The sequence below is a fragment of the Amia ocellicauda genome, chromosome 11, assembly GCF_036373705.1.
Source record: "Amia ocellicauda isolate fAmiCal2 chromosome 11, fAmiCal2.hap1, whole genome shotgun sequence".
Classification (NCBI taxonomy): domain Eukaryota; kingdom Metazoa; phylum Chordata; class Actinopteri; order Amiiformes; family Amiidae; genus Amia; species Amia ocellicauda.
In genome coordinates this window covers 26,221,870-26,343,765 of record NC_089860.1, presented here as the reverse complement: position 1 = coordinate 26,343,765, position 121,896 = coordinate 26,221,870, and the positions used below count along the sequence as shown (strand labels likewise).

The 121,896-nt window shown below is 44.0% G+C and overlaps 2 protein-coding genes across 2 annotated transcripts; both read left to right on the top strand.

Annotated features, from left to right (window-relative positions):
• The first annotated feature begins 1,972 nt into the window (after positions 1 to 1,972).
• kcnq4 (potassium voltage-gated channel subfamily Q member 4) lies at positions 1,973 to 61,939 on the top strand. The gene is made up of 15 exons (XM_066717215.1): positions 1,973 to 3,264; positions 29,181 to 29,271; positions 30,559 to 30,685; positions 31,199 to 31,374; positions 31,712 to 31,837; positions 32,284 to 32,394; positions 33,963 to 34,058; positions 34,758 to 34,846; positions 38,977 to 39,102; positions 46,536 to 46,759; positions 46,986 to 47,088; positions 55,097 to 55,228; positions 55,523 to 55,661; positions 56,278 to 56,477; positions 57,215 to 61,939. The coding sequence occupies exons 1-14, from the start codon at positions 2,963 to 2,965 to the stop codon at positions 56,473 to 56,475; spliced, it is 2,040 nt and encodes a 679-aa protein (XP_066573312.1). The 5' UTR covers positions 1,973 to 2,962; the 3' UTR covers positions 56,476 to 56,477; positions 57,215 to 61,939.
• Positions 61,940 to 78,823: 16,884 nt separating this feature from the next.
• tinagl1 (tubulointerstitial nephritis antigen-like 1) lies at positions 78,824 to 101,087 on the top strand. The gene is made up of 12 exons (XM_066717214.1): positions 78,824 to 79,081; positions 81,969 to 82,329; positions 83,872 to 83,938; positions 86,771 to 86,863; positions 87,217 to 87,331; positions 88,492 to 88,615; positions 88,889 to 89,039; positions 89,668 to 89,857; positions 90,387 to 90,432; positions 91,251 to 91,374; positions 94,021 to 94,066; positions 94,532 to 101,087. The coding sequence occupies exons 2-12, from the start codon at positions 82,020 to 82,022 to the stop codon at positions 94,688 to 94,690; spliced, it is 1,425 nt and encodes a 474-aa protein (XP_066573311.1). The 5' UTR covers positions 78,824 to 79,081; positions 81,969 to 82,019; the 3' UTR covers positions 94,691 to 101,087.
• Positions 101,088 to 121,896: the final 20,809 nt, after the last annotated feature.

Genomic DNA, 121,896 nt, shown 5'->3' with positions numbered 1-121,896 from the left:
CACAGTCTTCAGCATTTTATTTTGGTGGCGTTTTATCCTTCTCCCCTCGAGGACGTTGCCCAATATCGATGTGTGGTCCGGCCCTTAATGGCCACCGTGTTGCTTTCTCAGTAAAGGGGTAGTCTGGGGAGACTAGGGGGGCAATTAGTTTTTAACAAATGCAGACGAACCTACAAAACCGCATACAGTAAATAATGTTCCCAGTAACAGTGTCACCCAGCAAGGGCTTACTCCCACAGAGAAATAACGCACACTTTAGGTTATCTCATAAAAAGCTAGTTTAACTTAGGAAAGCGATCAAGGTAATGACAATAATTATAATATTATGAATAACTAAGTAAGAATGGTTTAATTAAAATATTCATCTCTCAGTAGGTGGGACAGAGGGTTATTGGATGAATACATATAGTTTTTTATTATAAATATATAAATATTCAGTTGCCGAAAGGAAGACACTGAAATATAGTTAATAGATGAATAGGAAAAGGCTTCATTTTCATCATTTTTTCGTGCCTGTTGTAAAACTCAGGTATTCATCAGTGTGACACAAACACACTAACAGACCAGGGCAGAAAAAGTTACAGGAAAGATTTTTTTAAAATATATATATTGTTTTTATATTATAGCCACACACTTACACCTTGACACTTTATTATTGTTATTATAACAGTTGTAAAATGCACAAAACAGTTACTCAATCTTTGACTGGGACTGGCATTTCAGCACAATGACTCACACACTGCCTGGCACTCTGACTGTGGGTTCCTCCTACAAAAGTTTGGGTTTAAAATTCCTGGCTAGTGTCGCTTTTGAATCCCAGACTGAAAAATACATCTGTGTGCTGTGCTCTGGTGTAATTCTGTAAGTGTGGGAAACACTTGAGGGGTGGCAGACAAGTAATAATTGGGGCACCATGACTTCCTTAGAGACTGTTCTCAATTAATGCGGCACTGTCATGGTAGAACTTTGGTTGGAGTGGTGATAACAGAATCCTTCCTATAGTGGCATGTGGTGTATGGTGAGGGTAAGAGCCCCTAATGCCAAAACCAGCCTGGTGCCTGATCCCAGACCTTGAACCCTCGTGCCTGACCTGTTGTATGGGTCTTGGAGGGAGTGTGTGAGGCATCTGGGTTTTATTCCTGTGGTATTCGTAATTCCGTAGGGGAAAGCAGCCATGACCAAGCAGTGTGACTGATTAGTTTAATTCCCATGGAGACCTTCTGATTGCATGTATAAAAATCTGAGGATAGTGCCACACTTTCCAAGAATGGGCAACAATTCTTACTGAATTCAAGTTTGAATCTCACAGGAATAGCATATGAGTGACTCCTGCACTTCCACTGAGTTGTGATGCTGATCACAGGTATAAATCCTATTCTCAAACCTAGTCTGTATCCATAGCCCCAATCCCAACCATTTTCATACGTGTGATTAACATCAGAACGCAAACGCATAAGGTCTTATGACGTATTACTATGGGATTCACACTTCAAGAACACAAGAATCGGTGGCCATTATTAGCACCTTCGTCAGCTCTTCTTAAAGCTCAGTGGGAGACCCGGGCAGAAGTGCATGCGAGAGACAGGGAGACGACTGATTGTGTCTATTCCCTGACGTGAAAGAGCCGCTGTAAACTATCGTGTTGTTAAATCCAGCGACAGCAAAAACGAAGCGGGATAAGCAACACCGGTGACCTTCAACACATGCATACATACATACCCGACACCTTGCTTGCATCGGTAGACTAAGGTACCAGCAACAACCAGTGAACTTTACAATAGCATCCCCAACACACACGCATACGCGTCTCCCTCCCTGCGCAGCGCAGAAGCATCGCCGCACAGCCGGCAACAAAAATAAGTGGGGGAAGAAATAGAGCCGGGGAGGGGAGGGGAGGAGTGAAGGAGTGAAGGAGTGAAAGTGCACTGCCGGTGTTCTCCTGTAGTTTTAGGGAAATCTCTCTCTCTCTCTCTCTCCCTCCGTTTGTTTGGACTTTTGCCGTCAGCTTGTCGAAACGGGAGGTCTCGCCGTACACCCCGCGTCCCCCTCCCTCTCTCAGGACAGTGCACTGCGGGACTTTAAACGCGGCGGCTCGGACACGCACAGCCCGCCCGACAGCGCCGGAGGAGGAGAGGAGCTCCGGCACGCACCGCCGCGCCGCACGGATCTGTGTCTCCTGATAAACCAATGACTGAAGATATATATTTTTCAGGAAAGTGCATGTATTACATGAAGCTTATTACGGGATTTGGGAATTTGTAACCGAAAACCAAAACAAAAATCCAGTGCATTTGTTCCCCCCCTCTTGGCATTATGTTTGAAACTTGAATGCATTCTGAAAAGTGCGAATACAGTACTTATCGTGTTTGTTTGTGTTGAATTCAATATTAAATCCGAATATTATCAGACAGGCTATATTGCCTCTGTCTTTCACTTAAAAATATTAGTTTTCCTCCAAACTTTGGAAAATATTAGTATATTGTTTACAAACTAGTGGAATGCAATAAAATAATTGGTAATTGCTTTATTAGTAGTAGCATTGGAGGGGGGGTGTTTGCACGCATTTGAAGTTGGCACAAATGTTAAACGTTACTTTCATATTGACAAGACTGGAGTCACAATGTCAACATACCGACACGCATAAGTCTGTAGCAGCGAGAGAGAAATGGACCGTATTTTTTCACAAGAAGCCCGTTAATGATTACTTTGAAGCCCGTTTTTAATGATGCTAGCTAACACGGGCATTATAGTAATGCTATCATTAGTTCCTCGACGGAACAAACACACACTGTCGAAGTGGGAGCGAAACTAAACCCACTATATACACTGAAAAAATACACAATGACTTGGGTTAAAAAAAACACAAACACTTCAACGTGCATTCATTGAGACAGAAAGACTGCAATACGGGACGTTTTTCTGGTATTAGTATTTAAAAAAAAACCAACCTTTCATATCACCGATGGTAGGAAGACCATCCAACAACGGCGGCATCAGGATGCTCTCTGTGCCGCCTCCCAGCGATGACAGGCGGGTGGAGTTCGTTGCCCTCACCGCCGTCCAGACCGAGCAAAGCGAGCCGTCCACCCCGGAGCGAGGACATCCCGGCCACCGGACCGGGCTGCTGGGAACCCCGCTGCCAGCACCGCCCGGCCCCCGGCCCAAAGTTTCTGCAACCAGTAAGCGCTACAGAAAACTACAGAACTGTCTCTACAACGTCCTGGAGCGACCGAGAGGCTGGGCGTTCATATACCACGCTTTCATGTGAGTCTGTGTTCTTCTTCTTATGATTATTATTATGAATAGTAGCAGTAGTATCCGTTTGCAGTGTTTCTATGCATTATACTTCTGTTGCAAGCGACGCACATGATGGCCTGTCCCCTGTGCCCTGTCCCCTGTCCCCTGTCCCCTGTCCCCTGTCCCCTGTCGCCTGTGCCCTGTCCCCTGCCCCCAGTGCCCTGTCCCCTGTCCCCTGTCCCCTGTGCCCTGTCCCCTGCCCCCAGTGCCCTGTCCCCTGTCCCCTGTGCCCTGTCCCCTGTCCCCTGTCCCCTGTCGCCTGTGCCCTGTCCCCTGCCCCCAGTGCCCTGTCCCCTGTCCCCTGTGCCCTGTCCCCTGTCCCCTGTCCCCTGTCGCCTGTGCCCTGTCCCCTGTCCCCTGTCCCCTGTCCCCTGTCCCCAGGGGAACACCTCCTGCAAGCGCTGCTCGTGAGTGACGTCGCCAGGCTCGGCTGCTCGGGCTCTTTAGGTGAAGCTTGCCTGTCTGTATTACTCGTGCAACTGCCACGGCTTTAAGAAACGAGAGAGAAAGAAGGAAAGAGAGAAACATCCACAGCACGAGGGCTGCTGCTGCGTGTGTGAAATCCGCGCACAATTCGCTCTCCTAGCGCTTGTACGTGATGATTTTACTGGGAAATGTGGTTTCAGTGCTCAGAGTTGTTCCTCACATGTATTATTATTATTATTATTATTATTATTATTATTATTATTATTATTATTATTATTGGCAATGATGAGCATGTAAATGTCTTATGCACTTCCACTGAGACCTAATGCTGACCATATGTAGGTATTCAGGTTATTCCTGTAGCATTCATACATCACCATTTCATTAGGGCTCATTACTGTAAAATGTAATGTAATAATAATAACTAGTAAATAATAATAGTATTAACAACAATAGACTAATAATAATAGTACAATGCTGAATGTGAAACTCCGTGTGTTGGGGATGGGGGTTGAGTGGGTTTTGTGTGGGTTAATCTGTAATAAACCCACGACACATAAATCAGAGCTCATAATTTGTCACATGACCCTTAGTTTGAAGGCGTCTCGGCTTCGTTGGTAAAAAAAAGCGAATGTTTGCTTTCTGATGCTTTCCAAAATCCTTCAAGATAACTCCAAACATCCCTCAGAAATAAGTTACCAAAATCTATCTATCTATCTATCTATCTATCTATCTATCTACCATCTGTCTCTTACTGTCTACCTGTCCATCTAGCTCTCTATCTATCCCACTAGCTTTCTATCATTCTGTCTCTCAATCCATCTGTTCTGTACACGTATCACCATATCACTGTCTGTATGATCGAGGGGCAAAGGGCGCTGCAGGGATGTCGGATGGTATGCGTAATGCCCTGTAACACCACGCGTAAAAACAAACACATAAGCAACCACTGACCTCCCCTAACCCGTGCCCCTCGGGGTGCCCCTCGGGGTGCCAGCGCGCCCGGCCAACATCCGCTGCGGTGTGCGTGTGTGTGAGACGGGTCAAGGAGGACTATAGCGACTGGACACGCACTGCCATTAGCAGCCAGGTCGAGGCGTTAAATATAGTTATGTTGTTGCCATTGGCTTTTGAACAATAATAATAATAATAATGAATGACAATGTATAGCCTAATCATTTTCTAACTATCTCTTTATCTCCCTTTTCTATTCTTGAAATACAGCTGTAGTAATTGTTGTTACTAAAAGTAGCTAGGCAGTTTAGGGAGAACCTAATCCATCTTGTAATGTGGAACGCAGAAGCCGTTTTTTGCTACATAATTGCGGTAATTAATTGTGGAGTAAGTGCTTGTTTAATCTTAACAGAACAGCCCATATTCTTGTGCCTGTCTGTCTGCCTGTCTCGTTGGGGAGGCTGTGAAAGGTCCAGCAGCTTTGAAGGGGCGCACGGTGGTGTTGTGCAGCTCAGCGTTCACACGGGATACAGTCACAGGTGAAATAAATACACCCGCAGAAATGCGAATTAAGAACATTAAGCGTGCGGCTCCTGATTTGTCCTGGAATAACTCCTTCAAAGCTTGGATCGCGCTTTACTGCGCTGACGAGTTATTTGGCAGTGGGGCAGACGTCGCCTTGTTGTGTTGTGGTAATAGTTTAAATGCAATCCTTTTTTTATTTTTAATTAGAAGAAAATCTTAGCTTTAGGAGGGAGGCTAAGTGTGGTTTTGGAGGGGGGGGGGGGTGTATTTCTAAGTGGTTTATAGTAACCATTTATTAAGGTTCCTGTAAATAAAGTAAAGAAACTAGAGGGTTCCCAGTACTTTTAAACCAGGAGTCTTTAGCATGTCATCCCAGCTAATGTGAAAATGCCCTAACTGAACCAGTTACTGCAGCCTCACATGTTTTTCCAGCTCTGCCATGCTCTGGCTTTGTGAATCTCCCTAGTACGCTTGCAAAGGCTGAGGCAGATTAATGCACTTGGGAGGGTGGGGGACAGAAATGAGATGAAGAGACTACTCTATCCATGCCTGGGCTGTAACAGGGCAGGGAATAACACAGACCCTGGCCAGCTGGACATCTTGACTGAAACAGTTAACACAAGCGGTCTCCTGCAGCCCATATCAAAGGACACATCAAAGTGGAATTGCAAATAATGAGAATAAAGGTTTAAAAAAAAAAAAAATCTTAACAAAAAAAGAATGGCGCTGATACTTTGTATGTATGTGTGTGTATATTTACAGCTCTGGAAAAAAGAAAGAGTCCACAGCAAAATTATCAGTTTCTCTGATTTACTATTTTAGGTATGTGTTTGGGTAAAATTAACATTTTTGTTTTATTCTATAAACTACTGACCACATTTCTCCCAAATTCCAAATAAAAATATGAATGGAATGGAATGGCTGCCATATATTGATGATTAAACAAAACATTGCAGTGGTCATTTAATTTTTAACTAAAAATTAAATGACCACTGCAACTTTTTATTTAATCATTAATGTATATATATATATATATATATATATATATATATATATATATATATATATATATATGCAATCCACTGTAATAGAAAAAGTCCTAAACACATTTTTTCTCAGTGCCACAACTTTCCTCACAATGAAACTGTCATGGCACAGAGCAAGGAACCTGCTCTCATTTTAAGACGCCGTTACTGTTTTCTCGTGGCTGTTCTGCCTGGCTCATGCTGTCAGCCTGTGCTGCTCTGAAGCACAAGACTAATTTTGCTGTGCTGTGTTGCAGTGCCGAGCTGGGCTCCAGGAGTGTCGCACACTGGTATTGCTGGCAGAGAATGTGCTAAGTTTTGGGGTCTGACCCGGTGGGACCTCAGCTTTGGCTATACAGGGACGAGAGTTTTCCAGGCAGGTTAATTCGCCTAAACATGTTTGTAATATGGGTGATGTTTATAAACTTTGCATGTGTGGTAATTAAAGGACATAGAAACACACACTCTCACACACACACAGGGGCTGAAAGACAACAGACACCACTAGCACTTCACTTTAGGGATACACAGGATCTCAAGTCTCGTACTGAACAACACATAATTCATCTCAAATGCGTAGCACTGGTTGGCACAGCCTTTGCTTTTAATATGTTGCTGAGCTTCTCAGAAGCTAATGCACGATGAGTGATATTTATTCTTTATTTTTTATGGGCCTTTTCATTTTTGCTGAAGATCAAGGGCTTAGTATTTTTTAATGTATGTAATGGTAAAATATTGCACACGGAGGCATGTTTGCGGGCTGACATGCCTGCTGTGCCCTCACTTACATCACTTACAGAGGAAGAAAGAACTAGAGGTTGAGAGAAACTTCTTCCTTGTATTAAAAAATAAACATATTAATCGCCTAGTTCAGTTTGTACAGCAGGACTCTTGCGTTCTGAAACCTGAGCTAGTGACAGAATTCCCACAAACAACAGAGACGCACACAGTCTCCCAGGACTCTTCACACAATGGATGGAAATTTCAGGAAACTGTTAAATCCTTTTTTTAGGACATTTTTGATTGTTGTTGTTGTTGTTGTTTGTTTGTGGTGGTGGTGTTATTGTATCTATTAAAAAACTCAAACCAAACCAAAGAGCTGCAACCAAGCAAAGGTTGTCCTAATAGCAGCAGGTGGTGCTGTGAATGACACACACCTAGATAAGGTAACAATCCAGATGGGGTATTTTTTTTTTTTAAAGGATGGGGTGGGGGGTATGGGCAGGATGGGAATGTGTGCCCTTCCTTCCTGAGTTTGCTGGAGACAGTTGCAGTTATTCGACTGCAGTCAGCGCAGGGGAATTGAGGGTTTATGGCAACTTGTGTCCTACTTCTGCCCTTCCTCCCTCTCTCCGTCCATGACTGTAGGCATTCTTCCACAGCAGCGTTCTCCAGGCACATAGCATGTAGGCCTGGGGGGCAGGAGGCTGCTGCAACCCTGAGAAGGGACTGTTTAGGGTTGTGAACCACTGAAACTCTACTCATTACATTCATTGGATGAAATTTAAGTTGTACTGTCCCACACACATATCTTGCCCCCTCTCTGTGCTATTGAGCGGGTATTATTGATAAAAAGTGTCATTAAAAACAAAACAAAAAACAATAATGAGACAGATCAGTCGTGCAAACTCTTATGACTGTCCAGGTTTTGTACAAGGGGTTTAAGTGTGTCCTCCTACAGCTCTCACACACAGTCACGCACACACTCACACAGACACACACACACACACACACTGAGAATTAGTTGTACACTGCATTGTGCATTAAGGCTGGAATGGCAGCGCTGGAGCCGGAGCCAGAGCCAGAGACAGGAGAGAGGGGGAGTCATCTCTGGAATTGTCCGCAGCCTTTTGAACTCTTCCCAGCTGTCCCGCTGTAAGCAGGCTCCAAAGGCAACCTAGTGGGGCCCTGTAAATAAGCTCGGCTTGTTGCTGTCATGCAGACAGAGGCACTAATCCCACAACAAGAATGCGTTGTGTTTCCATAGGGGTGCGTGAATGCATGTGTGTGTGTTTGGGCGCTTGCATTCTTGTGTATGTGGCTTTTGTGTTTCTGTGGCGCATGTTTCTTTATACATGCTGGACTTTGTTTTAGTTTGTTTTGGGTAGGAGACTGCCAGGTGTGTGTAGAATGGTACAGTAGTATATGCAAGGAGAGGAGTCTGACGTTGAGGCGAAGCCACGCAGGGCTGTGTCTGGGTATTGTTATAGGGATGCCTATAACCTTGTGTCTTGTGACCGATAGTCTGCTTCTGATTCTGGGATGCTGAGCTCATAAAGGGCTGATGAATGCATGCTGTTATATGCATTTAAAAAGAGAGAGGGAGAGAGTGAAAGCAGGCTGCACTGTTTTATTAGGAGCTTGTAGTTGTTTTACTCTGCTTGGGGCTGCAGTAGTTTCGGGGGGCGCCGCTGCTGAAAGCGTGGTGTAACTGACCCTGAAGGGCCTCGCCACTGCCCTCCGACTTGCATAAATACGCTTCCTGGGTCTGCTGCTGCACAAGCCCGTGGAATATTTCAGCGTGTTTCATGTCACTCACACAGTTGTAAAACAATATATATATATATATATATATATATATTAAGAATCCAAATGACGACACCGTCTAGCTAGCTATGCTTAAACGGGATAATTTTTTTCTAAAAAAAACAGACAGCTTCTTTGAAGATCTTGAGCTCTGCTCTGTGGTTGTTGCTCTACGGGAAATGCACTGTGTCCTGTGAAACTGGATTGTGTTTAATGTTCCCCTGGGAGACAGGCAGTAAAAAGTTAGGGAGTTGGGGTTGTAAAAAATAAGAGTGAAGGGAAAAAAGAAAAAAGAAAAAAAGAAAACCTAAACAAGCTGCTTGTTGTTTGCTGGGATACTGTGGGAATGTTAAGGTCAAAGGTGAATTTTTTAAATTCAGTTTCAGATCTCAGACGGCCTGCCCAAAGGAGCTGAAACTGGATAAAGGGGCTCCATGTAGCTACCAATAACAAGTCAGAGGGGTGGCTGTGATGGTGTTACGACTGTCTGGACAATACAGTTGTAGTGCAGTTTGGTACAGTAGAGTGCGAAACAGTGCAATAATACAACTGAAAGACTGCATGCTGTATATATATTCATATTTATACTCCCATGGAGCAGCAATGTAATCCAGTCCAACAAGCAGTTGTGTGGCCTGGGAAAGGAAGGGTGCTTTGAGAGGAGGAGACCAGGGCTATAGTGGAGGGCATGTGCAATCGCGTACTAAGCACTTATTCCCACTTGTGTACCCACTTCACTCGCTCAACCCGATAGCCAAACAACGCACTTGTCCTGACATTGGTCTGGAATGATATCTGTTGTTATAACTGTATCAATTTCAGAACAATGTGCCCTCAGTGAATTTCAGCGCTGTCAATAGAGGGAGTAGATGACCCCTAAATACTATTAGAACACCCAAATTCTAAAATCACACACTGACCTCCCCCCACACTGTCCTGTGGACACAATGACCTAACCATGTAATGACCAGTCCAAATAAAGGACATAAAAAAGGGTCATATTTGTCCATTGAAGCAACATCACTTTTGATACACATAGTACACACACACTTACTATTTTACCACTATCCCAGTGGAGCAGACAGTGTGCAGAGAGAGACAGGGGAGAATGTGAGACAGGCAGAGAGGGAGAGACAGACAGAGACAGAGTGGGGGGAGATGGGACTAGCTTTATGAGGTGTGGGATGACAGAAAACAAACCATGCACCATGGAAAGGAATAAAAAAACACACTGAAGAACTACAATTAACCCTGAATCAGTATTAACAAACTAAAAGATCCAGCAATTAAAACAAAAAATAAAAAGGATTTCAAAATTGTGGAATATTCAGTTTTTTCTTTTCATTCAGTTTTTTATTTTTACATTTGTACTATGTGCTGCAGTTAGAGCTATAGGTACAGTTAAAGTGCTGCTCTGTAAAATTCAAAGTAATTATTGTGATTGTGCATTTGCACAGAACTGCTTACTAACAACAACAAGTCGAACAAAACATCAGTAATTGTGTGTGTTTGTGTGTGTCAGTGAGAATGTTAGTAATTTGGCATTGTGATGCTTTTGTAGGGGATTGTGTGATTGTGAAAGAAATTTGAGAGTGATTTTTGTGCACAGGTGAGTGTGTTTCTGGGCCAATTCATTTGGATGTTTGCGTATGTGTGATTGTGTTTTGATAGTGTATGTGAAGATTGTTGGTTGGTGTGTAACTGAGTGTGAGTGCAAGTGTAACTGTGTGCAATAGTGTGTGTCAGTACATGAGTGGTTGTGTGTGTCTATGCGATTTGTACACACTGTGTGCCATATGCATAATTCACTTGTGCCGCATTGAGAAAAACACTCCGAAGCGCTGGGACACGTGCAGACCTCCCGAAAAAGAAAAGAGAAAAACATCACCTGTTTTAAGTGGAATTGCACATGACAGAAATTACTTTAGTGTGTGTGCTACAACATTGCCAATCTTAATAATTTACCCAGGGTGTTTTTAGAGAAATAATTATGCGATGGTGTGAGGGCAGAGCTCTAGTTCCTAAATGAGACAGCGCAGATCCCTGTCTGTGGAGACCCATTAACCCTGTGGTGTCAGAGAGAGGGACTGAAGGAGGAGAGTTGTGATGGAGGGATGAGGACACAGAGGTTGAGGAAAGAGGGAAGAAGAGAAGTAGCAGCCCCCTCTCCCCATCTCAAAATCCCCTCTCCCTCACTCCTAAAGATTCAACTTGAATTTTTACACTTTTTTTTTTCTCCACTCCTGCTAAACATCTGGAAAGATAGCACTGATGAAATGGGTGTAGTGTAAAGAGCAGTGTTTGATAAACTAAATGATACTCCCAATGGCTTGCTTCTGAAGGGGTCTGAAGGCTTTCTTCTATAGGTGTTCATGCATCCTCTTGTTCAGGGGCTGACAGGGTAGCTGGACTTCTTCCCTACAGGAGTTTGTCTGCTCAGCGCAGGACACCGTGTGTAATAAATTAAGGAGCTCAATAAATGAAGTCCTAGTGGAAAATACTGTGCAGTATGCCAGGAAAGTGAAACGGTGTGTGATTTCAAGTGTGTTTGTGTGTGTGCCATTGTTATGATACATTTTCAAGGATTTTGAGTGTGCGAGTGTCTCAGTGTGAGAGTCTGTGAGTGTGTTTGTGCATGCAAGTGATCTGATTTTTTTGTGTAAGGATTTTGCTACAGTTACAGTTGGGGTATTTTCATTCACAGTCTATTTCGATACAGAATGAGGTATCTGCATGGCTCTGAGCTTTAGTGAGAGTGTTTGTGTGTGTGTGTGAGTTTGTGTGTGAGTGTGTGTGAGTGTGCACCCGTGTACAGCTCCTGGCTCCATTGCACCCAGCAGGTCAGCAGGCAGCCAGCCAGTGTGGATGCACTGGAGCTACATAAGTTATCGTGCTGCAGTCTCGCGTGGAAAATTAAAATGTTTTATGGAGCGGATTTACAAAAATGCCATTAATTTTTGTAGTTTTTTCCCCTCATTACTCTCTATGAGTTTCTGGTTATAGGGAAAATTAATAGAGTTTTGGTAGGGCTGTGCTGTGAAGTGTGCTTGTAAAAATAAATGCATAAATCTTCAAGAGTGTTACAGCTAAGATTCTTCATTATCTTTTTTTGACTTCTCTTGCTGTTTTCCCTTTACACCTTAAGTATCATTGCACTATTATGACTCGGTACTGTACTGTACTGTATCGTATTCTGGTTGTGGTGAGCTCAAGTGAACCGAGATTGATATGAACTGGTGTCCTGTCTTGTGGAGCCATCCCAGTCAGTGAGTCTGTAGATCCAAACACACACAAAGATGAGAGGAGGCAACAGTCTTTAACCCCCTTTCTCAACCCGGTGTACAATGCTGTCTGGACCACAACACTTTCACTTTCGATTGTTGGAGTTTGTTTATTTATTTAAATAGTTAATTCGTGATTTATGAATCATTCACGTTGCAGCACACACACCTTCCTCCCTCCCCTCACCCAGCCAGCACGCTGCAGAGAAAAGTCCCACTGCGCTGACAATTAACGCCGAGAGACGGACTGTTCGTGGAAGGACTCTGCTGTCCAGTGTTTCCTTCTCTTTCATCTCCTCTCTTTTAACCGCCTCCTCCCTTTTGGTCTCTTTTTAAATTATTCCTTATCTCCTCTCGTCTTCTCTCCTCTTCCCTAAAAACCACAACAATATAGACAATATCAGCCACATCAATTACAGCAGATCCTGCCCTCTCCCCTGTGAGCAGCCTGCTGCAACAGCCATGTGACCAGTCCACCTGGTGTAGCTACAACCTACCTCCCCCACCCCCATTGTAAGACAGTGGTTGGGGCAGCCTGGAGTCCTGGTTAGCCTGACGTCAATGCTGGGCTCCTGACAGATTCTGCAGCAAGAGTCTAATCCTGGCAGCAGGCGGGGGGCTACGGAAACATTTATTCTGGTTAGTAGGTTGTTACTTTGTAACAGTCAGGTGTCGACTGTAGGGGGGCTGAGTTTCACAGTGGACGGGGAGAGAAGGGGAATAGAGAGGAAGTTGAGGAAGAGAGGGGGACGGAGAGAGAGATAGTGAGGAAGAGAGAAAGTGAGGAATGGGGATCAGGGAAAGGGGAGAGAGAGAGAGAGAGAGAGAGCTTTAGTTAGTTTCATTTTATTTTATTGTTTCAAGTTCAAGTACACGTAGAAAATATTGCATTGGCTCCATCGATGCCACACAGAGAATCGGAACAGGCTCAGCGGTCACCAGGAGTCAATCATAAATCCTTATGAATCATATCCAAAACAAAATAAGGCTAATTGAGCAGATAATTTAAGTAGTTCAGCACTTGGAGAGAGAAGTCCAGGTGCCACAAGAAAACGACACTGTCCACCAGAGCTATGCTGTCAGAGCAGCAGCCCACAGACGACTCCTGTGGACATGTTCACACTCTGCTAGCCAACTGAGTAGCACTGTAGTAAAGGAGGAGAAGCTAAGGCCGATTTAAGCCATTTATTAACCTCTGTTTTGTTTTGCTGTTATTGTTTTTGTTTTGATCCTTTCTTTCCTTCCTCCTCCTCTCATCACTTCTTCAATGTGCTCAGGCCCGGTGGCAAAAGGGGACAATGCCCCCTCAGTTGGAATGTTGTACCCCCTTACTTTTTGTTTTGCTCCTGTTATTAATTAGTTAATTGTCTATGGAGAAATGTGTTACGGTAATTTGCATTCTTGTTAAAACAAACTGATGTGCGTTGGTAAGCCCTCTCATGCATTTCTTCCAAAAGATTTGTTACGCGCACATTCCGCCCCCCCACTGCTCACCTTCTTGTGCCCCCTTCATTTCTGATGCCCCCCTGCCGAGGTCCTCCTGCCCCCGGGACTGAACGTGCCCTTTTAGAGCACCATGGCTTTGTGTTGTCTAAGCGCAATATTTCTGTCTCTGTCCCTGTCCCTGTCCCATCCCTTCCCTAGATGTAATTTTTGCTCAGCATAGTAAGCTTCAGTAAAAATCATCATGAATCTCTCCTGTCCGTGTGTGGTGCAGGGAGGAGGATATGAGGACAAGTGGTATCAGGGACCCCCCACTCCTCCCGTACTCCAGTACTCAGGGGGTCCCGAGGCTGAGGAAGGTTTTCTCTATGAAGCAGCCCCTACATGAAAGTCTGAGCTTTAAGTATTGTTAGGTCCATTTTAATTTATAATAGCCGGCTGTATAAACAACATGAAAATCCTCACCATAGCGACACGGCTCAAACAAATTCATAATATAAGAGCATTATTTATAATTATTTATAACTCACAGTCTGCTACTTAGCACGGCTTTTCTGCTGGCTTTTCTGTGAGTGTGTGAGTGTGTAAGCATCTGTCTGTTTTTGAGATCTTGAGTGTGAGTCTCTGAGTCTCTGTGATTGTGTGTGCGTGCACATGTGAGTGTAAGACAGTGTATGAGTGTGCAAGGCTATCTTAGTATGTAGTAATGAGTGTTTGTTTGGTGTAGGTGTGTGTATGTGTGTCAGTTTGCAAGTCTGTGTGTGTAGCAGCCCAGTAGTAAGTGTGTTCAGCAGGGGCTTGACTGGGGTGAGGGAGTATGTTGAAGCAGCACATGTGAGCAACTGAGAAGCACAACAGTCCTCTGTAACAATACCTATCCTGACAGGAGAGACAGCCTGTTTCTCTCTGTCTCTTGCTGCCTCCATCCCTCTCTCCCCTCCTCCCCTTTCTCTCTCTCTCTCTCTCCTTCTATGCCAAATCACTGACTCTGCAAAACCAGCCAACTGGCTCCATTGTGGGAAACGAAATGCGAAAAGAAAAAATTAATAAAGGTCACACTGAGCATTCAATGCATAGAAAAAGGACTGCCTTAGTTATTTTAGGATTATCTATCCATCTCATTGTGACTGAGTCATGTGCTGCTCTATTGTTTTTCTTCTTGTATATATATAAATATGTGTGTGTGTGTTTACATATATGTGTGTCTATCGATGTATGAATGTATATTTATCTGTTGATGTGTCTGTATTTTAGATTTCAGTGATTTTTATTTATTTTTAAGATGTTTTTAAATCATATTCTTGATACAAACCGGGTCTTATGTAAAAATGTCCATCTGTCTCTCTTAGACACAAATAAAAATATGCTATCCTGTCAGCTTACTTTTGCTGTGTTTGTTTTATGGTCCAACTGTAAAAATACGAGAACAAGACACAAGTGTTGCAGACGGGCGTTTGCCGGAAAATTTTAATCTTTCCGAGACGTCATGCTTCTGCCAGGCTGTTCGTCTACTTTTACTACATGGTTATATATAATACAGTGCGTAGTCATAGGTCTGTTCAAGGAGGAGGCCACTGTGTAATTTTCACAGCGCCAGGCTGTGACCTGGTCTCTGCACCGCAACTGTTACAGTGGGATCTGCACTGGCCACCGGTGTGCACAGCACCCCCGTATGGTTTCTGTGGTGGGGTTACTGGTGGAGACTGGCTGGGAACAGAGAAAATAATCCCTGCTTGTGCTGCAGATTTCTGCCCAGTGAATAACATCTGTCTGAGTGACACAGACACTGAGCAGCCATGTGTTGGTATGTGTGTGTGCGTGTGTGTGTGTCTGTGTGTGTCTGTGTGTGCCTGTGTGTGCCTGTCTGTCTGTCTTTGTGTACCTGCCTGTCTATCTGTGTCTGTGTGTGGATGTCTGTGTATGTGGAGTTGTGTTGGGCTTGAGTTAAGAATAACACAACAATCGTAAATATAACTAGATGTAGCGTTTGGCCATGTTGGTGAGAGTGTGTGCGCATGCATCTGCCATTATGAAATGTATCACAGTTAATCTGCACAACCACTTGCCAGTTTAAACATGCGTGCACGTTACCTTGGTTGTGTAAGAAATTTAGCAGTTTTAATACCTGCATGAAAGTGATTATGCTGTCCTTTACTGTGGTGTGAAAGTCTCTGTGTGCTTGACTGTGTAGTGTTTACGACAGTGTTAAAATTTGCATCTGTGTGTGTGAAGCACACTATACTGTTTATGAAGAGTTGAAAGTATGTGTGTTCATGTCTGTGTGTGTGTATGTGAGAGAGAGAGAGACAGAGTGAGTCTGTTTGTGTGTATGTGTTTGTGTGTGTCTGTGAGGGGACATGTATTACAGAGAAAGTGGCGATACACACTGGGAAAATTTCCCCAAAAAGGCAGTAATGACAAAACAACATTGTGGTATCATAAACTGACTTTGTAACTGGCTTTGTGACTTTGTAAAGCAGTTGCTAGTGTTTCTATGTGTGTGTTTGTGTGTGTGAGAGAGAGAGTCTGTATGTCTATGTGTGTGTGCCTGTGTGTGTGAATCTAACTAAAACTGCTGACCATTGGCAAGTGCAAACCTAGTGCTGTGTAAAGTTGCCAGGCAAATAATTAACAAGTCTTAATGTTGCTGTTAGTGTATCCAAGGTGTCTTACACTCCACTCAGTATTAAACAGTGTTAAACTGGTTTGTTATTCCAGTCCTGGTTGTTGTTGCCCACTTACCGGTCTACACCTGAGTAAGAACTGAAATAAGGTTGAAAGGTTGAACAAAGTCAAGGCCAAGGTTGAAATAAGACAAGCATTCAATTTGCATTCAGGAAGGACTTAAAAGGATTTAAAAAATGATTTTTAATACACATGGAGATACACTGAGTCAGTGCATCAGGCGGAGTGTCAGTGTATCAGTCAGTCAGTCAGTCAGTCAGATAGTTCACCCATCAGTCAAGAAGGAACACAGTTAAACAAAATCACTATGGGTTTCAAGGAGTTTCATTTCCACACAAAACTATAAAAATCTGCCACAGCAATGAAATTCTACCAGAGATGTCAATTGAGGTCAAAACGCCTGGTGCCTGCTGCGACTGGGTATCATGAGACAGAAAACAAATCACACACGAAAACGTGGCCAAAGCCATCCAAAGAAAATAGACCCCCAAAAAACAGAGATGCAAGATAGGAAATGAAGGAAAAGCACCCTACACTTAGAATCATCACCAAGGTCAAATTGAAATGCATTATTACTATTGTTTACTTATTTTGCTAGTCTTATATTGGGTCAACAGCAGACAAGGACCTCCCAGTGTGTTTTGATAAGTTGTTAACTTTGTTCAAAAGCTTCTGGATATTTTCAGTGAGCCAACGAACCCCCAGGCAGACCCAAGGGACTGTGTTTGTAATGTGTTAAATTCAGACAGATGTTTTGATCAGCTATGTTTGGTTGTTTTAGTTTCAGTGTTTAATAAGTCATCATACTTGATTGCTTAATTATTCTATTTATCGTAAAAGAGGGCATTCATAACAAACATTTTTTTTGTTGTATTTTATTTTACTTTATTTATACTTTTCCACCTGACCTTCTGCTGATGTGGTGGGCACCTTGGAAGGCTGTTGGATGCTTGCTGTGTTCTTGGTTGTGTTTGTTTGACTTTGTGTGTGTCTGTTTCTCTGTTTGTGTGTGTGGCTGTCTCTGTGTGTGTCTGTCTGTGTGTGTTGCTACATGCAAGAGAGGGAAACAGAGAGGGAAGTTTGGCAGTTTTAATAACTGCATGAAAGTGACCGTGTTGTCCTTTACTATGGTGTGAAAGTCCCTGTGTGTTTGACTGTGTCTGCAGTGTTTATGACTGTGTTAAAAGTTGTGTGTATGTGTGTGAAGCGCACTGTCCTGTTTTTGGAGAGTTGAAAGTAAGTGTGTGCGTGTCTATGCATGTGTCTACGTGTCTGTCTGTGTGTAATTTATCTCAATTAATCTTCACAATTTTTTGCCAGATTGTCCCCTGGTTTTAACGTGTGCACGTTACCTTGGTTGTGTAGGGCTTTCAGTAATGGGTTCACTGCGCCACAGCTCTTCCTGCTATGTCAACATTTCACTTGGCTTTCCTACACTAAGCTGTGGTTCTGGCAGGACACACTACACCACAAGGCCTGGGTAAGGATGGAGGGTGGGAGGGCGGTACTGGGAAAGCTTAATGGGATACCAGATACATCAACTCTCGTCTGCTTACACCTACCCCGCCCCCCCATTAGAGCCAGCATAAATATTGCACAAGAAGAAGAAGAAGAAGAAGAAGAAGAAGAAGAAGAAGAAAGTTTACAAACGAGAGGAGGCCATTCAACCCTTCGTGCACATTTGGTGTCCATTAATAACTGAGTGATCCAAGGATCCTATGCAGTCTATTTTTAAATGTTTCAGCTTCAACCACATTGCTGGGGAGTTTGTTCCAGATTGTGACAACTCTCTGTGTGAAGAAAAGCCACATGACACCCTCACCCTACATTATATATCCCGGGGTTCAATATTAACTAACCACCGCACACTTTGTAATGTCTGAATAATCCTGTTTATTATTACATCCGGTTCTTCATTAAACATACACATGGACTGTCCTACAAACACTGGCCATTACACAACAATTTTACCAGTCCATATGGTTCCTACCTAGAACTGTATTCCACCTCAGACTGCCCTGAGGTTTTACACACATGCCGCCTCATGGTTCTTTCCTCCCCTTCGGCCTGGGCCTACCCGTCTCGCTGTGCATGCCAGACCTTTAGGAAACATGCAGTAGAGAATGGGCATAGTGTTTCCATCTTTAATGGAGAAATGCAGGCTCTGCTTTAGATTTTGAGAGACACTCGACAAGTTGTACAGACAGACAGACAGACATTAGTGTCAGGGCAACACAGATTTCCACTGTGGGGTTTTAAGACCTGTGTGCAACGTCTCTGCTCACATTTCCCCCCCCGACACAGTTATCTGCTAACGCAAAATCTCCTAATGGAATTATCAGCTGTTACTAAATGGGGATGTCGCAGGGGTGTGGGGGAGTCCTGCCACATGGCCTCTCTCTGCTCTCCGTCACACTCAGTCCAGAACACTGGGGAGAGCACTGGAGGTAGGTAGGCAGTTCCACTGCTTTGATCTCAGACAACCATTCCATCACTGCTTTGATGTCATTCTGGAATTTGGAATATGCTAACTATATGTTAATCATGATAGTGGTGATAATACTAGTGGTTCTACTACTACTACTACTACTATTGCTAATGACAATTGTAATAACAATAATAATAACCCAGCAAGTTTATTCTCGTTTTTAGAACTATAACCACAAAGAAATGTAATTATGCTTAAAATTCACTTTGCACACTCCTCCACCTACCCTCACTCTCACACACATGCCCTGTACTCTCACACTTCCTTGTCTTTTTCTTTCTGTCTCTCTCTGTGCCTCCTGTTCTGTTTTCACCCCCCCTCTCCTTTATCTTTCATTCTCCATCCCACTTTCTTCCTTCATGCTTTCCTCTTTACCCCTCTTTCTCCCTCAACCCTCTCTCTCTCCCTTCCCTCTCTCGGCCCTGCTGACAAAGTTGGAAGACGGCCAGCGATCAGCGATATTACTGCTATGGCCTTGGTGCTCTAACAGGAGATACGCGGAGAGAAGGAGCAGCTGTAGGAATGGGGAGGGTGTAAATAATTGAGAAGTCTGGTGTATTATCTCCCTCTTCTGGCCTTGTGCTTGCTCCTCCACTTTTGTGTCTAATTGGTCATGATGAAACAACATAAAGAAGAGTGGAGTGGAGTGGAGTGGGTGAGAGTCCACACAAGTGGGTCATTGTGCCTTGGCATTGCGTCAGGATGTGCAGAGAGAGGTGGTGTATGTTGGGGGGGGCAGAGGCTGGCGCACACAGGCCACTCTTTCATGTGATTTCCCGATCCTGTTTCTTGTTACCCCACGCTGAAAGCTGCCAGGGAAATAAACATATCTTACTCAGGAATCGGCAGAGTCTGCGTCGTCCCAGCTGCCAGGAACAGCTCTCCAGCCTGTGCTGTGTCTGCGGAGCTCACCTGGAGTTGCCAGCCAAATCGCATGCTCTACTTTCCTCTTGTTATTTTGTACAGTTTGAGCCAAAGAAATAAAGCTAGGCTGTGATTGTGTGTTCCAGGTTTCAAGAAGTTTAAAGATTTTTTTGTAAAGCAATTATATATATATATAATTATTACTTCATAAGAGAGGGCTTTAGAGTTATTTGAATGTAACATCTTCAAGAATTCAAAGTCAGTGCATGTGCTGTCAGTGTAACCAGGGAGGAATTAATTTCACATGCCACAGGCTTTGCCACACAAGGGTCAATTCGAAATTGTTGTTACAAGGAGTCACCACGAACAAAACCTTAACTGGATTGAAGACAGACAGTCAGGCAGGCATACTGACTTTTCTCTCTCTGCCATCCCTTTGCCAAGCAGCACCCTCAGTGGAGCTATGCCAAGAAGTGTTGTGCTTAAATCTTACGAGAGCGTAAGTGAGTCGCTTCCTGGAGATTCGCTGCGTCCTGGTTGGCGTGAGGGATGTCTCTGGGAGTCATTAGGAAGGCGAAGAGCTGGTTTGGGTAGAGGCTTTGGGCTGGGTCTGTGTGCAAGTGTGGTTGCATTTATGTTTTTTTGTGAGTGTGTGTGCCAATGTGGTTACATTTATGTTTTTTGGGAGGATGTGTGTGTTTGTGAGTGTGTGAGCCTGTGTGGTTGCATTTATGTTTTTTGTGGGGGTGTGTGTGCATTATGTGTATTTGTACGAGTGTGTGTGCATTTATGTGTGTGAGTGTGTGTGTGTTTATGAGCACAAACTCCCTGCTCTAGCTTCCCAGTATTTGAGCATCAGGACAGTCTTCCTCTTGTTGGGGGGAACAGGATCTTCTCAGCTCCAGAAAGGTCATACAGGACAGGAGCTAAATCAGCATTCGGCAGGCTTTGAAGAGACACACAAGATGATAAATCAGTGTAGCTTCGCAAACATTATTTCTTTAATTGTGTGAATCACCAATTTACATTGTTACCAGTGACGGATGTGAACACTTTGGGCTACAGCTGTTTATATTACCTTGACAGCATCCCACAGCAGCTGTTTGTTTCCAGATGTCATTGTCGTCGGCCTCTTCTTTCCCTTTCCACTTGCCCCTATTCAGATCTGAAATAAAGATCAGCAGTGCTTTAAATCGGCTGAAGTGTTTTTGTTGTTGTACAACAAACATTAGCTGTTAAACGAAACAATCATTATCAGTGCAGAAATCTTGTATAAATTGAGTGTATGAGTGTGAGTTAGTTTGAATGTGTGTGTGTATGTGTTTTTGTGTGTCGCCAGCAAGCAAGGAGTTGCGCTAATTACTTTTGCTAAAGTCTGCTAAAGTGTGAATGAATGTCAGCCCTTTTGTCCCAGTCAGGGGTTCATATTAAAACCTCTTATCCTGACTTGAGAGGCTAAATCTGCAGCGTGATGCTTGTTCTTTTAATTTGATTAAAATTTAAGGTTAGAACGCCCATAGGAGATTGAAAATTATTATGATTTTGATTGTTTTTATGGTTCTTCAGGAACCAGTCCACTGAATAACATAATACGATAACCGAAACCTGTAAATAAAAAAAAACATGATGCTCTGATACTGTTTGAACTGGTATCCTGCGACCCAGAGAGCACACACCTCCCAGCCCAGTGTATCGTTGTGGAGTCTAGTAGGCTTGGTGTGCCTCCCAGTCCAGACTGGCTCTGTGAGGGAGACGTAGTCGGTGTGCTGGAGAGCGGCTGCAGAGTCAGCCCTCGTGACTCAGATGTTCTTATGCTCTTGAAATTCACTCTCAAGCCCCCAGTGCGGAACTTAACCATTCATGCTTTGTGTGTGCAAAAGCCGATTTGCAGCCGATGGAGTTCAGAGCCCCGAGGTGAGGCACTGTAATGCTGCACTGTGTCTCCAGCAAGAGGCATGTGGACACATACTTTAAATCAGGCAATTAGAGATGCTTAAAAATCCATTTAAATTGACAAATTGAACCCCAAGACCTGCTCCTGTTGTACTGTACTGTAGCTCTCCAGGAGCAGGGCTGGAGAACCCTTATCCTGGATTAAACATTGCAGTTTCAAATAACGAATAGCTGTAGTACTACAGCTAATAATGGCTCCAAAATAAAGTAAATATCATCATCACCATCAGCCTATATCCATCCACTGCTGGATGAAGGCCTCCACAAGATGTTTCCTCTTGCTTTGATCTACAGCTGCTCTCTTCCATGTCACTCAATCCTGCTAAGTTTATGATTTCATCTTCCCATCTTTTATGTGCTCATCTCATCAAGTCCCATTGCCATTTGAACATTTTCACTCTTTCAATGATGTCACATATTTTTGTTTGTTCAGAGATGCATTAATTAATCTTTCTATTTCTTCTTGTTATTCCAAACCAAGATCTTTCCATGCTCCTTTGTGTCGTCCACAGTTTCTGTATCATTTTTGTATTTAGTGACCAGGTTTCACAGCCATATGTGAGCACTGATAGTATGCATTGATCAAATACTTTTCTCTTCGGGCAAATGGGCAGATTTCCTTTCAACGGCGTGGTGTTTCTTCTCAAATGCACTCTATTCTGTCTTTACTCTTTTGATTTCTTCCATCTGCACTGATTTGTTGATATAACTTCTGACTTCTTTGTGTATCCGTTGATCTACTTACATTTTCTTAGATTTAACAAAGCTGTTAAACTTGACTTTGGTTTTACTCAGGTTCATTTTGAGTCCAGTTTTCTTGCTTGCATCTAAGAGTTTTGAAAACCATAAGGAAATATATTACTGAAGACGTAAGAAAGTTTAACAACAATCTAATTAAAGAAACCTTTGAAAATAATGGGAACATCAAAAAAGCAAAACAATGCCTTTGAAAAGGAAAGAATCAAATAATGACCCAGAAAAACGAAAACGGCACAACAATCAAAAACAGAGATGTGATTATCAGTAGAGTGGAAGAATTCTACAGAAACCTATAGAGTACTGATGGCAGCAGTAAAGGAGAAGAAGAAGAAGAAGATGAAGAAGAAGAAGTCTCAATGAACACCAGATGCGATTCCAGAAGAAGTAGACCATGCCACAAAGAAAATGAATAATGAAAAAGCACCTGGAGATGATGGAATTGCAGTGGAGATCCTCAAAGAAGCTGGAGACGAAATGAAGAGGATTCTGGCAAACCTTGTCACAAAGTGTCTCAGAATAAATAAATACCAGATAAATGGAACAAGCATCATGCTTCACAAGAAAGGAGACGAAGGAGACTCCACATCTTATCCAAAGTATTGACAAAGATATTAACATCACCTTCAAGACACACTGGACCCTGCCCAACCAATATATATATATATATATATATATATATATATTCTAAAACTTTCACTCAGGACCAGACAGGCATGCTGATGCACGGCTGTATGTTTTACAAAGTAGCACCAGCAGCGACAACAGCCGAAAAGGTTTCCTGGCCTGGAGGAACTTCCTTAATGACTCATCCTTGAGTACCATTGTGCCGAGTTGTTGACATTAACAGCTGTGCTTTTAAAGCCCATTATCAGCGCTTGGCGGTAAGTCAGAGGTCTTTATTTGATACAGGCAAGCAAGCGAGCAAACAAACAGGAGATGTTTGTGCATTGGCATAACCCTAAACAAGAAGTGTGGAAACCTGTTATAGTAAGACACTATGAAGAGGTAGGGCTGACGTTTACCTAGGCTTCAGTCAGAGGTAGGATCAAAATTATTGTCAGATGAGTGAATGATCCCGAATCCCTGTCTCAATACCGGTCCCAGAGAGTACCCCCCCGTGTCTTTGGTGGCTTCTCCACCAGCTGAGCTGCACCCTGCTGAACTGAACAGCTACTTTCAATTGTGTGTGAGAAAGAGAGAAAGTACAAAAGGAAGCAAGAGAGAGTGAGAGAGCACGCTCCAGTTTGGAACCAAAATCTCAAGAGACTTGTGGCCTACTCCAGGGTCTGTGTTTGAGCCCAGGGCTGTGAGCGGGCTGGGCGCAGGGTTGCGGGGGCTGCTACTGCAGCAGGGTGTCAGGTTCTGCTGATGAGGGAGGCCAGCGGCTCCAGTCACAGCTGCTCCCCAGCCCATCGATTCCCTGACCTTCACTAGCATTATCTTCAACATTAATATTACATTATTATTATTATTATTATTATTATTATTATTATTATTATTATTATTGTGTGTTTTTGAAAAATAGATAGATTGAAATTGAGATTGGCATTCTTTCTTATTTTTGTGTGTATTACAAGATCTTTAAACATTTAGTGTGAGTGTGTGTGTGTGTGTGTGTGTGTATGTGTGTGAGTATGCGGCCGTGGGTGAGTGGGTTTGTGTGTGTCGGTGTGGAAGCACAGAGGAGGGGGATATCAAGTCTGTGTGATTCTGTGGGTCTGTCCTTAGCTGCAAGAGAGCACACTTGTACCCTATATCTGCGTGTGCATGATTGCCTGCCCACAACGGTGTGGTCAAGTGCATGTGCGTGTGCATGTCCATGTCAATTGTGTGTTTCTGTCTGTATGCGGTGATACCCCCTGCAGACAGGTTTCTGCTGTGCTGGTCAGTTGATACCACTTTTGCTGTCACAGTCTAACTTCAGATTTGCAAAATCAGTGGAAACTATTTATATAGCACTCGATACATTGTCCCAGATTCAGGTAACTGGATTTTTTTTTCTTCTTCTCAGTGAGCCATGTTTTCATTTTTGATGATTTCATTAAAAAAAAAACTAACAAAGAATGCCATTTCTCTGTGAGTGGCCATGAGTGGCCCGTGCTGGAACACGGAGACAGGGACAGAGGGATAGGTTTGATGTGTTTCTGAGTGTGTTGTGCTCTCCATAAGAACGTCAGTGTGTCTCTACACACAAAGTACGGCAAGCATGTTCAGCTTCTGGTGCTGCTTGATACAGAAGACCCTGCAGGGGTTCAGGGAACACGGTGAACACTGTTACGAGCTGAAAGAAAGGAAGAAATTAAAAGATGGAAGGAGAAAAAGGTGAATACCTAACTCATTTGTCTCTGTCTTGTCATCTAAAGAAAGAACAAAAGGATTAAATTAAAAAAGAAAGGAGAAAAATAATACAAAAAAGGGTATGAGGTGAGAAGGTATTTGTCCTCCAATCACCAAGTTGTGAATTTATTTCAGGCCACCTAAACTCACCTGCAGCAGGGCTGATCCCTCTCCAATAGCTACAGCATGAGTCAGCCCTGGTCTAGGAGAGCTATATAATAATAGAATAATAGTACTATTGGTATTAATAATAAAATAAACTCCTTTTATCATTTGTGAGGATGGCTTTATGTTTTAAAGCACTGTGGGAAGACGTCAGCACAGACGTGACTCCACACCTTAATTTGTCTGAATTTTATTTTTCAATCACATGACCATGCCAGAACAAGAACCTGACTCTCCACACCTCCAGGGGCGTCCGGTTTCACAGCGAGGAAAAAAACACACACAACCTCCCCTCAGTGGAAATTTACCAGGGGACACATACCCTTTTATTCCCTGTGAGCAGTGCCAGCTCTGCCACTTCACACACCACACCTATGACTGGCCAAAGTGCCCACCTGGAGCTTCCAGGAGTTTTTTTTTATGTTATTGTTTTAACAATAAAATAGTTTGCTGCACAAAGCAGACACCAGTCCACATTACATTGCGTGTTAATAGGAGCGTAACAGCTTACTTCATCAACAGACCATGGAGTCTATTTATATCTGCTACTGTACCTCTCCTCTCCTCTGCCTGCGCACACAGTAATTTCTTCTTTCCTATATTATGTTACACCTACTCACACCCCTCCCTCCCTTCCCTTCCGTCCTCCCTCTCTCTCCCTCTCTCCGTGGTTCTCCCATTCTCCTGGTCATCAGCATGTTTTCTTTCTGTAAACTAAAAGCTGAGACGTCAGAATTATTTTACCTCCCTCTCCCTTTTCTTCCCTTCTTGAATTCTTTTGTCCCCCTTCCTTGTTGTACCTGCAGTGTAAGCACAGCCCAGGTCATTACAGGTGAGGTACATCAATCACAGCTGCAGAGGAGGTGGGGAAGGGGGGCAGAGCATGGGATGGGAGGAGACACGTGCATTGGGGAAAAAAAAAAAAACAGACCCCAAGGGGTGTGAAAAAGGGAAAGGGAGGGAGGGAGAGAGACAGAGAGACATAGAGCAGAAGGAAGCAAGCGATGCATTCAGCTAACTGTCCAAACTGCCCCCCCTTACCTGCTGTGCACCTGTGCTGCTCTCCGCTCCCATCACTCTCCCTCCTTATTAAGGGAGCGCTTCTCTGCTGTGACCCCCAAGGGTCAACAGAGCAGCGAGTGGCGCGGATAACGAGCCACCCCCTTAACGAGGACAGGACAGATGAGTCGGCTGCGGTGTGGCGCCCCTGCCTGTCCGAAGCCAGCAAGGGTTCGAGTGAAGCACAAAGCTGGGCTTTTGGGGGGTTACTGTACGTTCACTTTGCAGCTGTATTTGTGTCATACTAGAAAGGTCTATATTTTGCTGTGTTTGCCCAGCTCCTCACATCGGACCTCACTCCTGGCACTCACACAGGCTCGGTACAGCTCGGCCACGGTCACCTGTTCCACCTACGTGACTAATTAAAAGCGCGCTGTGGGGGCGATGGACCCTGTCTGGGCAGAGGCAGAGGCAGCTCCTCATTTGGGGCAGAGGAATTGATGCTGTGACAAGGTAGTGAGTTCAGTTTGGTTGTTGCTTGAGAGATGGTCTCAGGGCAACACAGCTTCACAGTAATACATACCACAGATTTTACTTTTTGTGGTGTTGAGAGGTGTGTTGCAGTGTAGTGCACTGTATTGTATTGAAGTGTATTGTATGGCTGTGTAGTGTAGTGAATTAATTTCCATGTATTGAGGTGCTTTGTGCAAACACCCTGACCTAAATGTCCAGTGTCACTAACTTGAGGGCAGTAGCTGGCATGTGTAACACAGTTGACCCCTGTGCTGCATGAGCTGCTGCAGCTGTACAGAGCCTACGCTCACCTGGGTGCCCGGCTGAGTGCCTACCAATGCCAGCTTTCCTGTTTAACCGGTGACGTGATGTACCCCATCTCCTGTGGAAAATATGATCCCTGTCAGCTGACCCCTCACAGCTGGGCACTCGGCTCTGCTAGCTCCCATGTGGCACTGAGCTCAGAGTTACAGACTGCCAGGAGAGAGAGAAGACTGATACACTGACTGACTGATCGATTCATTTATATCTCACCTAAGTCTTAGCATTCTTATGTCTTATATTGACTTATATCTTACACAGAAACCGAGTTCAGCTGAAAGATCTCTCTCCTCCCCCTCCAGCTGAACAGTTGCAGTTGTATAACCTTAAACACAGTAGTGGAGTCAGTGTGCTAAGTTAAGGGCTGTGTTTAATGCTGAAGTAATTGGACACTTCAAGATTTTGAACACGGCTGGCCCTTGAACCTCCACATAGGGCAGTGCAGCCAATCAGCATCACCCTACCAAAACCAGTCTAAAATGGAGATAGAGAGCATTTGCTTAGTGGAAAATAAATGATACAAATAATTATAATAAAGATGGTGATAATAATGATAGTGTTTAATGCAGCAGTGCCCTTTAGTGGCTGTGGGCTGCTGTTCAGAGCTATGTGTGAGAGCAGCTTGAAGTCCACAAATCCTCACACTGGTGTCTTCCTGAACCCGCCTGCTCAGAGAAATACAGAAAAGTCTGAGTCGATGGCTTTTTAAAAATGTTGTATTATATTTATATTATATCACTCTGTGTGTGTGTGTGTGTGTGTGTTGTGCAGTATATATACTGCTCAAAACAATTAAGGGAACATTCCATGTTCAGAAATCAATGTTAAGTGTTCCCTTAATTTTTTTGAGCAGTATATATATGTGTGTGTGTGTCTTCGCCCAGTTGTCAGTATCCCTCTGGAGAATACAGTGCGAGTTTGTATTGAGTTGTTCTTCTCATTCTACAGTAGCCAACAAATGTGTTCAATTTTATTTCTTAAACCGAAATCCAGAGGAGGAAGGCTATGACCTCTGGTGATAATGTTGCTGATTAAGTTATTTATTTTCATTTGACTTTTTGACGAAACAGAGAAGGGGAAGGGGAGGGAGGAGAGAGGTGGGGAGGGGGAGAGAGATGAGGACAGGAGAGAAAAGAAAGGTATGGAGTGGTGGAGGAGGGGAGAGGGAGAGAGGGACTTGAGGAGGAGAGGGGCGAGGTGGAGGAGGGGACTGAGGGAGAGGGGAGAGGGGGAGGAGAGACAGAGGGGAAAGTGGACTGTGTAAAATGCTTATCACTTGAAACATGAATCCCCAACGAAAAAAAACTCCAAGCACTATTGTCGTATATGTGTTTTTTTACACCCCCCCTTTCTATTTCTGTCTTCCTTTCTTTTTCTTTTTTTTCATGTATTTGAAATCCTATGTGGAATAATAATAATAGTCACAATTTCCTGCCTCGAGCTATTCCAGTAAACCATACAGATGTCATGGATGCGGATCAGTGCTGTGTTTTGGGTGTGAGGTTACCCTGGTGGTGTATTATTCTGGAGTCACCTGACTATTCATTCTGATCAACAGCAGCGACAAGAAAAGATTAGACTGGGAAAAAAGAGGGGTGGGGGGAGTGTACTGGTGTACTCTCTGGTTTTCTTCTTCTCCTTGTTGTTTGTTCTTCTTCTTCCTTTTATTATTCCTGCAATTCCTGCGACCAGCTATTACTACTACTACTACTCTTGCTACGTTGCAAATAATAATTACAGTGTACCTGTGTATTTACAGTACATAGCCTCTCTCCCCTTCCCACTGTAAACTGCTGTGATTCTTACTGTGAAGTGCTGAGACTGCGTGTTTTTATTCCTGGAGCCACTTAATGCCGTGAAATATTGATGGCAGTGCCGAGGCAGGGGAGGGCTTGGCGTGACAGACAGCGAAGGCCCGTCAAACACAAAACAAGAAAAAAAAACTCCCAGCAAAGCACAGGCCACCCTCTGCCCCCACCCCTCTCTGCCTCCTGCTTCCATTGCCCTGGGACTTCCTCTGCAACTGGCTGTTAGCAGGGCCAGCTGCTCAGGGCCTGTCTGTGAGCAGCATTCTTTCCCGTCGTCTGGGTTAAACATGCTCCATGCACACATGTTAGAGGGGACAGGCTCCCATAATAGGGCAGCCAAGTCCTCTGCAGGTTTTACCAGCGAGCTGCAGGCTGCCTGTGTGAACTCCAGTAAAGTGAAACGAGAATAAAGCACATAGCTGTGTATTTAACCGGACTTGGAAGCAGACTTGGGGTCAAATGCATCTGCAGTGTCTTTCAAGTACTGTTAAGACTGTGTGTGTCCCTATTCTCACCTGTTCTTGAATAGAATACAGTGCATATTTTGAGTCAGACTATGCAGCTGTCTTTTTGCTGGTGTGGCATTTCAAATTATGTTCTTTCTTTTGATTGTTTTTTCTTTTTCTTTGCATTCCTCTCACAATAACATTAACACGTTTTAGAATCAGCCTCCATTTAGATTTTTTGTATTTTCCGTACCTCCCCTCTCTCTCTCTCCATCTCACCCTTTATGTACAGTGTGATTCCTTGTGTGCAGTGTGGAGTGTGCAGACCTCTGTTTACATATCTGTGTGTTTACCTTCCCCCCCAGTTTCCTGCTGGTGTTCAGCTGTCTGGTGCTGTCTGTCTTCTCCACCATCCCCGAACATCAGACATTTGCTAACGAGGGGCTCTTCATCCTGGTAAGGTCACAGCTTTGACCAGGCTGCCAATCCCAGGCTGGGCGGGCCAGCTGTCCTGTCCCTCTGGTGCAATAGTCAGAAAGCTTCTCAATTTAAGTCAATATTTAAAAAGTTTAAAGTTCAGTTAAATTCACACTCAACTATGAGATATGATATAAAGAGACACAGCAGCTCAGGGTAATGTGAATAGCCCAATAATGCTGACAATGTCATGAATGCATTTTAGTATCAACATTGGGATTCGCCACTGGCCTCCAATATTGCTGCCCAGCATTGACTGTTAAATGTGTTCATATTATCAGAGCTGTGCTCCACTGTTTTGATCCTTGTGTGGTGGTTGTAAGATTTCTGTAAGCGAAGCCAAACTACAACCCAGTCACACTGCACCACATTATTATAGTGCTACAGGAACGTCCCCACTACTTCAGCATAGTCAGGATCACTGTCAGAGACTGCTGACACCCTTGGACACAGAGGTTTATCAGAAAATCATAGAAAATAAATAAAGATATAATGCTTGTTTATTTGACAAGCAAGGGACAGAGAAACGCTGGCGTTCTTATAAACAGGTCAGTAAATCAATGTTTCACTGTCACTCAGACCTGGATTCCATCACCACTTTGCCAGATGCAAATTTTCAAACCTGACAATTGATAGTGGCTTCCTGCCCACTGCAAACCAGCCAGCGTATCCTGGTAGTTTCTCATTTGCCATTGCCATTTTGAGTCGAAGCTTTAAATACATGAAATAAAATGCCATAAACTAAGGCAAGGCCCTGGACTGACTCTGTAGCCCTAAGCATGTGTGGGGTAACAGTAATATCCATCTAGAAGAAAGTTCGGCTGTGTGGCTTCACCACGAAAAGCCTGTTTTTGTTATCTGTGCTTTCCTGCTCTTTCATCCCTCACCTTGGCACAATTACCAGTGCAATTAGTCTCTCTCTGCCTCTGTCTTATGCTGCCTCTCTCCTTGAGCTTGTGATGTTTGGGTTGTGGTGCACTCTTTCACTCTTATAGTCTCTCTCTCTCTCTCTGTCTGCTCATGTTTGTGATGATTGTAATGTTTGGGTGTACCAGTGTACTGTTAGTCTCTCTCTCACTTTATATATATATATATATATATATATATATATATATATATAATGAATTATATATATCTCTCTGCTCAGGAGTTTGTAATAATAGTGTTTTGTCAAGAGCACATTCTCATGTTCCTGCTCTCCTCCTCTCTTCATATCTATCCTTGTCTCTCCTGCTTTCTCCTCCCCTGTCCTCTCCCTCTGTGCAGGAGTTTGTGATGATCGTGGTGTTCGGGTTGGAGTACATCGTGAGGGTATGGGCGGCAGGGTGCTGCTGCCGGTACCGGGGCTGGCAGGGACGCCTGCGATTCGCCAGAAAGCCTTTCTGCATCATAGGTCAGCCCTTGCCTCCTCCCCCTCTCCATTGCAAGGGCTGCAGGTCACACAGGTCTCCCAGGGGTCACAGAAACACAGCCTCCGCTTCATCCTCCCCCTTCTCTGTCCAGTGTCACCCCCCCTGTCTCTTTCTCTTATTGTCTGTGGAGTGTGACTCCCTCAGTCCCTATCTCTTACTTGCCCCCACAACTCTGTGTAGGTAACCCACATTTCTTTGGGAGTAACACTGTGCTGTTCTGTGTCTTGAGGAATACAACACTGTACTGTACTGTACCGGACTGTACAGTGTATGTATGTGTGTGTGTGTGTGTTATTAGTATGCACTCTCTATAGTGTGTATTGTATCAGTTCTCTGTAGTGTGTGTGTGTGTGCATCAGCAGCACTGCGCTGTCTTGTGTTTTAGAAATGTATCGTTGTCTGTGGTCTGACATAAATGGTTACTACTATACAAAACCATTCTCTGCCCCAGACATGTCCAGTAACCCTGTCCTGTGTTCATGTGTGTGTCTCAGACTTCATTGTGTTTGTGGCATCGCTGGCGGTGATCGCAGCCGGTACGCAGGGGAACATCTTCGCCACGTCCGCGCTGCGCAGCATGCGTTTCCTGCAGATCCTGCGCATGGTGCGGATGGACCGGAGAGGGGGAACCTGGAAACTGCTGGGCTCTGTGGTCTATGCACACAGCAAGGTAAAACACTGCACAGCAGTACCCACTGATACTGCCCAGGCTGACTTCCGCATCCCTTTTGATGGAACTTTGTAAATACAAATGTCACTGTTGTACACGTTTGCTGAGTGAATACAGCTCCTCTTTATTTCCGCTCCAAGATAGTTACATTAATAACTAATAACAATTTCCTATCGTATTGTACAGCTGTGTTTAGATATCATCTCCTTAGAGGGCACCCCACTCAAATAGGCAACTTTTTATTTTATTAATAAGTGTGGCACTGGAAGTCATCCTGGGAGGTTCTTCACACTGGGAACCACTGCATCTTACTGTGATGCTTTCTGTCCAACCACAGGAGCTCATCACAGCCTGGTACATCGGCTTCCTGGTCCTCATCTTCGCTTCCTTCTTGGTCTACCTGGCTGAGAAGGACGTGAACAATGAGTTCTCCACCTATGCTGACTCCCTCTGGTGGGGGACGGTGAGTACTACACCCCTGGGGGACACACCCTCTATGTTAACCTTAAAAAATAAATCTTTTTTTTTTTTTACCTCCCCATACATTTACTTTTCTTGCACAATGTTTTCCACAGTTTCTGCTGTTGTTTGTGACTGTGTCTCCATGTGCTGTCTGTGCTTTATTGCCCCACCATCATTCAATGACGTAAATAAATAATAATAATAATAATAATAATAATAATAATAATAATAATAATAATGTAGCCTTGTAGCCCCATGGGAGGTCTCTCTTTTAGTGGTTCTTCCACAGACACTGAGATAGAATATAACATAGTAATTTTGCCATCAACAAATTTTTTACACCTAAGTTATATTTTACAATACCGGTCCATTTGACTATGTGTGATAAACACATAATGCTCCCTCTCTCTTCGTCCCTCCTCCCTCTCTGTCTCTCTCTCTCTGTAGATCACTCTCACCACGATTGGCTATGGTGACATGACCCCGCGGACATGGCTGGGCCGACTGCTGGCGGCGGGCTTTGCTCTGCTGGGGGTGTCGTTTTTCGCCCTGCCTGCTGTGAGTGTGCTGTCCACACTGTCCCCTATGTATACACAGTCCACTCTGTGTATGTTGTGCCCTCTGGCCACTCTGTCCATACTGTCTTCTCTGTCCAGTTCTGTCCATGCTGCCACACTCCACTGTCCAGTCTGTCCACACAGTCCAACTGTCCTTCTTCTTATTATTTTCTTCCATTGTATTGTCTTTTTCTGTTAGTTTGTTATTTTGTTTGTTCCTTCTTAATAATGGTTCTTTCTTTCTCTCAACTGCCTCTCTCTGAGCAGGAGTTAAGCTAGTTGTGTGTGTGTTGTTACACTGTAATCCTGCTAAGAAATGTTGATCTTCTTGAGAATTCATAATCTTCTGTTCTCTACATGCACAAACCTTTTAAGTGCTTTGTATTGAGTCCTTTATATAAGGTTCTTTACTTTCATGCAATTTAGTTTTGAGTCTTATTGATCTCTTGATTTGTAATTGTTTTTGTGTAACTCTTAAAGGTATATCTTTGCAGTTTCTGTTTCTGCAGCCTCCCTATTGAAGCGTGTTTCCCAGGGGAAGCTCAGTGTGAAAAAGCATCTCTGTGAAATAGGGAGTGATTGATCTGAGTGTGCTGCCAATACAGAGGCTCACTAGGAATAAAAAGAAATGCCACACTTACAGAAATGTTTAGAAGACTCCATCGATCCTCAGTGCACTGGTATTTTGTATAGATGCACATTGACTCAAATTACTAAAAGGGTCTTTTCAGTTGAAAAGTACAGTAGAATAGCAATGTTACAATAGGGGGCTGTAGTAACAGTACAGGAGAATAATCCAGTTACAATAGGGGGTTATAGTGAGAGTACAGCAGAACAGTGCTTTTGTTCTAGAGGGCTTTTGTATAAGGACATAGTGAAAGAGCAGTCAGCTTACAGAGGGGTTAAAAAAACTATATATCTTCTGCAACTTGCTAACTGTGCATGCTTGACTCTGAGCACCCCCAGCACCCAGCTGATCAGCCACATTAGATAATTCTCCCTCAGCATCAATGACCTAACAACCTGTGGTGACTTGGTGTTCAGAGCCTTGTAAATTAGAGTTGGGGCTGGTGGAGGGGCGAAAAAAACAGCATGGGGCCAGGTGGGGGGGGCCTCAGGGAGAGTGACAGAGCTGGTTTGCCGAGGACTGTCTGGCTCTCTTGTCTTGTCCTCTCGGGTTTATGGTTTGCGGCAGATATCAGGGCCCTGTTGAAGCCCTCATACCCCTGGATCACCCATAGGAGGGATCTTAAATGCTCCCATGTGAGTTCAATCTTAAGTCCCAGCTATGTGGAACAGGGTCAGTTTTAAGGCTGGGGGATAGTTTTGGTAGAGATGGCTGGCAGGTCAAGGCAGAGGTGCAGTTGCATGCAGTTTAGGGGCAGTCTGGGAAGTCTGTGAGTAGGTTTGGGTGCTGTCTTGGAGTAAGTTTGGAATATTCTAGGAGTAGCCTAAATGAGTTGTCTCTGTCAATAGTCCATGGCAGTCTGAGACAGTATGGATCAATGGGGGCTGACTGTGTGTCTGCTGCTCTCTCCCTCTCCCTCTCCCTCTCCCTCTCTCTCTCAGGGGATTCTGGGCTCTGGCTTTGCTCTGAAGGTGCAGGAGCAGCACCGGCAGAAACACTTTGAGAAGAGACGCACGCCCGCTGCCAACCTCATTCAGGTAAACCCCCCCCCCAACCCCACAACGGCCACGCACACCCGCTGCACTGTACAACTGTCTGATACAGAACAGCAGCTGGACTTAAAAAATGAAGAGAAAGCTGCTGTTTTATATCAGACAGCTGCACAGTGCAGTCAGTGTTTATTATATTTATTACAATCCAGAGCTGAAACGTAATGATTTCCACAATAACTCAAGAGCAGACTGGCACTGCCACCCCCAGCAGTCCGGATCAATGGGAGCATCAGACGGCACAGGAGATGGTCAACGCTTCTCCGGTTTAATATGGTTGGGGTTAACTAAGATGGGATGTGTTTTAGATCGATGGTTGTTTCAAAAATGTTTGGCTAGGCTTAGGGTGTCGTACAGTCAACTTAACTTTCACTTCTAATTGGTTTAGACCTGTGTTTTTTCTGGGTTAACTGCGATGGGAAGAGTTGCAGATTGCTTCAGAAAATATTCTTGCCTATTGGGACTGATGATAATTACCTCGACCTTTGAAATTTGACACTGACTGTTGTGTCGACTACAAAAACATGGTCCCTACTACAGGATGGCCATTGTGCAATCCTATGTTTTTTATTGAATTTGTTCTCAGCCAAAGGAAGCTGCACGCACTTCTCTTGGGTTCTTGTGCAGGGCTGGCGGGCTGCAGTGTGCTGAGTGTGTGTTGTGAGCGCTGTGTGTTGTGTCCTGCAGGCGGCATGGCGTCTGTACTCCACCGATGCCAACCACTCCTACCTCACTGCCACCTGGTACTTTTACGACAGCATGCTGCCCGCCTTCAGGTGTGTACCTTCGGCCGCCCCCCCTGGAACCCCCAGCTCCAGGGCCACACGCACCGCACTCTCTCTCAGTGCAGCTCCTGTGCCGCACTTCCTGCTCAAGCTGGATCCAGCCATCTCTGGCCATTTTATTTCATGTCTTTTTGTTGTCTTTTTATTCAGTGTACATGGTTTATCTATTGATACAGATTTGTTTTAATATTTGTGTGCTTAACTTAGGATGGGGGGGGTTGGGCTGGGGTTGGGCTGGGGATGGGTTGGGTTGGGGGGGGGGGCATGGACAACCCAGTCTGGTGTGTAAAATACATCAGGATGGGAGCTCAGCTGGAGGGACTGGGACTGAGACATCCCTACCACACACTGTCCCCCAGATCAAATCAAATCATTGCTATTATATATATATATATATATATATATATATATATACACTCACCTAAAGGATTATTAGGAACACCTGTTCAATTTCTCATTAATGCAATTATCTAACCAACCAATCACATGGCAGTTGCTTCAATGCATTTAGGGGTGTGGTCCTGGTCAAGACAATCTCCTGAACTCCAAACTGAATGTCTGAATGGGAAAGAAAGGTGATTTAAGCAATTTTGAGCGTGGCATGGTTGTTGGTGCCAGACGGGCCGGTCTGAGTATTTCACAATCTGCTCAGTTACTGGGATTTTCACGCACAACCATTTCTAGGGTTTACAAAGAATGGTGTGAAAAGGGAAAAACATCCAGTATGCGGCAGTCCTGTGGGCCAAAATGCCTTGTTGATGCTAGAGGTCAGAGGAGAATGGGCCGACTGATTCAAGCTGATAGAAGAGCAACTTTGACTGAAATAACCACTCGTTACAACCGAGGTATGCAGCAAAGCATTTGTGAAGCCACAACACGTACAACCTTGAGGCGGATGGGCTACAACAGCAGAAGACCCCACCGGGCACCACTCATCTCCACTACAAATAGGAAAAAGAGGCTACAATTTGCACAAGCTCACCAAAATTGGACAGTTGAAGACTGGAAAAATGTTGCCTGGTCTGATGAGTCTCGATTTCTGTTGAGACATTCAGATGGTAGAGTCAGAATTTGGCGTAAACAGGATGAGAACATGGATCCATCATGCCTTGTTACCACTGTGCAGGCTGGTGGTGGTGGTGTAATGGTGTGGGGGATGTTTTCTTGGCACACTTTAGGCCCCTTAGTGCCAATTGGGCATCGTTTAAATGCCACGGCCTACCTGAGCATTGTTTCTGACCATGTCCATCCCTTTATGACCACCATGTACCCATCCTCTGATGGCTACTTCCAGCAGGATAATGCACCATGTCACAAAGGTCGCATCATTTCAAATTGGTTTCTTGAACATGACAATGAGTTCACTGTACTAAACTGGCCCCCACAGTCACCAGATCTCAACCCAATAGAGCATCTTTGGGATGTGGTGGAACGGGAGCTTCGTGCCCTGGATGTGCATCCCACAAATCTCCATCAACTGCAAGATGCTATACTATCAATATGGGCCAACAATTCTAAAGAATGCTTTCCGCACCTTGTTGAATCAATGCCACGTAGAATTAAGGCAGTTCTGAAGGCGAAAGGGGGTCAAACACAGTATTAGTATGGTGTTCCTAATAATCCTTTAGGTGAGTGTATATATACACACACACACACACACACATAAATATAGTTAAAAGTATGTTTACTTTTTTTTTCATTAACAATCACAACATTAATAACAAAATCAAACAGAATAATAAAACATGGCCTACAATCAGCACATTTCCTCTCCTCTCAGGCTGTGCTCTTGTGCGGAGTGTTACGGTGTGTCTCTCAGGCGGTGGCAGGCAACTACATATTGAGCAGTCAGTGGGGCTGTGTGTCCCTCCTTTAGGAGGACTGATGTTTTTTCTGCATTTTCCATTTTCGCAAAAAATCGGATGGGCATTTCTTATTTTATTAAATAATATTTCCCTGGTATATTTGGGAATATGTATTGCTGTGCATCTCTGTGTGCACCTCTCCTGCCTCACAGTGACAGCGCCGGTCCTCTCTGGGCAGCCAGCTCTGCCTGTGTCGGCCTGTTTCTATGGCCAGGCTGTGGTCACTGAGCCTGTACTGGGTCAGGATCTGTCACTGCTTCATATTTCTGACAGTGAAGGGAGACTCTTGCCAGGGTGGACTCTCTGTTTAGGGCCCAAGAGCAATCCAGTTTATTGGGGGATTTTGTTTCTATGTCCCAGTGTTCCAGAGAGTTTTTGGTTATCATTTGGTTGATTCTGTTTGCAGGCTGGTAAGCAGTGCTGAGCTGAAGCTGGTCACTGTTCGCAGTATTAGTGGGGTCAGTGCCGTGAGCTTCAGGGCCAGCTGACTCGGGGGACTCTTTTCAGGGCTGAGCTCCTGGGTAGGGAGGGCCTTATACAACACTTCGGAGAAACCTCATCATATAGACCTTCATGCCAAATGGAATCAAATGCTTTTTTAAAGTCAATGAAATAGGCAAATATGTTGCCTTTACTGTTTTGGTGGACGTGTTTGTCTATTATGGTGTGTAGAATGTAAATATGGTCAGTAGTGCGTTGTTTTGGTAGGAAGCCAATCTGACTCTTACTTGGGACACTGTGCTTGGTAAGGAAGGCCAGTACCTGGGCATTGAGGATACTGAAGAACACCTTCCCCGGTTATTGGGGTTGAATTTGTCTCCACTCTTGCAAATTGGTTCCAGATGCCAGGGAAGTAGCCAGTACTGAGTATCATATTGAGCAATTTAAACATTGCCTCTTGTAATTTAGGGCTGCTGTATTTGAACATCTCAGAACAGATGCTGTGAGTGCTGCAGGCTTTTCTGGGTTTAAGTGTCTGGAGCTTCCTAGTTATTTCCAGTATCAATTGTGGTTTGGCTATCTTTAATTGATTGTTCAAGTGATTTAAGTTTTTCTCTAGTTTCAATCTGTTCATCTCTTTGCTACATATCTTTGTAAAGGTTTCCAAAACAATTTTTACACATTGCTCCAATTTGTATTGCCAATTCTTGCTCTTTTGTTGAGTTTGAATTTTTCCACATTTCCCAGAACTCTCTCCCTCACTCACTTGCTGCCTCACGCCTCGTCACCTCTCCCCATTGGCCAGTTTACTCTCAGAAAATATATACATTTTTTAAAGAGATCCTGACACACACCACACCATTTAGACTGCCGGGCTTTCTACAATGTTCGCAACTCACTCACGTGATCAAATATCTTCACATTTTTATTTATTTTTATTTTATATTTTTTATACATACCAAATGCTTTGCTAAGCACCACAGCTGTCCGTGACTGAGTGGCCTCTCGACAGGTCTTATAGCGGGTCACAGCCTGCCTTGTCTGCCCCTAAGCATAACTAAAAGCTTTTCACACCATATTTAATTTATTTGTATTTATTTTGTTATACCACATAATATATAATGAGAGCCAGGCTCAGAGTTCTTCTCACCAACACAGTCGCATGTTCACAGTCCTGTCTGCTGTGTGTCAGCGCCCTCTGTTGGATGCAGCCCACACCACATGCATCAGAATATTCAGCTGATTCTAGAACTATGGTTCAGATGGCATCACAGACACAACATTTCATTATTATTATTAATATTATTATTTATGCATTTTTTGTGCTATATTATCTTTATTTGTTCTTTTTTTTTGGTTAGTTTGGTTTTTATCAATTGAATGCTTAATTATTTTGATGCTTGATTAAAAAGACAGGGTTTCTAAAATCTATGGTGGATCCAATCGTGAAGTGAACCATCAGAATTCACTTCCCCACTGATTGTATAGTGACATGCAAACATACACAGCAGTACTGACTGAGAGCTTTTCACCTTGCAGTGTCAGTAGCAGAATACAGAATTACAATTGCCTATACAAAATAAAAATTAAAGTTAATGCAAACGTAAAATAAATTGTAGAAATGCAGAATCAGTCTGTATGATGAAACCCTTTCTTTTTATTTATTTACGTATTTGTGTTTAATTTGAGTTTTGGTTCCTCTTCAGTTGCTTTATTCCATTGTGTTTTTTTGTTGTCGTTCTTCTTCCTCCTGTTTTTGTTTGTTGTCTTCACTGTGTGTTGTGTCTGTGTGTGCACTGGCCCATCGTGGGGCAGAGAGCTGACACTGCTCTTCAGTCACCTGCAAAGACAGCGCAGCGCCAAGAGAGTCCTGCACAACTTACACCAAAGCCTGCTGTCTGGGCGCCAACACTACAGCACCCCCTACCTGTCGGGGGACAGGTATGCAGTCATGCCGCTCACACACACACACACACACACACACATGTTGTTGCCGTTATCATTATGAGGACTCTCCATAGACATAATGACTTTTATACTGTACAAATTATAGATTCTATCCCCTAACCCTAACCCTAACCCTAAACCTAACCCCCATAAAAAACTTTCTGCATTTTTACATTTTCAAAAAAACATAATTTAGTATGTTTTTTAAGCGTTTTGAATTATGGGGACATTGGCAATGTCCTCATAAACCACCGTTTTAGCATAATAACCTTGTAATTACCAGTTTGTAACCTAAAACAAAGTCCTCGTAAACCACATAAACCAACCCCCACACACACAACAGATGTGTGCTAGGGAAGGGTGACTACCGCAGGGGAGGCCTGTGCAGAGTGGAGCTCCCTGTGCTGCTCTGGGGGAGTGCTGTGGGTTCACGATCACTCCTCTCTCTGAACAGAGCTCAGCCCCACAAAAAATTTGCTCCCATTGGCCTGCTGCCTGGGCACATTTATATTCAGACATACTCACAGTGGAATATAAACACACACACTGGTATATACACATATACATTCTGGTATACACACACTGGTATATGCACACACACTGGTCACATACTCTGGTATATACACACACTCACACACTGGACTATAAACACACACACTGGAATACACAAACACTAGTATATACAAACAATGGAATATACACTCACAGTTGTATATATACTCACACACAGGCATACACACGCACATTGGTATATACACACACTCGTATACACACACACACACTGGTATACACACCCATACACATTGGTATATACGCTGTAACACAGTGTGGACGTGGGAATGTGTCTGGAGATTGGGGATGATGCCTCGGATGCACCCCTAGGTGTCACCAGGCGGTGGGTATTTCCTCTCGACAGTGGCGTCTCTGTATCTATACAGCAGGTACCGTCTCAGGGCATAGTGCAGTCTCGCGGTTGGTGTCTGGTACAGGTTCTATCTCCAGTTCAGGGGTTCTCCAACACAGTTTAAAGTTCAAAGCTGGATGGTCAGTAATCCGAAAACAACAGTCTCTTCCTCTCCTGCTCACTCTCACAGCTCTGAAGCTCTCCTAGACCTCCTTGTGTTTACTTTGCAATTGGGCAGCAGGTGCCCTGCCTTGTTTTAGGGTGGTCTCTTTCATTTTCCACAAGTGTGCGTCTTCTGCCTGAGCTGCTGGGTGCTGGGGGAGAGTCCGGTTCAGCCAGGACTTGCTATGGCATGGTAGGTCCAGGAGGGGCAGCTATTCTTTCCTTAAGTACCAGCCCTTACAACACCCCGTGCTGTCACAATGCACACACATTGGTATATATACACACAAACACTTACAAAGGTTCAGAGGTGTCTCACAAAACCGGACCATTCTCTCTCTCTCACAAACACACACAGCATCCATTGCCGGCACTGTCTCTGAGCTGAGCTCTCTCTAGGATGTCTAGGATGGTGGATGGTGTCATGGTGGGCAGCTGGCTGTCCCAGTGGGGTGACAAGGGTGTGTGGGTTGTGTCACTGTGAACTAATGATGATTGTTCTCATTTGCTGATTGTGTTTGTTTTATCTTTGGTTCTGGGCTCAGGTCTCTCCCTCATACCCTCACTGCTCTCCAATTCTACACCCCCTCTCTCTCTCCTTCCACTCTCTTCTACTCTGTCCACTCACTTTCTCCATTGTCTCTCACTCTTTTCCTCTCTTTCGTTCATCTTCCCTTCTTTCTCATTCTTTCTATTCATCTCCTTTGAATCTCTCCCCACTCCCTCTCCATCTCTCCTCTACTCTCTGCCCTCTCTCTCTCACTGTCTGCATTTCCCACCCCCACCCCCTCTCCACACTGTCTCACTCTCACTCTGTTGCTCTTTCCATGTCAGTGTCTTTTGTGTGGACATAAGAATTTCTCAAGACCTTTTGATAAGGTACATGCAGTGTATTTATCTGTGTGTGTTTTTGTGTTTCTGTCTGTCTCTGTGTGTGTCTGTGTGTGATTGCATTCGTGGTTTTGATTCTAACACCATTCCATCCATTGTCAACAATCCTCACCTGTGTTCTTTTCTCTCCCTCCCTCCCTCCCACCTTCCCTCTGTCTCTCCCTCTGTCTCTCTGTCCCCCCCTGTCCCTGTCATCCCCCATTCACTAACAGGAAGGAGGAGGCACCGTGCAGGTTTGTAGCATGTGTGGTCCATGCTGGGTGCGATTCCACGGCTCTAGTGATTCATGCGCTGTTGTTTTTTTCGCTGGTTCGCAGGATTCTATTTAAAGAGTATCCCATCCTCCTCTCCTTGCCTTCTTGGGATCTGTTGTGTGTGTGTGTGTGTGTGTGTGTGTGTGTGCATGTGTGCTTATGTTTTTTTTGTGTGCACTGTCTAATTTCTTTGAATTTGAAAGGTGCACAACCCTGACACTGCCTCATTGAGAAACCATTGCTTTGGCACAGTTCAGTGTAGTTTAGCGCACAGTATTGTAGTGTAGTGCAGCGTAGTCCAGTCCAGTATATTGCACCACAGTTCAGTATAGTTCAGCACAGTATATTGTGGTGAAGTGTGTTGCAGTGGGCTTGCCGCTTGTTTGTGGCTGTGTGGATCAGACGGTGGCTGGTGTGCCCAAACACAACGGTTCAAGCCTGAGGCCGGACTACACATCTTCTCAGAGAGAGAGAGAGCAAGGAATGGCCGTGTGGCCTGGTCTGAAAGAGTGCGGAGTGCGCTGTGAGGGACGGCGGCACCAGCCACACTCAACTGCTGCCCTCTGTCTGCACACACTGCCGCGCTGTCTCACTCTCTCACACTCCTACTATCCCCGTCTCCCCTCCAGACTTCTGTCACTCTATAAGTCTATCACTCTCCCATTCTCCTACACTTGCTCTCTTCCTCTCCTCTCTCTCTTTCTCTCACACAAACACGTTCACATTCTCTCCTTCCTCCTCTTCTCCTTTCATCTCTCCTGCTATCTTCTAATTAAAAATGTATTTTTTCCTTCCCTCTCTCTCTGTATTTGTCACTCACCTGATCTATTAACCCCCTTCACCTTTGCACTTTTGTTCTCTCCTTTCGCTTCTCTCTCTTTCCTTCTACATGAACAGATTACACATAAAACAGTTTTTGCTCCTTCTCTCTCTCTCTTTTGCCACTTCCTCACTGTACATCTACCCCTTAAACCTCCCATCCTCTTGCCCCCCCCTCTTTCTTCCTACTGCTCTTGACTATCCCTTATAAGAGTTTACCACAATAAATCTCCACTGTGATATTAGTTGTTTTCTCCTATGGTTGTACCATGCTTGTGTGTTACTTGGCCCCTGTACACTGATGGCGTGTATCGCTGCTTACAATGCTGTACACCCCGCCATGCTCTGATGTCACTTTGCTTTCCTCCACATCACTGTGGTCTCACTGGGGCTTTTCTACAGCAAAGCTCTAAAAAGCTGACCTCACTCCTCCCTCTCCCTCACCTCCCTCTACCTTTCTCTCTCTCTCTCTCCAACCCCCATCCTTCCTCCTCACTGCCACCCCTCACCTCTCTCCTCAGTCAGCTCTTTAGTAATAAGCGGAGTTTCTTCCGGATCCATGCTGGACGCAAGCAGAGGTATCCACGGCAATGGAGTGTGCACTGAGCATGGCAGCCACTCCCACCCTCCTTTCCTCTCTTCCTGCTCTGCCTGCTCCTCACTCCTGAATTATTGCTATAACCATATTATCTGCACTACAATATTTTGGGCCTTGGTTGTGCTGCAGTTGTGTAGCATGATGTCACTCACTACCTCTGTCTTTGACATGCTAAAGGGGATGTGTTTGTGTTAGGTGGGGGTCCCTCTATTCCACTATAGGTCTCGTTGTTGATGTTGATGTATTAAACAATTAAATCAACCAATTAAACAATTAAATAATTACAAATTAAAAACAGGTGGGCTACGCCAATGGTCTGCGGTGTGATAGTCTGTAACGAGTACACCTGCATCTCTCCAAAATCCCTTGTCCACGAAGCCATGCTTGAATTTGTCACAACTGCCTAAGAAAGGTCAGCGCCCAAAATATTGCCCGGGAACCGCAGTAATATTGAAGCAGTCCTGCATGAAGGCCGCCTCGCCTGCCGCCTCACTTGTTTATTTTGTGAGGGACTGGAATCGGCCCTCAGTGTGAGCAGGCCCCCCCCGGTCTGTCCCAGATAGCATCTGCAGGGAGCGATTGTTAGGACAGCAGCCTGCCCCAAATTCAGTGTGCTGTTTATATGTATTTATTTATGTATTACTTTATTTTGCTATTTTGTTCTAAACTCATGAAGACACAAATAACCCCCTGAAGCTATGTTTATGTTTATATCAGTAATGAATTTGCTACAGTATAGTTTATTGTAAAGCTGCCTGTGTGTGTGTGTGATTTTACATATATATATATATATATAATGTATATATGTATATATCTGCACACACACGTAAACACTTCAGAATTCCACCTGTACGGTTCATAGTGTGGAATTCGGGAGCAGTCCAGTTCCCTGCCTGGATCCTCTCGGTGGGATCTCACAGAGCGGGTCCTGCATGGGTGTGTGCATGCGTGAGCGCCTTCATGAGGGGAACAGGAGTGAGTCTGGGATTGCGTTGTTGGGCATTGTGTTGACTAGTGCCATCTCATCACTGGGACTGTTGGAAGGACTGCGACTCTCATGGATCTGTGGTCCCATGGGAATTCATTCCCCTTTCGTCATAGTTACCCAGTAGCTCTGCATGGAGGTCCAGTGTATCTGTAGGGCAGCATGCATGCATTGGAATCTGTAGATAAAGGTCCATGTCACCTTTCTCAAGACCCGGATGAATGCCAAGGACCCTAAGGACCCTAAGAATAAATAAGGTTACTGAAGGTATTTTCTTTTGCAAAAGAACCAAGCCATGTATTATGATAATTACTATTATTATTATGTCCAGTGATCTTCAATACACACAGAATGAGAAATATAATTAATTAGTTTGTCTCGCACACCTTATCCGATCCCCTGCCATGCGTGATCTTGGTTAAACCTTGTGTGTTAAGGGGTGGGTTTTGAATGGTTTATTATGCATGTCTGTCTCCAGGAACAAGATATCATGCAGCTTCCTCCCATAAGACATCAGTGGAGTTCTCAGTAGTGGATTTCTGTCTCTCTCAGAGCAGAGCACAGGGCAGAGCGCATGGCAGAGTATAGGGCAGGTCCCCAGAGCACAGGGAGTTACTTGTCCAAGAAATGCACATTTGAATTCTGCCATACAATCAGCTGCCTTCAAAGAATTAAGAACTTCTGTTGGTGTTTTCATTTTCTTTCTTTCTTTCTTTCTTTCTTTCTTTCTTTCTTTCTTTCTTTCTTTTTCTTTCTGTTTCTATTTAGTTTTATTTAGTGGGATGGAGACAATCGGTCCTGTTGGGTTAGGCTGGATGGCAAGTCTCATTACTCTGACGAATAATGCTAGGTTGCAGAATCTTCGAAGGCATCTGATGACTCATTGACCATGCGCAGGGTTTAGTGGGAAAGAGGCCATAAGAGGTTTTAGAGTTATATTCACTATGCACAGTGCAAACAGACCTAGGGTAGATGGGATGGGTGGCAGTAGGGAGGCTGGAACAGAGTTTGACAGGAGGTAGCTGAGGGCTTGAGGTGTAGTGGTGAGGGTCAGGGGCTGTGTCAACTGTGTTGTATTCCCACTGACTCACTTCTCAAGGGTCTATGGTATTCATTGTTTCTAGAATTAATTTTAGATATTAATTATTTGATGCATACATACACACATACATATGTATGTGTGTGCACATGTGGTAAATCATCTTCACTCATATTTTTATTTAAACTAAACTAAACTAAAAGCTAATTGTATTTGTTCTTTATTCATCTATCACTCTATTTCCCATCCTCCTTTTCTTTTTACCACCCCCCATCCTTCACACCATCCTTCACACCTCCATATACACACACATTCTCTCTTTGTCTGCCGTTCTGTCTCTCTCACTATCTGCCTGTTACAATGATAAAGCAGAATCCTATCCATCTATCCATCACTCTCTCACTCTATCACATGCACTCCATCTCATTTTCTCACCCTCTTCCTGTCTTGGATACATTTCAGGACAATGGAGTTGGTCGATGTAATGTTTAGGATGTTTAAGAGCTCTTCATAAGAGGGGACTTTCAGGGTCTGAGGGGTTGAGATAACAAGCTGTCACTGTGACTCTCACCTTCCTGCTTCTGTCACTGAAACCCGAGTCCAACCCAGCCACGCTGCTGTGCTAATGGTAGAACCGCCATAACGATCAGACTACTACTAGACTACTAGGAGTTACTAGCCATCACCACCATGGTCTAAAAATACACAGAAGAGTGAACGCAACACAGCCACAAAGATCCATAGGCAAATCCCCAGCTGACAGAAGAGAAGATGTTTATTGATCCAACAGATGGTGGGGTTGGGGCAGAGAAAAGACAAAGCTCATTAAAAGTCAATTAAGGAATCAAAATGTTATCATCACTTGAGGCCTAGGTTAGATTAAAAATGTGTCCCAGCTGCAAAGTGCAACTTCCAACCCTGACGCTTGATAACAGTTTTTTTACCTTAGGGCTTTGCGATTTACGACTGACACTGATGTCGGTTGAACTTTTGACCTAATCCTGGTCCTGCTTGCCTAACGAAAATGGACAGTTTTGTTTAAGGAGTTTTGCAGTTTGGTTGAATGCCTATTAGTGTGACATTGCATTGCATGTTGGACCTCAGGATTTTGGTTGTAGTTTTCTTTCTCAATAGAGGGGAAGGGAAAGAAATACTCGACATTCTGAAAATTCACAATTTGCATAGTCCAGCAACCATATCTTAAAAAATAGTAAACATTTCTGTCTTTGGCTGTTTTTCCTCTTCTTACTCACAATTGCTTCATTGTTTAATTGGCAAATTAAATTGGCTAATTGCTTAAAATTGATACTTTATATTTCTGCTGGCTTGTTAAGCATTTAAGAGGCACTTCATTTAAGCATTTGATTAAGAAGCTTAGAGCTCAGCTGGAAGTCAAAGGCCAGAAGCCAGACAGAAGGGGGGTGCCAGAGCAGGCCTGGCAACAACTGCGCTAGATTACTGAGGAAAGACAGCTCCCAAGGGGTTAATTTAATTGAATTAATTGAACACACTTATTTTGAAAGAAAACACAAAAAAACATCAAGAATATGGGACCAAGATCAAATTATCTATTGCTCTAAGCAATCGACTCTGAAATTCAAATTCAAATGCAAAATGTTTAAAACATGCTGTATTGGCAGGAAAAGTAACCTTTTTGATGCCGCATTTAAAACACATTCGCTCACAGATACCCTCTCTGTGTCTTAATTCTAACCTCCCTCCTTTATTTGTGTGTGTCCTTTTTTAACTGACCTGGCATTCCTCCGTCACCGCAGTGGGAAGATGGGTTTCCGGGACCGGATCCGGATGAATAATTCACGCAGCCAGGGTCTACGCAGCAAAGCGTCGCCCGCAACGCCAGTGGGGGTGCGGCGCTCACCCAGCTCTGAGAACGTCCCCGAGGCCGCCAGCCCTGGGAAGGTGCAGAAGAGCTGGAGCTTCAATGACCGGACACGCTTCCGCACCTCGCTGCGGCTCAAACCGCGGCCCACGCCTGACGGTGAGAGAGGAAGTCAGTTGGCTCCCACCCTCTTCCCCTGTTCCTGGTCCTATTGGCTGCATTTCCCTGTGAGCCTTCTGAGTGTCTCTCTTCACTGGGGAGATCCCTCCCCCCTACCCTGCCCCTTACCCCCAGCCTTTAGAGTGGATTCCGTCGATAAATATGAATTGCCCTGCTAAACAAGTAAGGTTTGCTGTCCATCTAAACCCTACCTCTCTCCGTGTAGCCGAGGGGATGGGGGAGGACAGTAATGAGGACAAGTCCTACCACTGTGATGTCACCATGGAGGAGGTCATTCCCGCGGTAAAGACCCTGATCAGGGCAGTTAGGTGAGTGATCCGGTCCAGTCCTGACCTCTAACCCCTTAGCCCTAGACTCTTCACTCTTGCTCTTTATTTATTTATTTGTTTGTTTTTTCTGTAAAGAATTTGTCAGAGGTAGAATGTGTACGTCTTGATAAATGCACGACACAGCCTATTTTTACACAACAGCTCAGCACAGCACAAGAAGAGGTGTTAGACTTCAGTGTGGAACAGCGCTGGCTGACAGTCAAGGGAATGGAGCTGATCAGATAACTCAATGGGCCTCCTCTCATTAAGAGCCCTGCAGCCTCCTGTCTCCACTCCCACAGATCAATGTTGGTCCAGTCTGTGCCAGCCTGGCTCACTGGCTCGCTGGGTCGTGGAGGAGGTGGGGAGGGAAACAGGGAGAAATGGAGAGGGTGTTGAGCCAGAGGAAATCCTGCAGTGGTGATGGGAGTGTGCGCCTGTGTGCTGACCCCACAGTGGGGCGGAAAACACAGAGCAAAGCAGCACAGAGCAGAGCAGCTCAGAGTCTGAGGCCTAACTTGAGCATGACTGCGGAAACACCAGAGGGATGGTGGCCTTTTTTCTTTTTCTTTCTTGTTCTTGATCTGTCTCTTTCTTTCTATCCTTCTTTAGTTTTCCTTCATTGTAAACATATAGGACAGTTGCATCACCAGCAGAAAGCATTTTGCTTACTGTTCTGCTTTTCTTTCCTGTTGAACATTTATTCCTCTTGCATTATTCAGCCCCATACAGTTAGGTCCATACATATTTGGACAAGGACAATTTTCATCATCTTGGCTCTGTACGCCACCACAATAGATTTGAAAGGAAACAATCAATATGTTCTTTAAGTGTAGACATTCATCTTTAATTTGAGTGTAATTATATCCAAATTGGGTGAACACATTTTTATATGTGTTCCCCCCAATTTTAGGAGCTCAAAAGTATTTGAACAAACTAACATAATCATGAATTAAACTGTGAGGTTTGATACTTGGTAGCAAATTCCTTGCAGTCAATGCACTGAGCTCTACTGAATGTACTGAAGTTGTCTTTAGTTCCTGCTTGTTCTTGGTGCATTTTGCCTTCAGTTTTGCCTTACAAATCAAAACAAACCAATCAGAGAGATAGGCAAAAATATTAGGTGTGGCCAAATCAACTATTTTGAACATTATTAAAAAGAAAGATCGCACTGGTGAGCTCAGGAACACCGAAAGGCCTGGAAGACCATGGAAAACAACTGTGGTGGATGACAGAAGAAATTGTTCCCTGGTGAAGAAAACCCCCTTCACAACAGTTGACCAGATCAAGAACACCCTCCAGGAGGTAGGCGTATCTGTGTCAAAGTCAACAATCAAGAGAAGACTTCACCAGAGTAAATACAGAGGGTTTACCACAAGATGTAAACAGGAAACAGGAAGACCAGATTAGAGTTGCCAAAAAACATCTGAAGAACTCTGTACAGTTCTGGAACAACATCCTATGGACTGATGAGACAAAGATCAACTTGTACCAGAATGATGGGAAGAGAAGAGTATGCAGAAGGGAAGGAACTGCTCATAATCCGAAGCATACCACCTCATCTGTGAAGCATTTTATGGCATGAGCAGGTATGGCTGCCAAGGGAACTGGTTCCCTTGTATTTATTGATGATATGATTGCTGACAAAAGCAGCAGGGTGAATTCTGAAGTGTTAGGGCTATATTATCTGCTCAGATTCGGCCAAATGCTTCAAAATTAATTGGACAGCACTTCACAGTTCAGATGGACAATGACCCGAAGCATACTGCGAAAGCAACCCCAGACTTTTTTAAGGCAAAGAAGTGTAATATTCTGCAATGGCCAAGTCAATCACCTGACCTGAATCCAACTGAGCATGCATTTCACTTGCTGAAAGCAAAACTGAAGACAAAACGCCCCAAGAACAAGCAGGAACTAAAGACAGCTGCAGTGCAGGCCTGGCAGAGCAGCACCAGGGAAGAAACCCAGCATCTGGTGATGTCTATGGGTTCCAGACTTCAGGCAGTCATTGACTGCAAAGGATTTGCAACCAAGTATTGAAACTCACAATTTAATTAATGATTATGTTAGTTTGTCCAAATACTTTTGAGCCCCTAAAATTGGGGGGACCACATATAAAAATGGGTGTAATTCCTACACTGTTCACCCAATTTGGATGTAACTACCCTCACATTAAAGATGAAAGTTTACACTTAAAGCACATATTGATTGTTTCCTTTCGCATCTAGTGTGGTGGTGTACAGATCCAAAATAATGAAAATTGTGTACTTGTCCAAATAATTATGGACCTAACTGTATGCATGGTTTGAGATATAAATATAGATATATATATAAAAATTTTGCACTGACGGCAGCAGAAAAACACCAGAAACATCTGTACAGGAACCAGCTGTCCCAGAGGAGATGCAGCCCACTGCTGGATGTGCATCAAATCCAGAGGGAAAGCAAATACTGACATCATACATTTATATGTGTTTCTGTGTGTGTGTGTGTGTGTGTGTGTGTGTGTATTTATTTATATAGGAATATATACAGTGTTTAATATATGTACATGTATGTTTATATGCCAGCAGGAGCAGCACAGAGTGGGCTGCAGCCCAGATACGATGAAGTGCTCTAAGGTGCCCTATATTACTGGTGCTCTGAGGTGTATGTATAGTAATACAGGACCAGAGATTAATTACACTATATGTAATGTATGTCAGGGAGCCTCTGCATGGTAGTGTGTCACGTAGTGTGTGTGTTTGTTTGTTACTGTGTATGTGTGCTTTATTTGTATATGTAAGTGTGTGTGCGTATGGTTAGGCCTTTGGACATACGTGTTGAAAAGGGAATAGAATAGTGCCTCCCCCCCCACACACACACAACGTGTGCACTGTCATTCACATGTTAGAAACATCACTATAACCTTATGAAAGCTCAAATCCGTCCAATGCATTACTGTGGAGCAGTATTGCCTAGTGAGGGAGCAGTGTGGCTGACAGAGGCCGGCGTACACAATGTCCCAGGTTGACTACCTGTTGCATTTTTATTAAAGGGAAACATGAGATCACATTTTTGTCTGGAGCATCCCTTTCAAGAAGACCCAACCTGAACACATCAGCAGAATATTATGCAAAACTGCTCATACAAGGTGTGAGCTGGGAACTGTTGTTTCCTTGACCAGTCACTGGTTTCACGGTTTCCGGTCGGCCTCGGGCTGAGCGTGCTGGGGCGGACAGGCATGCAGGGGGTGGCCGTGCCCTGGCAAAGCAGGCCTGCGTCACTGGGAGCAGGAGGAGTCGTTTGCAGACCAGCAGCGCAATTAAGATGGATGTACTGAAAGGACGCGAGGAGGTAAAATTAGCAACCGCTAAACTGCTGAGCCCTCGGTTCCAGATCCGCCGTCTACTTCATCAATGTCGCCATGGAGAGTGCAGAGTGTGCTGTTCGTAACACCTACAGCACCAAGCCCGGGCTGCCAAAATAATAATAGGAAGAAGAAGAAGAAATATATTTATATTACAGTTTTTCACAACCTTAATTTGTCGTTTGCTATTTTTTCGCCATGGTCTAAATATGTTGTGTTGGGCTACAGAGTGTAATGTTTTTTTGTTTTGTTTTGTTTTATTCACACCCATTTGCAAACAAACTGGGTGATCCATTTTGTCTAACCAATACTTTTCAGTGAACTGCACTTATCGATGATCTGTATTTCATTGAGGAAAGTGTAAAGATTCCCAGTAGCCAAACTAGGGGGGCTGTATAAATTTTGAGCTGTCAATCAGTGCAGTGTGTAATGTCCAAAGCTGACACACACATACACTGTCTTAAAAGATAGACAGATAGACAGACATAGGCATAAGATAACAAAGACATTGCAGAGGTACAGTCTTGACCCTGAGCAGCGCCAGCGTGGTGCGTGCCTGTGTGTCTGTGCATATGTGCACTTCGTTTAGTGTGCCAGTCAGCAATTTGCAGGATCCTGCAGATGACATAAATAAATGGGATTTCGATATCTTCCTGTTTTTTTATTACCCAGGCGTTATTTATGCAGGTACCTGCAAAATATAAATATACAGAGATAAACAGAGTCATCAAGAAACACAAAGTCTTGTTTCCACTTCAGAGAGTCTCAACATCTGTGGGTTTCCTTCTATTCATGAGGTCTATGGAAGCTGAGGAATCACATCCTGTAGCACATCTGCAGACATGAATATCCCTCGAGAAGCATTACCTCGCAGACCTGTGTTCTATAGAAGCAGTGTTAGGCATTTCAATGCAGCCAAACAGCCAAAATGGAAGAAGTGTCTCCTGTTTTCCATCTTGAATGCCTTGAAGCCCAATTTCCATTTGTGTCCCATGTGTTCGATGCCTTCATGATTTTGAAGACTTGAATCAAGTCCCCACATAGTCTCCTCTGTTCCAGGGTGAAAAGGTTCAGGTCCTCAGTCTCTCAGTAGGACATTCCCTTCAGACCTGGAATAAGTCTGGTTGCTCTCCTCTGAACTGCCTCTAGAGCAGCGATATCTTTCTTGAAGTGCGGAGCCCAGAACTGTCCACAGTATCCAGATGAGCTCTAACTAGTGCATTGTACAGTCTGAACATCACTGCCCTTGTTCTCAATTCTACACTTTTGACAATATACCCTAACACTCTGTTTGCCTTTTTTATTGCTTCCCCACATTGTTTGGATGGAGAAACTGAGGAGTCCACATAGACTCCTAGGTCTTTCTCATGCATTACTTCATCTATTTCTATACATCCCATAGTGTAATTATAGTGGACATTTTTGTTACCTGCATGTAATGATCAGGACTCAGGGATAGTTAGCAAACTTGTCAAATTTATAGATGATACTAAAATGGGTGGCTCAGCACATACAATCTCTGCAGCACAGGTTATTGAAAGGGACTTAGATAATAGTCAGTTGTGGGCCGACACCTGGCAGATGAAATTCAATGTGGACAAGTGCAAGGTATTAATGAAAACCATATTCTTGGAGATAGGCAACATGGGTTTAGACGAGGCAGATCATGTCTTACTAATCTATCAGCAGCTGTAGATCATGTGAAAGCATATGATATGATATACTTAGATTTTCAAAAAGCTTTTGATAAGGTTCCACACCAAAGACTGATCCTCAAATTGGAAGCTGTAGGCATTCAGGGTAATGTAAGTAGATGGATTATGAACTGGTTGATGTCTAGCAAACAGAGGGTGTCGATTAGAGGAGTTGCTTCTAACTGGATTGAGGTTGTTAGTGGAGTTCCACAGGGATCAGTACTAGGCCCTGTGCTTTTTCTAATCTATATTAAGATGCTCCTCTATTTTCTGAGACTTTGGGGGCACACTGGTCACAGCAGCCACACAGCACTGACCTCACTGATGAGGCAGCCTGAAACCAGCAAAAAGACACACACGAATGCACACACACACAGACACACACACGCACATGTATCTACACACAGACACACATGCATGCACAGATACCATATGCAGACACAGACATACATATGCAGGTACACACACACTCACAGTTGTGTGAGACTGTCCCTGTGGTGACACTCATCCCTCTTCAGTGTGGAGCATTTTTAATCTCAAGCAACACTAATTAGAAACTGAATCTTAGTTTAATGGAGCTGGCAACTGGGCTTGTAGTGTTGTGTGTAGTGTATAGTGTGCAGTGTAGTGTAGCTGAGTGAAGTGCACAGCAATATCATGTAATGCAGTATAGTATCGTGGGTTTGCTGCCTGTGGCCGATGTTCAAGTCAGCCTGACCATATGTCCCCTCACCCATTCACACTGTTTCCAATAATCGACTTTAGAACCCGCTTGACTGCAGAATGGGTGAGTGATGAAGCCGGGCTGCCCTCTGTGTCTCTGGCTCTTAAGCCATGATTTCCAATAGCTTGTCTCCCATAATTAATTCACTCTCGTTGAGGTGTTCAGAGCAAACGAGGCCCAGGCATGTCAATATTAGTGCTTACTTCATAATAATTCAATATTGGTATTGGTTTTCTCGTCTGAATCTGGTGTATAATTGTATCAGAATCACCATCAGTTAAAGTGCACCACTTCTCAAAGTCTATATAATGCACAGGCTGTGGTTAATGCTGCTGGCAGGGTCTGGCACCCAGTTGGATTCTCAGCGCACCAATTCAAATGAATGAAGTGCAAATCTGCAAACAGATACAACCAAAAAACACTATTGTCTATTAATTTAAAGCATGATTAGTGTTGTCAATGTATCAGACTGTGCTAATGTTAAGTGGTTACTCACCATGGTTTTATTGTCCAGTTATTCAACATGCCTTAATAAGTCAATTGACAAGATAACAAAAACAGCAACAACTTCTCCTTATATCGTTTTTTTCAAACTTGTGTTGGTTTAATGTTGGTTGTTTTTTTATTCATTGTTCCACTGGCTTTGCCTTGGGAGGTGATTTTATTAATGAAAGGCATGATATAAAGTCTATTATTATACCAAGTTTGTACCATAAAATGCCATCTTTTGATTCCTCATCTAATGAATATACTCCCAAAAATAATGCAAAAAATGAAAACAGATTGAAAAAAAATATCTCCACTCTCCTGTTTCTAAGGAGCCTGTGCTACAGAAGCTATGCTGACGGGTGAGCTCTTTGTGTATTATGATTATGATTACAGTTATTATTTATTTTGCTTTTTTACACAGCCTGTGCATAATGAAACACTTATCCCTGCACCTCCAGCCTGTCCCACTTAGATAGGGTTTCATCATAACCTCCCCCCCCACCCACCACGCGCACCCAGGCACAGTGCTGACAGATAGTTATGAAGTTATGAATCTACGAGTCCGGTGGCGCTTTAAGTGCCGGGCTGTCGTGGTTTCTGCCTCGCCAGCAGTGCCGTCCCCGGTAATTGGGGAGTGATAACAAGGATTAGCTTTCATTTAGCGGGTCGCCCAGTCCCACCCCCACCCCCACCCCATTAGCTCCTCTCCTCTCTTGTGGCTCTGATGGGGCATTTCCTTGTGGAACAGATATGAGTGAGTGTGTGTGTCTTTGATATTATTGATACATGTGGGGTGCACTGTTGCTTCCTTTAAATAGTCCGATATCAGCAAAAGTGTACACACACACACAAATAAACATATCCACACAACATAGTCTACAGTCTATACCAGTGACAGTTTCCAGAGTCAGTAACTCCAATATATAGCATGGATTTTATTTAAAAAACAAAATCCCAGGGCACTTGTATAGGTCAGTGTGTGAATCCGTGTGCATCTAAGCATGTCTGCTAGTAGAGGTTATTTTACCCCCACCTACATCTTGTTTTTATTTGGCATTGGAGGGTCCACTGAGATGCCCAAGCACGGTCAGACAGCCAAGCAAGGCCAATCAGGCCAGAAGTGGGGTTCATAGTCATAGGAGAGGGCTGATGATTTTCTTTCTGGAGCTAATGTTACCTTTGACACTACTGATTCAGGAAAGCCTGAGTAAGCCTGACTAAACGTGTGAGATGCCTTCACAGCAGTTCAGGAGAGGAATAGGGACTGCAGCCTCGGCAACGTGTCAATCTGCAGTGCTGAGTGTGGCGACGTGGAGAAGTAGCTCTTATCAGGATCTTTGTGCATTTCTTTATTATTGACAGGACTTGTGTTTTCTTTAATTTTGTTTTTATTTTGGGGTTTGTTTTCTGGGGGTTGGATGACTGCACCGCTGGCATCTCTGTCAGCGTCTTGTCTGTCTGCGAGGGCCGAGGTCAGCACATTACCTGCCCAGAATGTAGCGAGCTGCAGCTCTTTAATTACAAGAGTCTTAATGCAGCCCTAGACCAACATTATCGCAATGTTGTAAACAACCCTTTTTGGAAAGATTTTATATATATTGTGTGAAAAGCGGGAGTAGTATGTGGTAATAATGTGTGTAAGGAGTAATTCATTGGCTGTGTGATATCATAATTAACCATCTATTACTAATTTATTCAGCATCAGTAAGCAGCTCCACTGTGTATATTTCTCTCTCGCTCTCTCTGGTGCAGGATCCTGAAGTTCCTGGTAGCCAAGAGGAAGTTTAAGGAGACACTGCGGCCGTACGATGTGAAGGATGTTATTGAGCAGTACTCTGCCGGCCACCTGGACATGCTGGGGAGGATCAAGAGCCTGCAGACACGGTAATGTATGCCACAGACACGGCAAAAACATGCCACGGACACAGTAGCACATCCACAGATACGGTAATGCATGCATGCAAGCTACAGGCCTTGTTACCAAATTACCAAATTGCTTTAATCATGTCCACAATTGGACTTATTAATGGGTTTTTGTTCCTGGAAAAGCTCCAGTTCACACACAGGGAGTCAATATAAAAAGAATTCTACACGTATTTCTGTCACCAATGCACCCATCAATCTATCTATCTGAGGGCGCTTGATATTGACACCACTGCACTGTGTGTGGCTGTGCAGGGTGGACCAGATCGTGGGCCGTGGTGCCATCCAGCCCGACAAGAGGATCCGGAGCGAGAAGGGTGAGAAGACCCCCCCCGAGCTGGACCCCCTGGACGAGCTCAGCATGATGGGCCGCGTGATGAAGGTGGAGAAGCAGGTGAGATGCCAGGAGGAACTGGGGGTGCGTCAAGAGTTCTTGACCTTAGCTTTCCTTCTCTTTCTTGCTCCTTTCTCCCTACTGTGTTTTCCCCTCTGCTTACTCTGTTCTCCTGTTTGTCTGATGCTGTTTTTCAAAGCGACTTTCTTTCCAAAGCACACCTGCATTATAAACCTCCAAGGAACAACAGAAAGAGGAGTATATATAGTAAAGATCGGTTTAATAGGAAATGTAGAACATGGCTCATGGCAGTGCAGCTCACAGTGAAGGTGTGCAGTTCCAGACACACAACAGCACCCGTAGCTGTCTGGAGCCCCCTGGCTGCAACTGGAGGGCGAGCTGAGGAGCCTGCAATTCAGTCTGAAAATTAATGCTGGAGATCAAGCCGAACTACTAGTGAAATACTATTTATATCTGTGACAGCAAATTCTCTCTGACATCTCCTCCTGAAGGACACTATAGCCAATACAACTTGATTGAATTATTGATTATTCTCCTGTTATTTTAAAAGAAAATGGCGGGGGGAGAGGAAGGGATGGGTGGACTGAGGGGTTCACAGGCATGAGTTTATGTGCGATTGATGGATCGACTGATTGATGTTCTGACTCTGCTGCAGGTGCAGTCCATTGAGAACAAGCTGGACCTACTGCTGAACTTCTACACGCAGTGTCTGAAGAAGGGCTCTCCCTTCACGCTGTCCCTCCTGGAGCCGGATCTGACCTCGGACTACCACAGCGCCACCGACCCCCACGACCTCTTCCCTTCAGCCACCACCCTCGACATCTCCCGCTCCGAGAGCACCACGCTGGACTGAGGGTAGCTACCCCACCACCCCCCTCCGCCTTCTCTCCAGCCCCTCGCTCCCTCCTCGGCCTTCTCTCCAACTCCTTTAGCTCTTCTCGCTATGCTCTCTCTTCTGCCCTCTCCCTTGCTCCTTATCTCCCTTCTCCCCTCTCTCTCTCTTCTTTTCCTCCTTTTCTTCTTGACTGGACCTGCCTCTCTCTCTTTCTCTGTCTGTAACTCACTCTGTCTCACCTCCCCCCTTATTCTGTCCTCACCTTCCTCCCTTCCCTCTCTTTATGTCCTCTCGCCGTCGGGGCAGCAGAGGGGCACAGTGCTGGTGTGGCTGCAGTGTTATGGACACAGCTACCCCACAGCAGTGTGGCCTGCCCTGGGCTGTGGTCCTGCAGGCTGTGTGACAGTCCCATCAGGGTCAGAGGCCTCCTGACTGGCTGGGTTCAGAGGGTTACCGTGGCGTGCCAGGTCGCGGCGTCACACACCATTCTGCTGGACACGACTGCAGACACAGCACTGGTTCCTGTCTCCCTGTCTCCCTCTATTGATTTTTCCCTCTTGCGGACTGCTCCCAAGGACAGACACCGTGCGAATCAAATGTAGCAGACTTTGTAAAAGATTTTGTATATTTTTGTCAAATCAAGACAATGTTGTTTTTTTAGTTGTTGTTTTTGGTTTTCTTACTAATTCTTAATGGACTTTTACCAGATGTTTGGACATTATTTTTCCTTTTTTTTTTTTTTTTTTGGCATTTTCAGGACCTCTCTCTGCCAAGGGTGCCGTTCTTTAATGGACCTCTTTGGACCTTTTTGGATGCGTAGTCTATGACCAAGCTGCCTCTTCTCACAGAGCTTCCTATGAATGTACTTTTCATGTTGTTTTGTTTTTTGTTTATTTGTTGAAAAAAAATGTAAATGAAAATATGCAGAAAGGAAACGACAACTGCTCCGCTTATAGGAATGGGGCGGACAGAAGGACAAACAGAGATGAATAGACTTCTTGCTTTCAGACAGAATGACAGACAAAGCACTCTCCTCTTCCTCTGACTTCCTGAGTTCTCACGAGTCAGACACCATAGGAATGGACATTCCACTCCCCTACCAGTAACACGCAACTCCTACCTGAACTTTACACGGTTAACCTGCTGCACACCATCAGTCTTCCCCAGGGTAACAAAGACAAGTGGCTCCTCTGAAACCCTGGAAAGGTGGACATGTGGACATGTTTGATCTGTGTGCTGCTGAAAAAGTTGTATGTTCATTCCTTTTTATTTCCTTTTTATTTAATCATTTTTTATTTTGATTATCACGGGTCAAACTTATTTCGGTCTCCCGAGTCTCTGTATTACAAAAACTAAGCACACTATTCAGGTGTCCTTCTGAATGTGATCTTAAGCCCTCTTTGCAAAAAACAAAAAACGTGCAGTATTATAATGGCGTGTGTTGTTTCGGTTGCTTATTGTGGTGAGGCACTGGGGCTCACTCTGGTAATCCCTCTGGCCTGCAACCAAGGATTTGCTTCTGTCTAGCTGTGTTTTGCTTTGCACCAGTTGCTCAGCTTCCCAATCTTACTCTGCTGGTAGTGGGAATTATAGGTTGTGCATTTTTGCATCGCAGGCAGAAATGGCCGTGCTGTAAAGCCATGCAATTTTTTTTGGTTTTCTTTCTTTTTTAGTCTTTCTATATTATTTGTACCGTGAGTTGTCTGCATTTAAAATAAAAAGCAAGATGCCATTTTCTAACAACCTGGGCTGTTGAAGAGGCTGCAGAGGGCACCAGCTGGGCAGCAGTGGTTTAGTATGACTGACCTCACACTGGTCAGCTGCTGTCCACCCTGCTACCTCTGACACCTGAAGAAACTGCCTGTACAACTCAAGCCAGTTACACTGCCTGGCACTCGCCGATGCCTACCACAGAAACAGAAACACATATATAAACCATACAAATGCATGTCAGTTTTGCACTCCTGCCCAGCTCTTCCTGCCCACGCACTGCCCATTTTCCCTGCTGCAGCACGTCTTTGCCATTGAACCACTCTGGCTGTGACCTCACTGCGCTTTACTCCACAGGGCTGCGGCAATGGCACGATCTGCCCCCGGCGGACAAACACTCCTGCAAGGACGTCTGTCACTCCAGCCACTCCCTGACCTGTCCCCTCTGAGCCCACTGCCCAGGGTCGCCCCACAGAGAGGCGGGTGGGACAACGAAGCCTTTACAATCCATCTCCCTTTCATTCTTTATTATTGCTTTCTTGGTATTTTTAGCGCGTGCTAACAATAGTTATTTTGACATTTAATTTAGTCATTTTATATGACACAAGGAAAGTAATACTACATCTAATACTATGATTGCTACTATTATTGCTACTACTACTACTACTACTACTACTACTACTACTACAACTAATAATAATAATATTAATACTATTAATATGTAACACTTTATATTAAGGTGTTGTATACGAAAGAGTAAAATTAGAAGGAACAAAAGTATTCCATTGAATTCCTATCGATTCTTTTCCAATTACATTCATACAGCACCACGCACACTTTCCACCTCCCACCTCCACCTCCACACATACAGCTCTGGAAAAAATTAACTTAACATTGATTTCTGAACTTGGAGTGGTCTCTTAATTTTTTCCAGAGCTGTATATGCATGCAAAAACACACTCATGTATCCATACACACACGTGCACACATACACACACACACACACGCACACTCTCAGAAACTGAAGCTGAAGTAACAGTGAACTGCGCCATCAGCACCATTGACTCTTTCACTTTGCACAAGATGGAAAATGGGTTTTTCCACTGTTGTTAATGCAGCAGTTTGTGGACATCAGCATTCGATATGGGCAGTGTCTGCTTTCAGGCTGGACTCATGCACAGTCAGCCTGGCTGCTGTACCACTGTCACGCGTCACGTGTACTGTCGCTGAGCTGCACTGGGCAGTGCTTTACGGCTCCACTGCTTTCACTGCGTTTGCACCTGGGAAACTGGCTTCCAGTCTACTCCACAAACTCCAGTTAGACCAGCCAGGCAACAGCATGCGCTACATCACACCACGCACTGCTACTCTGTGGATGCACAATCTCCATGCTTTAACTCTGCCCTCCTTCTTTTATTAAACGCTTGAAAAGCAAAGGAATGCAGTTTCTCAACCAAGCAATTTTGTGTTCTGAATTGTAGGGGCCACACACACACCAACAGAAACGCACCACTCTCCGGCTCACAATTCTAAACAAACACAGCAAAACCAGAAGAAAGTTTCACCTCCTTTTGTGTATTTATTTATTTTGTTTGTGTGTCTGCTTTTCTTCACCCCTGGCGCATGGATTCACTCTGCAGAGCTGCAGCGCACTCATGAATGTAAGCAGAGCAGATTCTGACTGAAGAAAATCGGGCCTGTGCAGTCAATCCTGGTTAACCCAGTAGCAGATATTGTATACTTGTAAGACAATATGCACTTGTCATAAGTTAAGATATGTGTTCAACTCTGTTCTTTTTGTTTGTTTGTGTGTTTCCTGGATGTGACGATTTTTGATCGTTTGTGGTTGCAATTGTGTTTGAATGACACTAGAGGGTGCTATTTCACCTTTTTCCAGTCCCACAGCTGGTGGGATTTTTTTACAGCCTTTTGCTCCAGAGACACAATTGATCCCCCCCAACACCCCACCACTTTTCTGAAAGCAACTGTAAACCTCTGATGCTGCAAATATGCACATGAACACAATTAAAAAACAACATATATTGGTGTTGGCAGGAAGGATGTGACATTCTGATTTAGTTCTGCAGTTACCTTGTCTGTTTGGAGTTGCAGAACAGGGATACATTGTGCACTGGAGTGGAGGAGCTGTGGAGGCCCCCCCACCGCCATGTGTGTAGCGCAAGCCCGTTCATCCGGCTCCACTGTGGCCGTGCTCTTCATCAGTGCAGTGTGTGTCTCGTGAGGGGCAGCCACTGGGCCTCCTGGGTTCCCACTGCTGACTTCTAGGTGTTTGAGTTTACTGATATAAGGCTGATGTATGTATATACCTTATATTCACTCATCAACTTTCATTCTGTAATGCACAAATTAAGTAATGCAAAAAAAAAAGGTGCTTAACCCCCACTGCATCCAGGCAACTACAACTAGTCACCACACACCTGCTCACTCCTTTTTGTGGTATCAGGAGTCAGTCATGGCAGTTGAAACCAGAGGGTTTCTTTTTGTGTTTGATAAATAAATGACCCACAGTGACCTCCAGTGACACCAAATGCACAACAGACTCCATCCACTGATTTTACTGGGAGCTAATGGGCCCTTGTGTGCCGAAGAAGCACAAAACCATATATATACACATTTCACTCAACCAACAGGCAAGAAACAATGTACCTGATGCCAGCAGTGTTGGCTTAAAATGGTGCTTGTACCGGAGTAGCCCCTGTGCCTGCAGGTTAATTGGAAACTTCTTTGAACTATAATTGCTTAATTTGATATTTTTTCATTAATGGCCATCTGTGAAACAACTGGAGATATAGTTCAGGTAGAGGACTGAATTAAGTAACTCACAAGGGAACAGAGCAAAAGCTCTGGACTCAGTGGCTGCTGCGTGTGTCCACAGGGGCCTGCAGATCACTCTGTGTAACCCTGGATCGGCAAAAACTAAACACCGCTATGGAGTGGGAGTCTGGACTCCATATGTGGGCCATCAAATTTAACATCAGCTCATTTCTTAATATTTCAATTTATTTTACTTATTGGATTCATTGATAACGTTTGTTGGGAACGGGTGGGGGCAGAATCACTTTGTGCACATCTCTGCTCTGAGCATTACTCTCTTTTTCTCTCTCTAACACACACACACACACTACGACTTGCATGCATTGTAAAAAAACAACCCCCCCAAAAAACACACCAATTAGCATAGAAACCAGGGACATACGATTCCAGGACACTCTACATCTCTGAAAATCACCTGCTTACACTCCTTTGACATATATGTGCATGTTATCAATCATTACAGCATGCTGTGCATCTCGCCTGCCTCGAACACTTCGCGAATGCTGTGCATGCTTATTTTTTTGCATGCTTCCTATCACTCCTTTAAAGAAAAACGAAGGAAAAAAACATCTACTCTATTCTCCATTTACCTCCCCTCCTCTCCACCTTCGTCCTCCTTCCCATTCCTCTCTTACTCATTGCATCTTTCTTCTATACCGTATTGAAAAAATAAAAATGACAACTGAAATAAATTAAAAAGAATGAAACTCGAATGCAATAAAAGCTAACAAACTAATAAAAAAGTCTTCCAGTTCGATTTGAAATAAATAATAATCATAATAGCTTTGTAGGTTTTCTGACGGGGAAAGCGACTGTGCTTTTAAATCAAAAGAAGCAGAAGAAAAATGTTTGTTTCAAAGGAGTACCTCACTTGATTAACTTATTAACTTATTAATTTATTTGTTTCAATAAAGATTTATGACAATTGAAACTGTTACCTCGCTGTTGTCTGTGCTTTATTCACACAGCTGAAAGGACTGTTGTGTCCAAAACGCTGTGTGCGATTTTACTCTGGCATCCTCCACTGCGGGCGATACCTCATACCGCCACCAGAGGGCAGCCGCGCCCTAATTAAGAGTGAAAGTCCAGCACTGACTGAGCAGAGCAAAGTCTTGCATCAAGTAAACGATTTCTGTGTCTACCTATGTCTTTCTGTGGGTCTGTCTATTTATCTACATTCCCTATAGAAAGTCTACATTCCCTTGAACTTTTCACATTTTGTGTTAGTGCCTCAGAGTTCCATGCATTTAAATTAGGATTTGTTCTAGTGATCTACACACCATACTCCACACTATAAGGGGGAAAGTTAGTATTATGGAAAAATATAACAGAAATATAAAAATTGTCAAAGTCTCCACCCCCCTGTGTAAATACTTGTTGGAAGCCCCTTTGGCAGTAATTACAGCTGTGTCTGCCAGCCTTTCTTGTGTTTGTGACCCAGGATCAAGAATTACAGAGCAAATATAGCACCGCACTGATCCATTCTTTGCAAAGCACTGTGGTTCTACACAGCCTAATTTCTACGTTTGGTGGTGGTTGTGGTGGCAGTGTTATGGTTTTTTTGTCGTTATTGTTTTTTCCTGCAAGTTAGCATTAGCATTGTCCGTCTTACAGTTCTTAATTTTTTTTGTTCTATTCCCTCACGTTCATTCGGCGCAGCGAAATACGTTGTAATGTTTTGCTGAACCCTTTTCATTTTATTTTTTGGGTGTAGCACGAACTTACACACTTGCAAATCACACTCGGGCCTATCTTATTTTTCCACAATGATTTTCCCCTTCTGCTCCAGCAGCGCTAGAATTCAATCATATATAAACACAGGCAAGTAGGAAACCAAATTGTGTGTGTCCAGAGTGAATGACATCAGTCTAGCTTGACTGTTATTACAGAAATTAAGGTGTTACAACAGACCCTAGTCTCCCCAATATACAGTGAGGGAAAAAAGTATTTGATCCCCTGCTGATTTTGTACTTTTGCCCACCGACAAAGAAATGATCAGTCTATAATTTTAATGGTAGGTGTATTTTAACAGTGAGAGACAGAATAACAACAACAAAATCCACAAAAACGCATTTAAAAAAAGTTATAAATTGATTTGCATGTTAATGAGGGAAATAAGTATTTGATCTCCTATCAATCAGCAAGATTTCTGGCTCCCAGGTGTCTTTTATACAGGGAACGAGCTGAGATTAAGAGCACTCTGCACAAATTGTTTCTACTTTGGTCTTGATATGAGTCACTCAGAGAACATGAGTTCAGCTCATACTGGGGTGAAATGTCTACTGATCATTTATGCTTATTTTACAAACAAGCACAAGAAGACAAAGAGAGCCTGGACTTGGGGCTGTCTGTGTCATATTGATGCTCATGGATAGTATTTATTGTGCCATTGTGAAGTGGCTGATGGAAAGAACATTTCATTAGATGACAAATCATACAATTTGTATGGACTGATTTGATTTTGCTGTTTTGACAGTCTGAGTGAATTTTGCAAAGGATTTGTGTAATTTTGGCCAAACGTGTTTCAGTTTGGGGCACGTATTAATTGTTTTAAAAAGTTAATTCTGTTTGGAGAAATGCCCTCAAGCAGTCAAGAAAAACTGTACAAAATATGTATGTATTTAATGAATTGTTTTATTGTGTTTTCATGTTTTGAAAAACATGTCAGCCTTGCTGTCTCTGGGCTCAGTTATGACCCAACGACATTCATATGGTTGTGGTGGTCCAAAGCAAACCAGCTCAGTCCCCCATAGTCCTGTTTAACAAACTTAAACGTAGCATTCATCTGTGTGTGTGCATATGTTTGTGAGTGTGTTTGTTTGTTTGTTAAAGTACTTTGTACTTGTGCTTGAGCATGAAAAAGTGAACAGCGTTATACAGTACATTTACTATGGTCTGTTTTTGTTTCCTCTTGTTTGTGGGTGCATTATTTCCATTGGAGAGACAGAGTGAGACAAGAAAGAAAGATTGAGTGATGCAATTGTACTGTCAGCTTGATAGTAGAAGTTGTAGATCCAAATCTGTGCTGCCATCCTTCAGTTTACTGAGAGGCTATAGTGGGATTACATAACAAAAACAAGGCAAAACATCCATTAAGAGATAGATGGAGATAGCACACACACACACACACACACACACACACACACACATATATATATATATATATATACAGTGAGGGAAAAAAGTATTTGATCCCCTGCTGATTTTGTACGTTTGCCCACTGACAAAGAAATGATCAGTCTATAATTTTAATGGTAGGTGTATTTTAACAGTGAGAGACAGAATAACAACAAAAAAATCCACAAAAACGCATTTCAAAAAAGTTATAAATTGATTTGCATGTTAATGAGTGAAATAAGTATTTGATCCCCTATCAATCAGCAAGATTTCTGGCTCCCAGGTGTCTTTTATACAGGTAATGAGCTGAGATTAAGAGCACTCTCTTAAAGGTAATGCTAATCTCAGCTCATTACCTGTATAAAAGACACCTGTCCACAGAAGCAATCAATCAATCAGATTCCAAACTCTCCACCATGGCCAAGACCAAAGAGCTGTCCAAGGATGTCAGGGACAAGATTGTAGACCTACACAAGGCTGGAATGGGCTACAAGACCATCGCCAAGCAGCTTGGTGAGAAGGTGACAACAGTTGGTGCGATTATTCGCAAATGGATGAAACACAAAATAACTGTCAGTCTCCCTCGGTCTGGGGCTCCATGCAAGATCTCACCTCGTGGAGTTTCAATGATCATGAGAACGGTGAGGAATCAGCCCAGAACTACACGGGAGGATCTTGTTAATGATGTCAAGGCAGCTGGGACCATAGTCACCAAGAAAACAATTGGTAACACACTACGCCGTGAAGGACTGAAATCCTGCAGCACCCGCAAGGTCCCCCTGCTCAAGAAAGCTCATGTACAGGCCCGTCTGAAGTTTGCCAATGAACATCTGAATGATTCAGAGGAGAACTGGGAGAAAATGTTGTGGTCAGATGAGACCAAATTCAATCAACTCAACTCGCCGTGTTTGGAGGAGGAGGAATGACCCCAAGAACACCATCCCCACCGTCAAACATGGAGGAGGAAACATTATGCTTTGGGGGTGTTTTTCTGCTAAGGGGACAGGACAACTGCACCGCATCAAAGGGACGATGGACGGGGCCATGTACCATCAAATCTTGGGTGAGAACCTCCTTCCCTCAGCCAGGGCATTGAAAATGGGTCATGGATGGGTATTCCAGCATGACAATGACCCAAAACACACAGCCAAGGCAACAAAGGAGCGGCTCAAGAAGAAGCACATGAAGGTCCTGGAGTGGCCTAGCCAGTCTCCAGACCTTAATCCCATAGAAAATCTGTGGAGGGAGCTGAAGGTTCGAGTTGCCAAACGTCAGCCTCGAAACCTTAATGACTTGGAGAGGATCTGCAAAGAGGAGTGGGACAAAATCCCTCCTGAGATGTGTGCAAACCTGGTGGCCAACTACAAGAAACGTCTGACCTCTGTGATTGCCAACAAGGGTTTTGCCACCAAGTACTAAGTCGAAGGGGTCAAATACTTATTTCCCTCATTAACATGCAAATCAATTTATAACTTTTTTGAAATGTGTTTTTCTGGATTTGTTTGTAGTTATTCTGTCTCTCACTGTTAAAATACACCTACCATTAAAATTATAGACTGATCATTTCTTTGTCAGTGAGCAAACGTACAAAATCAGCAGGGGATCAAATACTTTTTTCCCTCACTGTATATATATATAATTACCAGCCAGCCTCTCTCCCTCTCTTTCTCTCTCTCTCCCCCTCCTTCTTATTTTCCGATCAATATTTGCCTTTCTTTATGCTCAGGTAAAAGTGATTGGCTGTGTGGTATTTGATGTATATTATTAACTTCACCATCTCTGTGAGAGTCAACCAAGTAAAAGACAAAGCCATATATTGTCATTGATTGGCTGCGAGCTCCTCCATCATTTTAACCCACATGTTTAGTGTCCTGTGATGCACTGGAATGAGCCAGGAGGTGCTGCCGTGATTCTGATTGTATGGTGCCCCACACAAGGGGAGAGTGCCTGCTGGTCAGGTACACACACCTGGGCCACCATACCTGCCAGGCAATGTCAGCAGAAAGTTGAGCAGAGTTCAGGTGGCAGGGCAGTGATTTAAGTGATGTGCTTGATATCGGTGTGAGCACAGAAGCTGCTTGCGAAACCTTCCTGCCTGCAAACCAAAAATGCATGCAAAAATAACAGACAGGCAATGTTCTCATCCGGTTGGCATGAAAAGTAGACACTTTCTTTGCCAGTGTGTTATCTCTATTCTATTTGTTTTTGGTTTTGGTCCTGCACTGTTACACCCAAGAGACTGTTAAACTCCGAGGCTGCAGCAGGTGAGCTGTGATGAGGTCATTGCTGTGGAAGGGTCAGTGCTGCCAAAGATGACATCATAATGATCACTGACAGGGAGTGAGGTAGGGGGTTCTAGAGCCCTGAGAGGAAATACTCACTTCATACATGAAAGCAGACGATGTGGGTTTATCAGGCTCTCTGACTACTTTTCCTCATTTAAAAATTAAGAAAACGAGACACACTGGGCTGCCATTGCACAGGATGTTGGGGGAGGATGCATGGACACAGTGATGTTTTTCCTGTCACGAGTATGGTGCTGTGAATAGAAATTAAAGAGCATTTTGCAGTAGGTGCAGGTACTGATCTCCAGGTGTGATTTGCATACTTTCTAAGTCAGCTCCCCTGTGTATCGCTAACAGTACGTTATCCCAGCCATGTGTTCTGCTGCGCTGTTGGTTTGGCGTCACTGGCAATGGTAGCTGGCCATGTCTGATCCTGACTGAATGAGGACAGCCGGGGTGCTGTGAGGCATGCAGGTGGCAGGTCACTGCGACAGACACTGAGGGTGTGGATGGAGCAGGCCTGAGGTAGGGTGGGGGAAGGGCATCCCCTTCAGAGCTTATTGTAGTTTTTCGACAGATGTCAAGGATTTGTTTTTCAGCTCACAGCACTGTCTTTGCTTTAAGTCCCTCTTATGTGTTTCTATGGAAGTGACTGTGTTGTATTTATGTGTTTGTGTGTGTGCCTCTCTGGGTATGTGTGTTTGTCTTTTTGCGTCACTGCAAAATAAATTGCCATGAATTTGTGTTCTCCTTCATTGCAGCTGTCAGAAACAATATTGACAAGCATTTTGTGCTGTGGGAAGGGACTGTAAAAGCTGGATATCTGATCATTTTTTTCACTGTTGTTCTTTTCTTGTTTTTTTTAGGGGGTGCTTTAAATGCCAAAACATCAGAAAAAACATGTCACGGTAAAACAGAAAGAGAAATAGAAAGACACAAAGAGAAGGGATTGAATACATATCACCATAACACCGTACTGTATAGACAACTCCATTTGTTGTCTATATTGTTCTACTTGTACAACAAGATGTTTAAATGCAGCTTGTTGCTTGTTTATTAAAAGCAAAATGTATTTTCCACAGGAATGACTCTTAGCCCGTGTGCGTGTGTGTGTGTGTTTTTAGTTGGCAGAGTGTATGTTTTGGGCACTGCTGTCCACAGCCCTTCATCGCCAACACAGCATGAGCATCAGAACAGGCTGTAAAGGCCGCAGCACACAATGGTGATTGAAGGAAATGGATGCTAATTTTAAGTATACCATCCCCTCCAGGGTCAGGGATAAAATAAAACGTATACAGTGCACTGCATTATGCTATACACCATCCAGGAAGCACACAAAAGAGTAGAGCACAATGAAATGTATTGTATCGGACTCTCTGGGCAGGAAGGGATGTTTGATGTCTGAGGTTCAGCCCAGCTCCCCATACACAGGACGCCAATAAACACCGCCACTGTCACTGGCAATGGCAAAGACGGCAATGTGCCCGTGGTCTTAAATGATGTTAAATCGTACACAGGCAGCGGAAAGCATGAAAAGAGCAATATATTGGACTGTGCAAATACCATGGCATGCCACAATAAACGTGTCTTTGAATGTGTGTACTGTGGAAGAACATGGTTAACATCAGGGTCCTGTGTAGTAAAGCACAGTGAAGGCCTGCTGAACCCAGGGGGCACCCCTGTGCAATGACAGCACCCCAGTAAACATTGCTGGAAGAGGTAGACATGTTGTGATTAATTGACCACCGTACACTTGTATAAGGGTCAGGTGTGTTGCCTTGCCTTCATCATGGCCAGGACCTGCAGTACCGAACCACCATTGCCAATCCTTCTCATAGAAATTGCTCCCAGGGAGGGCTTCCTGAAAAATTACCCTCGGTCCCCCCAAAGCTGCCCCTGCACCTTCAGTCTTTTAATGGTTCCCATCACAACCCAGGCCAGTGCCCCAGCTGCAACCATGCATCACCGCTGGGGTTTCAGGTGGGCCATGTTTTCTCTGACTCCTGCTGCCTAGGGACCAGGCAGGGTGTGTTTGCACTCAGCCAGGCAGGACTACATAATTCTGATAATTCTGCATGGGTTGACATAAAGACTCCCTCCCCCATTATGAATGAACACATATTGTTCGATCTGCGCTTCCCAGACAACAACCTCCTCACAGACACCACACACCGGGCTGAGTGAACAGAAGTGTTCAATCTGCAATTTGCCAACAAAGCGTGCTGATTCAGATCACAAAAAGTACCATCTTTGCAGCCATTCACATGACTGAGATAACTGCGAAATTAAATACATGACCAATGGAAAAAAAACAATATAACATATTGAATTGTGGTTCTTATAGTCTGGGAGTTTCAACATGGAAAAAACTGGACATAAAAGTCATATCAAAACCAGACTGTCCAGCTTAAAACCATATGAATGACCATGCCAGCCCTGGGTCTGCAGTCATTTTAGTGGACAAACTGGGGAGGGGAGAGCTTTCCGTTAACTGCTCTATTCACTTCAGTGTGTGGAAGATGCTTTGATACTGATTTAGCTCCAGGAACATTGAAGTGGCCAGTTGAGGTGGGAGACTTCACTTGAGGTGCAGTGTGAGCTCTGATGACAGGGCACTGGGCCCTCACTGGGTCTGAGGGCCACTGTAGTGGGGAGTCAGCAGGGCAGTTGAGGAGCAGGTTGGGGTCAAGGTCCTGCAACTACTGTCTGGGGAAGAGATCCACCACCCCGCATGACTGCAGCCTAGACGTTATTGTGTCTGGCCTTTTATTTTCCCTTCTCTACTTCCCTGTGTTTTTCTTTCTTCCCGAGATAACTCCCGTTATCTGAAGAATCCTGGGAATTTGTACGCAGAGCAGTCCCTGTGCCGACATGCCAGGAGAACCAAATGGAAAATCCAGAGGCGGGGGCGATGTGGTGAGCACTGGCGGTCTGGATTGGGTCTGGATTATTTTTAATTGGGGGTCAGTGCCCAGTGGGCCTTACCTTTGAACCCCTGGTAAGTAATTCCTCTCATTCTCTCTCTCCCTCTTTATCTATCCCACTCCTTCCTTCTCTCCCGATATTGCCCAGGGCTCCTTGTTCAGTCACTCAGGTGGAATGCAATAATAAACCAGTATCTACAGTTTATTTATTTTTCCATGTATCTAAAATTGGTTTCCAAATAAAGTCATGTTTCTGCTCTTAAAAAAATGTGAAAGGGAGTAACTGCAATGTTGATCAAAGTGAACCTGCAGCCCACTCACATCCCCTGTCGCAGACACATGGAGGCTATCGATGGGCCAGAGTCTTTGACTGGGGGTGTTCACTTAGGCAGCTGAGTATATCAGAGCATAAGTGTCCTTCTGGATCAAATACCTGCCCCCTCGTCCAACAGCACCAGCTCCTGCAGTGATGGGCTCGTTATTAGAATTCCATCAATTGTATCCATCCAGACATTTTCTTTTGAAATATGTTCTGAGAGCTCTGGCAGTGGCTGTGAGAGTCCATGCACGATGCAGTATAGTACTTTGACTGCCGTCCTTTAGTGTCTGGGTGATGCCCGCCTTTTTGTTAATGGCTGTAATTGTTATTGTTATGTGGCATGAAAGTTTGGATGGTGATGCTGTTGTTGTTGCTCTATTCCTCTCCCAGTTGCCATGGCTCCTCTTTAGAACACGGTACAGAATATGACATCAGTGTTCTGCTGTCGCTGCAGAAACGGAATTCCATATGTCGTAGTGTTCCGTTGCTGACTTTTTAGCTGGAGGGGGAACACAGTGGCAGCACACACTCTCTGGAACACTTCAAAGAAGCCATTGTTGACCAGGCTCCGCTCCAGGAACAATCCGCCGAAAGGGCGTGTGAGAGCATGAGTGTGTATGAAACAAAAATGGGAAAACACCAGCTGCCGAGGAGATAGGGGAGCACAGATTGTACTCCACAAGTGTTACACCAAACAAACACAGACAAGGCTGGGATTGATTATTTTTGTTATTCTATTTTTATTTTATTGGCATTTGTAAAACGATGAGAAGCGATTCTGCCCATCTTACAGTTACAGAAACTGTGGTGGACATGACCAACACCATAACCTAAATGAACAGGACAGGATACATTTTTGCTTTCACACAAATTGCAAATGTCAAGACCATTACAGTAAACGCAACTGTTTATGCATGACACAACAATCAACTGTGTAAGTCTTGTCAAACAAAATTACATAATTTGTTCACAGAAGATTGCACTTATTCCCACAACTGTGAGTCTCTACTGCACATGTGCAGATCCTCATTGCTCAGCTGTTCAATCAGCAATCAGTCCATAATCACATATAAAAGTGAGTTGGTGGCAAGAAATGGAGCAAGTCAGAAGACAAAGATGAAAGAAAGAGGGACCACAACCATGAGCTGTGGCACAGCAGCTCAAAGGGGAAGATACAGAACAGATGTTTCCATTGACATAAATGCCACTATCATTGACCATGTGATAAACCATGGACTTTCAATGCAAGAGGCTGGGCAGAGGGTGAAGCCCAATCGAAGTAGGCCAACTGTGACATCAATAATAAGACTTTTCAGAGATGAGAATAACTAAGTTACCATATATGACTGTCCCAAGTATCTTCAGAGGACTTGATTTATATTTACTGTAAAGTATGTTCAGCTTAATTTGCTGTATCAAGAACATCACTCTAACTGAATATAGTCAAATCTTTTGTCAGCATATGTTTTGCTGTTGAGTGAAATTGTTTCTACTTTGGTCTTGATATGAGTCACTCAGAGAACATGAGTTCAGCTCATACTGGGGTGAAATGTCTACTGATCATTTATGCTTATTTTACAAACAAGCACAAGAAGACAAAGAGAGCCTGGACTTGGGGCTGTCTGTGTCATATTGATGCTCATGGATAGTATTTATTGTGCCATTGTGAAGTGGCTGATGGAAAGAACATTTCATTAGATGACAAATCATACAATTTGTATGGACTGATTTGATTTTGCTGTTTTGACAGTCTGAGTGAATTTTGCAAAGGATTTGTGTAATTTTGGCCAAACGTGTTTCAGTTTGGGGCACGTATTAATTGTTTTAAAAAGTTAATTCTGTTTGGAGAAATGCCCTCAAGCAATCAAGAAAAACTGTACAAAATATATATGTATTTAATGAATTGTTTTATTGTGTTTTCATGTTTTGAAAAACATGTCAGCCTTGCTGTCTCTGGGCTCAGTTATGACCCAACGACATTCATATGGTTGTGGTGGTCCAAAGCAAACCAGCTCAGTCCCCCATAGTCCTGTTTAACAAACTTAAATGTAGCATTCATCTGTGTGTGTGCATATGTTTGTGAGTGTGTTTGTTTGTTTGTTAATGTACTTTTTACGTGTGCTTGAGCATGAAAAAGTGAACAGCGTTATACAGTACATTTACTATGGTCTGTTTTTGTTTCCTCTTGCTTGTGGGTGCATTATTTCCATTGGAGAGACAGAGTGAGACAAGAAAGAAAGATTGAGTGATGCAATTGTACTGTCAGCTTGATAGTAGAAGTTGTAGATCCAAATCTGTGCTGCCATCCTTCAGTTTACTGAGAGGCTATAGTGGGATTACATAACAAAAACAAGGCAAAACATCCATTAAGAGATAGATGGAGATAGCACACACACACACACACACACACACACACATATATATATATATATATATATATATATATATATATATATATATATATATATATATATATATTATTAAACAAAACACAGAAATATTTCATGCACTGTAATACTTTGTTCATAAGTGCTGACCAATATAAGGCAAAGTCTACTGAAAAAGTTAGTTGTGTCTCCCAACACACTTCATCACAGCTGGAAAGGTCCAGCTTGGCCGCACACGTCGCAAAGTACTTCAAAGTTCTTTTTTTTCTTTTTTTTTAAGGAGCAAACATAAACAGTTAAACATATTTTGATCCAGTTACAAGCACACCCACAACACGTTTCAACTCATTGTATTCAATGACGCATCACCTGAAGAAAACAATGAGTTGAAACGTGTTGTGGGTGTGCTTGTAACTGGATCAAAATATGTTTAACTGTTTATGTTTGCTCCTTAAAAAAAAAAGAAAAAAAAGAACTTTGAAGTAGTTTGCGAAGTGTGCGGCCAAGCTGGACCTTTCCAGCTGTGATGAAATGTGTTGGGAGACACAACTAACTTTTTCAGTAGACTTTGCCTTATATTGGTCAGCACTTATGAACAAAGTATTACAGTGCATGAAATATTTCTGTGTTTTGTTTAATAATATATATATATATATATATATACACTCACCTAAAGGATTATTAGGAACACCATACTAATACTGTGTTTGACCCCCTTTCGCCTTCAGAACTGCCTTAATTCTACGTGGCATTGATTCAACAAGGTGCTGAAAGCATTCTTTAGAAATGTTGGCCCATATTGATAGGATAGCATCTTGCAGTTGATGGAGATTTGTGGGATGCACATCCAGGGCACGAAGCTCCCGTTCCACCACATCCCAAAGATGCTCTATTGGGTTGAGATCTGGTGACTGTGGGGGCCAGTTTAGTACAGTGAACTCATTGTCATGTTCAAGAAACCAATTTGAAATGATTCGACCTTTGTGACATGGTGCATTATCCTGCTGGAAGTAGCCATCAGAGGATGGGTACATGGTGGTCATAAAGGGATGGACATGGTCAGAAACAATGCTCAGGTAGGCCGTGGCATTTAAACGATGCCCAATTGGCACTAAGGGGCCTAAAGTGTGCCAAGAAAACATCCCCCACACCATTACACCACCACCACCAGCCTGCACAGTGGTAACAAGGCATGATGGATCCATGTTCTCATTCTGTTTACGCCAAATTCTGACTCTACCATCTGAATGTCTCAACAGAAATCGAGACTCATCAGACCAGGCAACATTTTTCCAGTCTTCAACTGTCCAATTTTGGTGAGCTTGTGCAAATTGTAGCCTCTTTTTCCTATTTGTAGTGGAGATGAGTGGTACCCGGTGGGGTCTTCTGCTGTTGTAGCCCATCCGCCTCAAGGTTGTACGTGTTGTGGCTTCACAAATGCTTTGCTGCATACCTCGGTTGTAACGAGTGGTTATTTCAGTCAAAATTGCTCTTCTATCAGCTTGAATCAGTCGGCCCATTCTCCTCTGACCTCTAGCATCAACAAGGCATTTTGGCCCACAGGACTGCTGCATACTGGATGTTGTTCCCTTTTCACACCATTCTTTGGAAACCCTAGAAATGGTTGTGCGTGAAAATCCCAGTAACTGAGCAGATTGTGAAATACTCAAACTGGCCCGTCTGGCACCAACAACCATGCCACGCTCAAAATTGCTTAAATCACCTTTATTTCCCATTCAGACATTCAGTTTGGAGTTCAGGAGATTGTCTTGACCAGGACCACACCCCTAAATGCATTGAAGCAACTGCCATGTGATTGGTTGGTTAGATAATTGCATTAATGAGAAATTGAACAGGTGTTCCTAATAATCCTTTAGGTGAGTGTATACACCGATCAGCCATAACATTATGACCACTGACAGGTGAAGTGAATAACACTGATAATCTTGTTATCATGGCACCTGTCAGTGGGTGGGATATATTAGGCAGTAAGTGAACATTTTGTCCTCAAAGTTGATGTGTTAGAAGCAGGAAAAACGGGCAAGCGTAAGGATCTGAGCGACTTTGACAAGGGCCAAATTGTGATGGCTAGACGACTGGGTCAGAGCATCTCCAAAACTGCAGCTCTTGTGGGCTGTTCCCGGTCTGCAGTGGTCAGTATCTATCAAAAGTGCTCCAAGGAAGGAAAAGCAGTCAACTGGCGACAGGGTCGTGGGCGGCCAAGGCTCATTGATGCAGGTGGGGAGCGAAGGCTGGCCCGTGTGGTCCGATCCAACAGATGAGCTTCTGTATCTCAAATTGCTGAAAAAGTGAATGCTGGTTCTGATAGAAAGGTGTCAGAACACACAGTGCGTCGCAGTTTGTTGCGTATGGGGCTGCGTAGCCGCAGACCAGTCAGGGTGCCCATGCTGACCCCTGTCCACTGCTGAAAGCGCCTACAATGGGCACGTGAGCATCAGAACTGGACCACGGAGCAATGGAAGAAGGTGGCCTGGTCTGATGAATCACGAGTTCAAGGTGTTGACTTGGCCTCCAAATTCCCCAGATCTCAATCCAATTGAGCATCTGTGGGATGTGCTGGACAAACAAGTCCGATCCATGGAGGCCCACCTCGCAACTTACTGGACTTACAGGATCTACTGCTAACGTCTTGGTGCCAGATACCACAGCACACCTTCAGAGGTCTAGTGGAGTCCATGCCTCGACGGGTCAGGGCTGTTTTGGCGGCAAAAGGGGGACCTACACAATATTATGCAGGTGGTCATAATGTTATGGCTGATCGGTGTATATATGTGTGTGTATGGTGCTGCTGTGTGCGAGACTGTTGATGAAGGTCACAGAGAGAGCAGAACTGCTGAGCTCAGGCTCTCATGCTGTAATTTAAAGGCTATGTGTGTGGTCACCATGTCGCAAGTGTGCTGATGGAAAGGGAAATGCTGATGGCTTGCTGAGTCGTTTCCTGAGTGTCCTCTTGCTCCTGCTCCAAGCCGCAGGGGCTGTGGGTTGGGTGGTTTTGCTATGTGTGTGAACAGGAGCCCCCACTGTAGCCCGTGGCCTGGTAATAGTGCTGTTCTCTGCAGTGGACAGGGAGTTTGCCCATTGAAACACAATGGGAGGGAAAACGAGATTGAGAAGAAGGCTGACTGTCCTGCTGGGCTTTGCTCCTCTGTACAGAGCCGGGGTTAGGGTTAGACAACCATCAAACACGGAGTACATTCCGCATGGCATAGCTGTACATCACAACCCACTTTCAAAACAAGCTATCTCAAGGTACGCCAACCCGAAAGTGTTTTGTCTAGAGTAACTGGAGTCTGAGGGGGGAGGGTGGTGGCTGGAGAAACCACCATGAGAGTCTGGAGCTGCTGCTCAGGGTTGACAGTGACTGGAATAAATAGAAAATGAGTTTATTTACATGTTTAATTACATGCTGTACAAACAAACACACACAATATGTGTATGAACATACACACACTTACATACGAACATACACAAACATAGATAGATACAAATAAACACACAAACATACAGACATACATACACTCACACATATGTAGGGACATGTCCACGCACACACACTCATACATAAATTCCTAATCACAAACACATACACATATAAAAGTTGGAGTCACAGTTGGATTATTTGCAGTGTGGGTGTATGTGGCCTCTCGGTCTGCAGGGCAGAGAAGTGCACCGGTGTGTCAGTGTGTTCCCATCAGTGATGTGCTGGGGTTACTGGGAAGTGGCTGTGTACTGTGAGTGTGCACAACTGTGAATCATCTGTGCATGTTTCCACAGCGCACCCACGCTTCTCCCCTCTGATGATGTGAGGGTCGGTGCCCCCTGAGAACAACCCTGGGGCAGAACAACAGGCCCCTTCTTCTTCATGCCCCCGCCCCAGGGCCGATCCATTGCCACGGCAACACCACGTGCAATCACACGGGCAGAACTGACTTCACTTTGGACAAGAGGAGAGGAGAGAGAGCAGGTCTCACCTTGTTCCACATTTACTGTAAACTTCACCCCAACCCCAACCCCCCTCCTGCTTCTGCCTCTTTCAACACCCCACCTCTGACTGCTGCACCAGGTGACCCTTCCTGCTTATAACACATTGCTCAACCCGTCGAGGAAACTTTCCCCCAGCAGCCCGGCGGGTCCTTGCACAATGCTGGCAAGTGCAGTGCGACACGTCACCGTGAGTCACCAGAGCGCCGGGCCCTCTGCTGACAGGGTCACCTCATGTGAGGGGCCCCGCTGCTGACTCAGATGCTAATTGCTGCTTAAGGGGCAGTCACTGAGAGGGCCACTGGCACAAACTGGGGCTCTTCTCACTTTGATACAGTAGCAAGTGCTGTGTCAGGTCTGCCCCCCCCCACACACACACACAAAGTGACCCTATCTGTATTGTCATTGCAGTGTTATGCATCTAAAGCTCTATTATTTATGTATTATCTATCATCTATTTTGGGAAACTGGAATTGTGCTGCCATAATTACATTTAAAACGGGAAGAGAACAGGCTTCTGAGCTGTGTAACAATACTGTCATTGACCGTGGGGCTCCCAGGGCAGAGCCGCTGCACAGTCTGCGTCTGGGGGTCAGATGTATTGAGGCCTTTACTTTCCTCGCTGAGTCTCTAGCTTTGTATTGCTACAATAAAGAGCTTTTATTTATTTAATGTTAAATTAATTACATGTTTTACACACAGAATATATATATATATATATATATATATATATATATATATATATATATATATAATGTGTGTGTGTGTGTGTGTGTGTGTGTGTGTGTGTGTGTTTGTTCGTTCTCAAAGTTAACTAATGCTGTACAGTCAATACAAATTGGATGTTAAGCCACATGTTCAAATACACCGTGAGACGCAGGTGAGAGTGAGGTGGAGCAGACAGGTGCTGAGGAGCTGGGTGTGCAGATAGATGTGTGCACTGCGGTGCCCTCTCACAGATATCACTAAGTATATATAGCATGTTCTGGCAACACACTTACTGCCTTTTCCTTCCCATTAAGACCTGTGTGAGATATATATAAATTGGGTGCTCATGTTATTCTGCCATGTGGTGCAGTGTGGGTGTGGAGGCTGGTGACCCACAGTGTGTTGGTTACAGTGAAGGTCCTGTGCTGAGCTTTCATGGCTGCACTGTGCCAAATGGCCCTTAGCACCGTGGGAACAGCACTGCTCTTAGCTGAAATCCAGTGGCCCTCCAGGCTGCAGGCTGGAGCAAGAGAGCAGGCTGCACTGAGCACAGCACCTGCACACACAGCGCCTGGGATAGGCATCTGTGCACCGCTGTTATTATTGTTGTTCTCTTACCAATATTTGTATAGTGTGGATGTCATCATTGTCATTATTATGATTTTGATTATTATGTTAAAATGTGAGATGTAGGCATCAGCAGTTTTTTTTTAAATCCAATTTCATTTACTGGATTGATTGATTTATTGATAAAATAATAAATTAGTGCTTGGTGTTTCCTCAAGGGAGACCTTCCTCTGCAGACCCCCAAACCCCTGGGGGAGGACATTTCCACTCAATAAAACCCCTACTGGCCAAACAGTGGTTCTGATCGAAAGTCGTAAAAGGTGCAGAGAAGTCATTAATGTGCAAGGCTTGCAGTGCGGGCAGGTGCTCATTAAACCCTGCGGCCGATCACACTTCATTGGGGCCCGTCCTGCGCCATGTCTGGCATTTATATAGAAGCTTTGCTCTGCTGCTCAGCTCTGCTGTGCCCCCCCCCCCCCATCGTGTGTAATCGACCGTATTGACTTGGTGTCACTTGCATTGTAAGTGTATTAGACTGCTGTACTGTTGCTGCTCTGGCTGGAAGATTAGTGGTCTGGAGTGAGAGCTCTGCTGTGACATTAATACAAACCGTCTGCAGCCTGCTGTCCCCTCCCCGGCCCTGACCTGCCCCGACCTCCCGTTCAAGCTGCCACGATTCAGGAGCCAGGGCTGGGAACCACACCAAATCAGAACCCAAGAATCTCGAAGTACCCACCTCTATCCTCTCAGGGTTCATGGGGGTCACAGGCAACTTTCTACTACTATACTACTACTATAATTTTTAAAAATACTTTAATTTAAAAATACAGGAACAGACTTGTTCACTTTTTAATTTCCCAGCTAGGTCAAAATCTTGGGTTGGGCCAGACCTAGGTGTTATTGTGTGACTTACCCACAAGGGGGCAGTGTGTTTGCTCAGGCAGTTAAACATTACCCAGGTTCAGGAGAGGGGTGTGAGAGAGAGCGAGAGAGGGAGGGGTGAGAGCAGGACGGGGGGGGGGGGTCCTCTATTGTTTGTCTGAGAGATTATGAAAGTTGCAACACTGGGACAACTGAACAAACATCTGTACTAGAAAGGCCCTGGGAGGCTGCAGTGAAGTGAAGGGATGTTTCGGGAACGTTCTGAATGCCGAAAATAAAAGTGCACCCACCAGGAGAAGGCTGGGAGAGAACAATGGTGAAAAGGGAAACAAAACAAACACACACAGAGGAATATAGGTAAAAGGGAAAGTGAGAGTGAGAGAGAGAGAGTGGGGGGGTAGCACAAACAATAGGTAAGATAGTGATACAGAGAGAGAGGAAAGAGGGAGAGTGTGTTCTTTTAGTACACATTAACAAAGGCAGAAAGTTGAACATTAAAGGCAGGAAAAAATAAAGGAGTGAGAGTGAGAGAGAGAATGAAAGGGTAGGTGTGAGTGCGAGGCAGAGGAGAGAGGGAGAGGGAAGGGGTGGGCAGGGGGCCAGCCCTATGTGAAAGACCCTCCTCCAGCTGCCTCCGTATATAGCGGAGCCTCTGAGTGTGTGACAGCACAGACTGGAGAGAGAGAGAGAGAGAGAGAGAGAGAGAGAGAGAGAGAGACAGACAGACAGACAGACAGACACGTAAGAGAGACAACGTGCGGACAGACACTGTGTTATACCTTTGGCTGTTGACTGGCTCACACTCACAGGCACTCACCTGGGCACTCACTGGATTACTGCGCCTCACAGAGAGCCACTCCCCAGCCCACAGCTGAACAACAGAGACCGGTAAGAAAGTTCTCCCTGTCTCCCATTCTATGCCCCCTCTCTCCCTCTCTCTCTCTCTATCTTTAAAGACACGTTTATTGATATGACAAAGTTTACACTACTTTCTCTACTTTTTACTTCTATCCCTTTCTCTCTGTCAGGATGATACTTACACACTTTTTCCAAATTGCTTTATTTCTCTGTCTGTTTCTCTCCCTCTCCCTCTCTCTCACTTTCCCTTTACCTGTGCAGGTGTATTTGCTGTGCCTATCACACAAGTTCTTATCGCTGGTCGTGTTTTAGTTTTAGTTTTTTGGTTGTTTGGTCTGTAATATATTCTGTAATAAGTTATTTTTCTAGAAACACTGTCTCTCTGCTCTGTGTATATGTGCCTAATGTGTCATATAGATAGATAGATCTATATCAAGCTGTATTGTGTGTATGTTCTTGTGAGTCAGAACAGGAGGAAGGTTTTCTGTGCCATGTGGCCCTTCAGCCAATATCACTTGATCATTGGCACAGTAAATAATGGATCCCAGGAGACTTCTTGAAGTATCATTGACCCTGGTGTCAGGCACTTGGCTGGTTAGCTTTTAGTGTGCAGGCTTTCAAGGAAATACAAATACGCTGAAATCAGTTTCTTATGCTTATCTATTAAATATACAATTGATTGGATTTCCGGTATTCGTGTATTCAGTTTAGGAATCATTATAATGAATGCACTTTTTAGTGTAAATGAGAGTTTTGAGTTGTCATTGTTATAAACTGTCATCTCCTACTTGTTGACATTTCTGAAATAAAGCGCAAAGAGAAAAGTGAAGAGATTGTCCCTGAAAGCCTCTTTTCAGGGTTGGCTGTGTCACCTCTGCGATGTTTGAGTTAGAGGACTAGCTTAATACAGGATCTCTCCAGTACTGGACTGCAGGTGTGGCTGTGTGCATGTACATGTGTGTGTGTGTGTGTGTGTGTGTGTGTGTGTGTGTGTGTGTATGTGTGTGTAAGAGCATGTCTGTGTGACTATGTGTGCATATGTGACTGTGTTAGAGTCATAGCCTGTGTGTGTGCTTTAAAGTGCAAGAATGTGTGAGGACGTGACTGTGTGTATGTGTGTTTATGTGTGTGTCTTTGAATGCAGGCATACACTCTGTAGGGTTCCGCTGCTCAGATCAGGCGAGATCTATTGTGACCGGTCTGTCTGAACAATAGAAACGCACGGTGACAGCCGGGACGCCAGCCACGCCGCATTCCACACTCCGCCACCAGGAACTCGAGAACTGTCTCGCATTTTATCAGCCCTGGCTCACACTGAGCAGCAGTGTGCATACAAAATAATACAAATAATAATACAAATACAATCAATCAATCAATAAATGAATAAATAAGCAGAACAAATAGTGTTTCTTGTGAAGCAATGAAACGCAGGAATTAATTAGCAGCCTGGAGGACATGAAGGCAAGATTGCATTGCAGCCCCTTGTATTCTCTTCAGAGGCAGCTTAACTCCTGTAGCACAAAACACAATCTTCATGCAACACAATCTTTTTTTTTGGAACCTTCTATCTATATCCTGCAGGCACTCTTTCCCATTTCATTTTGTTGTGGTTGGTTCTGCTGCTGTTGCTGTTTGCTGTTGTTGCTGTTGTTGTGACTTCAATGTAGCCTTAAAGGTTAGGCACTGGAGTGTTCCTGAGAAATGTGTTGTCAGTCATCATCACAGCTTTCAGGACAGTCAGTGGTCAGTTTGTTCCTTTTATTTGTTTTTCTGTTTGTGCGTTTCGCTGGTACAGTCGGAGATGCAGTGTGTATGTGTGTGCGTGTGTGTGTATGTGTGTGTGTGTGTGTGTGGGTGGGGCAGCAGTGCCGTCTGCAGTCATGGTATCACTGGAGTCAAACAGCTGAGGTCACCACGCGGAGCCCGGCTTGTCCTACTGCTGGCCTCAGTCTTCCTGCAGTAATGAAATGGGAGTTGGGCTGTAGAATGAAACAAAACCTTTCAGTTTTACATGAGGTGAGTAGAAAGAGAGAGACAGACTGAGACAGAGGAAAGCTGAGAGGGGTCAGCTCAGTTGAGTCAGGGCAGTGACAACAGTCACAGAGAACGTGTGGCAATTTCCCCCTCGATTTTGCTTTTCCACTTTCAGATAGACTATTAAAGGAGAAACTTACTGTACTCTGAGCTTCCCTGCCTCCTTCCTCTGTGAGGTATTTTTTCGAAGGAGACTCTTACCTTTCCATCAACCTCACAACAGAATCCCGGCTTGAGCGTGGAGCCCCAGCTGTCCCAGGTCCCATACCGGACCATCAATCTGCAGCTGTCCGAGGCACTCGTCTGCTACTACTGCCAGTACTACTGGACTTCTTCCAATATACTTTTAAAAGCACTGTTATTATGTCATTCCATTGTTACTCTAGATTTTTATTACATTTCTAAACAGACACCCTTATCCAGGGTGACTTGCAATTGGTACAATAGATCACATTATTTTATCTAGCAATCTAGATACAGTACCTTGCTCAAGGTACAACAGCAATGTCCCCAACTTGTGATTGAAGCCATTACTCCACGCTGCTCCTCCTGCCCTTGCTGCATTACAGCCTCCTCCTTTACGAAACGGCTTGTCAGTGTCTGAGTGGGTTTCCATCTTGTTTTCCATTTTATGCGCTTCACGCTACACTGAAGAAGACATACCCGTCCTGCCTTCATTTACGTTGTTTATTTATTTATTTATGGATTTATTTGTGTACCTGAGAAGAATGTGCAGACAATCCAGCAGTCGTAGAGGAACCTGTTGCATATCAAAACCAAAACCAAAAATAAATAATCCATTCGCAGTGAACAGGTATTATCGATGTAAGGTTTTCCCTTGAATAAAATCACTGCCTCTCTCTCTGTCTGTGTGTTTTAACAGGCCAGTCTCCCAGCTGAATCACCAACAAGCACACCCACAAACAAGCACAGCATGCACACTCCAGTACTGTTGCTGTGCTGTGCCCTGGGGCTCTTCCTGTTGACCGGGGAGGGTGTTGAGGGGCGCAGGGTTCGGAGCCGTCGGCAGCTGAACAACCCACTGCACCGGGGGGGCATCCGGGACCCCTATGGCTCGTACTGCCTGCAACGGGGTGGCTGCTGCGCCGGGCGAGATGACCAGTGCACCGTGCCCTACCTGGACACCATTTGCTACTGCGACTTGTTCTGCAACCGCACAGTGGCCGACTGCTGCCCTGACTTCTGGGGTCACTGCCTGGGCATTGAGCCCCCCAAGTTCGGGAGTAAGTATAGCACCAGAAACAGCACACTGCAGTACAGTGCACACTGAACTGCACACTACAGTACAGTACATACAGTATACAGTGTACAGTACATACAGCACAACGTGCACACTACAGTCCAGTACAGGTGCAGGACATGTAGCACAGCGCACAAACTAGTTCAAACAACACATCTGCCAGAGTTCATTGAGAGGGAATTAAAAGTGCCAAACCTAGAAGCGGGCAGTGAGCTTTTCATTAAGGAAAAGAGAGAGGGCAGCGGGGGAGGCGCTCCTGTTAAGAGGGGATTGTCTGAATGGTGGCAGAGAAGGAATGTGTGCAATGCAGTGCAACATGAAAGAGAGAGTGAGAGGTGGGCGGAAGAGAGGAGGGGGGGATAGGGGCTCCATGTGTGAGGTCAGGGAGAGGTCAGCGCAGGTATGTGCTCATTAGCATGCTGTGCTGTCGGAGCAGGGTGGTACTGGCTGGCGGCCAGGTGTGTGACTGACAGAGTGCCACCTGGGCGTCCCGGCAGGGGAGTGCAGAGATGTGGGCCTGCGCTCTGCTCTCTCACCCTCCCACCGTCCCCACTGCCCACCTGTGCCCTATGTGCAGCCGTGCCCCCACTCTCCCGCTCAGCTGTCCTCTAGTCAGTGTCTATATTTAAAACTTGACTAATTTATTATCTTTATTAATGTTTCTATTATTATTATTATTATTATTAGTAGTAGTAGTAGTAGTAGTGGTAGTAGTAGTGGTAGTTATTGGCTGGTATACATTATTCCTTGTCTCTTCTTCTGTAAATGAGTGTGAGTATGTGTGTGTGAGAGAAAGAGAGTGAGTGTGTGTGTGTATATATCTCAGTGTATTTGAGTGTGTGTGTGTGTGTGAGTGTGTTTGTGTATGAGTTTCATGTGAGTGTTGGTGCAGTAAGCCAGTTGTGACCGGTCCAAAAAAGATCCTGTAATTCCTGGTTAATAGGACCTGCCTGTGTCCAGGGGAGCTGGTTGGGCTGAAGAGGGGGTGGGGTTATGGGGGGGGACTCACGTTGCCCGCAGTGCTGCACAACATTCCTGGCTGGGATTAGCAGAGCTCAGCCTCCCAATATCCCTGTGTCCCAGGGAGCTGATGGTTAACCCTGTAGCTGCTGCCCACTGCCCACTGCCTGCTGTCCACTACCTGCTGTCCATTGTCCACTGTCCACTCTCCACTATCCACTGCCAGCTGCCCAATACTTTCTACTCCCTCTGCCCTGTGCTTTTCCCACTCCGCAGCCAGATCCGCACTGCTGTCGCACTCTCCCCTGCTCTGTTCTGTTTACTTCCAGGATGATGACGCTAATAATGACAATTCTCGTCTTCTTCATCTTCATCACAATCCACAATGCAAAACCAATAATAATTCTAGTAATTGCTGGTTTTCTCTCTGCATTAGATGACAGTAGGTTTTCGTTCTGCACTTCAGAGCCCTCATGCAGGTGTGTTGTCAGACAGGTGTCCTCTGTTTCAGGTGAGCGATGCTCTGTGATTTTTATTCTTATTTTCCTCTCTTTCTTGTCTCCAGGAAGCTGTGAATGGAATGGACACAGATTCCACCCTGGGGCCACTTACAAGGAAAACTGCAACTTGTGGTAAGCTAATCTCTCTCTCTCTCGCTTTCTCTCTCTCTCACACACTCTCTCTCTATTTTATTCTCTTTCACTTGTTTTTCTTTTTTCTTTATCTGTCTCTCCCTTTTCTCTCTGTCTCTATTTCTTTGGCTTACTCTCACTCTCCCTTTAATTCTTTCTCTTTTGGTGACAATTCTGACAAAAACAACAGCAAAACAAATAGATATGCAGAACTAGACTTAAGTCTTAGTCGGACTTAAACTCAACCTTTGGACTTTGACCTCTGCAGTGAGATGGAGTAGTCTGTGCAGAATGTGCTGGACTGTCTCTCTCTCCCTGGTGATTTCTGCTGCTACTGCAACATTTCCAGTCAACCTGCACTTCACCATAATTGGGGTTGTGGGGTCCAGGCGATAGCCACAGATCACAGTGCCTCGTGACCGGCAGGGGAGGAGGGAGGGCTAGGGGAAGGTGATAAGCTGCCAGAAATGAAAGAAAAACAGGAGGTTTTAGCAGCAACGTGAGCTGGTGGAGGGAGGTAATCCTACACCTTCATCTGCTCAACCCGGACCACTCTCGGTCCTGTGGGCGGCCCTCTCATCTGCAGCTGAAAGAGAGCACTTTGTACATACATTGAAGTTTCAGAAGAGGGAAAGAGGGAGAGATGGAACTTAGATCTTTTTTTTTTCTTCTACTTCTACTTGTGTCGTTTTTTTTAATGTTTTTTATTCCTGGGTGGGGGTTCTCATGACTCAGTGCTTGTGTTTACAGAGGTATTTGGGAGTTTAACACCTAATCCCATCCCAGGCCCTTGCATGTATTTGCAGCTATTTTTAACAACAAAGCACCGGAGCTCTCCCACTCCGCAGGAAACTGGAGAGACACGCTGAGAGAGACAGAGAGAGAGAGTCATATATGGACTTACAGGTAGATAGACAGATAGATAGATAGATGCTGTTTTGTATACGTCAGTGTTGTGCTTGTTGTCTGGGAACTCCTGTGTGTGTACCACACTGCAGCACCTGGTCTGTACTAGGGCCAGACCCTGCTGTCCACGGTATTTATGGATTGAGCTGATCGATGAATGGAGCTGAATTATAAAGGACCTGGGGTCTCGAGGGCTAAAAACCTCTCAGACAAACACATAAAATCACTACTTTTGAGTTATATATATATATATATATATATATATATATATATATATATATATATATATATATATATTAATATATATATTAATAAAATAAACAAAAAAGATGGAAAGACTGCACAGGGTCTGCACAGGAGCTGTACACTATGTCAGTTTCATGGGGTTTGTCGTGCTTGTGTAGTTGTGTTGTGTGTGTGTAGCTCTGTTATGAGTGTGTGATTGTGTTGTGTGTTTGTGTGGCTGTGTTATGAGAATATGGTTGTGTTGTGTGTGTGTGGTTGTGTTGTGCTTGTGCAATTGTGTTGTGTGAGTGCGGTTGAGTTGTGCGAGTAGAGTCTGTGTGCAGAGATAAGGTGGGGAAGTGTAAAGTGTAATTCTCTGTGCTGACATTGGCTGGACTGGGCTGGGCTGCAATCCCTGAGCACAGAAAAGTACACATAATAAAGTATAAGTAAGTAAGTACATAAAAAGTAAAAAGGCAATATTTCCTGCCGGATGTCACTGCAGTTCTGAGTAACTTATCAGAGGAGTGCCCCGGGGAGCTCCTGAAATGAACTGCAAATATAATTGAGTTCTCTCCGTGTGGAGCTAACGATATGTCAGGGAGTTGCGATCATTCTTCTGGGAGACCATGAGCTGACATGTATGTGTGTGTTTGTTTTGGGGGGGGGAGCAGATATTGCAGTCTGTCTGTGACTGCAGTGTCTCTGTGATGGTGGCGCTCGCTGTAGGCTGGCACTCTGTAGGTTTCTATCTGTCGAGAGTGTCAGTGGGTCTGTTTCAGCTCAGTTCCTCGTGTCTCTTCTCCTGACACTCTGCCGCAGCCATCAGCCCTGCCACACTGTCCCACACTCAGCCCGCGTCCCTCTGTGTGTAACAACCATCAGAAAGTGAGCCGGACTCAGATGGGCAGTGTAACACAGAGTGCACAGAGTATTTTCATTATATTTAATGATATACTATATACCTTCATCATATTTCAATCCATTGCTAGATGAGGTCCTGCCCAAGATGGTTCCACTTTTCTTTCAGTCTACAGCATCTCATTACTGTTATTGATGTTATTATTTTTGTACATCCTCACACACACAGGGAAGTGAGATAAGAGGAAGGGTCAATGTGGGGCACTAGAGTCTTATCCTGACTCCTTCCTCTGGGTCTCTGCACTGACAGCTGGCCCCCAAACTTGACAGGTTGCTGGCAGTTAAGTGACTCTTCAGAAAGATAAAGCTCTAATTTTAAATTGTTTATTTGTATTATTATATATATATTTTTTGACACATATAGAAACACACACACACACATATATATATATTTATTCTGTAACAATGTGCAATTGCCCTGTATATCAGCACTGCCAGGCTTCCCTTTTCAGCTCCCTGTTCCTATGCCTAAAAATGGAGTTTTTCTACATTTCACCTCCATAAAAGGCTGTCTGTGTGGCAGGGAGACATTCCCTCCTGCCGTGTCCCTGCCAAATAACAGCTGCAGGGTCCATAACAGTGAGCCGGCCCGTGCCTCCCAGTCTGAGCAGCTGAGACTGTCTCTGTGGTCTATGAAAACCTGTGAAAACCTGTGGAGCCAGAGCTCAGCTGATCTACCTCTCCATCCCTCCCTCTCTGCTTCTGCCGCAGCCAGAGTAATGTATAACAATAATTATATCTGAAATAATCACTCTTTCCCTCCCCCCCCTCTCTCTGCAGTACCTGTGGCAGGCAGGGTCAGTGGCAGTGTGAGCAGCATGCCTGCCTGATCGAGCCAGACATGATCCACGCCATCAACAGGGCAGACCACGGGTGAGGGCCCAAGGCCGGACATTGCCAGGGAGACTGGTGCTGTCTGTCTGTCTGTCTGTCTGTCTGTCTGTCTCTGCCTGTTGGTCTGTCTGTTTACTCAGTTTTTTAGTTGATTAGTTACATTGATATCAAAGTACACCTATATGGCCTGCTATTCACACAAGAATGTGTCTGGGCAAAGTAATAATAGTATAAAATTTAATACAAATGAAATAACTTTTAAAAAATATATTTATTTATAGTTGTATTTATATTGTCTCTCCAAAAACCTAGTACAGTATTTGTTTTCTGTGGACACACAAACACACAGCCTGTGTTCTCACTGCTCCCCCCCTTCCTATCTATCCTGCCAGCTGGCATGCAGGTAACTATAGTCAGTTCTGGGGGATGACCCTAGAGGAGGGGCTCCGCTACAGACTGGGCACACAGCACCCGCCCCGGGCCGTCATCAACATGAACGAGATGAAGGTGAGTGCCCCTCTGTCCACCATCTGTCCGTCTGATATGCTGTCTCTGTCTGTCTCCTTTTCTTTCTTGTCTTTCTCTGTCTAACTGTCCCTGTTGGTCTCTGTCTGATATTGTTTCACTCTTTCTGATCTTCTGTCTTGTCTGTCGGGCAATTTGTCAGCTTCTTCGATAGTCTGTCATTCCATTGCTCCTTTTGACTTCTTTCAGTTTTTTACTTGTGTCTCTCTCTCTCTCTGTCCATCGCTCTTCGGTTTCTCAATATGTCAGCTAGTCACTATTTTAGCCTGCCCTCCCCTCAGGTCAGTCAAATCTTTTCACTTGTCACCTGTCTGTCAGACTCTCAGGACTGTCACATACATTTGCACACCAGTTAGATTATCTGTCTGTCTGACTGTCTGTCCCCTTGGCATGTGTGCAGGGCAGAGATAAACACTGGGCAAGAGTTGACTGACAGTGTGCAGTGAAGAATAAGACGCATGCCCAAAAGACAAAAAGTTCTGGTTGCACAGAGAGATTAATCTTTAATCTGGAGCTAATGATGGAGAGCTGTGTCATCCAGATCACGAGCGCTGTCTGCAGTCTGCACTTTTTTTATTTCTAGTTTTCTTTTTAGTTTTCTTGCTAGTTGGCCTGTTCAGACAGCTCTAGGTAGAGACCTGTATGCAGGCACAATACATTGGGCACTGAAGTGTAGGAGGTGAGTGAAAGGCAGGTGGGGAGAGCAGCAGGGATGGGTGGGGCTGCAAGTGAGACAGTTTTCTCTCATATATTTTTCTTTTGATTCTCATTTTGCACAATTAAAAAATATATAAACAAAGACTTTCAGAGCTGCAGTTCCAGCTTTGCTCCTGTCAAACAAATAAACTTGAGCTGAACTTATCTATTATAATAATAATACTACTACTACTAATAATAATAATAATAATAATAATAATAATAATAATAATAATAATAATAATAATAATAATAATAATAATATCAAAAATCCAATAAGCTATTTAAGTCCAATTAAGTATTTATTAAGGAAACCAGAGCTCAGCTGGAATAAAAAATCAGAATACAGAGTGTGTATGTGGGCTGGAGGGGGAGGGGGGCTGCAAGGACAAGACTGGGGCCCCTGTGTTGATATTAAGGCAGTGCTGTCCTCCTGTACCCCTCAGATGAACATGGACAGCACAGACTACCTGCCCCCCTACTTTAACGCAGTGGAGAAGTGGCCAGGGAAGATCCACGAGCCACTGGACCAAGGCAATTGTGCTGCCTCCTGGGCTTTCTCTACTGCGGGTAATACTGACAGGCACACACTGATACTAACATTGACATGCACACACGAACACACTGACACACACACACACTAACACTGACAGACACACACATAGTGACACACACACTGACACTGACAAATACTAACACTGACACGGCATATACTGACACACACACACGGCACACATTTATACATACAGTATACACACACAGACAGATATACAAAGACACGCACAGTAATATGGTGTATAATCATCCTAATTTTCTTTCTTTCCCTCTCTCTCTCCCCAACAGCCGTGGCATCGGACCGTATCTCCATTCAGTCCATGGGTCACATGACACCCCAGTTGTCACCCCAGAACCTCATCTCCTGTGATACACGGAACCAGGGGGGCTGTGCAGGGGGGCGCATCGATGGGGCCTGGTGGTTCTTGCGCAGACGCGGGTAAGAACCGCTTCACTGAGACACCTCGGAACATTAGAACATTGGAACACAAGATCAGAACATCAGAGCTTCCGAACAACAGCAGGGCAAGATGTCAACAGAGCATTATCGCAAAGCCATTTACCAGATGCCATCATTCAAACTTTAATCAAAAATTGATGTTTGCTGTTCTACGACCACACAGCATTTGCAACATCAATAAAACACTACAAAAACAAAACTGCCGTGAGCCACACATTATAGCAAGTAACATGAAGTCATAACTATATAACAGCTTTCCGGCAGAAACTCTCTTGGTGCACAAACAGATAAAGGGAGGTAATTGAAGGAAATGCGAGAAGAAGAAGAGGCATCTGCAGGAACAGTGCGGGGGAGCAGGAGGCAGGAGGTATTGTCTGCCATGATTTAACTTACAGATCCTAAGAACATCGGAACATTAGAGCTTCTGATCTTCAGAGCCGTAGAACTTGAGAGCATTAGAACGGGACAACATCGAAACCTCCTGCCCGTCTGATCACCTGCTGGCAGCCTAGCAGATGCTTCCCTGCAGGATCTGAGGAATCCTGCTTCATTAACATCTCTCTCTCCTCTCTCCCTTTCCCTGTGCCCCATCCCTCTCTCTCCTCAGTGTGGTGACAGAGGAGTGTTATCCGTTCTCGCCCCCCCAGTCGGGGTCAACCACCCCCTCCAGTCAGTGCATGATGCAAAGCCGCTCAGTGGGCCGGGGGAAACGGCAGGCAACCGCCCACTGCCCCAACAGCCAGGCCTCCAGCAACGACATCTACCAGTCCACACCCCCCTACAGGCTATCCTCTAACGTACGTGTGCTTTCTGTACACACATACACACAAGTACACGCTTACACACACACACGCATAAAGGTATACAGACACACACATAGATAAATATGGAATGTATATTAATGTTTAATCAGGTATGAAGTTATTTGGGTATTTGTCTTATGTCTTGCTTTGTGGCAAGTAATAGAGCACCTAAACAATATAAGAACAGTTACTAAGCAGTTTTCGAGCATACCCTACCCTGATACAGAGGTCTCTGGCGCTGTAGCAGTGCATCATTCCCATTACCGCCAGCATGCGATTTCTCACACCTCCAGCACAGCAAATAATTGAAAGCACAGCTACAGAGCTACAGGATCAACAGGGGGGGTACACTGGACCGTTCCAAGGCCACTGTGTCTCCATAGGTGCAGGAATTTCAGGGGTTTATTAAAAGCAAAGCAACTCTCTCTCTCTCTCTCTCACACACACACACACACACAATGCCAGCAGTATGCAAGAAACACTAACATTTTTTCCTCTTTCTGTGTTGTATTTGCTTGAACAGGAGAAAGAAATCATGAAGGAGATCATGGAGAATGGGCCAGTGCAAGGTACATATCCACTGTGATCAGTATGGACATATGTATCATTTACAATGTGGTATAGTAAAGTAGGATAGTGCAGTGTAGTATAGTAAAGTATTGTAGTGCAGTGTAGTGTAGTATAGTAAAGTATTGCAGTACAGGTTCTGGAACCCAGAGAGTGATGTCATCCTGGCTGCTCACTGGAGCTGAACTCTTGCAGGTTTCTGTGATGTCATCCTCATCCTCTGTCAGGGAGCTGACTTAACTGCTTAAGGGTCACAGCCATCCCTCTATTGCTCTCTCACTCTTTCTCAATCTCTCACTCTCTCACTTCTTCTCCTTATTCTCCCAACCATCCATCTCTGTCTATCCCCCTATGGTTGGTATTAACCTCTGGGGCCAACCCCCATTACCTCAGGCTGACCACCAAGACTTAATTATCACGTTCTCTGCTCTTTTCCCTCTCTCTCTCTCTTCCTCTATGACATGTTCTGAGGTCAGAGTGAATGATAAACTGCAAACTTTCCCTGAAGGGCAAGTGTGCTGTCCAATGGATAGACCTTATACAACACAGCCACTGACCCCTGACCCTCCCCCTGCCTGCCTGTGCCTCAGGTAACAGGCGAGCATGCATTCTCTTGTCAGGTTTAATGAGCTGCCAAAATGGGTGACCTGTGACCTTTCCACATTCAAACTGTGATATCCAGGGACAGGCTGTAGTAACTCTGTGCCCTGCTTGCTTTTCTAAAAATGTTTGTCTCTCTCTTTCTCTCCCCCTCCCTCTCTTTTTCTCACTCTTACTCCTTCTCTCTCTCCCTCTCTACCTCCCTCTCTTTCCTCTGCAGCGATCCTGGAGGTGCATGAGGATTTCTTTGTCTACCAGAGTGGCATTTATCGGCACACACCGATCAGCGATGGCAAACCCCCGCAGTTTCGCAGACATGGCACGCACTCTGTCAGGATCACAGGGTGAGGGTGTAGATATATCTTCCATTTGAATGAAACTCTGCCTTCAAATGGCACACAACAGCCATTAAAAAAATAGACCCTACTGAATACCGATTACACAAAGTGAGAGCAATGAAAAACACTATTATAAAATATGCTTTTTCAGTATTACCAATATAAATATTGCACTTTGCAAACAGCATGCTACTATAATGTGTGTCTTTTTTGTTAGAGAATATGCTCAAGTGTACAAACAAGAATTTCCAAAGTGTTATTTTCAGAATTTCAACTGAATTTGCTAGCAGTCAAGAAAAGTTGAGGAGTTGGGAAGTAGCCCAAGTAATAATACTTCAACTAAAGTAAGAGAAGATATACTCATTGTAGGTAAAGAATGGAAAAAGAAAATGTTTATTTTGCATCAACATCCCGTCTCTGGCCAGGTCAGGTCAGAGGTTTTTGTCTACATCAGAGGCAATGTTTTCTGTGGGCAGACAGTTGATGGCAATACCCCCTGATATGCCAAATCCACCCCTGACAGGACTATGTCCCCACAAGTCTCCATCATAGCCTTGAGAAGGTTTTCCCATTGATAAGGATTTCAATCATAGACTTTCCACCACCATGCTAAGAAAAATGGTGAACAGGGTGGAAGAAACAGATTAGAGACTGTTGGGTTGTCAATTAATCAGTTACAGACCAGAGCAGCGTGTTGGAAACTGACATTGTCCCTGCTCTGGCCGTCCTGCCTCCCTTTGCTCCTGTTGGAATAGAACATCCTGTAGACCATCACTCAATCTGACCAGATGATCTGTGTTATATGGGCAAGGGAGGCATGGTGGTTGATGGCTGCACAAAGAGTGATGGTGCAAAACACAGGTGAGCTCACCTGTGGTCCTTTCATTCATGCCAAAGTTCAACAGAACAATTCAGTTTAATAGTGTTTGCACCTTGAGGGCAGTGTGTTAATAGTGTTGAGTTTTAGTGATTGGAGTTTGATATATTGAATGGCAGTGCTTTCTACATGAACGCACGAGGTGTCACTGGTGAAGCTTGTGCTTTATGAAGAGAACTGTGGGTCGGGTTTAGCAAAAACAGTTCTGAAATTTGTGTGAATACAGGATAATAATGTTGATGGTTTTGTTGAAATAGTCTTTCTTTTGGTACCTAAACTACCAGTTTCAATGTGTAAATGATTGTGAAAACTGTAGTGTGTCTGTGTACATGGGGCCTGGGGGGGAGGGGTCAGTTGCTTTTTCAGAAGTGTTGCAACCCTCTAACACCCGCCCTTCACCCCCGGGTTGTGTATATGGTGAGACCACACTTTGCACACACACACACACACACACACACACAGAGGATGTATGTCAGCACAGACCCATAATTGTGATAGAGAGTTTCTGTGGTTCTCTGCAATGTTTTCCCTAATTACATCTTTACCATCGCTGCAGCCTCCACAGCCCTGCCACCCTGTTTCAGTATGCTTCCAATAAAGAGGTCTGGGCTCCTCTAAGAGCAGCGGGCCCCAGAGAGAGAGAGACAGAGACAGAGACAGAGACAGAGGGAGAGAGAGAGTGTGAGAGAGAGAGAGAGGGAAAAAAAGACACTGAGGGAAACAGAGAGAGAGGAGAGAGAGCAAGACAGAGACATGAGACAGAGAGTCGGCCTCAGGAATGCAGACAGCACACCTGGATTGCCCAACAGGCTCCCCACCTTTTCTCCTCCTCCCTTCTTCCGAAAAGGAGATGCATACACACACACACACACACACAGGAGATAGTTTGAGAAACACAGACCACAGATCCAGTGAGATAGACAGACAGGTGGCCCTGGAGGTGTGAGGGAGACCTCTGTATCAGACAGACAGGTGTGTGGACGGTCCAAGGGGGTGGGGGGTGGTGGCGGTGCTGCAGCGGACATGTGGGGGCGTTGTGTACGCAGCATGCAGCAGGCGCGGATGTCAAATTTGTATTGCCCCATATCCCTTGCTCGCTGACTCCACGCTTCTTTCGCCACTCTGGACTCTGCCAATACAGTACAGGATCTGTTAATCTTTCAGTTGGGGGGAGGGTGTAAGAGAGGGAGGGGGGAGCAGCTGCACCAGAGCTGTTTGTACAGAGAAAATCCCCTCTCCCCACTCCCCCCCTTCCTGTCCCGTCTGGGCCTGGGAATGTTATTGGAAAGTCCATTGAAAACCATTGTACTGGAAGCGCCATTGTCTGTGGTAGTGATCAGAGATTCCATACTAGAGAAAGAGAGAGAGAGAGAGAGAGACTGTGTGGGGTGAGATGAGGGGAGAGGGTTGGGTTGGGGGGGGACCTTCTAAGGAGAGATGAGGACAGACAGACAGAGACGGAGAGAAATGAATGTCCACAGAGAGACCTGAGCAGAGGGGAATGGGGGGGCTGTGGTTTTGCTGAATTATTGTCAGAGCTATCCTGCATACATAACACACCCTGAGGATTGAGTGGAAGGGCTGGGGAGCCACAGTTTCCTTCCTCAGCCAAGTGAAGGAAATGACTGGGGGGCCAGTGCATGTTTCTGTGTTGTGTGTCGTATGATGTGTTTTGTGTGTTGTGTGTTGGTAACTGCTGGCAATCAGCAGAAAAAATGAAGAGAAATCAAGAGTGTTGTGGTTAATGCTGTGCTGTGGTGCTGCTGTTGTTGCAGGTGGGGAGAGGAGAGGACGTACAGCGGCAACACACGGAAGTACTGGGTAAGGAGACGACACACTCGCCACCTGCCGTCCCCCGACACACACACACACACACGTGTGCTGACACGAATCATCGTCACTGCGCTGCACCCCCCCACCCCCACCCTCAGTGCTGTGTGAGGTTGTAGTTTGGTTGTGTTTCGCTTCTAACAAAGATGACTTCAGAAAAATGGTGCAGAGATGCCTGACCCCTGAGGTCATGGCATCACTCCTGTCCCCTGATTGTGACACCACATACATAGTATATTGTGTCCCCCTTCCTTCAGCTTCTTTGTGAATGTTGCTTCTCTTGAATGTGCTCATATACATGTCTTTTTGTAACATTATTTTACAATGCTTTGACAACATCCCCTATAGTCTACAAATTAGTGTCGCCACTACTGGCTTGCCTTTTTTCGTATCCTTTTTCCCTGTTTCCTTTTTTGTTTTTGTTTTTTATTTTTTAACCGTCCTGTATTGGTGCAGATTGCTGCCAACTCGTGGGGCAAGGCATGGGGCGAGGGCGGCTTCTTCAAGATCGCACGCGGGGAGAACGAGTGCGAGATCGAGACCTTTGTCATCGGGGTGTGGGGACGTGTCACCATGGAAGACATGCACCACCACCATCACCACCACAGGAAATAGGGCTGCGGACACCGAGGGGTCACCTTGACCAATGCCCATGACAAGCCCACAGCCAGGACCACACATCGACCACACAGACCACAGCCAGACTCAGCACCTGGATTCAGGACTTCAGCAATAATGCAAAATCTCAGGACTCCCAATCCAAAGATTTCACTTTCTGCAGTCATTTTTTATTTCATTTAATTACATTTTGATTTGTTATTATTATTATTAATATTATAATAATATATATTTTTTTATTTCAATATACAGCTCTGGAAAAATTAAGAGACCACTGCAAATTTTTCTTAAATCAGCATCTCTACATGTATGGCAGCCATTCCATTCCATTCATATTTTATTTGAAATTTGGGAGAAATGTTGTAAGTAGTTTATAGAATAAAACAAAAATGTTCATTTTCCCAAACACATACCTATAAATAGTAAAACCAGAGAAACTGATAATTTTGCAGTGGTCACTTATTTTATTCCAGAGCTGTATACACTCACCTAAAGGATTATTAGGAACACCTGTTCAATTTCTCATTAATGCAATTATCTAACCAACCAATCACATGGCAGTTGCTTCAATGCATTTAGGGGTGTGGTCCTGGTCAAGACAATCTCCTGAACCGAGGTATGCAGCAAAGCATTTGTGAAGCCACAACACGTACAACCTTGAGGCGGATGGGCTACAACAGCAGAAGACCCCACCGGGTACCACTCATCTCCACTACAGATAGGAAAAAGAGGCTACAATTTGCACAAGCTCACCAAAATTGGACAGTTGAAGACTGGAAAAATGTTGCCTGGTCTGATGAGTCTCGATTTCTGTTGAGACATTCAGATGGTAGAGTCAGAATTTGGCGTAAACAGAATGAGAACATGGATCCATCATGGCTACTTCCAGCAGGATAATGCACCATGTCACAAAGGTCGAATCATTTCAAATTGGTTTCTTGAACATGACAATGAGTTCACTTTACTAAACTGGCCCCCACAGTCACCAGATCTCAACCCAATAGAGCATCTTTGGGATGTGGTGGAACGGGAGCTTCGTGCCCTGGATGTGCATCCCACAAATCTCCATCAACTGCAAGATGCTATCCTATCAATATGGGCCAACATTTCTAAAGAATGCTTTCAGCACCTTGTTGAATCCATGCCACGTAGAATTAAGGCAGTTCTGAAGGCGAAAGGGGGTCAAACACAGTATTAGTATGGTGTTCCTAATAATCCTTTAGGTGAGTGTATATATATAAATATATATGTTTTCTTTTTCTTCTTTTTTTTAAATAGGTCTCATCTGGCTTTCCTCGGGCGCAGAGTTTCATGTTTAATTTTTTTTTAATTGAATGTTATTTTTTCATTCGCTTTGTTCGTTCCTTGCATTTGTTGGTGCGTTCATTTGCCTTTCCCTCTTGGCTGGCTTGACAAGGGAGGTGACTTCGCTGAGCTTTTATTGTTTGAGTTCCCTTATTGGTCTGATTGTGTGCGTTGTTAGAGAAGAGAGACACAACGCTTGGCCTTCCACCAGGTTGCTGAACCCCCTCATGCATTGCTCTTTCTGTTAGGAAGGTAGTTGGACTGAACCCACCGATAGGGGCCAGCCAACGGGACTCCCATTGCACAGCAAGGTGGCTCTAGTATAAGGTTTCACAAATTGTCCGCAGAACTCTGCCAGGGCCCCTGTCCTACTGAGTGCTTCTTACCAAAAACAAACACTGACCCATCGTCAGCAGATCAATAATAAGCTTGAACTTCTGCTCATAGTCATGGCTCTGGTGTAGGGCTGTGTGGTAACAATATGACCTGGGCTTGTACCCCCAACATGCTACACACCTGGAGCATAGCAGAGTGCTGTGCAATGGGAGTCAGATTTTCTTTGCACAGCCCGTTACAACAAACAGGTGCCTAAAAACAACAGAGGGGGTAGCTGTATCAGGGCATCAAGACCCCAAGACCCCTGACTCAAGATCTTCTTGCTAGGCCAGCCTAAAAGTCCTACTTAATATATTTGAAAGAAGATATTTTTTATTGATCATAGTCTTAATCTATTTTGTTTTGTACTTTGTTTGTACCGTGATGATTACCTATGCAGAACTATTATTATTGTTGTTGTTATTAATATTATTATGAGTATTATTAACTGTAAACTACAGCTTAGCTTCCCCTGTAAACCAAACCCTCTCAGTTGCACTATTGGCAGAGGCTTTGAAGGTGCTTAATCTCCCTGAAAACAGAACATATGTTTTTAATGATGATGATGGTGGCGACTATTCTTATATGTAATCAAAGTCTGTGTGTGTACTTGAGAGGGTAAAGGGGGGGATGTCTGCCAAAGTCTGTTCAGTGCTGTCTCCATGATTATCATTCATTACTTCTCCACCTGTTTTGTGAGCCAAATCATGTAAAAGTCTAATCGAGCTTATTATTATTAGTTCATGTACAGTTTCATTGAAGTACCTAAGGGCTCGTTCAGAACACAAACCAATGGGACACTGGGGCCATGTTACAGGCAGTAGTGCTGGTCAGAGAAGGTGATGTACAAAAACAAACCAAAATAAAACATCTGATGATTTCTTTTTTTTTTTTTAATGTTGTTTTCAGGTTTGTAGTAAGAACGTTGAGCCTCATCACCGAGTGGCAGATTACAATCTGTTAAATACATCAAGAAACGGAGAAAGCAAAAGTACAATGACAAAACTGAAAGGAAAATTGTGTGAAATGGTGTGTAGCAGCTAATAGCAATCATACTGAGAAAAGTTCAGATAAGGTTGTGCGTCTCTCTAATTTTCATTCTAAGCGGACCATTTATAACATCACAGTGATGAAAGTCTTGTGGCAGATTGTCTATCATTCTCCAGAGAGAGGAGTAATGAATCTGGCTTCACAACAAGGAGGACAAAGAATGTTTTAGTTTTTTTGTTGAGATAGTGATAGTGATAGTCGTTTTACAAGAACAAGTAAATGGACACATTTGCTTATCTTGGGATGCTGCCAGACACAAACAAAACATGAACATAAATCTCCGTTATTCACATTGTATTTTCTTGCAGTTTTTATATATATATATAAATAATTATTATTATTTAAAATGCGAATAGGTTAGAAAATAATAACACAGAAAGATATTTCTATGCACTTTTGTAAAACTACATTCACAGACAAATGCTGTACCTGCTGTAATGCAGAAGAGCACAGCCCTGAGGGTGTCTAACTGTATATGACATCTCCAGAGTGAGACACGTGGAGTTGCTCTGGCACTGGCACTTGTTTGCTAGCTTTTCTTATGTTCTTTAATTATTTTAACATGTATGTGTGTGTGTATACACACACACACACACACATATACACTCACCTAAAGGATTATTAGGAACACCTGTTCAATTTCTCATTAATGCAATTATCTAACCAACCAATCACATGGCAGTTGCTTCAATGCATTTAGGGGTGTGGTCCTGGTCAAGACAATCTCCTGAACTCCAAACTGAATGTCTGAATGTGAAAGAAAGGTGATTTAAGCAATTTTGAGCGTGGCATGGTTGTTGGTGCCAGACGGGCCGGTCTGAGTATTTCACAATCTGCTCAGTTACTGGGATTTTCACGCACAACCATTTCTAGGGTTTACAAAGAATGGTGTGAAAAGGGAAAAACATCCAGTATGCGGCAGTCCTGTGGGCGAAAATGCCTTGTTGATGCTAGAGGTCAGAGGAGAATGGGCCGACTGATTCAAGCTGATAGAAGATCAACTTTGACTGAAATAACCACTCGTTACAACCGAGGTATGCAGCAAAGCATTTGTGAAGCCACAACACGTACAACCTTGAGGCGGATGGGCTACAACAGCAGAAGACCCCACCGGGTATCACTCATCTCCACTACAAATAGGAAAAAGAGGCTACAATTTGCACAAGCTCACCAAAATTGGACAGTTGAAGACTGGAAAAATGTTGCCTGGTCTGATGAGTCTCGATTTCTGTTGAGACATTCAGATGGTAGAGTCAGAATTTGGCGTAAACAGAATGAGAACATGGATCCATCATGGCTACTTCCAGCAGGATAATGCACCATGTCACAAAGGTCGAATCATTTCAAATTGGTTTCTTGAACATGACAATGAGTTCACTTTACTAAACTGGCCCCCACAGTCACCAGATCTCAACCCAATAGAGCATCTTTGGGATGTGGTGGAACGGGAGCTTCGTGCCCTGGATGTGCATCCCACAAATCTCCATCAACTGCAAGATGCTATCCTATCAATATGGGCCAACATTTCTAAAGAATGCTTTCAGCACCTTGTTGAATCAATGCCACGTAGAATTAAGGCAGTTCTGAAGGCGAAAGGGGGTCAAACACAGTATTAGTATGGTGTTCCTAATAATCCTTTAGGTGAGTGTATATATATAAATATATATATGTTTTCTTTTTCTTCTTTTTTTTAAATAGGTCTCATCTGGCTTTCCTCGGGCGCAGAGTTTCATGTTTAATTTTTTTTTAATTGAATGTTATTTTTTCATTCGCTTTGTTCGTTCCTTGCATTTGTTGGTGCGTTCATTTGCCTTTCCCTCTTGGCTGGCTTGACAAGGGAGGTGACTTCGCTGAGCTTTTATTGTTTGAGTTCCCTTATTGGTCTGATTGTGTGCGTTGTTAGAGAAGAGAGACACAACGCTTGGCCTTCCACCAGGTTGCTGAACCCCCTCATGCATTGCTCTTTCTGTTAGGAAGGTAGTTGGACTGAACCCACCGATAGGGGCCAGCCAACGGGACTCCCATTGCACAGCAAGGTGGCTCTAGTATAAGGTTTCACAAATTGTCCGCAGAACTCTGCCAGGGCCCCTGTCCTACTGAGTGCTTCTTACCAAAAACAAACACTGACCCATCGTCAGCAGATCAATAATAAGCTTGAACTTCTGCTCATAGTCATGGCTCTGGTGTAGGGCTGTGTGGTAACAATATGACCTGGGCTTGTACCCCCAACATGCTACACACCTGGAGCATAGCAGAGTGCTGTGCAATGGGAGTCAGATTTTCTTTGCACAGTCAGAATTTGGCGTAAACAGAATGAGAACATGGATCCATCATGCCTTGTTACCACTGTGCAGGCTGGTGGTGGTGGTGTAATGGTGTGGGGGATGTTTTCTTGGCACACTTTAGGCCCCTTAGTGCCAATTGGGCATCGTTTAAATGCCACGGCCTACCTGAGCATTGTTTCTGACCATGTCCATCCCTTTATGACCACCATGTACCCATCCTCTGATGGCTACTTCCAGCAGGATAATGCACCATGTCACAAAGGTCGCATCATTTCAAATTGGTTTCTTGAACATGACAATGAGTTCACTGTACTAAACTGGCCCCCACAGTCACCAGATCTCAACCCAATAGAGCATCTTTGGGATGTGGTGGAACGGGAGCTTCGTGCCCTGGATGTGCATCCCACAAATCTCCATCAACTGCAAGATGCTATCCTATCAATATGGGCCAACATTTCTAAAGAATGCTTTCAGCACCTTGTTGAATCAATGCCACGTAGAATTAAGGCAGTTCTGAAGGCGAAAGGGGGTCAAACACAGTATTAGTATGGTGTTCCTAATAATCCTTTAGGTGAGTGTATATATAGTAGTGATTCTGAAACCTCGTTAGTAGGCCTGGGCTTTTTAGTGTTGCAGGAAGGTCGCTGCACTGTGGCGTGGGAGAACGGAGTCTTGCCGTGGCCTGAACCCCAGTATGTTCCACTGTATACTGTATATATATATATATATATATATATATTTGCAATTATATGGACAAAGTTATAATACAGGAGTAGGGGGGCAGCACTGTTGGCTCCAAGTCTATTGGAGTGTTTTAGTACTTGTTTGTTTTAGTACTGTGAGGACATTTTCCTGGATTGAGCTCCAGCACTGCATCCTTATGAGATTAGACAAGGGCTGGCCAATCAATCCAATAGCTGTCACCAATTAGCGTGGAGTTAGGGAATGCTGGTTTTGCAATTCTGGCGGCAGGCAGGCAGGGCCAAACTTTGCTCCCATTATCTAATTTGCACCCTTGAATTGCTTTATTGGCAATTGGGATGTCGTTCAATCTGGCATCTGGATGTTTATCAAATTCAAATGAAGAGAAAATGCCACATCAAAATAAATAAATAAATAAACGGTAAAAGTTTACATGCTGAGATTGAGTTAGCTACAACCAGACAGTCGCAGCCATTACAGATTTGAACCCATGAGCACAGGGTCAGTATTTACCGATATTTTAAGCTAACTGGAAAATGTGAAATTTTCTACCCTATTATACTGAATGTCTCTATCAGTTTTTATCTTTTGTCGTATGCACTGATTGTAAACCTTGGGGCCATACTGATTAATTCCATGTCATAAAATAAAGACCTTTTAACAAGTGATGACTGTAACACGTCCTGACTGTCTCTATTAACTGTTATTGTCAGTCTATCTATTTATCGATCTTCCTGTCTATGAATGTATAATTTGGTATTTTAATAACCGTGGGAACTATTTCAAAATGTAAAAATCGCCCCCCCTCATTTTTTTTTTCTTTAAATAGGCCCACCTTACATAAATACAGCATCCATCAACTGAACGACATCATTGCCCTGGATTAATTCCCAGGTTGGACACAGTTGTGAAAGGTTGAGAATAAATATCCCGGGTCGGGCGGAGAGCAGCTTCCGGACATGGCATTGGAGCTCATTGATGAGTTCCCAGTGTTTATTATGTTTCGTGCATTCATTGTTTCGCTGTTTGACATTTGGTAACACATGATTGTGTTTTGGACAAACAACACCTCGGACTATGCTATTACAACACAATGGAGTCTGAAAGTCTCCTCCTGGATCTGCAATTATAGTTGTTTTCAGGAGCTGCAACTCATTTTGTCTTACTTATTGTGTCTTATACTTATTGTCTATACCTTTCATTAAAGTGGGTGTAATTTATTTATGTAAATATTTATTGCCTGCTCTTTCTCTTAGAGCTCAGGAAGTCAGCGCTGAAGTAATGAAAACAGGGTTGATTGTCCTCCTTGAAAAATATAAATTACCAACAACAAAAAACTGTTTATGAGTGTGTTTGGGGGGGAGGTTCTTTAATGGATGTTCAATCAATAATTTCAAGCAGAGCAGCAGTGCACTTCTCAATAATATTAATGAAAAAATCAGCTATAAAATCCAGGTAATCAAGGCTAGTTTGAACATGGCCTGTAATAAATCTGTAAGACAGGCTTTAAAGATGAGACAGGACCCCGGGAACAGACACTGGATCAGAACCAGAACTGCAAAGCAGGCCTGGTTATTATCCCACAGTTATGGTTGCAGGGGTTGGGAAAGGTACTAGGGCTGGGGCTGAGGTGTGTGTCCTGTGGAGTGAGGGGTGACTGGGGGTCACTGTGTCCAGTGTGTGTCATCAGGAGAGGCATTGGGGCATGTGGAGTTGGGTCCGGGGGCAGGGGATGAGGTTGGGGGGAGTGTTGGGGGTCATCCTGGGGCAGGCTGGTTTATACAGGAGAAAAGACAGTGCTGAATCAGCGCCCCAGACTATTGTGGTTTAATAAATCAGCAGACGCAGACAGAGAGCCCCCAGGCTACAGCTGCCAGACACATTGAGCCGCCTGTATGCGTCTGTGTGAGAGTGGGCATGCCCTCCCTCGTGTGTTTGTAATGTGTGCTTGGGCCATCACTGGTGCTGTGCTTTTAATGTGCATGTGTTTGTGAATGTATGTTCTGGGGATGTGTTTGTCATGTGTGTGTATACACCGATCAGCCATAACATTATGACCACTGACAGGTGAAGTGAATAACACTGATAATCTCGTTATCATGGCACCTGTCAGTGGGTGGGATATATTAGGCAGCAAGTGAACATTTTGTCCTCAAAGTTGATGTGTTAGAAGCAGGAAAAATGGGCAAGCGTAAGGATCTGAGCGACTTTGACAAGGCCCAAATTGTGATGGCTAGACGACTGGGTCAGAGCATCTCCAAAACTGCAGCTCAAGTGGGGTGTTCCCGGTCTGCAGTGGTCAGTACCTATCAAAAGTGCTCCAAGGAAGGAAAAGTGGTGAACCGGCGACAGGGTCATATGCGGCCAAGGCTCAATGATGCACGTGGGGAGCGAAGGCTGGCCCGTGTGGTCCGATCCAACAGACGAGCTACTGTAGCTCAAATTGCTGAAAAAGTGAATGCTGGTTCTGATAGAAAGGTGTCAGAACACACAGTGCATCGCAGTTTGTTGCGTATGGGGCTGCGTAGCCGCAGACCAGTCAGGGTGCCCATGCTGACCCCTGTCCACTGCCGAAAGCGCCTACAATGGGCACTTGAGCATCAGAACTGGACCACGGAGCAATGGAGGAAGGTGGCCTGGTCTGATGAATCATGAGTTCAAGGTGTTGACTTGGCCTCCAAATTCCCCAGATCTCAATCCAGTCGAGCATCTGTGGGATGTGCTGGACAAACAAGTCCGATCCATGGAGGCCCCACCTCGCAACTTACTGGACTTAAAGGATCTGCTGGGTCAAGGCTGTTTTGGCGGCAAAAGGGGGACCTACACAATATTAGGCAGGTGGTCATAATGTTATGGCGGATCTGTGTATTTTCTATTATCATAAGCTTATACAAACCGGTTTTGTTAATAAAACATTTTTGGATTCAAATCAGCTGTGTCTGTTGAAGATTTTTTCTGTAATTAACTGGTACGTATTTGCTGGAAATCCCTGCTGTATTGTACTGTACTATAGCTCTCACATAGGCTACTAGGGAGACCCCTGACGCATTCCACATATGACGTCATTTCCCGCACGCCGGTATAGGTGTGTTGTCAACAAGTCATCCTGTTAGGATGTCAACGAGAATACAGTAAAACAACTACATTAATAACTGTACTTTACCCTTGAGTTTATTTATCCGTTCAGAGAAACAAAGATATTTCCTGATAAACACCACCGTATATGTATGCATTGATGTATTTGACGCATTGTTTGTAATACGGTATTCATGCAGGAAAGAAGAGAGAGAGAGGAAGGGAGAGTCTGCTGCAGCGCAGAGCTTCTCAGGTTACGTTACGGTGGAGACAGTGTGTTTCACTGCCCTTGCCCCTCTCCTCGGCACTTCAGTACACCCCCTCCAGACCGCTCATCTTCGTGTGTGATTGTGTCCAATTGCTGTGGGCGAGTTACATTTGGAGAGTGAGCGAAAGAGACAGACCCCGTGACTTTGGATTTTTCGCTGGATGTCCTCAATCTGGGACTCATGCCTCCTCCTCATCTCACCACTTTTTCTTTCTTTCTTTAATTTTTTTTCTACAACTCCAACAAGAACACGAGAAAGAACGTGGAGTACCAGTGATCGGCAGTCACATTTTCTCCCCGAGTGCTGCACCCCCATTTTCACCTCCCCATGCTGTTCAGCCCACAGCACACAGCTCTCAGTCCAACGTCCCCAGAGAGCAACACACCTGGAACTCACAAACAGCTGGAAGATCACATTCTTGCTCGCTCCAGATGGAGAGGGATGGGCGGACAGGGGTGTTGTTAATGTCTGTGTGAGTGCTAGCTCACTAGTTGCGAGTACTAGCTGGTAGTTTTAGTTGGTTTCTTGGCTTAAGGCTGGATGTCTGGCCTAATATACCTTAACAAGCTTTAAAAGGTGGAAAGGTGACCAGCATATGACTTTCTCCATTGTTTCTTGTGGACAAGTCAGTCTCGCCAGGTCAGGCTCCTGGAGGTGACAAGTCAGGCCTCAGCTTGTCTTGATGATACAGCTCCATTAGTCCTGCCTTCCCTGGGACGGTCTGCCCGGGCTCGTCTCTCACTCCCTTCTCCCGCCCCGCCGAGGTGCAGAGGGGTTGCCCTGGGGACATGTCAGCACCTCCTTAAAGTCATTATCTGTCAGGGTTCACTGGCAGTCCTCATGTATACATAAGTAAAATATATATAGAGGGAGGAAATGCTGACTAATATCTGAAACATTTTGTTAAAAAAAAAAAGCTTCCATGAATTCTCTGTAATTATTGGACGGTTGTCTCCGCCAGTTCTAGAATGCTCCTGCTTCCCCTCCAGAGTTCCGGAGCATCCTCTGCATTCCATAAACATTCCGTCCCCACGGAGAGTCTCCTGGGCCTGCTGATTGGCTGTGCCGAGGAGGAGTCCAGACAAACAGCTGGGAATGTCGTTGCCCTTTGGCCAGCGCTCGGCTCAGGGCCTGTGCAGGTCTATTCTCAGGAATTAACCTTTTTCGTGTTATTCTTTCTGTTTCCAAAAAACAGAATGACAATAGTGAAGGGAACTCCCTGTGCTGGGCTGTTTAGGAAACAAACACCAACAACAATAGTTCTGACTGGCACAGCTCCCTGCCTTGTGACTGCGTCCCAGGGCCTCTTTATGCATCAGTAATTAAATGATGTAAAAATCCCATGCTGTAACTAATCAGTTTATTTATTGTTATTATTATTATTTTTTCGGGGGAAGTGTCCTGACGCAGTGAACCAGGCACAACAATAGCTTGAGCTTAAAGCCAGCCTCCCGTCTCCACTGAAGTACCGTGATTAAAAGCACAGACTAGGAGGTGGGCGTGGGGGTAGGAAGCCATGTGAGTTTTTTTCTGTCAGTTTAAGACTGTGTGAGTGTGTGTGTGTCAGTGTCAGACAGTGCCATGTCTGCCCCGTTCCCGTAGCAGTGTCAGTGTGAGTGTGTGTGTGAGTGTATATGTGTGTACATTACATTACATTACATTATTTGTCATTTAGCAGACGCTCTTATCCATTGTACATGTATCAGTATGTGTGTAAGGGCCATCCCAGTACACGCAGCAGAGTGAGTGTGTGAGTGCCAGCCCTGGACCCACAGCAGTGTCAGTGTGAGAGTGTGTGTGTGTGTGTGTGCAGTGTGTCAGAAGCACGTGGCCAGGGGCCCTGGTTTGCAGTCAAAGCACAACACGCCCGGCGGCTGCACACACACTCACACACTTTTGCCCTGTAGTTGTCACTCATCACATTCATTGGCAGCTATTGATTCTCCGCTGTCACAGCATGTTGGCTGCAGAGTCGCACCTGCAGAAGTGCTTTGAAACCCTGTGGATTCTCTAACCGCCCACCTCACTCCCATCGCACAATTCTGCTCAGGTACCTTCTACACTGGCTTCAGATTTTCATTCCAGTTACTGAATACAAAGACCATACTAAATAACATTTTACATTTGAATTCCATATATCTATATTTATCCCCCCATCACTTTGTACATATTATTTTCATCTTTCAAACAGTTTTGCGTTTGTGTTGAGTCTTATTTCCTTCAGGTACTTTCTGGAACTCAGAGCCGAGAGACAAGTTACCTCTTTAAGAATAGGTCATTATCTTTTAAACGATTCCAAAGTAGAAGCCTGACAAAGTCTTCGGTCCTCATACGTTTGAATGCAGGGTACTTTTTCTCTCCCCTTCGGATGACGTGTGTCCCAGAGACAGTACACGTTTAATTATTTATTGAAACTCCCAGCTTGACTCTTGTATGGAGGGAATTTTTTGGCAGTGTGTGACTTTTTTCTAAATGCACAAGTTCTCTGACAAGTTCAGCCGCCTTGGATAAAGACTGTAGTTTATCACCCTCTTGTGGTAGAGTTGGGTACTGCTGGTGATTCAGTCTGTATAATCACATTATAGATGCTTCCAATGGGCGAGGGGCCTAAGTGGGGTCAATGGAGGTCACAGTGCAACTGTTTGGAATTCCTCCCTTCTGACATTGATTTATTTAATCATTGATTTAATTAGTCCCCTGTCACTCATCCCTGCACATATTCCCCATGGCACAGAGCAACACAGCCCATCTGCAACAATACATTGTCTTTTCCAAGTTAAAACCTGAAAATCATTTTGTATTTATTCTATTATTTTATTGTTCTGATGAGGTTGGTTTTAGAAGCGTGGTTCCCCAGCTGAGTGACGTTTAATGTTACATAAAAGGTAGTTACTTTACCTTTACAGTTACCTGATCCCTTCATATCTTTAATTTCTTTTGTTCTTCCTTTCTTCCTTCATTCACTTCCTCTCCCTCTGTTTTCAGAGTCCGGAAGACAGAGGTTTCATAAATTGTCAAGAGTCTCCCAAGAAACCTCCAGTGGTAGCCATTTCATGTTCTCCAGCGACAGAGCGGGAAGGAAGGTGGGGAGCAGCTCCAGCACTCGCCACTAGAGGGAGAGCCTGGCACACAGGTGGGTTGCAGCACCTCTTGTCTTGTCCAGAGACAAACTTCACAGGGGGAGGGGGGATTAGTCCTCATGGCTGCGTGGGGAGGTTAGCAACCACCTGGATTCGGAGAGACCGTGTTGTATATAATGAAGTCATTGCACCATTCTTTGAAAATACATTGCTCATCCTTGCGTTATTGCACTGCATAGCAATAATTATGAACAGAAACAAACTAATTACATACATCTTAGATTGACATTGCTTTGTTAAGTGCTCCTGTGGCATTTATCTTGTGCAGTTTGTGGTTATTAATGTCTCGGAGGCACTATTTGCTTTGTACAAATTAAAGGCATTTGAAATCTAATATGCAATTATGTAGATGAGTCACATTAGGCAGCTGTTCTCTGGGCCTGATTGGCAGAGGGAATGGGGAGCAGCTGATGGGGATTACCTGTGCATGGGCGCAAACACGGTCTGCAGTGTTCTGCAGCATAGAGAACATTATTCACCAACTGACACACAGACAAAGACACACACACAGACACACTGATGCATACACACACACAGACTCAGAGACATAAACAGACACACTGAAACACTGCCCTCAGATGTAATCTATAAAGCACTCCAGATACAGAGTGGAGATCGGGCTGTGGCAGCACTGCACACCTCGCCCCCTATTCACACTATCCACTTCCTAGTAGGAAATCACTTTCATCCGTTTATTTCTTCAGAAAAATGTTCACGGGAGCCAGTGGCTCTTCTGGTTTCCAAGTCCCTGGAACATTCTAGTATCACAATTTTAAATGTGTGTGTGAATGCATGAGCATGTGACTGTGTGTGTGTGTGTGTGTGTGTGTGTGTGTGTGTGTGTGTGTGTGTGTGTGTGTGTTTAAGCGAGGGAGTGAATTAATGAATGAGTGAGTAAATGAGCTAGTGAGTGAGTGAGTGAGTGAGTGAGTTGGTTGCTTGGTTGGTTGGTTAATCTCCAAGTACAGTTTCAGGTACTGTCAGAGTTCACCGTGCCGTGTGCTGCCGCCATTGGCTCTGAGCTGCCTACAGGCTGTGCAGTTAGAAAGGCAGGTGGGGGGGCTGTAACGATTGATCATAAAGATGAGTGCTGTTTTAAAGCAAGGTTCTTGGGGAACATGGGGAAGTCTGACTGACTCTTCTTTTCCTCACCGGGGGATGAACAAGATGAAAGAGCGATAGAAGGAGAAAGAGGGATGTGTACAGTGTTCTTTCTATTCATTGTTGTAAAGCTGCTCTTGTAAAAAGAACAAACTTTTATAGTTTCATTGTTATTAGATCAAATTGATCCTGTTTACAGTAAGAACACATTTGATTTTCAGCTGGGGATGCAGGAGAGAAGCAGAGTGGCCACTTACAGGTCACAGCAGCAGACTTTGTTCTTCAGTTATTTTTTAATGAGAAGAATTGCTGTGTTGCAACAAAGGCAGGGAGGGGTGGAGGGGTGGAGGGATGCAGGTGTGCAGGCATGGGGGGTGTAGAGATACTGGCTGCCAGACCTCCTCTAACTGTATATGGATGCCATCTCCTGCTCACTCTCTCTCTCTTTCACAGACAGATACAGACACACATACACACTCACACAGACACATACACGCAATCACATGCACACTCACACACACACACACACACTCACTCACTCACATACAGACACAGACAAACACACACACAATTAGATTAAGCCACTTGAAACACTAATGCAGTATGCTAGAGATGTGTTTTGTTCCTGGAAAAAGCACTTCTGTTATTTTTAGTCGAAAGAAGAAAAGAATGAGAGAGAGAAAGAAAGAAATAAAATAAGTAAGAGGCTGCTTTTAATGTTCTTAGAGTGAATCTCTGCAAATTCCTTCCCAAAACCTTTTATCCGTTATTTCAGAGCCCAGTCATTACCTGGCACTTAAGGGGCGTTTACAGCATTGTGTCACATAGGAACAACAGCAGGGTCAATAGAAAGCTTTCAAACACAGGTCATACACAAAGTGTATGATGGGTGTGTGAGGGTATGAGAGTGTGAAAGTATATAAGTGTGTGAGTGTGAGAGTGAGAGTGAGTGTAAGTCCAGAGAGTGTGTGTGTGGGAGAGTGTGTACCGCACTGTACTGTAGTGTAATGACGTCAGTGTGTTAGGCACTTTGTACAACACCTCTAGCACCCCAGGGGCCACCTGCAAGGGGAACAAGTGCCACTTTCTTTAATCCGTGGCACACCTGTTACTGCCTGATCACGGCCTATCAATACGCCATGGCACCAAGTTTGGGGAAACACAGAATCAGAGCAGCACAATAGCCCCCTGGCCTCTGCAAATGGGCACTTTGAAACATTGAGGCAGCGAGAGCGAGTATAGCAGAGAGGAGTCTTCCTGTCATTTCCACAGAGGAAAAAAAAGTAAAAAACTGAACCAAAAACAAATGGCTAACAGTCTCACTGTGGTGCTGACGTCACCAAAGAAACAAAATGAACAGAAAACGAACTGATTCGTCAATAGGTTGTGAGCCAGTTAATTACAGCAGTTTGATACGTGACAAAAAATTATAACTTATGCTGTTGGGGGGGAAATAAATAAAGAAATAAATGCACATTGCAATTGATGTGAGCCTAGTGGGCCTTTGTCAATATCACCAGTGGGAGTCCTTTGAATCTGCTTACATTGTCCTTCTCCCAAAAAGTTTAATACAGTTTACATAAACCTATTCACACAGGAGAGGAAATTAACAGAAATGATGTATAGTGGAAAAACTTGCAAATGCATGAAAGTTAATACAGCGCTTGGAGAGGTGCAGCTCATGGGCCTTTTACTCATGGTTTTATTTCCACTGATATCAGAAGATTCCTCCCGCGGCCGCCACACAGGCAGCAGAACCTATGGAAAGGGGACAATTTAAAGCCAAATGGGAAAAGCGAGAAGAGAGAGAAAGTTCCTGAGCCAGTTGTGATTACACTGAAGGGCCCCATCCTTAGACACCTTCCGTTTCTGTACATTGCAGTAAAAATACTGTACATTGTAGTAAACTGTAGTGTGCTTTAGAACAGTTGGCTCTGTCTTGCTCTTGTTGGGTACTGTTACCTTCAGTTCCTCTGGCCACTTCCTTCACAAACCGAAAGAGAAGCAAAATCCAGGCATTACAGATAACTACAGCTGCTCTGTTTTTTATTATTATTTTATTACTTATTTTAGATTCACATTCCCCTAGCTAGCAATTTGTTAACCCAAAAACCTAATTTAAACTAAAATGAAAATAAATAAGTAATGGATTACACTATTACAGTGTAATCCACTACAAGGCCAAACTTCTTCTCAGCTTAGGTCAGCTCAGCTTTTATCTGGAACATGTTCAATTCTGCGTAATACTGACTAATGCAGGTATTGTTTAAGAAGCCGAGCGGGAGTGTTTTGATTTATTGAGCTGCACGGTGTGGGGGGGTCGACTATGCAGGGTCAATGAGACATGGCGGGGTGAGGGAGGAAATCTGCAGGGTCCCTCCACAGGTCGTCTTTCTGTTCTGTGTAAGTGACGCACAGTGCTAATTACTGTGCGCCGATATTGACTTTCTCCAACCAGTGAGTATTTTTATGTTTTACTCCACCTGAGAAGTTTTGTCAGTGTAAGTGTTTTGGGACCACCGACAAATACCAAAAGTCTGCCCCACAGAGTGTGCTGCAGTGTGTAGTGTGACACAGCTAATAATGATTTCTGCAGTCCTTCTGATAAACAGATCATGTGTGTCATTACTTGATTTTGGTTGTCCAGTTGATCCCAGAGGTGCTCTGTGTGTGTGTATAGCATCAGGGGGTCTGATCATCACAGGGCTATTCTGCTCGAACTCGACACAGTTTTTCATACTTTTAGCTGCACTACTGCAATTTTCTGCTCAACCATTCATTGAGTTTGAAGGTTTTGGTGCAGAAAGCCCACAGTCAGGACTCTAGTCGTGGGATTGCCTACTGTATTTTATAGTGAAGTTGTGTTGTACTTTTTCACTTCAGTTCTGTGCAGCTATCAAACTGGAGTCTCTGTGTGTCTGTGTGTCTGTTTCTGTGTCCGTGTGCATGTGTGTGTGAAACTGTGTATGTGTGCTTGTTTGTGTGTCTGTGCATACAAACGAGACAGAGGAAGAGAGAGATTAAGGATGCTGAGGAGGAGACATAGAGAGAGAGAGAGAGAGAGAGATAGAGAGAGAGAGAGAGCGGTGAATGTGAGACAGGAGAGGTGGAGACAGAGATGCACTTTCTCCTAAACTACAACAAATACACCCCAATTAGGGATATATTTATCTGAAGTATCATCAGTTCTCTCCCCCATTTCTCACAAATGAATAAAAGAGGGGCCACAGGGTGCGCTCTGCACAGCGCTGCACTGGGCTGCCCCTGCCAGTCTGCTGGACACATATTTGGACTGTTTTGTCGTGCTGTTATTCCTGCTGCCCTACTATTCCTGTCACCTTATTATAATTTTTGTTTTTAAACTTATTTCCACTGTACTGATTTTTTAATTATCAATTTAGGAATGTATGTATTCATGTATTCATGTTGTTTTCATTATTTGGTATAATTGGATCTGCTCAAACTTTTTTTGCAACACAGCTCCTGTTGGTCATGCCAATAAAGCCACTGTGAAATTAATTTAATTGATTGCAGGAAGGAATGAGAGAGACAGAGAGAGAGAATGAGAATGTCAGAGAGCAGAGGAGGATGGCAGGCGCAGAGGAAAGAGACAGAAATACCAGGAAGATACAAAAGCAATATTAATTCTAGCTACTGGGTCTTTTGGTTTAATATTTCGATCTGCCATTGCAAATTACAGAGGGGTGTGTGTGGCTGTGTATGTGAGTTTGTGTCTGTAAGTGTAAGCTATAGGCTTGTCACTTGAGGGCTGGGTAACAATCAATTACATGAAGCCTGACCTGCCCCCACAATCTCCTTTGTTTGGTATTGTTCATTTTTTATTTGTTTTGTAAATTAAACTGATTTAATTGCACTAATTGCACTGTGAATGTGAGTACATGTGCATGAGAATTCCCTTCTGGTTCAGGCAAGCTTTAAAGACATAATTAGCAATTTCCCCCTTCTAATTCTACACTGAAGCTCACAAGCTGTGTCGGTCTCAGCTCTTTATTCAAGATAATGTAGAACAAGCGTGGAGAAAAGCAAACTCTGCTAGACACTAATTACACCACTAATCCTAACCACACACGCGCACACACACAGTGTTCACATTACAGGTGGCCATGCATTGGAAAATGGACGGGGGGGAATAATAGGGGAATGGGCTTCAGATCACAGCAGAGTAAAAGTATGGACTAAAGACAGCAAATGTGTTTTTGATTTCTTCCAGATTGCAGGGGAGTTTTGACATTTGAAAATGCAAGATATATACAATGATCAGCCATAACATTATGACCACTGACACGTGATGTGAATAACACTGATAATCTCGTTATCATGGCACCTGTCAGTGGGTGGGATATATTAGGCAGCAAGTGAACATTTTGTCCTCAAAGTTGATGTGTTAGAAGCAGGAAAGATGGGCAGCGTAAGGATCTGAGCGACTTTGACAAGGGCCAAATTGTGATGGCTAGACGACTGGGTCAGAGCATCTCCAAAACTGCAGCTCTTGTGGGCTGTTCCCGGTCTGCAGTGGTCAGTATCTATCAAAAGTGGTCCAAGGAAGGAAAAGTGGTGAACCGGCGACAGGGTCATGGGCGGCCAAGGCTCATTGATGCACGTGGGGAGCGAAGGCTGGCCCGTGTGATCCGATCCAACAGACGAGCTACTGTAGCTCAAATTGCTGAAAAGTTAATGCTGGTTCTGATAGAAAGGTGTCAGAACACACAGTGCATCGCAGTTTGTTGTGTATGGGGCTGCGTAGCCGCAGACCAGTCAGGCTGCCCATGCTGACCCCTGTCCACTGCTGAAAGCGCCTACAATGGGCACGTGAGCATCAGAACTGGACCACAGAGCAATGGAAGAAGGTGGCCTGGTCTGATGAATCACGAGTTCAAGGTGTTGACTTGGCCTCCAAATTCCCCAGATCTCAATCCAATCGAGCATCTGTGGGATGTGCTGAACAAACTAGTCCGATCCATGGAGGCCCCACCTCGCAACTTACAGGACTTAAAGGATCTGCTGCTAACGTCTTGGTGGCAGATACCACAGCACACCTTCAGAGGTCTAGTGGAGTCCATGCCTCGACGGTCAGGGCTGTTTTGGTGGCAAAATGGGGACCTACACAATATTAGGCAGGTGGTCATAATGTTATGGCTGATCAGTATGTATATATATATATACACTCACCTAAAGGATTATTAGGAATACCTGTTCAATTTCTCATTAATGCAATTATCTAACCAACCAATCACATGGCAGTTGCTTCAATGCATTTCGGGGTGTGGTCCTGGTCAAGACAATCTCCTGAACTCCAAACTGAATGTCTGAATGGGAAAGAGAGGTGATTTAAGCAATTTTGAGCGTGGCATGGTTGTTGGTGCCAGACGGGCCGGTCTGAGTATTTCACAATCTGCTCAGTTACTGGGATTTTCACGCACAACCATTTCTAGGGTTTACAAAGAATGGTGTGAAAAGGGAAAAACATCCAGTATGCGGCAGTCCTGTGGGCCAAAATGCCTTGTTGATGCTAGAGGTCAGAGGAGAATGGGCCAACTGATTCAAGCTGATAGAAGAGCAACTTTGACTGAAATAACCACTCGTTACAACCGAGGTATGCAGCAAAGCATTTGTGAAGCCACAACACGTACAACCTTGAGGCGGATGGGCTACAACAGCAGAAGACCCCACCGGGTACCACTCATCTCCACTACAAATAGGAAAAAGAGGCTACAATTTGCACAAGCTCACCAAAATTGGACAGCTGAAGACTGGAAAAATGTTGCCTGGTCTGATGAGTCTCGATTTCTGTTGAGTCAGAATTTGGCGTAAACAGAATGAGAACATGGATCCATCATGCCTTGTTACCACTGTGCAGGCTGGTGGTGGTGGTGTAATGGTGTGGGGGATGTTTTCTTGGCACACTTTAGGCCCCTTAGTGCCAATTGGGCATCGTTTAAATGCCACGGCCTACCTGAGCATTGTTTCTGACCATGTCCATCCCTTTATGACCACCATGTACCCATCCTCTGATGGCTACTCCCAGCAGGATAATGCACCATGTCACAAAGGTCGAATCATTTCAAATGACAATGAGTTCACTGTACTAAACTGGCCCCCACAGTCACCAGATCTCAACCCAATAGAGCATCTTTGGGATGTGGTGGAACGGGAGCTTCGTGCCCTGGATGTGCATCCCACAAATCTCCATCAACTGCAAGATGCTATCCTATCAATATGGGCCAACATTTCTAAAGAATGCTTTCCGCACCTTGTTGAATCAATGCCACGTAGAATTAAGGCAGTTCTGAAGGCGAAAGGGGGTCAAACACAGTATTAGTATGGTGTTCCTAATAATCCTTTAGGTGAGTGTATATATATATATATATATATATACAGATGGGTGACAAATTAAAGGAAACACCTGCATAAATGAGTGGAGGAACATAACAAATGCAAGTGCCTCCAAACAGGTGTACTGCATGATACAATTAAGTGATTAATATCCTATCATGCTCTGTGGCATGTATAAAAATGCTGAGCAGGCCCAGTTGACCTTAATTTTGGATCAAGATGGCAAGAGGAAAGGATCTAAGTGATTATGAAAGAGGGGTCATTATTGGGGCACAAATGGCAGGAGCTTCGGTCACAAAGGCTGCTCAACTGGCTAGTGTTTCAATAGGAACAGTGACTAAAGTTACATCTGCATTTAGGTCTATGGGAAAGACATCAGTAAACAGGGTTGGAAATTGTGGTTGAAAGCAAACATTCAATGACTGTGATGCTTGTGCACTACTGCAATATGTAAGGAAAAACAGAAGAACCATGTGACTGAGAATGTCAATGCAGGATGAGATCAGACTGTGTCAGCAAGATCAGTCCATGAAGAACTACACAGAGAGGGATAATATAGTAGGTCGCAGTGCATGAACCCCTCATTACAAAGACAAATGCACATTTGAGAGTTCAGTGGTGCAAAAACCATAGGCACTGGTCTACAGAGATGTGGAAAAAAGTGATCTGGTCAGATGAGTCATCCTTCACCATATTCCTGGCAAGTGGACATGTGTGCGACACCAAGAGAACGGTACAGGCCTGAATGCTTGACCCCTACAGTGAGGGGGTCCGGAGGCTCTGTTATGCTGTGGGGGGCATTTTCCTGGCATGGTTTGGGTCCAATTGTCCCCTTATAGGCAAGGGTCACTGCAAATCATCACAGTTACTCTGAGTGATCACCTTTATCCTATGGTGACACATTTATATCCTGATGGGAGTGGTCTCTTCCAGGATGACAATGCACAGGGGACGAGGGCTCACCGAATAGTTTGGTGAGTATGAAAATGATTGAATCATATGCTATGGCCTTCACAGTCACCAGATCTCAACCCAATTGAACACCTATGGGAGATTTTCACTGACATGTTAGACAGCGCTCTCCACCACCATCATCAAAACACCAAATGAGGGAATATCTTTTGGAAGAATGGTGTTCATCCCTCCAGTAGAGTCCAGAGACTCGTAGAATTTGTGCCAAGAGCATTGAAGCTGTTCTGGCAGATCGTGGTGGCTCAACACCTTACTGAGACACTTTATACTGGTTTTTCCTTTAATTTGTCACCCGTCTGTATATACCGTACATACATAAACATATATATTAGGGATGCATCGATTAATCAGGTCTGTTAATCAACTAATTAATTGATCAACGATCAATATTTTCAATATTTAATCGTGCAGATTTTTTATTTTTTTTATTTTCTCATTATAATGACATTTCGCCAGTATTTCGAACTACCTATAAGAGCAAAACATGCTTATTTTAATCAATAGCTCTTTAAACACTGTGGTAAAATGGGTATTTAAATGTAAAACATAAAACATCAAAACAATTGGTATAAATAACATCAACGCGCTTTTTTTTCTAAATGCGTACAATGCACAGTCAAAACAAATAAATGATAAAAGTGTTTATTTGCAGTGTAATCACTCTGTGTCCACTCAGTCTGACTACTGTTATAAGAAGACACTTGTAATGCGATACAATGTGTGTGTTTTTCAAGCACATGACTTGCGACTTGATTGGCGTTTATGCAGCTAAAACACAGTAGGCATATTTAATGCATATATTTAGGAAAAGTCACCAATGGGTATGCACAGTTGTGATGCTGGCTTATCACATGGCCAGGAACAGTGGCCATGTTCCTGGCCTATAACAAGAACTGAATTAACCCTTTTGGCTGTGTGAGAGAATGGAGTGTGGTGGGGGGGTGTAAAAGACTGACAAGATCAAGTAACGTCAAAATCAAGTCAGCAGCAGCAGCAGCACAGCAGGACATGTAAAGAAGTAGAAGAAGAAGAAAATACATGAATGAACTGTGAGCTCACAATGCATCACAACAATTCACCATCATTCCCACTCTTTCATAACTACTTAAAACCTTTCATACTTCTCTACAATGAATCAGTCAATCCATTATATCTACACTCTTAATCACAAAAAACAAGCAAACAGACAAACTTACTAAGTTCACAGTGCACTGAACTTTGGTAAATATTGGTTATTGTTGTCTTATTAAGCATTCATTTTTAAGACCTAAAGAGTGTTAAATGTTTTCTGTTGTATTTTGTAGAGTTAATTGAGGTTAATTTATGGCTGAACCAGAGACACCAGAGTTTAACTGGGGTAAAGCATATAAAAGGAGTAGAACGGGCTTGGTTACAAGAGGTAGTGGAGCTAGAGGAGATGGAGGAAAGGAAACATAGGGCTGATCTAGAGCAGCCATTATGCATGGCAACCTCAGCTGTATTTTTATTTTTATTTTTTTAACCGAACTCTAGGCCCTGTGAGTTTGTGTTGTTTTTGTTTGTTTGTTTGTTTTTACCCAATTATCTATTTGATACAAAGGGGAGACACCATGGACAATTGTTGAGTTCTACCCCAATCTTATACACAGAATAAAGGATAAAGGATCTCAACTTTTTTTTGCATCTTATCCTTGTGTGAAGTTGAATCTGTGGGCCAAACTTTTGTCACCTGCTTCTTGCTTGGCTGAAAGGTCAGAGTGACAACAGTGTATTCAGGAACACAGAGTAATTCAAATTAAACCTGTCAAACTGACCAGCTCGGAGCTTCTACTGTTAAATTAGAAAGGCGAATCAAGCAACATATTGCATCACGAGAGCTACAGTACAGTATCCGCTTAATAAGTGCCCGATTAATCTACCGATTAATTAACTAATGCCCATTGATTAACCGATCAAATATTTTAATCAACTGAAAGCCCTAATATATACAGCTCTGGAAAAAATTAAGAGACCACTCCAAGTTCAGAAATCAATGTTAAGTGCTCTCTTAATTTTTTCTAGAGCTGTATATACATACAATGCCTTTCAAAAGTATTCAGACCCTGGATTTAGGTCTGCAACTAACGATTATTTTGATAATCGATTAATCGGACGATTATTGTTTCGATTAATTGATTAATCGGATACAAAGCTAAACAATTTTTCAGTTAGATTTTATTTATTATAACTAAATAAAACCATGAATCATTTATGTGTAAAAGTGTACTTTAAAAAGTGCAAAAGCCACATTGAGTTTTACTAATATAATCTTAAATTTTTATATTTTAAACCTTAAATAAATTACAAACGTTTGTCCACAGTTATAAGCAGCAAAACTTTAAATATCCAAAATATAATCAAAAACAAAGCCATAACTTGAGTTTTAAAAATATAATCCTCACATTATAAAAAATAAATAAAACTCAAAAGTTTGTCCAGTTTTTAAACAGTAAAACTTATTTAAATATCCAAAATATAAATAAGCAAAACCAACACAAAATATTGAGTTGTACTCATATAGACTCCACATTATGAAATTAGGACAGAAACATGTTTGTAATAAGATATTAAGCAGCAGAATTTGTTGAAATATCAAAATTATAAATAATAAACAAACAAATGTTACTGTTTGATACAGAGGTAGAATGCAGAAGTGGGAAACTGTCACTGTTGTTCATGCGAACATGTTTCTTATTCACTCTTCCAAAACTTTTGAATTGGATTGCAAAAATGTCAGCATGTCCACATGCTCCGGGCTGAGGCTGGCTCTCTTTTTGCAAGCTATGTTACCTGCAGCAGAGAACAGACGCTCAGATGGTGTTGAGGTGCTTGGGATACACAAGTAGGATTTAGCAAATTTTGCCAAGGTGGGATATTTATCTTCATTATCTCTCCACCAATCCAAAGGATTTTCTTCCTTGGCTAGGGGCCTCTCAACAAAGTAAACCAGGACTTCATTTCTTATTTGAGTGTTGATGTCCTCCTCAGCTGTCTCCTCTCTGCTCTCTTCCTCACTGCTGCCTCCAGACTCAAGGAGTGAGTCAAGCAAAGATGTGGAAGGTCCAGCTGCTGTTCTTATGGCTGAGGTGGTCAATTGCTGCTGCTGCACCATCTCCCTTCTTGCTGCAAGTGCTTCAGTTTGCATTTTAGCTTACACAGTTATAATTTGCTCAGGTGACAGAAATTTCAGTCTTCTGAACCTTGGGTCCAGAGCAGAGGAGAGAATCACAAGATTATCTACCTGATCAAAGAGTGTTTCTCTTGTCCTTCGGTGCCACACAAGCTCAGCTTTGCATAACTTGCAGGTTGTGTCTGTACTTTTCTAAAGCAGACTGAGCCAAATGAAACCACTTCTGAATCCAGCCATCTGTACCCTACACCTCACACAGTGTCTCCCACATGCCAAATGAACAGGCCAGGGATTGGACTGTATCTCAGCACTTTCTCTCTCCCTCTTTGTTTCTCTGCCTTTTTCTACCTCCCTCTCAAACCCGAACTTTCTTCCATCTCTATCTGGCAGGTTATCGTTATTTTTCTTTGTTTTTTTAATTTTCTGTACTTTGTCTCCCGTCTCCGGGGAGGCTTTGTTCCCATCTCCCCTCCCAGTATCTTATCACGGGAGTGGGAGAGAGATAGAGATAGATATTTTACTTGTTTTTAATTACCTGACACATACCCTTACCAAGGTTAACACTTTTTTAAAAGAAAACAAAATACTATTTTATTGGTGAAGTATTTTACATTGCATATATAAAACCAAAAAGTTAATACTTTTGGTTAAAATTGTTTAAAATCCATAAAAAAATCATATCAGAACTTAAAACAAAACCAAGTGATGAGTGTATAAAACAATAATTACATTAAACTAAATCAAGTGCCAAAAGTGAATATTCAACTGAAGTCAATGAAAGACAATCTGGTGCATTGAAAACTTAACGGTTAATGGATTGGATAAACAAAAACATAACAAAAACATAAAAAAACAATCCAATGCATTTAAAGAATAAATAACAGTCAATGCACCAGATAAATCATAAACAAATTAAAACCACCACAAAAACAAGAACAATAATTTTCTTGGATAAAACAATAAAAGTACTTGGACTCAGACTCCAGCAGGGGGAGAATCCATCCCCAGAGGTGGCATCCCATCATGGGATCTTAAGCTCCCCCAGATCTTGGATATGCCAGTTCTTAAGGGCTTCCTCTTTGCCCCTCTGGTGGATCTCCAGATTGACATGGTCTTTCACCAGGTTCATGCCCCTCCGTGTGATGGACTTCGAGTCTGGATCCTGCTTATTGAACAAGCAGGTGTTCCGTCCCTCCCACAGGGCCTGTTTCACCACGCAGACAACATTCCACCAGCACCTCAGGGTAGATGTAAGTCCTCTGGTGGGTCCATATAGGATCTTCTGGGCGGTTGTCTGTGCAGGAACGGTGAACCTGTGGAGGAACGAAGAAAACAAGAGCCAGACCCTGCACGCAAAGGGGCATTCCTTAAAAATGTGAACATCCATCTCCTTTCTTAGGCAACCCTTATAGGGGCAGGTATCAACCTGAGCTAAGCCCCTTCTGTGCATGAACACTCGAGTGGAGAGACACCGACTCACAGCCATCCAGGAAACATCTTTCTGCGTATTTGTGAGGCAAACGTGTGTAGCATTATCCCAGATTATTCTGCAGGTTTCAGGAGGAAAATCTTCTATTCTGCTGGTCTCTTGATCTCATCTGGCTACAGATGGTCTTGTAGTCCCAGAAGACCAGTGAGGCTTTGTCAAGGCTTTGCAAAAGAAAAGAAAAAGGAAAACTTAAAAAATATATATATACAGTATTTAATTGATGATCATTAGCACCTGTTTGGCATAATTGTTTAATCATACACCTGACTATATGCCTACAAAATCCCTGACTTTGTGCAAGTGTACCTAGAGGAATTGATGCTGTTTTGAAGGCAAAGGGTTGTCACACCAAATATGGATTTGATTTAGATTTTTCTTCTGTTCACTCACTTTGCATTTTGTTCATTGATAAATATAATTGTTTAACATCTATTTTTGAAAGCATTCTTACTTTACAGCATTTTTTCACACCTGCCTAAAACTTTTGCACAGTACTGTACATACCTGAGAATCAATCTCAGGGAAGGCTGTTCCGCGCAACTCAGTGTCAACCTGCTCTGTGGCCCGGGGGGTGCAAAATCAAAGAAGACTGACAGGGCAGTGTGTGTTTACCTGTTTCAAAAGCCCAGCAGTTGGAGCCAACTAAAACACTGGACCACAGCTGTCAGTTTCTATTGATTATTCAGTGCCAAGCCCAGAAACAAAAAAGCAAATTTAAAATAAAACTGTCTAGAGAGGTCTTCACAGGCAGTTTGACTCCACATCCATACCTTGACTGATCCTAATCAAATGCAAAATTCCTTTTTTTCTGTGATTTAGTTTAGTTTAGTTGGTGTTACAATCCTAATTATAATGCAATAATGATTTAATGATTTGCATTTTGATTGCATCTCATTGGAGATCACTTGACAGACACACAATGCACAGGGAAATCAATGTTGTCAGTGTGGTTGTGACCACCCGTTAATCCCAGGTATTACATTCAGTATGGCTCTGATAGATATGATTGGTCATTTGTACACAATACAAAGCCTGACCACAGCTGTTCAAATACACAAACACTGAGACTCAGTGGCCAAAGAGCCATGTTTGTATTAGGGCAGAGGGGTCAGTGCAAGCCATGCTGAGGTCACTATGTGTTGTGTGTCTTCTCCATGACCAACCCCCCCATCCTCCCATTATCTCAGACAGGAGCATGTACATATGTGTGTGTAAAGCAGGTGTGTGTTTGCACTTTTCACTAGCTGGCTCCCAGGATACATACAGACACACACACACACAAATGCATATTGAAGAGACTGGGGCTCAAAGTTTCGAGTTCTAAAAATCCTCCACCTTGAGGAAGTTAAGATGAGGAATGTCATGTGACTAACTCTGTCCTTGTCTGTCTGTGGTTCTCAAGAGAAACTGACAAAATATTCTTGGACTGCTCCTTGTGGTACTGTATGTGTTGTGATAACAGACATAACTCCCTGTCTGCCCAGCAACAAGATCTGTAATGCTGTAATATGTCCTAGAGAAACTTACGTCTGAGGAGATTGGAAGAGAGTCCGTCGTATCATGTACTATATCATATAAATATGTGTGTGTGTGGAAAGTGCCTTTGAGAAAACTGCTTCCATAGAGACAGCCTCTATGGGTGTTTTTCTCCCGAGCTGCTTGTATTCGCTTGTATAAACTTCTATCTTCACATACTTCTGGTTCATCAGTCTGACATATTGGGAAAGATCCATACACAGATAAAAGTTGGATTCTACAATATAAACACACATTTTAACTCTCACATACCCACATATACACACACTCTGACAATCACACATACACACAAACTCTCTGACAGACACACAGACAAACACACATATACACACACTGTCTGAAAGACCCACACACACAATTACAATGTCTTTGTTTTTTCCTCCTAACATCAATATATTTAAC

Excerpts from the sequence above, each read along its gene's own strand:
- kcnq4 (XM_066717215.1), top strand. The coding sequence starts at position 2,963 with ATGGTAGGAAGACCATCCAACAACGGCGGCATCAGGATGCTCTCTGTG. Across the intron at positions 32,395-33,962 it reads CGTTTTTCGCCCTGCCTGCT|GGGATTCTGGGCTCTGGCTT; the intron begins GTGAGTGTGCTG and ends TCTCTCTCTCAG. Across the intron at positions 34,847-38,976 it reads AGCATGCTGCCCGCCTTCAG|AGAGCTGACACTGCTCTTCA; the intron begins GTGTGTACCTTC and ends ATCGTGGGGCAG.
- tinagl1 (XM_066717214.1), top strand. The coding sequence starts at position 82,020 with ATGCACACTCCAGTACTGTTGCTGTGCTGTGCCCTGGGGCTCTTCCTG. Across the intron at positions 89,040-89,667 it reads TGGTTCTTGCGCAGACGCGG|TGTGGTGACAGAGGAGTGTT; the intron begins GTAAGAACCGCT and ends CTCTCTCCTCAG. Across the intron at positions 91,375-94,020 it reads CACTCTGTCAGGATCACAGG|GTGGGGAGAGGAGAGGACGT; the intron begins GTGAGGGTGTAG and ends CTGTTGTTGCAG.